This window comes from Leuciscus leuciscus, assembly GCF_965113295.1.
Source record: "Leuciscus leuciscus genome assembly, chromosome: 14".
NCBI classification, from domain to species: Eukaryota; Metazoa; Chordata; class Actinopteri; order Cypriniformes; family Leuciscidae; genus Leuciscus; species Leuciscus leuciscus.
The window spans coordinates 26,815,886-26,934,726 of record NC_138738.1 but is presented as its reverse complement, the minus strand read 5'-3'; the positions used below and the strand labels follow the sequence as shown (position 1 = coordinate 26,934,726).

Genomic DNA, 118,841 nt, shown 5'->3' with positions numbered 1-118,841 from the left:
GAGGTCTTCTGCATGTACATGTAGGTCATGCACTACTCCGGTTATTTCAATCAATCCGATAAAGCTGAAAGTAACCAGTAAAGTTTAAGCCTTTGTTTTTAGCACAGTGATTGACAGACAAGTAGGTGGTACTTTGTTGCTGTTCAAACAAATTTGACTACATGAGTATTTATACTGTAAATGCTATGTGGTCACATGCATTTTCTACCACCACAGAATGTGGTTGAAAGTAGACAAAACTTTTTTGTTTTGGACCCCATTTACACTTGAATTTAATATTGTCCACTTGTGACTGGATTGCCCAACACACATCTTAATATCTGGCATAAGGAGAGTTTTATGAGGCCAATTTTTATTAATTTTTTAGGCCCACCATAGACCTTATCTTGTAACTATTCCATAGTTTTTTTTTACGGTTATATTATCTCTCAATGCCAATATCTTATGCAAATGAGCCTTTATAATATCTCACTCTCAGCTCGCTTTCCATTCAGCAATGTTAAGCAAATGCTTAAACTAGTTATAAAAATGTTCACAAACATTTTATTTAAAAAGCAAAACGTGATGCATTTTATGTCATGAAAAGGGGAAGGGTTCAAATTAGGTAAAAAAAAACAAAAAAACAAATACAACAAAAATATATGTCTATGGATGCTAGAAAAGTGCCAAATGTTTGTGGTGTTAGGAAGAGGAGAATCTCAATCAAAACCGTATCCAAAATAAACCCAAACCTAACTGTTACAATGACACAAAAGAAATATCATGCAGCAAATTTGGTGTACTATATTTGTCTGAGAACAGAATGACACTTCACCCAAGTACACATGATCATGTAGTTAAGGTGCTGGTAAATTTCAGATCACATAGTCTTTTTTCTTTTTCTTTTTTTTTTTTTTTAAGATTTTCTCTTTCCATTATATGAAAAAGACATTCATATAAACCAGTGAACTAAGGCTGAACACATTAACCCATCATCATTTCAAGATCTTTTCACATAAGGGTAAAACAAAAACAGACATAATCTTTTATACTGTTGTATTGTATAAATCCACCAAGCAGACAGCTATAGTTCTCTAGATGCAACAGGGGCATTAGTTTTGTTTGAAGTGGGGTCAAAATCCCACTACTGTGGTCTTCATGGCACATTAATTGGTGACCTTACGGTTAATAAAAGGTCCCATCCAAGGAAGGTACAGTACTATGCCTATTTTGATTTTTTAAAAAGGCTGTCCTGTGAGCAGCCATTTAATTATAAAAACACTTAAATTTGAGAGACCACAGCAGCAGCACACTTGCTTTGTCTTTTTTTACTGATCAAACCATTTGGCCACAGCATTTCTTTCCTCTCTTCCTTTCTAAAATGGTGGTTGGAATGCAAGGACTGGTCAAAAAGGAGAGTAAATTAAATATGATGTGAGAGAAATGAAGTATACACTTTACAGGATTTAAAGGGCTTGGGAGGATACACATACTTTTTTTAACGGAGTATAAACAAAAACATTTCTGCAAATTTTTTTCTGCAAAGTTGTGTGCTTTGCGAGTCACAAAGAGGGGCGTTTAACAATCATTGGAAACAAGTTAACAAACAAAGTTTGAACTGACAATTGCAAGTTTTACCTAAAGAGGCAATCATGATCACATTGGGAAACAAAAACAATTCAAATGGACCAACTGAAGCACCATAAGATCTGCTTGTCAAGTATTATATATCAAGTGAGTAGTGATTTTATGACACTAACGAGAATTCAACAGGCCAGAGGCCCGTCGGACCCTAACGATAGCTAGACACTGGAATGATTCAGAGTGAGGAAATAAACTCACCGTTCACTAAGAATTGCTTTCATGTGCATTTAAAAACACTTTTCTCTGAGCCAAGTGTGCCATCTATGAGCACACTACAAAACTGTTCTGATGACGACTAATGACAAAACTGAAAATCAGAGAATGTACTCAGAGTCAAGCGTGTGAAGCATCTTAAAGAGTGCCATTTCATATGGTCATAATACCATACATTAGACATGAAGATCAGCATGATCACTTTTACTCTTAGATAAGTCTTAAACATGAGAACCCTACTTTAAGAGAAAGTTTTGTTTCACCACTGATGCTTAACTTTCCTCTTAAATACTCAGCATGAACATTATTGTAGCATTTGGGTGAATTTTCAAAATACAGTTAAATCTGGTTATATACTCCAAACTAGTTACTTTAATGTTCCGTTGATTTGATTGTTATGAAGTCCACACTAAGTTACATGTAACCGCAGAAATTCAGTTTTTGGAAAAAGATAAAAGGAACTGGGAAAGGTAAAGAAAAAAAAAAAAGAAAAAAAAAAAGAAAAAAAGTAGACCATCCATACAGAACTCAATACATCAAATTACCGCTAACAACGCAGAGCTTCTCCACAGGTAAAAGTGAGGAGGATATCGCACACTTCTCTCTCTGACACACACACACACACACACACTGTGGGTCCTAAAAGGTCCCCGACTGTGTCCATACCCCTGGACCCTGTAAATTTCGTTGTGGATAGTGCTGTGCTCCAGAAGCTGTGAGATGTCTCGAGTTAGCCTGACTGGGTCTGTCTGTTCTCTGGCTGTGCACTCTGGACGACTGGGCCAATTTGGAGCCATAAGCACCTTGTGTGTGTGGTACTGCAGTGCTGTCCGTTTTAAGGTGGCCTAGACCTCTGGTGGGTAGAGAAAGAGCAGCTGACAGGGTGCTGTCCAAAAGTTTAGCTTTAAGGCTTGAGGTGTCCATCCCACCTCCACTGCTGCTGTGAGGCTGTGGCACACACATTGTTGGGTCCACTGAGGAGATTGATACTGTAGAAGAGGGCGGGCTTTCTTGGGCGAGTGGGCTGTGTGTGGGCAGCTTTGAAGGATAGTAACTGGGCCTCCCAGAGCTGCAGCGGGGAGGAGAGGGGCTTACAGAGGGACAGAATGGAGAAGAGGAGCTCTGCTGGTCGAAGACGGGGCTTCCCGAGTGCTGATGGGATTCTGGCTGGAGAGGCAGCATCTGCTGGACAATCATTAAAGACAGATTTAATAAACTTCCGATCAAACGTTTGTAGTGTATGGGTTTCATGGCATTATCTGAAATACCTGTTTTATCTCAGTTGTGCTTTGTGAATATCCTACCTGATGTGGGTGTATAGAAGGACTCTTTATGGGAGAGGCCAGAGATGAGCTCTGAAGATCATACTTGTCCATCTCAACAGCATCTATCAAGACACAGAGAAATACTCAAACTCTGCAGCTCACAGCATTCTCAGTTTAGTTAATGAAAACATGCAGTCCAATTCATACCAGTGCTCTTATCACGACTGCTGATTTGGTCATTCATTCCGGCATCTGCTCTTTTAAGGGCACGCTCTATGTTTAGATTACCCCTCAGGACACGTTCCAGAGCACCCTGTCCCTCCCTCAACCGCTCAACTGATGTAGGGACCATCCTGATAAACACACATTCACAACAACCGTTCATTAGGGATCTCTGAGAATGTGTATAAAGGAGCTAGTGTTTAGCAGGACCAGGGTTTTTATCGTTAACTTAAACTATAAAAAAATAAATAAATTAAATAAAGCTGAAATGAACAAATATTTGACGAAAAATTGTGAAAATTAGAAATGTTGCCTTTGCAACTAACTGAAATAAGCTTAGGTTAAAGCACTAAAATTGATAACTAGAAATAGAAACTAAAACTGAAATAAAAATTAATTAAACCCAAATCAGATTGACGTAGGTTGGCTTGTGTGTATGAATCTGTAATTTTCTCACCAGTGGTTGGACTCTGGTCCACCTAGTACTGTGGTCTGTGTGTGGCTTCCAGACCGGATGCCAGGAGGACTGACCTCCTCTATCTGTGGGAAAGTTTGCCTTTCTGGAGAGAACGAATTGTGCGGAGAGACTGAAGGCTGAAAATGCATGAGCGGCTGTCCTGGAGACTCTGTGCGAGGGCAAACGGAGCTGAGGTTTGTGACGAGGGGCGCTGGGTCCCGTGGCCCTTTCTTTCTTTCCCTGTACTCTAGCAAAGAGACCTAGATGGAAAGAATGTGTGTAAGAGTGACTAAAAGTTGCACATAGATGATGAACTGGCATGCAGTTCTGTCCTTCAGTATAATTTCTTAGTATACACATGCATCGTAACATTCACATGTTCACAGAAAGCAACACATGCATGATAAATTGATGTACAATGACATCATCTATAATTTCAACGAGTATGAGAAAGATACAGCATGCAATACCCAATGCTGCCATTTAGAAAAGCACCACACTAAATACCACTACATTAAATGCTCATATTAACCCACTCACATAAATACATGTGCATTTTTTCTTTCACTGCTAGAACCCTTGCAAATATAACATACCATGAAAAAAAGTTTTAAACTAGGATTCTAGACTCTAGAACAAAAGCAAAGAAAAACCCACATACAAATACAGACAGATTCACCATGAGAAATGTTTGTAGATTACACAATGAAAGCATCTGTGTCTTTGAATGAATACAATTGGCTCTGCAGCAGCTAACTTTTTAGCTACTTTTTTTTGTTAAATAAATTTGCCCAATACAGATGAGGGAGTAGATCATCTGGAGATGCAAATGTTATGGACATGCACACTTCTAGATGGAGGCCACTTATTTCATATTCACCATGTTTTGCCCTGGCTTGAACTGGCCCCTTACAGCTAATGACTGGTACCCAGACAAGCCAGCCAGCTGACTACCAGCACTCACCATGACCCTCTGCCTTGAGAAAAGGGTAAAAGAAAGATTTTGCAAGAATTTTAAGAGTGAAGAGAAGAGAAGAGAGAAACAGAGAGCAAATCAAAGACAGAGCAAGAGATTCATGCCAGATAGAGGACCACCGTTCATGATTTAAATGTATGTGAGGAAAAGGAAGGTGGTAAACAGCAGAGTTTGTTCCAAGATTTTAGATGAGTTCTTGTTTTAAACTATGTCAAGTCAAGAAATATCCACTCTGTTAATTGTAAAGGTGGGATTATGCGAAAGTAGAAGCACATTGATTGGTTAACAGTAAGATGCTCCCCAAATAATTGAAGGTTTATTTCATCTGAATAGTATAGTATGGAAGCTTGTTTACACCACAAAAAAAAAAAAGAACAAAAAAAAGGTTAAGTTAAAAGACTGTAAAAGACTTTTGATCGAACAATTGTTAGTTTAAATGAACATCTATATATGGGATATTAACTCCAAATTGCAAGTCATGAAGTCAGAATTGCAGGATATAAACTTACAATTGCGAGAAATAAAGTCAGAATTGTGATATATAAATTCGCAATTCAGACTTGTTTTCTTGCTAGCTTATATCTTGCAATTCTGACTTTATAACTCGCAATTGCAAGACATAAAAAAAAATAAAAAAAAAGAAGCTTCCATAGTTTTGAGGTAAAATAGCCTAATTTATTGTCATTGGATAATAGTGATGTGAGAATTTGATGTTGGAAATTAAAAGTTTTTATTTCTGTTTGTTAGTGGGTGATTTCTGAACAGAAAATGTAATTTAGATCTGTATGGTTTGAAAAAAAAGAAAAAGTTTTTTATTATGAAGTGAAAAGTAGACACTTGGAGTAAGACCACCATCCCCATCCCCATCCCCATCCAATTACAATCAGATGACAGTTGGGATAAAGGCTCCGATACACAGCAATCAAAATCGCAGAATTAACTGATGTGATGTAATTTTTTTAATTACAAAATGAAGTTTGTTTCGGTAGTTTGAAACAGCTTGCCAAAGTGAAATTTATGGCAAAAAGTTTGAACTATCATTGGTCCATGGTGATTATGTAATGGGTAGCTGTGCTTTGGGGCTCCGCCTGCTTTTTGAAGTGGAAATCTTCTCTGGTTAATTTCCTCTGTTCAGTTCGTCAATGTCACACATGAGTAAAAACATGAAAACACTGGAGAGTTTAATACTATAAAGCTAATGGCAGAGCTTGTGCAAACAGGCACATCACTATGGATCAGATGCTTCCTTAACTGCTGTTTTCTCACCACTGTCTTTTTTATTGAACTTATTTTGTTGCTGAGAGGAAAGTGCACAGCACATATTTACATTTGCATTTAAAGACCACTGCTAACAGTATGGGAGGCATCGTGATGTTTGCTATTTCTGCTCAGGTATTTTAATCTTTTTTTTACCCCTAAGCCAAGAGCGAAAAAGAACTTCGCTGTGAGTATATCAGGGTCTGAAACTTACCCTTGGGGTCATATTACCCCAGTGGTAGGTCAATAATATTGTGCTATAAGAACTTCATTTTTTTTAAATTCATTTATTTCCATAATATGCTAAATTAAAAACATATGACTTGTAAATGGACAAAATGATGTGGCCGTAATACTTGCCTTCTTCTTCTGTGGTGGATTGCTAGGGTGAGGGGATGTGCTGCTCTCTGAATATCCACCTCCGAACTGTGTGTCCAGATACAGCGAGAGAGAACCCGAACCCGCCTCCATCAGCAACCCCTGGCTGCTCATTGTGCTAAAGTCAGAGTCAGCTGTGGAAAAGCCTTCTGATTGTGGGAAGTGTCTGTCACTTACAGGACCAGTGGGTAGACTGGCATTGAGGGGAGAGCAGGTGTAAATGAGGTTAAACTCTGTCCTAAAGGCCTGTTCTCGGGCCTGTGCCTCACTGGCATGCGAAACCAAGGAAGAGTCACATAGAGAGGACACAACAGCTGAGCTGCGGGGAGTCCCACCACCAGATCCATTGAGTGAGTCTTGAGCAGCAAGTGAGATGTCTTCTGACACAGGAGCCGGGCTTCCCCGGCTTGTGGAAAAGTCAGGGAAGGCAGTGACTCGTGAAGTGAAGTCTGGTCGCAAACAGGGCTTAAATAAAATAAAAAAATAAAAAATTGTTTTAAAAATCAGGAAAATATTTCATTCTGTTTCAAGTATTGTAATGAAATTTTTTCACTGGAATTTTTCAGTCCACAATATATTCCAAGAATGCAAAATATGCGCAAAGCGCACACAATTGGATTCCTGCCGAATAAGGGAGGTACATGAGCCCAAGTTTACTTGTATAGCGCATTTCCCACATGCCTGTAGTCAGTTTCGCTTTAAACACTCTTATTTAGGCTTGCCATTTATAATAATTAAACTGCCATTTATTATGTAAACAACAATTATGTTTACTTTATACCTGCATTTTCCATTCCTGTTCTGGATCCTTTTAAATTTAAAGGATTTGTTGTGGAGTGGGAACTATAATATAATATAATATAATATAATACATGATGATAATACATAATACAATGTTTTTATCAACCGGTATTTTACATTATTTCTGAATGAAACAATAAAAGGTAATACACAAGATGATACATAGTTATTCACCAATACAACATGGTTGTTTTTCTCTTTCAAACAATGCAATTTTGATCTGGTGTGGCTTATTTTCCAGAAAACAAATACTGTGATACTGTAAACACAGTTTAAGCAGCAGCACTGATCAAGCGCACGTGAACCGATTGTCTCATCTATGTTGAAAGATACATTACAACTTATCGAAATGAATCCAGTCTCATGTGATTGCTCAATCAGTGTTTCAACTAGGGAAATACGTCAATAAAACAGCTTGTAGGCTATTCAATGTCCATAAACTCATTAGTTAGCTAAAAAAAATTAAATAAACTAGAGAGATCATCCCTTTGCTCAATATATATACTGTATTACATGTTCATTATATTTTTCCTTGATCTGTTAGGGATGTCTTCATAATTTAATGTATGTTTGAATAAATCTGTCATGAAAACAAGTTATTTCTGTTTATTGTCATTTAAATGTTAATATTACACCAACAAACGGGAGTAGATACAATTATGTTATTAAAAAGTTAATTTTAGTTCATTAAAATATTTGAACAACTGTTGAATTTTCATTTCAGTGCATCCCTACTCTCAGAAATGGCAATGCCAGCCTTCCAAATTTGAACATGCTATATTACAAAGCAAAGCATTAGCCCTTCCATGTGCATGTATAAGAATTGAAACTTACTTCTGGAGTCAGACATTCTGATCTGTGCACAGGAGAAGCCTCAGGAGAAGAGATGTTCTGTGAAAAAGAACCAAGTTTTTATATATATATATCTTATATATAGCTATTGTTTTCTATGACTACAGCAAATCACAACATGAGAGACCATTTTATATGTGTGTTCACCTCAAATTGTAGAGGTGTATTGCAGCGGCTGGTGGGCCGGGATGTGAGTGGCGAGAACGGAAGCATGGTAGCATTTAGCTTCTCCACTTCCCCACCTAAATAAAGCGAGCAAGGATTTAGGAGCGAATGAAGAGGCGTCATTGGAAGTTCAGAGGGCAGAGGTGGGGTGATGGGGGACAATGGTCGTAACAAGAGTTCAGAGGGTGGAGCTGCAATTTCCAATGGACACTTCAATTTCCTCTTCTTAATGGGTCCTGCCAGCTCTGAACGAGAGGCAATATCAAAAACAGAAAGAAAAAAAAAAGAGAAAAAAACCAACATTAATTAGAACCCTGAATACAATTCACATTCCGTTGTCTCACCAGTGGAGTAAGAGCCATTACCAGGTTTAAACTGGATAGAGCTGCTGGTGCTGCTGGTGTTACTTTTGTGGGAAGAATTGGACTCCGTTCCATCCTCCAAAAGGCCAGATAACATGCTCTCATCCAGCGCTTGTTTCATCCACCTCTGCTCAGACAGACATACACAAAGGCATGCAATGTAGCCACAATAACAATAACGTTGAGTCCAGTAAGTCTTTGGTCAATTCCGCTACGTCTAATTCAAGCTATGTCTAAAAATCAAATATGAGCTGGAGAACTCTACAAATTCATTTTCAGGGGAAACTTGAATGACAAAGCAATTTACTTTACCTTCTTGCAAGAACCATATGCTGGGTCAATCATAAAGGGTCGCCGGCGTCTTTCGGGGTTAAAGGGGGAACCAAAACGAACATAGTGTTTGGGGGTGGTACAGATGAGAGGTGAATGAGATAGTCCTGGCAGCATGTTGAGGGTGGTGGCCAGAACTGTGGGGTCAGTGGTGATGCGTAAAGGGCGTTCCACAGACTCCTCCACCCGCTCTGGAACCTTGTCATTTAACCACTCGGTCACCAGGTACTTATAAAAGAGAGAGAGAGAATAAAATGTTAAATGACTACATTTACAGCTATGAAATTAGTATGAATGTAGCAATTTTTTAAAAGAGACCATGAAATCAAAATGTACCTTTTTAAAAAAAAATTATTTGAATATTATAAATGATTTATCCATGGACATTTCATTTTTTTTAAACATTCAGGTGCCCTCATAATATTTATCAAATACATTGATATCCCTGATGAAATGTACACTTTGCTCAATACCAGGCAATAATCCCCCCTCTCAAAGCAACCTGTCACTCACATGAGATCGCAGCAGTTAGCAAATGATCCAATCTACTCATGATGGACAAAATCAAGTCCAGTGCTACATTTGCTGCTATAAATCAAGTCCAGTGCTACATTGCTATTTTTAACTAGAAGTATTGAAAAAGTACTTGTACTGTACATCCTCAAACCTAAGATGGCAGCAAAAAAACAGAGGAAGGGGGGGGGGGGGTATTTTTGCTTTTTATAGTGCTAAAGTGTTTCCCTGCCTTCAGCCCTAAGCACTGGGATGGGCTCCAGCATCCCCATGACCCTATAGAAGACAAGGTTGAAGAGGGGATGGAATGAATAAATAGGGGATGGAATGAATAAATAGTGTTAAGGCCTGGACACACCAAGCCGACAGTCAGCCGGCGGGCAATATTGGCCATTTTTGAGCGTCGGTCGGCTTAGTTTTTCCGGTATGTTCCACACCATTGGCTCTAGTCGGACGCAGTCAGGGTTTTTTTGGGGCCGATTCAGCATGTTGAATTGTGTCGGGCCGTCGGTGAGAGAGAGAGAGAGAACTCTGATTGGCTATTCTGCTTAGCGAACGAGCCAGTGCACGAGAATAACAGCAAAAGGGATGAAAGCATGCAAATAAGTCAAGATGGTACAGACAGAATATAATTTTACAGAATTTAAATTATAATTTTAGATCATCTTACCAGAGCATTCGAATGCACAAATATGTTCAAAGTGATAAGAATGATTGATATTCAAAATGGTAAGCAAGCGTTTACGGTTTGTATATCTGCAATCCTAGCCGACGAGAGGCGTCAACAGTGTCAGCTTTCGTCACCGCAAGTTCTTTGATGTCGGGTTGGTTCAACCAAAAATGAAAATTGTGTCATCATTTACTCACCCTCATGTTGTTCCAAAAGACTATGGTTAATCTTTAAACACAAATTAATATATTTTGAAGGAAACCGACAAGTGCAGGTAACCAAAAGTTAGAAGATCCAAAATGGTCAAAGCGTAAAATTAATCCATATGAATCGAGTGGTTAAATCCAAGATATAATCGCTTTATAAGGTGATTAGATTTATTTTAGGCTTTTATTTTCATATAAACCATGGTCAACACACATGGTAAACATGGAAGCTCAAACATGATTGTTTGATGCACGAGAACCAATGAGGTTTATTTTAGTGAATGAAGCACGCATGAGTTTCTAAATTAAATCTGTTAATCATTTTAGGTGATGCCTTTCATACCTTTTTGAATCTTCTAAGTTTTGGTTACTTGGACTTTCAATGGAGGGACAGAATCCTCTTAGGTTTCATTAAAAATATGTTTAACTTATTAACTTTAAGTCTTTGGGTTAGTAACAACATGAGGGTGAGTAAATGACTGAATTTTAATCTTGGGTGAACTACCCTCTAAAGCCACAACACTGCAGTTCTGAACAAGATTTATGAATCCCACACTAGAGTGGCTAAGAAAAAACATGACCATTAACCTGTGTAGGATTTAGTGTGTGAAATGACCTCACCTTTTTGGTTTTTGGGTATCTGACATGTGTCTTATTACCCATCCCTGTAGAGGCTGCTCCATATAGCTCTCCATCTTGAAGATGGCCATAGTTCGGAGCTCCCTCTCCCTGGCCCTGCTCTCTGAGGGCTGCCCCGGCACTGCCCTCTTCACCTCCCACCAGAACTCCCTCCACTGCTTGCTGGGAAAGAGCCTGTCGCTGTCTCCGAGCACGCTGAGCTGAACTGGAGCGGTACCTGGAGATACGGCTCTTAGGACGTGGTTTGGAACTACGGGCAGGTTGTGCTTTAGGGGCAGGACTGGGTGTAGCAGGGGGCTTCTCAGGGTCAATGTCTGTTGTGTCCTAATGAAGAGACAAGTAAAAGTGTGTAAGAACACAGCCATTATGAGCAAAAGTTGAAAGTTTTTAAAAGTTACTAAAAAAAGAAAAAGGTGACTACCACAGTGGCAAAGGAGGTGCGCCGTGTGCTGACTCCTCCAACTGTTCCTGTATTTGGTACACAGTTTCCTGCTGTAAGTGAGGGCACTTCTGCCTCCCCCGCTTCCAGTTTGTTTTCTTCAGCTGTACCCTGCGCTGAACCCTGACCACGTTTCTTTCTCCTCTCAAGGTTCTCGAACATGTGCATTATGGCCTCTGCCTTGCGTTCGTCACGAGACTGAGTGGGGCAAAAAGAATGAGTGGTTGATATGGTGAGTAGGGCCCTATGAAGTCTATTTTATTTCTACCCATATTCCATAAAACCTGTTCACCATTAAAAAAATTCTGGATTCCATTTGAATAGTTCTAACAGTTAAATTTTATTTAAAGGTTAAGTCAATAAATATCGAATTAATTAAAATCACGAAACTTACAATTTATTAACATCTTATTAAAAGTTATAAAACAACACATTTTTTCTCAAATTCAGTTTTCTTCTTTCAATTCCATGTTTTCCTTTTTTTTTTTTTTTGATTGGGTTTTAATGGTTTAATTAATTTATAATAATCAAAAAGCATGTCAAATCTATGGAATTCATAAAATGTGTAATATAATAATTGATTACAATTATTATTATTATTATTAAATCAAAATAATAAGGCCCTTTGAAACTTTTTTTTTTTTTTTATTCTTTAAATCAATTCAGAAAAAAAAAAATGTTTTATGAAAAATTGTGGTAAATCAATGAAGCAGTGAATAAAGTGAATAAACACTTCAAGCGTCACTCATGCTTGAGAATGTGTAGTAGATGAAACTGTGCCACATCTTTTTGACCTTTAATATTCACAGACACTGGTCTACTACATCATTTTGATTAAGTGTACTGTTCCTAATTTTGATTTATCCTTCCAAAATTGGCTAAATTCCATGACATTATACTGTTTTTATTACTGTATTTTGCAATTCCATCCGTGTTTTCCACATTTTGGAAATCATAGGGCCCAAGGTGAGACCAAAGGATCTGTGTTAGATTTAGACAGTATGTATTGATTCATAACTGTTCTCATATGATTAAAGCTTACACGTCTGTTTGGTATTGGCACTCCATTCTCGTCTAACTCCTCTCCATTCTCCAACTTCACTCTGTCAATAAGAGCATCCTGTAGCACAAAAACAAGCTAAGCTTCATCATCATGTGAGATAATCATCATTATAATTTCTCAAAGGATCTGCAATAAAGTAGTAGACATAGAGAATTGTTATTCCACAAACATGCACCTCTGTATCGCTAACTCCCTGTGTCTCATTTGCATCTTCCAGCAGGTGGTTGCTCTCATCAGACACACTGGTTACGAGCCTGTCCCCTTCCATCTCTCTGCGTCGGGCTCGTCTTTTCCGTGTTTCTATTCCAGGCAGGGCAAATTGTGAAGACTGAGGAGATGGTAGTTGGATGGGGCGGAGATTGTGTCTCTGCACAGGACAGTCCTGATTGCCCTTATGACATGCACAATCTACTTTATAATTACTGTGGGAAGAATCGGAGGAGGAGTGTCAATACAAACAACACCAAATTGCAGTTTATCTAAGAATCATACTAGATCTTAAGAAATGTATTCAAGTGACTAACCAGCAGCTAAACTCGTAGTCAAACCCGATAGTGACTTCAGAATCTTTTGAGATGTGAGCAACAGCATAGATACACAGATGAATCATCCCCTCTGCAATCATGTGCCGCACCTGTGTTTTAGCGTATACAGGACAAAAAGAACAAAATATAATCAGGCTGTCTCTCAGAAAAGAAACTGTGAACAGAATATGCACTAATATGCACCTATAAAACGTATAGGTGAAGCAACCCTACCACATCAGCAGTTATCAGATAACACCAGATTCATCTCACCTCAGCATTGGGTGTGCATGATCTTCTTATAAACCGTGCATCATTGCCAAATGTCCGGGAATCCACACACATCTCCACTTCGTTAAACTTGGAGTAGAACAGGACAAATGGATATGGCCTGAAGTGGAGTTAATAGAAGGAATCAGGACGGACAGTCAATTTGCAATAAACATTTTACAAATGCACTGTTAAAATGAGATTAATTGTTTTAATATAATTTTGAATAACTAAGATGAGATCAAGATGATGTTGATAATATACATAGCTGCACTCACACAGAAACACTTACTTTTTGAAAAAATGCCCATTGACTTCAAACTGCTGTCTGAGCATGACTTTGCCTCTATACTCAATGATGAGTGTTTCAGGGTCTAAATTCCGTGCAGCTCTGAGAATCTTCCTATGTTTCTGCACACGTGTTACACGCCCCAGCTGTAACTACAAAAGAATTATATATAAAATTAATTATTAAATGAAAAAGTACAATACATTTGGAAACAAGTTTTCAATTCAGTAACTATACAGGGATGCACAGTTTAAAAAAATAAAATAAAGTTAAGCAACATTATATGTGACGGATTATCCCAGATTAACAGACTGGGACACATTTATGGCCTTAACTCTCCTTATCAGTAAAACGTTGTATCTCCAAGTTTAAAATGCACATGTTTTCCACTTACAGTTTTTACTCTATTCACTAAGTGAGTTCATGGAAGATTAATTTTTAATTATAAATATATGGCATCTCATCTATACAATGGCTAGTTCCGGTACTTCAATTTGATTGGCTAAGTGTCAGTTCCAACAGTGCCGATATGACAGTCCAACAGATCTGGGATTTTTGACTGTTTGTGCTCCAGACAAGCTGTCAGTCTGTGCATTATTGGTGGCCATATTTCAGTGACCCTTTCTGCAGATTACATTGTTACATAAGTAGGTGGTGACTACCTATCTTTATTAGCAAACCCTGACTCAATTGCTTTATTCAAAAACATGGATTCATTCAGGAACAACACACCACCATGTTGTGTTGCTCATGCATTGACTTTGTTTGGAAACATTTTCACTTCTGGACCCAAAAAAGGCAAAATGGAACTTCAACTATGTAAAAACAAAATATTTCACTCGCAATGGTTACAAATTTTGCTATGAAGTGAACATGGAGTGGGGTTTCTGTAGTGAGTGGGCAGTGAGTGTGAAACCAGAATGGAAAAAAATGTGCAATGGAGCTCAAATTTAATGATTACAGAACACTTTGAGCAAGTTCAGTATGGAGTACTGCAAGGCTCAGTACTAGGACCATTGCTTTTAACCCTGTACATGCTAGACCTTGGGAGATATCATTAGGAAGCATGGCATTAGTTTTCACTGTTATGCTGATGATACTCAGCTCTTTATTTCTTCACGCTCCGACGAAACTTACCAATTTACAAAATTGATGGAATACATAGTTGATTTAAAAAATTGGATGACTAGTTATTTCCTACAACTTAATAAAAAAAAAAATATAAAAAAAAGGTTTTATTTATTGGTCCAAAAACCTACACACATTATAACCTAGAATACTGTCCAACACTTGATGGCTGCTCTGTCAAGTCTTCATTGTCAGTTAGGAACTTGGGTGTGCTCTTTGGAACCAATCTTTCATTTGAAAGCCACATTTTTAGCAAACCACATTTTTCCCCATCTTAAAAATATACCTAAATTACGACATATGCTCTCAATGACAAACGCAGAAAAGGATATTAGACCGGTTCTGTCAACATTGCATTGGCTCGCTTTTAAACATTGCACACATTTTAAAATCTTGCTAATTACTTACAAAGCACTAAATAGTTTAGCTCCTCAGTACTCCAGTGAGCTCTTAATGCATTATAGTCCTTCACATCTATTGCGATCTCAAAATTCTGGCCAGTTGATAATACCAAAATCAGCTGCAGGCAGGAGATCCTTTTCCTATTCAGCACCAAAACTCAGTCTTCAGTCTCAGAACAGTCTTCTTAGCTTTTTTCAGGAAGCAGACACACTCTATCAGTGTAAATCTAAAAACACATCTCTTTAACCTGGCACACACAACACATGATCACATTTCCATAATTCACATCCATTAAAGGATTGTTAGGCTGCATAAATTAGGTCAACCGGAACCAGGAACACTTCCCTTAACACCCGATGTACTTGTTACATTGTAAGAAGAATAGTATCTACGCTAATATTAGTCTTTCTGTTTGTCCCGAGGTTACCGTAGTAAGTCGTATCCTGTCCGAATCCAGATCAGATGATGGACCTGCACTTAGACATGACCAAAACGCAGCCCTGAATGTCAACTAGACAATCCCCTGTCAAGGCCTCCTCGATATGACAGCCACCGGGCCTGGTTTCTCCAAAGTTTTTTTTCTCCATTCTGTCAATTGATGGAGTTTGGGTTCCTTGCCACTGTTGCCTCTGGCTTGCTTAGTTAGTAGGGGTGTGACGAGATCTCGCGAGATTAAAATGTGACACGATTTCTTGTCGAGGTGAAAAGCTGCCTAGCGATATTGTCATGACGGAGTGTGAGGGTGAAGTTAGAATCAAATATGCCACGTAGTTTCATTCAATTCCATCCAGCTCATCCAACACGAGCTGCAGATTCGTACGTAATGCAGCAGGAATCAGAGTTCACTGATCACGTGACGAGAGTAAGTGACGAGAGGACTGACAAGACCATGGCGGAGGATTCGTTGCACACCAGAGCCTAAGTGTCTGTCAAATGTCTTATCTTGTAGAATCCGTATTCAGCACTGCCACTCCCCATTCACAGAATACATGCGATCGCGAAAGCGCAAATAAAACGCGAGCGTGCATTCAAACGCGATTTCAATACCCTGCTCCCTGACACATGCGAATATCTTCCAATATGAAAACTATATTAGACTGGGCTGTGTAGCTGTAACCATCTCTTAGCTCTGTATCATGCTTGAAGAAAAAGATTGGTCTCTATTTGCACTTTGAATATTTATTATGGTTGCATTTATTGTTTGCACTTAATAAGACTAAGAGAAAACGGTGTAATTCATTTTTATTTCTATGATCATTTTGTGGAAAGGAGTTCAGTTAGGAGGTCAAAAGTTGTAGAAGCTCAAATCATGTACATGTAAAGTCTGAAGACACTCAAAATCATACAGGAGAGAAGCCAATCAATTAAGTTTGTGGCAAAACCTTTTACAGTGCTTGAGTATTGCATATGATAATTCATACTCAGAAAATAGAACTGAAATGACATTCATTACAAGATTACTTAGTTAAAACATTTCAAATGCACATGCAGACCATTTTTCTAGTCATGTTTTTCGTCATTGAGGATTTCTATAAATAAATAAAAACTGCAAAAGTCAGTCTCATCTCGTTCTCGTGAACCCAATCTTGTGAGTAAACTGTCTCGTCAAACCCCTATCAGTTGGGGACGCTTAATATTCAACAATATTTATTGATTTGACTGCACTGACACTATTGGACGAGAATTCAATTGAGCTGTACAATGAAATCACTGCTTTCAGCGGAACTGCTTTATAGAACTAGTTTAATAATTGATGATCTTTTCAATGGAACTGAATCAACACTGAACTGACTTCAGCTGAACAATGACACTATTTTCTTTTAGAGCTGATGTACAGCCGAAATGAACTGTTTGCATCATTGAATCCTTTTCCTGTTATCAATGTAAATATGCTTTGAAACAATCTGTATCGTATAAAGTGCTATATAAATAAAAGGTAATAAAATTATCTTCACTCCATTCTTAGCCCAAAGCCACGAATCGTCTTAATTGACTCGTTTGTTCCTTCACAAATGTAAGATGTTTGAAAACGGCAGGTTTTTTTTTTAATACTATTTATGATATTGATGACTTAATACAGTCTTAAAACCTCAAGACTTAAGACGATCCATGAAAACCCATCTATACCTGCATTTGTGAGCCCAACACAGTGTTGTTGCAAGCCAGTTCTGTTCGATTTATGGTGTCCATGGCGACAGTAGACGGGGATGGGGACGAGTTGCCATTGGCACAGTAGTGTTCGAGGAGGGTCTGTACGTCAGCGCTGTACTGGTTAACCAGAGCTTCCTCATACTGGTCAGTCCACTGACGAATTCTTGTCTCCCATCCTTCTGTTGTGTTCTCATCCAGAACACTGGCCTCAGACGCGGAGTTCTGCAACAATCAGAGGATGCGTTAGATTTAAGATTCATCAGATAACAAATGGAGGAAGAGGAAGATTTCAGTCTTTGGCAATTAATAGTACTAAAACTAAATGCACACTACAAGACTGAAAATTGTTGCATTGAACAGAATTAAACACTCACATGTAGGTGCGCACACTTCACAACTGATCACCATCTAGATGTGTCAATTAACAAGACTATCTTAACGATTGTAGCCATTAAAAATACATTCTCACATAAACTTGCACATAACGTGACAGAATTGCCACATTGTTTTATATGTCAAGATTTCTAGAAAACATGTCAAACAAATTGCAGATTTAGCACTGAATTGCACAGAACAGGAAAAAGAAAAGCAAAAAATATATGGTGATGGCCTTGAGTCTTGCTGTGTGCTTAAAGGGATACTTCACCCATAAATGAAAATTCTGTCATTTAATTACTCACCCTCGTGTCCTTCAGAACCCAAGACAAAGACTTTCGTTCATCTTCAGCACCCAAATCTTTTTGATGAAATCTGAAAGCTTTTTGTTCCTCCATAGACAGCTACGCAACTACCACTTTGACGCTTCAAAAAGTTCATAAAGAGATCGTAGGTATCTACAAACTAAGGTATCTACAAACTAAGGTAAGGGAAGGTCAACTTTATTATCCCCAAGGGACAATTTGTTTCACAGCCAGCAGTAAACCATACAATCAACAAAACACATAACACCAACACATAACACACACAAAAAAAGATTTCCATAAATAGATTACCTAGAACAATTTTAAAAACCAATAGCAGCTCCTACAAAATTTTTAAATCTATTTGTCCGACAAAATGTGAATAAAAGCATAAGTTCAATCTGTTCATCATTTAAAGCAATTTCTCAATTTATATGGATTAGTTTTACAATCTCTTTATGCCCTTGCGTGTCATTTGTGTAGCTGTCTGTGGAGGCAAAGAAAGCTCTCAGACTGAATCGTCATTTGTGTTCTGAAGATGAACAAAAGTCTTACAGGATTGGAACGACATGAGGGTGAGTAATTAATGAAAGAAATTTCGTTTTTGGGTGAACTATACCTTTAATGAATCACTATGCAAGCAAAATGCTAATCTTCAATGGAGATCCAGACACACAAGTCAGCAAACTGAACTGCTCTTCCCAGTTTAAGACAATGTCTATAATTGTACTTATTACATACAATATTATTTCCTAAGAAGATATAGAAGTGGATCATTAGATAACACTGCATATTTGAGTCCATACCTTCATCCTCATGGATTTTCTGGAACCCTCTCTGTAAGCCTGTAATGAGAACATACATTTGTATTATATTTATTATCATATAATACAGATGATGGGAAAGCTCTGACAGATGTGACAATTAGTCAGTTACTGACTTTTCACATTCATCATTTTTTGTAGGCAGCATTGTGCATGTATTTGTTGTTCTACCTTAACTTTCTTGGCTTTAGGGGTGGTGCGCGTTTTCTCTGTGCTCTTCTTTCTCTTCTTAACCTTGTTGTGTTTGACTCTTTTGACAGTGAGAGTGATGCTAGTGGGTGTGTGTTGAGTGGCTGTGTACGACACAGCAGAGGCTGACATGTCCTCATCTCCACTCTCTGTAGCACTGCTCTCGCCCACTGTAAAGGAAGATGCAAATAAGAGAGCAGTGACACTGGTGAGTTTGAGTTATTTTAATTCTGGGTGATAAATGTAGAGATATAAAAGAGAAATACCCAGAAAAACTCTTAAACTTCACTCCACATTTAGTCAGAAACGTCAAAATACAGAAGTGAGACATCTGAAATTCATTTACGTACAACTGTTCAACTTAATATTCAACAATATTATTGATTTGATAGCACGAACACTATCAGATGAGAACTGAACTGAGCTGGATGACATCACTGTTTTCTTCAAAGCTGCTTATAGACAAATTGAACAAATTTCATAGTTGATCTTTACACAGTTTTTGAACGGAACTGAATCAACAGCGAACTTACTACAGCTGAACAATGTCACTATTTGATGAGAATTGAACTGAGCTGGATGATGACATCACTGTTTTCTGCAGAGTGCAGACTGCTTTATAGCTGAACTGATCTAATTTAATAACTGATGATCTTTACAACGGAACTGAACTGACTTCAGCTGAATAATGACACTTTCTTTTTAGAGCTGCTTCAGAGCAGAATTGAACTGCATTTTTTGTTTGGCTAATCACTGTAAAGCTGCTTTAAAACAGTCTGTACTGTACATAGTGCTATAGAAATGAAGGTGACATGACTTGACTTTTATTGTTACTATCAGTGTTGAGTAGTAATGGACAGTTGTTTTCTGGATAATGTATGGTTGATTGACAAAACATATAGGTAACATTAAAGGAATAGTTCACTTAAAAATGAAAATTTTGATATAATTGACTCACCCGCAAGTTATTTCAAACCTGTATGAATTTATTTCTTCTGCTGAACACAAAGGAAGATATTTTGAAGAATGTCTGTAACCAAACAGTTGATGGACCCCACTGACTTCCATAGCATTTTTTGTCCCTACTATGGAAGTCAATGGGGTCCATCAACTGTTTGGTTACAGACATTCTTCAAAATATCTTCCTTTGTGTTCAGCAGAAGAAAGAAATTCATGCAGGTTTGAAATAACTTGCGGGTGAGTAAATTATATCAATTTTCATTTTTAAGTGAACTACTCCTTTAAACATACTAATTTTCACAAATACATGGCAAATTAAAACTATATAATATACTATGGAAATAATGTCTATAACAATATGAAAAAAAAATTAATAAGTATTGACATTTGTTTGTGGTGTTATGTTGTATTTATTGTGCATTGGCCACTACTTATAATATGCTGGGACGGTCAGTTGCAGCACATCTCAATTCTCACAAGCATGTGTTCTGTGTCCTTCCGAGTTCGTTCTTTCAAGGTAGCCTGGCAAGACCGGTCTCCACTAGAACGCGAGTCCATTCTTTGCGTTCTTGGAATTGAGAAACAGCCAGTTTTACCTGAAAAATTCTCTCCTTTTCTGCGTTGCCCGTCTAGCCCTTTCTTCTTCTCCAGACCCCTGTAATAAGAACACATTCAGTATAGATTCTCTATCCATTAGAGCAATAACTAATTGCCATGACTCGCAGTGAACTATTGGCCACTGTTCTTATGAGGCCAATAACTGCTATGATGATTCAGCCCATTTACATTTACACAGAGCTGATTTAAGGCCTAGACATTTAAGACCGGGCATGAACGTGAAGATGTTCAAAATGAAACCATGGACCTCTGCAAAAATTCCAAAATATACCAAATATTTCAAGTGAATAAAGTTATCATCATTGGTAATTTATTTGTTTTTAAGGTGGAAAACACCAAGCCTCAGCAGCCAGTGAGATATAAGCTTAGGTGAACATGCTGACATTTATAATCAAGTCATCACAACATTTTACAACATATCAAATATATTTTAGAAATGGACTGTGCTTCGCATTAAATCAAGTGAAATCCGTATTTTCATATGGGGTGAAACATGTTCATGACTGAAGTGTACTGTACTTTTTTCAAGTATGTAAACTTTTCTAAAAAAGGGGGTGACCAAAAAAAAAAGAAAAAAAAAAAAGAAAAAAAAAGTGTACATAGTTTTGATGAAAAAATGCTTGCAATTTACAGATACCACTAAAGCACAGTACTAACTGAAACGAGATATCTGAAATACAAATCACCCACCTGCAATTCTCACACTTAATGAGGAAGCCATCCTGCATTAGACGGCACTGACACCAGGGAGGTGGAACTGCGCCCTCCACAACCTCCTCCTCCGATGAACTCTCGCTGTCGGCAGAGTTGTCTGGTTCATCGGCGGGGAAACAGGGTCGTGATCGTCCCAGAGTGCCATTGCGTTCCGTGTGGGAGAAAATGGTCTGGGAGAGTGGGGAGGCAGGAGGGGTGGGAGGGGGTGGAGCTCCATAGTTATGATCCTGACAACACACAATGGAAGACTGTTGCATCTTCAAACAACGGTGTTCAGGCACAACAAAAGAGAAAAGGAAAGAGAGAGAGAGAGAGGGGGAAGAGAATGAAAGATGGGGAGCAGGGAAAAGGGGCAGGAAGAAAGAAGAGGTGGGAATGAAAAACTAAAAAATGTGGCATTCAAAAGTAAACAGTATTTAATGTTGCTAAGAATGTTTGGGCTAAACTTTCTTAAAACTGAAACCATAAAAGTAAACAAAGGAACTTCATTTAAGTAAACTTGATTTTTGAAAAAGTGAGGAACACTACTAAAAATATTGTAGGATCCTTCATAAGACAAACTCCTTGAGATGTTCCTCATTTGTGAGTTGCTTTGGATAAATTGGATAAATTCAAATACAATATCTGTCCAGGTTGGTTTGTAGAAATGTTAAAGTGAGAGGTATTGAGGTAATGAGTTTGTGGCTATGGGTAATGGTTATACAATAAACACTTTTCATTATAAATTCATAATTCAGTTTAATCATGTGCACAAAACAAAAGTAGCATTATGCAAGAGTTTTTTTTTAATATGATTTAGCTCTATGCATTACTTAGGTGCTATTAGGTTACATCAGTGGTTCTCAAAGTGTGGGGCACACCCAGCAGGGGAAAACAAAACACACACAGAGAGAAAATAGCCGTTGCAACAGCGCTCAAGAGCGTGAATAGTGGTTGCTGCTCTGCTTTTATAAAGTGGCAGCGAACGCCAATTCCACTGAATCGTTCTTCTTTAGAGCTCTTCAGCGGACGGCATGACAAGCTGCTATTACAAATACGCTGCTCCACTGCCATGTTTTCAGATGAGAAGGCAAACAAGAAGCTGAGCTTGTGAGCCACTGATTATATATTGTTCATCCAAAGAATTACTGAAACATTTACATTTGTTTATTTAAATTAAAATGTATGTTCTGATCTATTATTTTCCCTTACTGTATTTTTCAATGATATTACAAAATTAAACTATTGCAGGTGTTTTTATTGCAAATTTTTTAATTTAAAAAATCTTTCCATTTCCAGAAGGTTTTTTTTTAGGGGGGACCAAAAAAGTTTGAGAACCACTGGGTTACATATTGATGCTAAAATGACAATAACTTATAATATAACTATAACTATACTCCATACTCTATATATAGGCTATTCTGTAAAAATACAAACAAGAATAAAAATAACTTACAGCATAGGGCAGGCCACCATATCCATGATTCTGTGTGTTTCCACAGCTGCGACTTGAGTAATTTTTCTCGTTTACTGCTGGGCTTGCTTCAACTGACTCAGGACTGAGAGAAAGAGAGAGATTTTATAAATAATTGGAAATAAAACGCTAGTTAGTTACACAAGTAACTGTGGTTCTGTAAACTCCGGATAACCACAAGAGGCAGTGTTTAGCACTAGTGGATCATTGCAGCGCCAGTCAGATAGACAGAGGATATGCCAACAAGACATGTCATTTTAAATGACAAAGATCTATGGCAGTCACTTAATTTCAGTTTTCAATTAAGAGAACCACTACTGTTCCGTTTCATTCCTCTTGACCACCAGAGGCAGTTCTAAGCACTAGTAGATGACCCATACCAACACAGACACAAGGAACACAGCTCAACTGAAAAGTAATTAAGATCCACCAAAGTGATCTGCAGAACTGAACATGTTGAATTGAAAGTAAAAATGAAATGGTGGAAGGAGAAGCCCAGTCCGCCAAGAAAACGAGACGGTTCCAGTAGAATGACAAGTGATACCACCAGGTATGGCCACTGGGCCTTCCTGCAGATTAGAGTGATCGCCACTTCAAGAGGTGGTTTGCGACGCATTCCAAATGAAACTGGACCAGTGTAAATGCATCTGGTTGTTGAAAACACATATGTAAATTTTACTCCTCCAAAAAAGGTAAAAAATAAACCTGTAAGAGCGTTAGGCTACAGGGAGATACACAGATATGACAGCGCTACAGCAACACACCGCCACATTTACGGCATGCCACAGACGAGCGAGTATCTTTTCAGCAAACCGTGCAAACTGTCGACAATTAAACAAGGTTCAGCGTCGCATCCTGAAGCTTAACACACAATCATCATTAAAGGTAGTGAGACTAAATTATCTTGCACTTGCAATTTGAATTTAGCGCAGGAATTGAAGATCGAATTTATGTTAATTTGCGGAGACACATTTATGTGGTAAACTGTAAATGGAAGTTAACAAACCGGATAGCTATCCGATCAGTAAAAATGGATAAAGTGACCAGGTATAAACAGGCCCATTGAAAGATAAGGACTTTTGGAAGGAAACTTGGATTAGGTAATGACACCTTACTACAGTAACCAACCTACAAGCAACACTCAGTGTTTGCCAAGGTCACACTAGAATTTGAGCATGCGGAATATACAGTACTGTGCAAAAGTCTTAGGCATGTTAATATCAGTTTACATTTCCAAACATTCTTTTTGCCATTAATTGTAATAATCCAGTGAGATTTCTGTATGCACAAGGAGTCTGACAACAGCCGGTATGATCTGATCATCGAGTCCGTCTGTGATTACATGAAGAAACAGAAAAAACAGACAGACTAAATCCAGAAGAACTGCGGGAATGTCTCCAAGATGCTTGAAGAAACCTTCCTGCAAAGCTACCTGAAAAACTGTGCGCAAGTGTACCTGGACAAAAGCCGTTTTAAATCGCAAAGGGTCGTTACACCATATATTGATTTGAATTAGTTAATAGAAGTTAAATCATAAATAAATTCAATTTGTGATCTTAATTTTGAAAGCATTCTCACTTTACAGCATTTTAACACAAGTGCCAGTACTTTTCACAGTACTGTAGCTTTGCAGGAAGGTTTCTTCAAGCATCTTGGAGACGTTCCCGCAGTTCTTCTGGATTTAGGTTGTCTCCGTTTTTTCTGTTTCTTCATGTAATCACAGAGGGACTCGATGATGGTGAGATCAGATCATCCTGGCTGTTGTCAGATTCCTTGTGCATACAGAAATATCACTGGATTATTACAATTAATGGCAAAAAGAATGTTTGGAAATGTAAACTGATATTTCCTACTGACACACTACAGCAAACGATATAATTGGGAGGGGAGGGGGGGGGGGTGGATATTAACATGCCTAAGACTGTTGCACAGTACTGTATATGGATACCATGTGAAGCAGGTCTTGCAGGATCACAGAGGAGGCAGCGCAACAGTAAGTATCACTATCAGTATATTCTAGAAGCATTCTGTGCTGCAAAGTCACTCTTAACCAGAATTGAGCAAGAACCTGCAAAATGCTGGTTACCCAAGCATATAGCAGGGTGGTAGACATTGCGGGAGAATCCGGAGGTATCCCAATAAATATAATGGACTGGAACCAGACACTTTGTCTCGTTTACAGATAGACTAAGCTTTTGAACGTATCAAAATTGTCTGGTGTTGCAGATAGTTTGCTGCTTTGTACAGGCACACTTAACATCTCACATTGCTGCTGGTTAGAGATCTAAAAAACGTCAAATTGAAACATTCCCTGCATCTCAATGTCCATACTATCCATCCTAAACAGTATGTGAGATTAGAATAAGAGTGTCCCAAAGCATAGTATGTTGAAAAGAGTATGCCAGAAGTCCCCAGATGGTCTACTATTTCCGGTGGATTTTCGAAGTGAAGATTCGTGCACACTCTAAAGGCTAATATTGCACGCAACCCATTGCGCTTTGGAGGAGGAACTACAAACACGAGTAAAACATTTTTTTTTTTAACTACAAAACATGGCAGATATGCATGACCAACGGTGAGAGGTTTAGATAAAGGTTTGAGTGACTAATCTAACCTGCTAAAAAATATTTATTTAATGTTATCCGTGTTATATTTCATCTTTAATAACAATGTGGACTTTTATAAAGATCCGTTTGGCCATTAACTTTTAAATGCATCATTATGCATTAATATGAAGAGAGTTCTCCACATGAAAGACCCGCAACTGCAGATCAACACGCTACTGCATTTCTCTCCGATACGGTAGGAAATGAAATGAAATGAAATGTGGAGGATTTTAACTGTGACAAGATGATTGACAGGTCAGTTTACTGTGACAGGATGCGTGTCTACTTTTTGCTACACACTCAAAAGTATCTACTTTTTCTTCACAAAAAGAGTACACACTTTTAGTGCTTAGTATAAGTAGGCGAATTGAGATGCAGCAATTGTATGTTCAATAAGTACTACAATCTAAAGCCCTCATTATGCTTCTGCGTCAACTCCACGGCGTAGCTACGCCGTCACTCCAACGGCGTCGTGACCGTTTTATGGTTCTGCGTCGGGTTGCGTTGCATCGCGGTGCATTTCACCGCCAGAACGCTAGGGGGGTGGTGTGGTTCGCGAATCTCTTTCCTAGTTTGTTTTGGTTCCATGCGCCGGTTCCGCTTTTTCATTTCCGACAATGGCGAGCGAAAGAGAGAGAGTGTTGTCGCAGCTGGAGCTAATCAACGTTGAACAACAAATGATTTTATTGCAAATGTTTAATCGTAGAAGAAAAAGAAGACGTCAGCGAAGGTGGTCTGTACGACCAGTGCACGAAGACAGGGGAAGGATTGGCGAATTTGTTACGGTTGTTCGACCGCTGAGGGACTTGGACGAAGAAATGCACTTTAAGTATTTTCGGATGTCGAAAGGTCGATTTGACGATCTTGTTCATCGTTTAAAGCCGTTAATACAGCATCAGACTACACACAGTATGCCTATTGACCTCGCTCAGAGACTGGCAGTGACTTTAAAGATTTTATCTTCGGGTGCAAACCAACAGATCACCGGGTTGGGCTACAAAATGGGTTCGACCACGGTGCCATGGCAGGATAATGTAGTGTCCCGTGGCAGACTTGGTTAATTACTTGATATCCATGATGTACCCGTGAACATTGTATTGTAAATAAACAACAAACTTTTTTTTCAAAACAAACATTGATTTGATTGAAGTTTATTTCTAGCAACAACAAAAAAAAGAAAAGAATATATATAAATATATACATATACACTACCGGTCAAAAGTTTTAGATCGGTAAGATTTTTAATGTTTTTAAAAGAAGTCTCTTCTGCTCACCAAGGCTGTGTTTAGTATATAAAAAACAATAAAACAAAACATATTTTATGACAATTTAAAATGACTGTTTTCTATTTTAATATATTTTACTCCGGAAATGATGTATAATCTGACCAATCACAGCCCCTGCGGTCTGCGTCACCGCGACGCGTAGTTACAATTTTTTGGAGGTGCACGTCAAGCTACGGCGGAGGGGTCGCGTCGAGGTTCGCGTCGATGCAGAGGGGTCCGCGGGGGTACGCCGTCGATTCGACGCAGAAGCATAAAACAGGCTTGACAAGTCATCCACTTTGACTTTAAATTCAGATCACTGCCCTCTGCAGGTTAGGTGGAGTATCACAAAGCAGTTGTAATGTGCACACAAGAGAAATAACCACAGGCTAGAGAAGCTGCAACACTAGGGAGGTGTGAGACTTGTCAAATAGACAATACAATTTTTTCACATTTATGTTTTGCTTTATATCTTTGAAAAGGCTACATTCAAATGTGTTGACGTGTTACATGAAATATAATGCATAATTTTGAAAAGTGTATATCTAGAGTAGAAAACAAAACCATTTTACCTCAGACCACGCATGCGTTCGTTTTCTTTGTGTCACTCGTGGCAAGCTAAACAGAACTTGGAAGGTGAGGGAGTATTTTGAATGAATAAATAAATAAATATAATTGGTTACGAAAAATCTCTACAAGGCGTGAAAGTAAAAGAGGCCGAGTGTTGAACTACTGCAGCTTATAATCTTTGGCCTGTCACCATGATGTTGTTGGCATATTCTGCCATATCTGGCTGGTGCCACAATGTTCTACTAATGCTGAGCACTTCCTTTGGCAGACAGTAATAATAAACCAGTACAGTGTTCAAAAGAAAAGAGGCAGTGGTTATGGAAACCATTTTTTAAATTGATCAGAGCATAATCACGTCCTCTGACTCGATCAGTGATCTCTCAACTTAGCCAATTACATAAACCAATCACATTTTTAATTTGTAAAATATGTTCTAAAATGATGAAAAATGTGCTCCAAAAGAAATATAGTGTGGGTGAACATCAGCCAAATGATGTCAATGATTCAGGAGAGAATCATTTTAGAGAATCTAAGACCTGATTCAGGAGAGAAGAAAAATTCACTGAATAAAAACACTGAATAAACAATGAATAAAACCCGCAACATCTCAGTCCCCATAATGCGCAAATACACATAAAATTGAATGTCTGGGATGAATGTCTTAACAGAGATAAATCTAATCTTAAGTGTTTGACAATTATGTAGCTTCTATTGATTGGCTTGTGATTGGCCATTCAGGGTGAGCGGGTGATAAAGTATTTTTTATTGAAAAGAATGAAGTCTGCCCACTGCCCAGCTATATATTAACAAGCAAGACAAAATTAGTACCGTATTTTCCGGACTATAAGTCGCTCCGGAGTATAAGTCGCATCAGTCCAAAAATGCGTCATGACGAGGAAAAAAACATACATAAGTCGCACTGGACTATAAGTCGCATTTATTTAGAAATGGATTTAACAAAATCCAAGACCAATAACAAGTTATTTAAACAAATGTCTGTCTGTTTTAATAACTTAATGTCTAAGTTATTCAGCTACCGGTACACAATAGCACACAGAAAAACAGGCTGAATAGGTGTATGTTAACGTAACACATTAACAGTTAGCTACACAATAGCAGAACATACCCGGGAGGCTGAATAGGCTAAATTAACATAACAAGCCAGCGAGTCCAACAGTTATCGGTAAAGCAAGTTCACCAAGCTCCCGCGATCTCATTCCACGTCACTGAATCCGTTGAATTCTTCATCCTCTGTGTCGCTTCTGAACAACTCCGCCAATTCCGGAGGAAGATGAAGCGCCGTCTCCTCTTCTGCGGGGCTGTCGTCAGACTCGGCATCAGTTCCAGTTATTCCTGCCTTTCTGAATCCCGACAGGATGGTTTCGGTTGTCACTGAAGTCCATGCTGTGTCGATCCATCCAAGGACTTGCTGGAAAGTTGCATGGCGCATCCTCCCGGTTGCCGTGAAGCTGTGCTCTCCATCCACCATCCACTCCTCCCACAGGCGACGCAAGACTGCCTTAAAGCTCCGGTTCACAGAGATGTCGAGTGGCTGGAGTACTTTGGTTAAGCCTCCAGGGATGATGACAGGAATGGAGTTGCAAGCTTTTATTTTATCTTTGAATTGTGGCGTTATGTGCGCTCGCATACTGTCCATCACAAGCAGAGCTTTGCGTGTTTTAAAGAAGCCATCAGGACGCTTAGTGTAGCACTTTGTAAGCCAAATGTTCATCATTTCTTGATTCATCCACCCTTTCTCATTCACGGCCACGACAACTGTGGGGGGAGATTCGTCTTTGGGCATTGTTTTCCGTTTGAAAATGACCATCGGTGGCAATTTCGATCCATCTCCACAACATGCCAGCACCACTGTGAAATGTGATTTCTCATGACCAGTTGTCACTATATTCACACTTTTCTGCCCTTTCTCTGCGACACTTCGGCCCATGGGGATGTCAAATGTGAGGGGGACCTCGTCCATGTTGATAATATGATCCGGTGACACGTTGTGTTCAGTTACCTGCTTTTTAACAAACTCACGGAAACTGTCGACCTTAGCTTGGAAGTCTGCTGGCAGTTTCTGACACAACGTTGTCCGTGCTCTGATAGAGAGGCGGTTGCGTTGCATGAAGCGGTAACACCAAGAAGGTCCGCCTGCAAAGTCATTTATATTCATCTCCTTGGCAACTACCAGGGCGTGGAGACGCAACTGCACCGTTGACAAGCCTCTCCCGGCAGCGCGTTGTTCAAGAACCCATCTGTGGACTCGTTCCTCCAGCTCTGGCCATCTTGCTTTCAGCCCGCGATTAGCTTTCTTTGTTTTCTTCATTACAGTTAAAGTAACCTCTGCTTTTCGCCAGTCCCTCACAAGTTTCTCACTCACTCCAAACTTTCTTTCTGCTGCTCGATTGCCGTTTTCGGCTGCATATTTTACTACCTGCAGTTTGTAATCTGCAGAATAGGATTTTCTTTTTGGGGGCATTTTGTTTGCGTTCTGTCTTTCTTAGTTGTCTTTAAGTTAATATTTCACTTAACAGTTTTTCAGTTGTTTTCATTTATTTTTTTCAGGGGTAAAACTAGCTGTAGCCTAGAGCGCATAGAGCGCTCTCTCGTGGCTGTAGACGGTAATGTCACCCCCAATTTCGGCAAGTGAGCGATCCTGTGACGAGTAAATCTTGGTAATGTTGATATATAAGTCGCACCTGACTATAAGTCGCAGGACCAGCCAAGGTATGAAAAAAAGTGCGACTTATAGTCCGGAAAATACGGTAAGTCTATTTCTCTCAGTTTAAACTAATTGATTTACATTTGTCCACTGTATATTTCACATTTCTCTCTGAGTGAAACAGATACGCTTAACCATGGAGAAACAAAATGTACTAAGTAAACAACCCTCATTACCCCTTTTCCATCAAAATGGTTCGCATTCTGGTGCCAGAACCCATTCTTGGCCAGTGCTAAGCCGGGCAAATTAAGCCTTTTAAATCCAGCCCTATGATTCCACAAACTTGACATAATGGGTTTTGTTGCAACGTGTTATGTGACTATGTCTAAAAACAAATGTGGCATGTTATACAGTTATGTAAGCAGTACTGACACTTTTGTGTTATGTGGTCTTTGCTCGAAAGCTTTTTGGAGTGGGAGAGACAACTAATTTTCAGCCTTTTATGCTGTGTAAACCTACGGAACGGATTGAGAACGGACACCGATCAGGAACCCGCATCAGAACCACATCAGTGGAAAAAGTGCTCATAACTGAAACTTACTCTGATCCAGCGGCCATATCGGTGTAAGGTGTCTCAGGTGTGGTGACTCCCAGTGTGATTACTATGCTCATGACGTCGAGAGCAGCAACGCAGGGAAGGGGATGGGGGGGGGGGGGGGGGGGCAGGGAGGGGTGAGGGGAGGGAGAGGAGAGGGAGAGGAGAGGGGAGGGGAGGGAAGAGGAGAATCAAGGGCTCCTAATGACAGCAGTGAAGCACTCCTCCGATGGGGCGCTGTTATACCACGTCACACACATCAGGAGACCTAAAATCAGACACAACCACAAAAACAGAGAGAGGATTAAGTACGTCATGTGTGTAAATGCAGCCTTAAAAATGTGCAAACTTTAGCCGCTTTTCCACCGTTGGGCCGAACGGTTCTAAGAAAGGTAAGGAACGGTTCCAGTTAATTTTACACTTGAGCCTGGTACGGCACGATTACAAACCGTTCTCTGCCCAGAATTCTCAGCATGGTTGGTGCTGACTGTGCTGATAGAATGCATGTAGTGACGTCGCCACTTCGGATTGGTCACTTGTCTGTTGCCTGGCTAAGCAAGCTATTTGAGCTATTTACATCTAATAGCATCTGTAAACTCTTGCATTACCAAGGCAACGACAGATGCATTTGTAATACATTCCAAACAGCAGCCGTTATCAGCTCAACAGTGGAAGATTTAATCATTTCCGCACTGGATTGGCCTGCTCAACACGAAATGGAATGGTTAAGCAAAGAGAATGGTTTGGCCCACTGGTGGAAAAGAGGCTTTTATAGCACCCACAAAAGAAAAAAAATACCCCCCAAAAAATTATAATGAACGTAGCTCATCAAGGATTGTGCCCTTTAGATAAGCTATAGTGTGTAGTGGTAGGTGGTGTACTGCTGCAAAAACTGGAATAGAATTTTCAACCGGCTGAATTTTTTTTAATAGATAGACATTTTTAATAGACACCCAACACACTAGGGGTGTATTCGTCCTGAACTTTCACAATACAGACGTGACGGTTTGGTGCATACAGTCAGATGGCAAATACAATCAGTCACAGGCGATCCACACTCCAATCCAGAAGGTGACACATGCGGGAATGTAACACTGTTTGCTAACCAGTTTCGAATGATGTCTTCCTCTTATATATGACCATAAATGGAGCATTTTAAAATAGTTTCCACTGTTATAACGAGACAATCATCGTGGAAGTTTACTACACTACTACAGTCCAGTGATGAAATATGCATGTCCTGGAAATGGGAAGCCTCAGTTGCCGCTTCACTCCCTGTCTCCTGGTGGAAAGGTGAAGTATTAAGGGTGGGGAGGAGGACATGTAAATGTACAAACAAGTATTAAACCATGACCCCAAAACCGAGGTACGTACTGAACCCTGACTTATGTGTACCGTTACACCCCTAATATAAACCATTCATACTGGTTCACACTCAAACAAGCAAAGTATACTTTTGGCTTGACTCAGGTGTGCATTTTCTAAACGGTAAAATACACACAAAAAGGTAAAAATGCACATCTTGGCAAGTATATCTAAATCCCAGTTATGTCTTCAGTGAACAAACAGTCTGTGGGTGGGGTGGGGAAATCATTTGTATAATATACTGAATCTGTGCATTAGGTCTTAAAGTGACAGCAGCCTAATAATAAAAAAAAAAATATATATATATATATATATATATATAAAATGTTCATATTGTATATTGCTATATAAGATTTAGGCCTAAGTCATATCGCTCACTTCTAATAGCGCGTCTTCAAAACTGTGAGTGCAAAAATCAGGTCCTCAAATTTACTCTCAGAACTGAAGAAAAGCAGCAAGAGAAGAGGAAGAGAGCAAAATAATAAGGAAGTGTTAAATAAAAAGCACAAACTAAAGGTCAGAAAATATAACTTTTTCATTCATAAGACTAAAACATATATCGCATAAATAATTTTGTGTACTATGTGTAAGCTAACATGGGCTCACTGAGTGATAGAAATTGCAAATAACATGAAAGATAATATTGCCCTCAGTGCTGTAGAAATGAATATGGAATTATTACTTTATGTAGAGAAAAACACAAATAGTGAAACTGCAGAACTAACACCACCAATCTTTAAAGGTGAACTAAGTAACTTTTTTATATTACTTATTTCGGGTTGAATGGTGGTCGTTTCGCACCCCCCTGGTGCCCGTGAGCGGAAAATACGCACTTGCAACTTTGATCCGGCGGGGCCGCCAGCCGCTGCGTCAGGAAGTCTCGCGTGATATCAGGTCTCGTGATGTAAACAATTGCTTTACGGCCAAAAGAAATCTGCTAAAATGCTGTCATTATTGCGCTCCCTCACGCTGTCCGAACCCGAATGAAGACGACGTTTTAAAGAACGTCCCATCTGCTTTGATGTCGTTGATCTACTAGCCTCTGGTGTCTGAGAATCAACAACGAGTTTTTACAACAGTGTTGTCAAATATCTATTCCGAAGCTGTGGGGGGAGCTCTAGAGAGAAACCTGCGAGCAAAAAGCGAGAATACAGCGAAGAAGTCCCGAAGTTACTGAATGCTGCTTTAAATCTTGCCAAACATTCAATTCTTTGCTCGTTCTGAATTATATGAGAGATCAACATGTCTGCAACAAGCTATACATGGGTCGATATTCTTTAGCAAATACTCTTCTCTAATCATTTAAGGGAAACACTTATCTTAAAGTGACAGGTGTCGAAAGCCACCAATTACCCATTTAATTTTTTTCCTATCACAAACAAATTTAAGAATTCTGTTGTACCCTGCTGAACCAGCTTGAAAAATATGCAACATTTTTAATGCAAATTCTACAGTGACTGTTAGGAAGTAGCAACACATTATCTCAGATAACTCAAGTACAGAACAGTAAATTGGCTCCAATAAGGTAAAAAAAAAAAAAAAAAATATGCATTTTCTGTAAAACAAATGTCTCGTGTTCTGTGGGTTTATTATGGTCACTTACACTTACATCTGACTGTTAATGGGATGTTTTGTGCAGAAACATCAATTTAGTGCCTGTTATCTGACGAGAACGGATGTGTGCTACTTCAAATGATCGCATGTTGATATCCTTGGTTGACCCCTTTGTCAAAAATGGTCTTAAGGTGGTTAAATCCACACACAAGTACATTCCTGTATGAACAACAACTTGACTATTGACTAAATAAAATGTCACAACAGTTTGTGTATTGTGAAAAGCGATTTACAAATAAATGTAACATTTATTGTTGAAATTGAAAGGAGGAAAAACACTTCCACAGAATATAAAAGTATACAAAGTATCTACATGTATTCATACATGGTGTGTGTTGTGTTCAATGTTTTTTGCACTGTTGTTTTACAAAAACAAATCTATCTATCTATCTATCTATCTATCTATCTATCTATCTATCTATCTATCTCTTTCCAAAAACTTTCAGTAGACAAAATCCCCCATAAAACAGTTTTGAAAATGACATCTGATCTAGGACTATAATCAATTCATGTCTATCCCTCACAGCCCTGTTTTGACTTGGTAAAATTAAACATGGCGTACACCATGACTAAGGTCGATACCTTGAGTTTCCATGGGCTCTAAGTGTTTTTGTGAGGTTTTGTTGGTCAATGGCAGTCTATTTCAGTTGCCTCAAAATAGCAACGCGCCAACAATGTGCCCGAACACACCTCGTTTTCAGAGCAGCACGCCCATGGGTGAACAGATGGGCACAAATGCATTTGCTATCCAAACAACATGGCACAGGACGTGAAAATGATAACAGCGTCAGGCTGAAACTAGCAAAAAACACTTCGCCCCGCATGGCGCTGCATTGCACCGTGTGTATGATAGGGCCCAGACTGTTTCACCAATTGTTCCAACCCAGATGTAGTGCTACAAACAATCATTATATGTCTTTTTGATGGCTATACATTATCCATTACAGAATATTTAATATCATAAAAAACATTTACTTACAAACACAAGTTAGAAAAAATAATTATACGTTTTAATTCTGTAACGAACATTTTTGTTCTGCAAGTCAACATTTTTAAATGTTATTGTTTAGTGAAATATTGCAGCGACTGGTGTTTTTAATGTGCCATTTATATCAAAAGACCTTCTTTGGCAAGAGCTCTTTTCATCATACTAAGTGTTGTATATTCTTCTTTTTTTCTTTGTGTTCTGCTCCCTGTTAAAAACAATATACAGCCATTTGACTTGCAATCTCTTCATCAAACTTCCACAAATACAGAGAACAATATCTCATGAATTCTACTGGACTGCACAACTGGTATCTTTCAAGTCTCTTCCCAAATCCTCTATTTTTTCTTTATTCACAACTTTTATTTTCATTTTAATCTCTATTTGCATCCTTTACAATGGTAATGTTTCTAAAGTAGAAACAAAATGGATCAGATACCCTATTTTCTGTCAAATTGGTTGAATCCCCCCTCCCCCCCCCCACCCCCACCCCCACCGGTTTGTACAAAGCTGAAGTGATTGCCATAAAATTTAGGCTACTGTTGTTAACGTGTGGGACATGCTTGATATTAAAATCGTAATCAACCATCTTAATTTGGTACCTGCATTCTGTCTGACACGCAGCTCCCTGTGTGTGTTCCCTCCAAGACAGAGCAGAACGCCCAAAGCAAAGCATACTTTGAGCTTAACTTGGGTGTGACTAAATGATCAAATACACACAAAATGTGTTTATGCCTCCCCTTTTTCCCCATTACTTCGGAGAAAATTCAGTTTGTTTATGTCCGAATCTCCATCGGACAGTTTTTTTGTGTGTGGTATAAACATTTTTTATATGGCTTCTACAGTTGATAAATGTTTAAAGAAACATTTTTGATAAATGTGCTTGCAAGAACTGTACTTCTTTAAAATGCTTTCGCACTACAATTGGAGAAAAAAAATGACTGTAAAATACTATAAAATGTAAATACTATACTTTAAAATACTATAAACAAGTCTAAGATAAAAAAAGTTTGCAAGAGTGTGAATAGAAACAATCAGGGCTCCATGAGTGCAGTGGCACTGGTATTGTCTCATGGAAATTAATATTTGACAGTAAATCACCTGGCTTCAGTTGGGAACATTTATTGTTATTCTTCTATTCATAGTTTGTCATGTGACCAGCACAGAGACCTGAAGGGCAAAATGTGCATAGAACTGCAGCAAAGGTTTGTTTTAAGCCACAAATATTTAGATCACCTCTCAGAAAAGGTTTTTTTTTTTTTTTTTTTTTTTACAAAATGCATGTTTTGGGCACTTGTGATCCGTAGCACCTGCTCTGCAGTATTTCAATGACTAAAAACAGTGGAACATTCTAAACTGCCTATAACGTGAAAAACACTAAGGCCTACATCAGGAGTTTATTTAAATAGCACTTGCCTGATGGCTTAAGCTACCGCTAACCCGGACGCCGAGGTCACTTCCGTGATTTGGGAAAAGCCTGTAAAAGTCCTGGCAGAAAGCGATGCATTTTTTATTATTTTTTTCCGAAGTGTTGACAACTTAGTAACTAATAATTGTTGCAAACTGGTACTACCAACAAAATATTAGTGCATTCCTGGAACTGGGCGTCATTACACTACATCCTTATGCATTGCTTTTCCCAAATCACGGAAGTGACCTCGAGGTTTGGCTCGAGGTCATGGTGCAAAGGACCCTAGGTTAAAATTACTCCAAACCATCCCTTTAAAACATCCTTGTCAGCTCAAAAACAGCATTTATGTAACCAAGTTCCAAAAAACTGACAATTTGGATGTTGTATGATTTGTGACGTCACACGGGCAAATACATTTGCATGTGTCTTGCTAGAGGCAGTCAATGGACACTTTTACATCATTCACCATAGACATTTGACACCATGTTTCTACTATTTTTAGTGTCAGCACTTTTAAGAATGTCAGTGCGGTTTCATCTGGCTTTAAACTAGTACAAATCACTGAGACATTTGGCTTTTGTAACAATTCTGCATCAAATTAAAATGCTTCTCACTGGATCTGCAGTGCGGTTTAGGTTAGGCCTGTCTACATTAAACTGGATTCATACAATATGCTTCCTATTCACACAACCATTTAAGTATTTTCCAAATGTTTCTCATCCACACTGAACTAAAATCATCTTAATGCGCAAGCATAACATGTAATAAAAGCTCACTGAGATCATACCGATACCAGATATAATAAAGTTCTCACGCTATTCTTCAGGTATAATCATTATATTAGCAAAATATACATTTTAGTCTCACCAGCAAAAAAAGTGAAAAAAACATGCATTGTTGTGCCTTTGGATGTCAGAATCGGAAAGCAAAAACAGATGGTCTTCATTTTAAAAGAAAATACCCATTATGACATAGAAAAAGACCCCATTTTAAGCTAAACTCAAACGTTTAGCCCTAACCCATTCTTTTTTAGACAGTAAAACATCCCTAAAACATAGCATAAGAAGTGTTATTTTAACATCAGTGTAAACCACAGGGTTTAGGGTTTCAGGTTATCCTATATTAGGGTTATTTAACAACAGAAACTGAATAATCAAATGTAAAAAATAAAACACTGCTTAGTTTTCACTGTATGAATTAAATGTATACGGATTCTTATTAAAGCTACAAAAGTTATTCAGCTAAGATCAGCGAGTGATTTTCTCTGTCTTTTCTTCATGACCCCAGTTATTGGAAGCCGTTGCGATATGCATATCGTGATATATACATTTGCGATATTTTGATAATTTCTATATATTGTGCAGCCCTATTGCAGACCATTAAACGGACAGACAGGGTGATTGCCTACTATTAAAGCATGAATTTGATGTAAACAAAAATAAACTATGATTTAGCCATACAGTTACAGAATGAAATATAGGCTAATTAAACCATTTTACATAGGTAACATTTAAACCTAACTACTCCAAATTCTGACTTTTTACTCGTAATTGCGAGTTCATATCTCCCAAGTCAGACTTTATAACTTACAACTGCAAGTTTACATTACAAATCTGAGGAATAAAAAGTCAGAATTGCGGGATAAATCTCATAATTCTGGAGAGAAAAAAGACAAAACAACAAGAAATTCAGATTTTTCTTCACAGAATTGTGAGAAGCAATAAGTCAGAATTGTGAGATATAAACTCGAAATTAGCTTTTTTTACTCCTCTTCCGTGGCTTCCATACATTGCAACTGCAGAACGGTAATTTTTTGCCACCAGTCCAGGAAGGCTCCACCCACACAAAAAAACAACAATCACTGTTTGGAAACACCCAACCAAATGGTCTAAAGACCTATGCAGCCGCCAGCGACTAAAAAATAACTAAATATTGTTCTTAAATGTTTAATAACTTTTGAACCGCTAATCCAATCTGTATGCTTTAAAAAGTCCTTTAAAGGTGCATTGTGTAATATTTAGGAGGATATGTTGACAGAACTGCAATATCATATACATAACTAGGCCTATGTTTTCAGTGGTGTATATAAAGACCTTACTTAAAGGTATAGTGGAGGATTGTCTTTTTCCGGGTGGATCATCAAGACTATTGGTCCTCCTAATTGTCAATCATTCTGGTGATATGTTCACGTAAGGCCGTCGTACGTGCTCGTCCTTTCTGCGCATGCGCACTTTCAGGTGTATATGTGTGGTGAGCTATGGTTTCAGCCATTCATTGAAGCTCGCCGTTCTCACCGGGTTTGTCTGAGGGTCGCAAGAGAAAAAGTGTCTACGAATTGTATGACAAGAAGAGAAAGGCCTCTGAAGAAAGAAACAAGACCAGAGCAGGGCTCCAGACTAACTTTTCCACTGGTTGCACTGGTGCTACCAACTTTCTCAGTTGGTCGCACCAGCATATGATTTGGTCGCACCTTTTTTTTTTTTGCTACATGCCATGGGATTAATCAATGCTGATGAATAGTGGTCTTAATCTACCCTAGTTTTGCACTGATGTAAAAAGACTGACAGTGCAGACTGATCTCATGAAATGGCGTATGTATGACAAGCCAATTCGTATTTCCATTTTTGGCGTGTTATCAACACGCATAATCGATTTTCAGCGTGTTTATCAACGCCGGTGACTTAACGTTACATTACTGTATATATAAATATATATGACCTACCCCAACCGCGTCCCTAAACCTACCCGTCACTGGGGTTAATACCATTTATGAGTGTTCCCCTACCATCCTAGGAAAAAAAATATTGCTCCCCAGATGTAGATATACATTTTGCTCAGTTTCGCTCGGACATTTAACGGCGTACACATACACGCGGAATCACTCTGACGTTTAACGGCGTAGACATACACGCGGAAGATGACGGTTCGTTTCGGCGTGGACATACACGCGGATAGCTCAAAATGCGTATAAATAACACGCCACTTGACTTGAAAGTGGCGTGTATGTTTACGCAAAGTCATGATGTCATGTTGGACAGTGACACAAGACCTCATGTTAGCGTTAGTTAGAAAAATGTTTTAATCTTTTAACTCTAAAAAAAAAACATGTAGCCTATGTTCTTTAATGTTTGATTATAATTTTACTGTCTTCACATAGGGATTGGAATTGATAAGATTTTATCAATATCAATGCCACTGACGATTCTGCTTATCGATCTGATTCTTTAAAGATTCTCTTATCGATTCTTGATAGCACTGTGTGGAAAAATTTAGTCATATGCTTTAAAATAAATAAAACCACTTGTTTTTTGAAAAGCTTAAAACTGTATTTTTTATGTAATTTATGTATAGAACCTTATTGTAAAGTGTTACTGATTAGTTATACACCGATTCAGACGTCTCCTGAGTTCACTGTTGGAAAGATCAGGGCTGCGTTTCCCAAAAGCATCGTAAGCCTAAGTAGTTCGTAAAAATGATCGTACGACTGATCTTACGGTCTGTTTCCCAAAAGCATCGTAACTTAAGTAGCTCTTAAAAATCATCGTAGATCTACGAGTGCTCTGGAGTAAACGTAAATCCCCAAGTGCATCGTAAGAAGACAGATTCATGAGGTCACCTGCAGGACAACCGGCAGATTACACTTTTATCTAGATTTAAAGGAGAACTCCGGTGAATTTTTAAGTTAATCTTGATCGTTTTACCTTTGTGAGTACTGTCTATAGAAAAAAAACAAACCGGATCGGTGCTTGCAACGCGGAGCTGTTACAGTTAATGCCCAGAGCTCCCATTCAGCTAAAACGGCAGTTATGGGGGCATTAACCTAAATAGTGTCTTTGTGCCTCTTAACAGACACAAAATGCAATTAAAATGTCTGTCCAACATGAACAGGGCCCTTACATGACGACAAGATGCGTTTAGCAACTTAGCCATTGTTTAAACTCACCTAAATAGTGTTTTAGACGGCTAGCTGTAGTCTCGCGCTGAAGTCCCGTGGGAACTCAGTAGTAGCCGGAACACGACGCTCCTCCCACCTGCACTATGTGCACGATTTTTTCCCCCAAACCACTTCAGCAGAAATCCCGCCCTGCAGCTGATTTAATTGGTTTAGGTTACAGTGACGATTGACATGACCAATGAAAACCTTAGAATCAGCTGCAGGGCGGGATTTCCGCTGAAGAGGTTTTAAAAAATAAAAAAAATAAAAAAAATAAAAAAAATCACGCGCACTTTTTCCGGCTACAACTGAGTTCCCACGGGACTTCAGCGCGAGACTACAGCTAGCCGTCTAAAACACTATTTAGGTGAGTTTAAACAATGGCTAAGTTGCTAAACGCATCTTGTTGTCATGTAAGGGCCCTGTTCATGTTGGACAGACATTTTAATTGCATTTTGTGTCTGTTAAGAGGCACAAAGACACTATTTAGGTTAATGCCCCCATAACTGCCGTTTTAGCTGAATGGGAGCTCTGGGCATTAACTGTAACAGCTCCGCGTTGCAAGCACCGATCCGGTTCGTTTTTTTTTCTATAGACAGTACTCACAAAGGTAAAACGATCAAGATTAACTTAAAAATTCACCGGAGTTCTCCTTTAACAGATTACACTGCAAAGTGAGTAAAAATATAAGGTTTTTATTGTACTTTTTTTATTGTACACTTTATTGTACTTGTTTTTTGTTTAAATTAATGTATAAATTAAATAATAAAAAAGGGAAGAAAAAATACACATCTAAATTAAATGAATGAAAAAAAAATCATAAAAGAACGAAGTAATGTGGGAAATATGCTTCAAAGACTGGGCAAAATATGGATGAATAAAAAAAAAAAATCTGTCAATGACTTGCTGACGTGCACGAAAACCAGCCATGTATTGGGCATTTCTTGCAGACCACCTTCCCTGATCTTTGAACACCCCGGGTTGCAGTTAGTTTGCAATGTCCACCCAGATGTTTTGTTTTTCCTTATTTGTATGGTGTCCTTTAAATCTGTTAAAAATAACATCTTTGTTTCGCTCTATCTACTCTAAAATTAGGCCTACATTAATTTCATCTTTTTTGAAAGGTATCTTTTCTGGGCCGGGTTTCCCGATAACGATGTATCTTAGAGAGCGCTCTCTACGCGCAAGGTTACGAACGCTCGCAGCAATTCCACGCGCGTTTCCCAAAAATGCACTTAACGAGAACGCGTTTTACGTGCTACTTAAGAGTCGCTGTCCATTCGCGAAGTGCTGAAATATAACCTTATATGGAATCGTATTCTGAACGTTTAGCCTTAATTATTAGATTTAACCTAACAATCGTCATCTGTAGATTAGCAATTAGATTTAAAGGACACCATACAAATAAGGAAAAACAAAACATCTGGGTGGACATTGCAAACTAACTGCAACCTGGGGTGTTCAAAGATCAGGGAAGGTGGTCTGCAAGAAATGCCCAATACATGGCTGGTTTTCGTGCACGTCAGCAAGTCATTGACAGATTTTTTTTATTTTTTATTCATCCATATTTTGCCCAGTCTTTGAAGCATATTTTCCACATTACTTCGTTCTTTTATGATTTTGTTTTCATTCATTTAATTTAGATGTGTATTTTTTTCTTCCCTTTTTTATTATTTAATTTATACATTCATTTAAACAAAAACCAAGTACAATAAAGTGTACAATAAAAAAGTACAATAAAAACCTTATATTTGTACTCACTTTGCAGTGTAATCTGTTAAATCTAGATAAAAGTGTAATCTGCCGGTTGTCCTGCAGGTGACCTCATAAATCTGTCTTCTTACGATGCACTTGGGGATTTACGATTACTCCAGAGCACTCGTAGATCTACGATGATTTTTAAGAGCTACTTAAGTTACGATGCTTTTGGGAAACAGACCGTAATATTAAGATCAGTCGTACGCTCGTTTTTACGAACTACTTAGGCTTACGATGCTTTTGGGAAACACAGCCCTGGTTTGTTTTTTTGTTCATTTTGTCAGTAGGCTATCTCCGCCTGAATGTAGACTTTAGACTTGTCTTGATTGCTAATGCACAGATGACGATTGTTAGGTTAAATCTAATAATTAAGGCTAAACGTTCAGAATACGATTCCATATAAGGTTATATTTCAGCACTTCGCAAATGGACAGCGACTCTGAAGTAGCACGTAAAACGCGTTCTCGCGCGTTCATGTTAAGTGCATTTTTGGGAAACGCTCGTGGAATTGCTGCGAACGTTCGTAACCTTGCACGTAGAGAGCGCTCTTAAGAGCTAAGATACATCGTTATCGGGAAACCCGGCCCTGTTCATTAAAATGAATCGGTTCAAAAGCAGTCATTAGTTCGCGAATTGGACGTGTCATGCGCGTTGTGTGATTATCCCAGCAGTTAGGACATGGACATCCAAGATTTCTGTCAACACAGAAAACATTTCATCACTGGATAGTTTTTTTTCGTTTAATTAAAGTGTTGTTTTATGTTGTCAGCTGAATGTCCGGAACGCTTTTCAGAGAAGATAAGGAAACTTATTTAGCACAATTCACACCCAGCGGTAATTCAAAAAAAAAACAACAACAAAAAAAATCTCAGAATGCTCCACATGAAACTTTGGTCTTCCGACCTTTTACCACCGTGTCGATTTATTTTGATTAATATGTGCAAGGGAGAGAGAGCAAGACAGCGCTTAGTTTGGAGCTTACAGTCTATCTATGGTTTGGAGACGGTGAAGTCTTGTTTACACTTTCGCCTGGCTCCGAAGAGAGAGAGTGCGCACGCGCGTCCAGCTCTCTCTCTCTCTCTGCTTGTTCTTTCAGTTATAAACATGTCCTGTCACAAGCGCAGCAGTTCATCTACATTACTCACCGATCAAATAAGACTTTGGCGGGACAAAAATTCACTATGGCGGGCGCTAAAACAAGTTCAATGCAGGAAAATTCATGCGTGAATTTAACTGAGTAGTACATGACCATGCACTCGCACAAATGCAACCACATACAATTTTAACTCGCACATTCTCAAAAAAATGGTCGCAGTCTGGAACCCTGCAGTGTTTTTGGGAGAATATTTCACACGCTGGCGTGTGCTAAAAGCACCGGTTGGGCTTCCCACTGATGCCTCAGTTGCGAAGTTTCTACTCGACATGTAAAGTTTGGCATGCTATTTGGAGAAATCCATTTAAAATCACTGCTAGTAAAAGTTAATGTAAAATATGATTGGAGATGCTAGCGTTTAATAGGCGTTCCCTCTCGGGAGCAGGTAGAGTGTTGCGCATGTGCATTTCTTCCAAAAGTGGAGAGGGCGGTTCTTTTCTAAAATTCGGGAAAATCCTCCGCTATACCTTTAATGAACCGTTATGTTTTTATTACCTTAAAATGAGCCATTTCTATCTACATACACCGCGGGTGCCCTTACATTGAAATGCACCGACATGTGAGCCCTAAACGGACAAACGCGTTTCGTCACTATGTTGTTCTTCGTGCAAAGAAGCTAGCTAAAGTCAGTGAATAAAACACTGACACAATGACAAACAAGTAACAATGAAATTCGCAATAACATATCGTTTGACTAGCCTAATTTCTCAATTTATTTGTAAAGAAACCTCATTGCTTAACTGGCTACTCTCTGCTGTCTCAGACGACTACGTCTTTTCCTGTCGGCCACCGTAACTTCTGTTTGTTGCAATTCGCAACCTCACCACTAGATGCCGCTCAAAATTACACTGCACCTTTAAAGAGGAGATTCGCAACTTTTATGATGATATCGGGTTTTTCGCTTTTGGACATTCAGAGGCTCATAGCAAATGTGATTGCGTCATCAAGTTTTGATCAGCATTGATTCATCAAAGAAACCCAAGTTTATATAGGCCTAGTTTGTGAAAATCATTTGCACGGTTTGTATTTTTATTGCACAAGACAATTTTGGCAATTATTTACAATACTTGCTGAACTATTTGTGTTTGTTGTTCATGTTCAGATTGAATACACACACACACACACAGAAGCAAAAATATCCAAGTAAAACTTTCTAAAGGAAAAAATCCAAACTTCAGGAGGTTTTGTTTGAGTTGAGTAAACAAAAATCACAAAAAAATTGCTGCTGTTTTTCTTAAATCTGGTATATTCATCCATTCTAAGACAAAATAAATGTTGGGAAATGGGAATTTAAATTAGCTAGATTAAATCTCCTGTTTAAAGTGATATATCGTTAGCCTCATAGCATAATTGCCAAAGTCATATTTCAATGTTTTTGGAAAACAAGAAAAAAACACAAAATGACTTAGGCAATTATGCAATGAGGCTAACGATATGGCACTTGATGCTGACTGCTATAACAGTTTAGTAAAACAAAGAAAAGAACAGGCGAGTCAGGTGCTCCAAAAATGTTCTAGGTCTTTAAGGGTTAAGCCACGGTCACACTAAACTGAGCACATTAAATTTCTACGGAAGCTGTAACAGTTGTGATATGATGTCGCACTCTGCTGCGTCTTTTTATAAACATTAATTCAACATATAACAATTAGTAATACATTCAAAATGTAAAAATAAACAATCTACTGGTCACACGACTTCACGTAATGTGAATTCGCAGGTCAGAGTTCACCAAACTTGAACTTTGGAACGCAAAACTTTTTGCATGAGCTTGTGTTTCCAGTTTGGCACATTCACTTGTCAATGGAACAAAATGTGAATTGTGCCTGCTTCTTTATTCAAAATGGAAATAATGCATGACTTTTTAAGGATACAAATGTAAAATGTTAAACGCTAAGGAAAACTAGTCCCAGACTACCAGAATGTATCTCACATATTTTATTTTAATTTTGTGCTTGTTAGCTAACATGGAGGGAATTCAGTTTAACTTTCCCCAGAAGGGAAAGACAAATGTCTTGCTCATCTGGAAGATAATATTCGCTCTTACAACCATTTACTGCCAGTATCAGTCCTATAAATGCACAAAAATTTAAAGGAAATACCCTGATATCAGGCATACTGGAAATATCTTATGGCGTCATGACTTTTCAAAATCCAATTTTCAAATCCAATAGGACGATTGCTATTGTTTTTAAAGCCACACATACCCAACAAAGTGAAAGAGGCTTTTTTTAGCACAAAAGCTGATTGACAGGGGAGTAGGTGGTCGTTCTGTTGTCTGGGATGCATCAAGAAGCATTGGATTGTGGCCACGTACATTTCTGCCAACAATTTGTAAATGATTCGATCACAAAAACAAATCCTGCTGTATCCTATAAAGACCGACCACCAGATCAGTGTAAAAATTGTTTGATTTAACTAAATTATCTGACAGCTTGTTTTCAAGATGACTGACCCACCCTTGCCAAATACCTGGAAAATTGTTCAAGAGATAAAATGGCCGCACAGGGTGCATAGAAACAAGAGGCTAGAGAACCTTGACTGACAGAGCATATGGATACCGCATTATGTTCTGCTCCCTTTCAGTAGAAAACATTGTTTATGCTACTAAAAGCTGTTTTAAGACTGTGCTGTTAGTTGTTCCAAAGCACTGGTTAGGGAGGGGGGGAAGGAAGGAGAGAGAGAGAGAGAGAGAGAGAGAGAGAGAGAGAGAGAGAGAGAGAGAGAGAGAGAGAGAGAGAGAGAGAGAGAGAGAGAGAGAGAGAGAGCGCGCAACAACACTCCAACGCATCTGATTGGCTGAGGCTCTCTGAAACCATCCAATCACGAAGCAGAAGAGGAGCAGGCATCTCGGCAACAATTTTTTAGCCCCATATAAGAGAACAAGAGGTAAGAACCCACAAAGCTACACACAAACACCATTTACTCTATGTATTTTCTACAGTTAAATGTATTTGTTTTTTCATTAATACAAAAAGAAAGATTTCAAATATCCTTTTAAAAAAAGCATTGATCACAATGAGCTATGTTGTGTTCATGCACGGGTTTAGGATTAGAAATCACCCATCATGTTGTCTAGACTCTAAAGAAGACAAGAGCTCAGGTATCACCCAAACATTAATTTGGAAGAAACAGACTGTCCTACCAGTTAACAAAAAAAAGTCCCTAAACTGCAAATATAATAATCATAATAAATTACATTTGGCCCGAGTATATCAATTATATACGTGAAAGCATCACAACAGTGCATTCATTGAATCATGCATCATTTTCTATTAAAAATGCTTTAGGCTATGTCATAAAATCACTTAAAAGCTGGAATCTTCAAGATCAAAAAGTATTTAATTAAGTCACAATATTTAACATTGGTAATAAACGGTATTATATATAAATAAATAGACGTACAAACAAAACTAAATGACATAACAAAACAATGAGGACAGAACAGAAAGGTTTTGATCCAGAAAAATGCTTTGCATATTTGCCATGTTTCGATTTGCGGTACAGTTTCTCTAAATTCATATATTAGGATAAATGGTAACCAGTAGTTTGATACTAAAATGCATCAGGGCATTTATTTTATTTTCTAATCTGCTAAAAGTTAAATTTTTCCAAGCTTGTCCTTTGTCTCTGGACAAAGACACACGTTGACTTTAGATAACTAGTCGGGTGAGTCACAGAAAGATCAGGTTTCACAGTTCAAGGCGGACGAAAATAAAACCTGAAAACATACTTGGAAAATGTCGGACAAGCCCAATCACACACTTGCAGTTGCCAGGAAGCTCTTCAGGAACTACAAAAAAAGACATTTCCTTTCTAACTTTTTAAAAGCAGATCCAAATACGTATACAGCTGTTTGATTTTGAGAATAAAATAAAATTTGTAGATACACGGCCAGTCATTATTTTTACTGAAGCTATTTAACTGTTCATTCGAACAGCATTAATGACAACAACAACAAAAACATATGTCCACCAGTTCCTCCCTTATACTGTTTCATTTACAGTTGTTTTACCTGACACGGTCCATGCAAATAGCATACCATTTCAATAATGTGTGAATTCTATCAGGCACTGTTATGGACACTCTTTGTTCAGGGTCCTGATGATATCAAATTTATCAGTGAACAGACAGAAAGGGCAGCATACAGCCAGAGGACGACTAAAATAATGCAATGCTTGCGTGTATGCAAAAGTAACCCTGAGTATGGAGTACGCGGCCTTGCCACAACAGCAGGCGTTTCCTCGAGGTTCATTTTACACGCTGGAAAGAACAGAGCAGCAAATGTCACTTATTTGTAGCGCATCGAAAACTGTCAACCAAAAACTATAACTATTATATATATATATATATATATATATATATATATATATATATATATATATATATTGTGAGGGAATATGGTTCAGTTCCAATCACTCTAACTCGCCTTCTCTTCCTTGTCGTTTCCACTCACTTGTTGTTGAAATAAAAATGGAGGCTAAAAAAGGAAAGGCGAGTTCCCCTTAGAAATACCACCCATTTCTCATGGCTCGAGTTGGGGGTTGGTTGATGGGGGAGGCGGAGGTGAAGAATGAGAAAAGCAAGTCACGGTTCTCGGGGTTCGCATTATATTCATTTCCCAAAGAAAACACATAGACCAGATCAAGAAATTATAAATACATCAAAAGTTATCTCATAGTCAACGAGATGGAAGCTGGCTATATCAAAAATATAGATGTAGAGGATCAGAGAGCAGTGCTCAACAGGATATCTGCTTATCCCGACAAACTATCTTCTTTTTGAACAGACAGAAAATAAATCCACTGTGAGTCTAACAAAGTACGTCCAAGTTGCTAAGCAATACAGTTAATCATCCGAATACATAATGTCCAATGTTTTCGGAAAACTGAGTCTTCAAATTCGATTCTGACAAGCACGAATGTTGTAAATACAAACTCTACCATGTCTGTTTTCACATATAAACTTGATTAACACAAGAAGTCAACTAACACTAAAATGTCCAGAGTCTAAGTTTCTGCCTCGAAACCCACTTCAATAATTTCTCCTCTTATTTACAAATAAAGATCCTTTGATTTTTACCACTTTAATGCATTTAAATCGTATTAGCTTTTAAGACAGCCTCTCTCAGCTAAGCTAACGGCTAACTAAAATGATACCTTTGCTCACTTTGATAATTCATTATGTTGAGTGGCACGAATGCTATTAATGTGATATAGGTGCAAAGGGTAAGAAATGCAGCATAACAATAGGCCGATCACTGAATGTTTACAGCAAAAAAAACAGCTCTTAGCACGAGGTTGTTGGCAAAGTGTGATTGTGATTATAGCTAGTTACATCAAGCTAACATGCAGACCAACCAACACGGTGTTACATCATACATTTTGGGGGGATTTGATTCATTAATGTGACAGCAGAAACATTCAACCAAGAAGAGTTGAAAGAGGAAAGCTACAATTCGTGTTGATAAACAAGAGCTGATAAACTGAGCTCCCAACTTCTGCATCAACTTTGCCTAGTTCATTAAAAAACATAAGCTATTTGCCATCAAAACCTTCATTGAAATAAAAAAATACCTTACCTACAGCGTCCTCCCAACGTAATTGAAATTCAATAGCCTATTAAAGGTATTTTGTGTTTTCAAAAAATCCAACATCAATGCGAGGCAGAACAGGAGGCCTTCTCTTGCAACCTCGGTGTTTCCTGTGAACTGTAGACCGCGAGGCTCTCAGGCTATCTTCCAAACTTCTCAGTGTCCCTTACGCAAGAGTTGAAAGTTTCACATTTTCTCCCATTTAAGACATAGTGCGGTCTTCAAATGTTCACGTTGAGTTGCTAAAGCATACATCAATGTACAATGTTATTTTACCAAATTATAGTCGATATTTATATGGGTATGTACAGCACTTGGTGATTCAAGGCTGTGATTCAATCTCATGTCCTTTACATTTGCAGTATTGCCCATCCCCCTCTCTACACCGGCATCAACCGCGGCTCCCAGCGAAGCCTACACACAACCATAACACAGGGTTTCCTTCACAGCGGAGCAGGGGTTCATTATGAAGGCGGACTTTCAGCTTTAGCTCGCGCCCTCTGGTACGCTATAGGGCAGGAATGTGTCAATCGGGGTAACAAACAGGAACGCGAATATGCTGTTGGATCGTTGCGGAGCTTAATGTTGTCGTAGACGAAAAAGAGGCCGAACCTTGTTTTTTTGGAGGTGCCTCACTTCTCTAGTCAGCATTCTGCAGCGTGAGATGGCGTTGAAGGGCTGCAGGAGATATAGATTTCGAAGGCGAACACCGAATTAAACTGGATACTTTCGAAAGAAGTGACTCTGGATTTGGGAAAAGATGTTGTGTTACTAAATACACAAGCCGTGGAGTTTAATGGTCTTTCATATAAGGGATTATTATTGTTCTTTTATCCGTGTAAAAAGGAATAAGAGTGTTGCGTTATACAACTGTAGCTGCACGGGGTCTCATGGGCGCTTTCGCAGGGACCGCGATACTAGAGCGTCAACAATACTGTCTGCGTGGAATATATGAGAACCGGTTTGGACTGGACGTTTGATTTGGTGCAGGATTACATTCTATCCAAAATATTAACCTAGTTGGCTAACTGTGGTCCACTATTTTAAAAAGACAAAGACAAGGGGACCAAACATGGCATGGGCCAAAATAATCAATAAAAAAACGCGTAGAAGACCGAAAAACCATTTAAATCACTCCAACTGTAATGGTTGGTTGTAAATGCGATGGTCGCTGCAATGACAAAAACGTTAATTTAAGGAATAAGTGACAACGGGTTATAAAAAATAAAATAAAAAAATCACACTCTGAGTTTTAATGCCACTGTAGAATATTTTAGAACTAATAAAGAAGGCTCGAGCCGATCCTGTGTAGAGAAAGCGTGATGATGCTTGTACGCCCTCCGCAGTGTTGGACAGCGTTTCTACAAAAGCGTAGTTCCATTACCTAAACAATATACATTAATTTTTAAAGTAACACAATTTATTCGTAGCTAATGTCAGGGCAGTCTGTTAACCAGCTCACATCGTCTTCACCGACTTTGTATTGTGGTAACCATAATTAGCAAAAATGAAAACGTCTCCTGTCGCAACATATGCAAGTACATTTACCTTTAGATGTACAATACTAAATGTATTAGATTTAATATATGAATAGACTTAAATATTTTTTTAAACATTGTGATGGATTGGAAATGTCATTTAGCAGCATGCGCCTCCGGGTGAATTGCGCGCGCAACTGGAGAGGGCGGGCATCCTGGGACGTGAAATACATTTAGGCTATGTTAATACGATTGTCAATATTGTAAGTGTCAATCTATCGAATGTTTTTTTTTATTTTTTTTATACTGTGGGTTTGAAATACTTTTTAATCATAATTATTTAAAATAATTTTAGAAATCCTCAAACTACCCATCTAAAAGTGTAAGTCAATGCAATAATAAGAGGCAACTTCAGAGGACAGCAACTGACATTATATATTTCTGTGCATTCATTTCTACTTTAAGTAGTTTAATTTCCATGTCTGTCTGGGACAAGCCGACTCATTTTCTGTATGTTTCTCAGGCCATTTTGATGCTTGTATTGTAACAAAGTAATTAACCATTATTATATAGCCTACCTTTGAATCTGTTTAAATGAAATGAGCAAATATATATTTATGGCATTACATGCTAAGTTTGTATACGTACGGTACAAGGTAGTGTACAAAACCCTAAAACACATTTTTGAGATGTTGCAAATGACTGAAAAAGTTATTTTGAATGAGTGGAAAGTGGTTGTTTTTCTTATTATTATCCTAAGCCATTTGAAAGGTTTAAGAAATGCACAGAATTTGACACTATAGTGTAAAATCTGAATTACAATGGACTTGAGCACAAATGACATGCACAAGTAAGTTCTGTGGCCACTAGTTGTTTCTATTACTGTTACTGCATTTTCATAAAAAAAATTAATAAAAAAAAATAGTTGATTTTTGAGTCTGCATTCAATGTCTGCACTCTCAGCTAAAATAATTTTGGGAAAAGCTAATTATCCAAAATTGTGTTAGGCTGCTGAAATCATTACAAGTAAAAATGACCAACACAATTATTAACTCACATTGTCACAAAGATACTTTGTGACAACGAATCAAGGAATATAATTTTAATGGTTGTCTCTTGTTCTTCATTGCCAGTAAATGAAATACTGACCAATATCAATGTTTGCAATCATTACATGGGTATGCACATTATGTGGTGCCAGAAAGACAGTTTAATGTTGCTGTTCTAAGCAAGAGACATGATTTCTCTTATATGATTAAAATCACATAAAATCACTATGGATGGAGTGTTCAGGATGAGTGTCTCACCTCATATTTATACCATCTACTGCAACAGGAAGTCTCCCTGTGTCCGAATATGCCTACATCCCAACTAAATAGTAGCAGCACGATAAATAATGTCTGGATTCTACTTTAATCTACTCAAATAACATACTGCTCCTACTAAGCAGAGTATCCAATTACCACTAAACTCTTCCATGAAGTAAGAGTATATGGATTTTAAATAAGTAAATCGACTGACTTTATGGGTCACACAAAAACATGATGGATCTAATATTGTCCGCATTGTTAAAAAAAAAATCAGCCTTGTACCTAATTTCCCTTAGAAAAAATGATACAATGATACATTTGATTTAAACTGTTTTTATCATTGTAATAGATGTAAATGATTAAACATGTATCATCTGAATCAGTAGATTGTCTTGTTTAAGCTGGTTACTTGAAATGTTACTAGAAATAGAAACGTCAAGACTGATGACCCAAAGCTTAACAAAAGTTGATACACATAAACAAAAAGACATTCTGAGGATGCACACCAAATTGTCAAATTCCACCTAGTATGGGGAACTACAGAAAAAAGAGAGAAAGAAACGTGCATGTAATTTATGTGAAGATTGGACAAAACCTGTGAGAAGAATATGGTAATAATGTCAGAAATCTAAATTGATAACATGCATCACCCAAGGATCCAGAGGAATTGGTGCTTGGCTCCAAATATGTTTAACAGTATGATATGTATAATAACATAGTATGTTATAGTAATAGCCTTTAAATATAATACTGTTTCAGTATTCAAGCTAACATATTTACATAAATAGCTACACACAGGCAGATTTTATCATCACAAAGGGATTGGGTACGTTTAATTGTAAACAATAAAAAATAACATTCACACAATAAAAAAAGAAGAAACATGTTATACATTATACTTTGACAATGGCTATTTGATTTCACAATCATTAAAACATTGGGTTCTACAGGCACATTAAAGGTATAAGTCACCCACAAACGAAAATTGTCATCATTTACTCACCCTCATTTTGTTCCAAACAAGTATGAATATCTTTCTTCTGCTGAACATAAAATAATATATTTTAAAGATTGTTGTAACCATACAGTTGACAGCAACCATTAACTTCCATAGTAGGAAAAACATACATGGAAGTCAATGGCTACCATCGACTGTTTGGTAACCGACATTCTTTAAAATATCTTATTTTATGTTCAACAGAAGAAAGAAATTCATACAGCTTTGGAACAACACGAGGGTGAGTAAATGATGACAACATTTTCATTTTTGGGTGAACTATCCCTTTAAGTATAACACTTACATGTGATTATAATTCATTGTACATTTTTATACACTGCTATTTAATTGACAACTCTCCTTTTTAAAGATTTTTTTTTTAGCTCTATAGAAATTCAGGGACCTGTTGATAATATCAATTAGTTGTCTTCTCACTTAATTTAAAAGCTTTAAAAATGCAATGATTTGAACATGTCTGTTGTTGTTAAACTATTTAGGTAGGTTTTACTTTTCCCCCCACAGGTCCACTCAGTAATTTCTTCCTTCCATAAAAAGTTAAACAAAATAAATAAATTGTAATACTGAAACTATGTTCTTATCACATACACTCACATAAGATGAAGACTACAATAATTTTAGTGGCTTAATTAAAGCTGTTTTATTTTACATAGAGTGGGTCCCCTCATGTTGAGTCGCATTATCAGTCGAATGCTACTCATGTTATCTCAGTAATCCACCTCCCTTTTGCTTGACATGTATTTCTACAAAGGTATTGATAGGGGTGGGCGATACAAGCAAAATAATATAACAATATCTAGACCAAATTTTATTCGGTAACCATTTCATTTGTCCACTTCAGACATTCTTCTAACTTTGCAGCTACATGTCAACTAACTCTCAAGAGTATTAGTAGACTCTCTGCTAACACTTTATTTTTATGGTTTCCAAAAGACATTCTACTGACTATAAGTAACTTTGCAAGTACGTGTCAACTTATTCTACTAACCTAACAGTCGACTAATACTCTAATTAAAGTTAGTTGACATATAGTTGCAAAGTTACTTATAAATAGTAGAATGTCTAAAATGGACTCAAAAACGAATTAATTGTAGATCTGTCACAAATTTGATGAATTTAGATTTAGAAAATAATGTTTTCACTGCAAGCAATGAGGCTTTTCTCTTTTTAGCTAAGGATGATAACGTTTTTATGTTTTTGAAGCCTCATCTCCATTTCACATTTTGAATAACCTTCCAAATCAATGCTGACTAAAAACTGACTAAATACAAATTACCCAACAGAATTTAGTTTTAATTTTTCAAACTCAATTCCTAAAGTAAATTACTCCGTGTGATCGCTTTTCACAAGGGTTTAAGTGAAAGTGGTTTAACATGCCTGGGTTGCTTATGTGGTCATGTAAACGCATAAGAGATGCTTTTATAGGCTTGCGCATGTTAATGTTACAAATATACAAAATGGTAACTCTTAAATATATGTGAGTTTTGTTGAGTGATTTATTAAAAGCAGCAGCTTATTTGAATAATTTGTTTGTGAATCTGACTATACCACACTGTATGTTTGTTTTTGTGTGCAGCTCCCAATGACAAGTCAATATCATTTTGCAATACACTTCCTTTTCACATCACAACCAACTCACATTCACAATTGGTGTAAAACATTGTTGTTGTTTTTTTTAATCGTAGTACTAGAGATTCAGCCCTGCAGGACACACTGGCATAACCACAATAGAAACAATACTCATAGTTATACTGGTTGACAAATAGTTATACTGGTTGACAAATATTTCTACCGGTATAGCGGTATATCGCCCACCCCTAGGTATCAGTAACAGAAAATGTTTGCTTTTGCGTGAAGATGCATTCACGTCGCTAGCTGTCAGTATAAGTCATCACAACATAAACAAAAAATTACTGAGTGCACCTTTATCTTGAGAACCATGCTACTGTGGGCAAACGCTGACCCCTGTTCTTTCTGTGGTACATCACACATCTACACTTGAAGAGTTTTCCCTCAGCGTTACAGCAGTTTCAGGCTGCCTGTGACGTTATTCACCATCTCCTCTTCTCCTATGATGGCAAGCACAGTGCATGAACCTGGCTCCACCTGAACACACAAACACAATCCAAAACTCAATTCCAGGCTTAATCAATATAGTCTCACAAAATTGCATCAGACAAAATGCATCTTCCTCTCATACGTCTTCCTCTCCATATATTTTCCTTTTTTTTTTTTGTCAAATACATGTAAGAAATTTGCATATACAACCATAACCCAAGAACAAAGTAGAGTCTCTAATACTTTTATATACTATTTTAGGTTGGAAACTTATAAAAAAAAAAAAAAAGAATAGTACAGTCCCACCTTTTGCCACAGTAAACAACCACAATTGTCATGCACGTTGGCATGTGTCGCTAACCTGTGTGTGTCCAGCGTCCTGTACCAGCTTTGTAGGAAGACTGAGGCTCATAGCAAGAGCCTGCAATTCCAACAGGTGTGCCATGTTAGTGCCTTGTAACACAATCTTCTTAGATCTAAACAGCCACAAAAACATACAAATACATAACATACATTTTCATATAGCACGGAAATTGAAGATCAGATTTATAATCGTTTTGCAGAGACATACAGATGTGGCCAAGTGTAAATTAATCTATTTTAAAGCAGTCATGACAGAAGAAATGAAACATGCCTTGATTTTTTTAGATATAAGTGCCCTTGTACCATTAAAACATCCTTCAAGTTCATAGCTTAAAACATTCTCCTCAATCAAGCCTTAAAAAAGGCTTGTTTGGATATTGTGGGATTTGTGTCTTCACACATATGCCTGCCTCCAGAGCAAGACATTGGGTGCTTCTCAATATCCCTCCTCGTCTCCTCTCTCCTCCGTCTCCATCCTATGACCCGGAAACCGATCGAGCTCAGCCATCTTGAAGGACATCTCAATTCTCTAATTGGACCGCGAGGAGGCAAGGATCGAGGAGTGAGGAGGCTTCCTGAGGAGTCATGAGCGAGGATACACAGATGTATCCTTTGCGGAAGAGTTTTATCGACTAAACGTGACACATGTATAAATTATCCTCCCCCATCACATCGGTCACAATAATTTTAATTTATACTTTACCTTTGCAGTTTATACAAACCACACATCTCACATATTTCACCAGGACATCTTGCTTTATTATTATTTATTATGAATTTCTTAAATAACCAAACTTTAACAACATAAGGGCAGATCCTTTGAGCGCAGTTGATGACGCTGTGGAGTGACGTTCGAGTGATCAAGTATTCCAATGTATAAATAAGCTTTCCTTCGATTCCTCCATCCTTGCTTCTTTTCCTTGCAGCCTTCCCTCGCATCCTACAGGGAGTGGAGCTGAGACGCGAGGAAAGGAAGCAAGGAAAGGAAACGAGGATGCACAAATAAGAATTGAGAAGCACCCATTGACTCCACCCAGTGGTGTTCAGTCACTTAACAGCTAACACTTGCTTACACCAGTTACGAGCGTCAAAAGCAAATACAACCCATTATATAATAACTGACGCTGTCTGTTGTTTTGTTTTGTAAACAAGACACAATGTCAGCTTTATTGAATCTGACAGCAGCTGCATATCAAAACCACCAGTAAACGAGTAAAACTCTGATTGGCTGTTTAGCAAACGAGTCAGTGCACCAGAATACTGATGAAAGCGAGCAATAAAGAAGTCACGACGGCACAGACAGAATGTTGTTCTAATTTTACATCATCTTACCTGAGCATTCCACTGCACAAATATTTTCATAATAACATGAGTGGAGTGGAATAAAGAACGTGAAAGCATGATTGATATTCAAAACAGTAAGCAACAGTAAGAGGTTTGTGGTTTGTATACCTGCAGTCTTAGTTTCGCTCTATCTTTTTGAATGGCGAATATAGACGAATATATCTACTTAAATAGACAGTTATCCCTTTTACACGCTGGCTCAGAACGCACGTGCTAGTTGACAGTCGCCTGTAGTCCTTTCGGTGTATTCAAGCACAGTTGACTTTCATCAGCGCTAGTTCTTTGGCGTCGGTTTGGTGTGTCCCTACCCTTACTCACGTGCTATAGTGAGTGGGCATTGATATTGTTTTCTATGCAATGATGTTAGCCAATCATAACAGTGGCCATTTAATGACAAATCCATTTCATGACCCATTGAACAAAACAGATAGCCATCCAAACAGTAAAAACTCGAAGTGACGAAGTATAAACAGGCCAATGGACTACCAGTGAAAAAAAATTCTTTTTTTTGTGTATACACATAAAATAAAATATTACAAGATTTTTTTTAATGATTTTGAAAGAAGTCTCTTGTGTTCAAAAGGGTTGCATTTATTTGAATCCAGTAAAAACTGTAATACTGTGAAATATTATTACAATCTAAAATAACAGTTTTCTATTTAAAATTTTAATTTATTTCTGTGATGGCAAAGCATTTTCAGCAACCATTACTCCATCTGACGCGTACGGGTCAATCCCGCACAAGCTGGTTGAAACCTCACTGATTCGACACCATGTTCCAGACAAGTTCAGGGACCTCATTCTGAACTATTATAACTGCTTTATTTTGAGAGTCGCCTCTGGATCAACAGCATCTGGATTTCATAGGCTGGAGAAAGGAATAATCACAGGGTGCACTCTCAGTGATTTTGTTCGCCTTAGCCATGAATATGCTAGTTAAGTCAGCAGAGGAGGAATGCAGAGGTCCACTCATCTGGTCAGAGCTGACCTGACGGTGACCACAACATCCGTACCAGGATGCAGATGGATCCTCCATGGCCTCGAACGCCTCATCAGCTGGGCCCGAATGGACTTTTAAACAGCCAAGTCCCGATCCCTTGTGGTGAGGAAGGGAAACGTAACCGACAAGTTCTGTTTCTCCCTGGAGGGAGTCCAAATTCCATCAGTCACAGAGAAGCCAGTTAAGAGGCTGGGAAAAGTCTTTAACAGCACACTTAGGGACACAGCCAAAAGAGTTGCACACCTGGATTGCAGCAGTGGACAAGTCAGGGCTGCCAGGAAAGTTTAAAGCTTGGATTTTCCAGCATGGCATCCTGCCGCAACTCCTCTGGCCACTGCCGGTTTACGACGTCCCCCTAACTACCGTTGAGAGAGGAAGATCAGCCACTCTCTGCGTAGGTGGTTGGGTTTTCCTCGTAACATCAGCAGCATAGCCTTGTTCGGTAGTAAGAACAAGTTACAACTCCCCTTCAGCAGCCTGTCGGAGGAGTTCATGGTTTCCCGAGCAAGATAGGAGCTGCTGTACAGAGAGTCCACTGACATCTAAGTCTCCTCAGCTGGCACATAGGTGAAGGAAGTGGAGGGCCCAGGAGGCAGTCGACCAGGCTGAAGCGCGTCTGCAGCACAGAGTGCTAGTGGGGACAGTGGCATCAGGACGTGCAGGGCTTGGCTGTATCCAAAGACCGCGATGCAACAAGGCCCAGAAAAGGACAGGCGTCAACTGGCCCATGAAGAAATCAAAGCAGGAGTAGAGGAAAAACGCATCAGCAGGATGGGGGGATCCAACAACAAGGGGCGTGGACTCGATGGGAACAGGTGATGGACCGAAAGATCTCGTGGTCTGAGTTGTGGAAAGTGAAGTCACACCGGATCCAGTTCCTTATCCAATCAGTCTACGATGTCCTCCCCAGTCCAACCAACCTCTTCTCCTGGGGCCTGATAGACACCCCTGCATGCCCCCATGCCAAAAAAGACGATCCCTGGAGCACATATTAAGCTGCTGCCCTAAAGTTCTGGGAGAGGGATGTTATCGGTGGCACCACGACCAGGTGCTAGGGGTCATTGCAGAAGCCATCAGCACCGGGATCTCTCTCAGCAGGCACCAGCAGCAAGCACAGCGCTCAATCGCATTTGTCAAGGCTGGAGAGAAACCACCACGGAGATGGAACCCAGCAGAAGGACTTCTGGCAACTGCCCGGGACTAGCAGCTAAAGGTCGACCTGGGAAGGTAGCTTAAATTCCCAGAAAGCATTGCCATGACCACACTTAGGCCTGACATGGTCCTTCTTTCAGAATCATCAAGGCAGGTGGTCCAACTGGAATTGACTGTGCCCTGGGAAGACCAAATGGAAGAGGCATTTGAACGGAAGAGGGCCAAGTACGAGGAGTTGGCAGGTGAATTGCGTAGTAGAGGATGGAAGACCCGCTGCCTCCCCATCAAGGTTGGCTGCCGAGGGTTTTCAACATTCATAATAATAATAATAATAAGGGATGTGTCGTGAGCACCAAATTAACATATTAGAATGATTTGTGAAGGATTATGTGACACTGGAGTATTGAAATTTAGTTTTGCCATCATGAGAATAGGCTTAATGAATTATTCAAATAGAAATAAGTTATTTTAAACTGTAATAATATTTCACAATATTAATGTTTTTACTGTATTTTTTATCAAATAAATGCAGCCCTGGTAAGCATAAGAGACTTCTTTCAAAAACACTAACAAATTTGTCATTATTGCAACGTTTGACTAGTAATGTATTCAGGAATCAGGCTAAGGTAGAAGGATGAGACAACATTGGCATCTCTTACCCAGCATGGTCCCATCTCCAGGCCATTTCCCTCCAGCTGTTTTTCTCCTGCAAAGCCTGATACAAACCCACTGCAGCATGACCCACCTGCGCCGCCACCTATAGACACATTGCTCATCTCAATTCTATTGCAATACACAGACCATACACAGGACATTGTTCTCTAACAAATACTATCCAAAAGTTGTCTAGATTGACAATAGAATCAAGTATAGAAGCCCTTTTAAAGGGTGTAAAAGCACCCGTGCACATGAGACCTAAACTCTAGCATCAATTTTTTTTTCCATTGCACAAATATTTGTGTTTTCCTGCTTTGGAGCAATACACATCTTTCTCATTATTATGAGATGTTAAGTCATCATTATAAGAATGTTTTTCAATTTTATGAGATAAGAAGTCCTAATTATAAACTAAAATGAGATAATATTGGGGGGGGAATTATTTTATGAGTTACAGGATCACATTTTAAAACAACACATTTGTGGCAGAAACAAGCTTCAATACAGTAATAAATAAACATAAGACAAACTAAAATGTCTGCTTTGAATTTCAAAAGAGGTATTCTGCAATCACTGAGGAAATGGAAAGGTGTTGATGTTTATGGATGGATCAGTTTTATTGATAACTGAGGACAAATTGAAAGGGTCATGAAACCCCAAAACACATATTTGAGATGTTAAATTATGTTTTAGTTAATTATAATAATCTAATAATTATTTAAAACATTACATTGTATTTTTTAACGCATGTTATTTTACATAGTTTGACAAAAGTAGTTGATTTGTTATTTATTTGTTAAGCTATTTTAATTCTGCCATTCCAAAAATAGAATGTGATCTCTTTGTGTAAAAATGTCATTACGATTGGTACAAAGAGTACAATATTGCATTGTTAGATTTTCACATAATTCATGAGTCATGACATGAGAGGGAACACCCTCCTGATACATGAGATCACAAAACAGAGGAAAACTCACACACACAAAAATACACACTATCTCATTAATCTCTATAGTAAGTGTGTTGTAAATTTGAAAATTGTTAAAATAATATCTACCTTCCCGACACCCATGGACAGCTCCATATTTACAACAAAAACCATTTTGAACATCAGATCCTCATCACCCTCTTCCTGTAAATAAAAAAACAAAAAAAACAAATAGGGTTACACAATAAAAAATTATAATAATAGTAATCGATTGATCATGGCTGTCTTGATTACGCAGCACTCTATTTAGATCTATCCCTGTTGAGACAAAAGTGTCTATTTATAAAAAATGTTTTGCAATGTTGAGTACAATTGCCAATCAGAGATGTTTAAATAAGTCACTGCAGTGCAATGACGGTATTTGCTCAAAATGTCAAAATTTCGTTCAGCTTGAGTTCTGCACTCTTGCAAATGCTCTCATTATAACAAATTGCTGACAATGTAAATAAGAGATGTATTATGTAGTGTAGCCAACTTCACTTATTATTAATAGCTCCAGTTATTATAAAGAGAGTGCTCTGCTCACTTTCTGTAGGCCTATATATTCTTTCTATTCACTATTTAAATAAAACTTTTGTTTTTAATGCTGCAGTTTCAGACAAAGCAATAGTATTTAAGTGCAGGATTAAACACACTAAATAAGTGGTTCTCAACTAGGGACCCCACCAGATGTAAGACTTAAACCCCCGGTTTCACAGACAAGGCATAAGTCCCAGACTAAAATTCATGTTCAAATTGTTTTAACTGAAAGCAACTTGCACTGACATATCTTAAAATATGTAATTGCCATTGTTTTGTCTCAAGATGCACACCAGTAATGTTTTTTTAATAAAAGCTACTTAAATGCCGTAACAAATAAATGAACTAAGGCCTAATCCTGACTTAATCTAAGCCCTCTCTGTAAAACCAGGCGAAAATTACTTAAAATTAGGCAAAAGATGCTTTAAAAGAAGCTGAAACAACTAAAAATCAAGATCAAGATTTGTCCCCTTAACAACTGTTTTTTCTTTATTTTACTCTCATAGCGCCCCCAGTCTTGGCAAGCAGGATATATGAAGTGTGAATTCTAGACCAGGGAAATTAATAAAATCTTATACCACCATAGATTTTTTTTCATAATGAATATATGGGTTTCTTGTAGCTATGCAAAGGTCTAAAACCTTTTATAAGATCAATTGTGATTATTTTTTGTTATTATTACAAATTTCTTATACTATTCTTATTCAGTTCATAATGAACTGTTACACCTAGTTAAACCTAATTTCTGTAAATAAAACATTTGAAAACAAGCAGATTTGTCATTACGAGAGGAGATATATTAGCCTATGAAAATTGAAAATACTGTTGTGGAATATGGTGGGAAATAAATTGTAGCACGTACCATGTGAGACAATCCCGAAACTTTAATGAATGACACGGTCATAAATGCAACATCACTACTGATTTATAAATTAGCTGTTAACTAAAATAAACAGATATCTGCTTGTTTATGCCGGTTTATGCATGTATGCAGTACATAAATAATCTACCATGATGTTTCTTTAAAACAAAAGTATTTTACAGTAGATTCAATTAATCAACATTAATAATCACAATAATGAGGGAAATGGTTGACAGTTATGATTTTGTCAAATTTGTGCAGTCCTACAGACAAATCTGTATTCAATGTAAAGTACTTTAAAGTGATAGTGAATAAATTCTGTTAATCATATAAAGTGATTGTTTATTTTGGACCAAACCGCTCAATTCATATGGAGTAGTTTTATGATCACTTTATGAACTTTTTGAAGCATCAACGTGTCAGTTGCGTAGCTGTCAATGGAGGGACAGAAAGCTCTCAGATTTCATCAAAAAGATCTTTATTTTTGTTCCGAAGATGAACAAGAGTCTTGCGGGTTTGGAACGAATTGAGGGTGAGTAATTATTGACAGAATTTTAATTTTAGGGTGAACTATCCCTTTAAACAATGTCTGTCTGTCTGTATGTATGCACGTACCTCGTTCTCCAGTTTGTTGAAGTAATACATTGCAGCCTCCTCTGCAGACACATTCTGTGTGTGTAAGAGTGCCTGGAACAGATCAATAAAAGCATCTCACTACAAAAGACAGCAATCATGACATTACATTCATATTTTATGTACATCAGCTTCTGCTAGCACAGAAGGTAAGTCATATGCCAGTATTCAAACTGTTCGGTTGCTCAAAATATTTTTCGAGTCAACCAGTACTGCAAATGCACTGCCAGCTCATTCACTGTAAGCAGGTATGTGTAAAATGCAGGGTACCTGTTTGGCTGCCTCCTCGGGTATGTCCAACTCTCTGAGCTGCTGCAGGAATACAGGGTTCACTTCCTGCTGGGACTCCATTTCTAAAATACAGACATGCACATTATAAACCCCTTATTAACATACTGTTTTCTAACAGACTGTAAGTGATGTACTGTCAGGTTTAAATTGTAGATAGCAGCCTCTTCTGTTGAAGCTTCTCACTGAAGCATTAGGTTCAATTAGGTCCAAATGAACGCAATGTCTTTCACTGCCGACACCTCCAGAATCATTCAAAATCAACTGACCGTCCGTTATATATGAATTTATATTTTCATGCTACATCAGGTTTGTAGCTGCTAATGCTAATGCCAGTTTTGCCAATAATTTTGAGGAATTTTTAAACAATCTAAGTGAAAGCAGCTCAGGGCAATTGCATTCTGTAGTTTAGGGTGTTAACGATCGTGTCTCTTACCTGCTTTACTGAACTACTGAACGAGCGATTATCCCCCAATGCGACTGTGAGCTTCTTAGCGAGCGATTGTTTCGTCTTTTTACTTCCAAATGGGCATAGAGTCATTTGTGATATTTGCGATTATTTTAACCTCTCATTTCCATTCAACGTCGCTTATAGTTTTAGAAAAAAATGCTGCAACAATAGCTTTCTACGCAAACGTGAACTGCACATTACCGTATACACCGAGTTCATGGGTCATGTAGGTTACATTTCCGGGTCATCTTACTCTACAACTCCAAAGCCGCCTCTTCTCTGACAAACCTCCAAGATTATTCGTTTCGTTCTGAAGCTAACAAACTAAATTAAATAATTTCGGTTAATAAGACTATATCCATCCTCGTACCGCAGGTAAAATTGACCACGCGTTTATTCATTATTCCTACCTAGTGGATGCACACAAAAAAAAAATAGAAAGAACTACAAACATGGCGGACATTCTTGAGGCCGACGAATCGTACGTCAACGTCGCCTCTCATAAGTGGAATGTAAAAACGATCGTAGACATATAAATATCTGACTAGTTTGAGGTTGTACCAACCGTTTTCCAAGAGACTGTACCTCCTCTGCTTATTATATTATTATAGGCTACTATTTATAGCCTACTAAATTGTTATACAATTAATTGCTTCACTATATTTTAATTTATTTTTTTAATTTATTGACTATATTATTCTACAATTTATACTACATCAATTTGTTGTTATCATTAGTAAAATATTACTATTATATTATACTCATACTCCACTTAATTGTATTTATAGGCTATTAATAATATTAATAGGCTAACTGTTTCTATTTTTACCATATCGCATAAATGTTCTACCGCTGTAAATGTTCTATCCAAAGGATTATTTAGGGGGGTCCACACACCAAAGGTGTATTGTGTTTGTACTGGTTTTCTTCTTTATGTTTCTGCCCTAAAAGTATATGGACTATGGAGGTCAGAGACACCTCTAGACCCCAACTTGGCAGGAAGGTCCCACAGACACATACCATCTGACACTAGGTGGGGCTATAATAAGGGGATTTGCATCAAAACTTTGGAACCATAAGGACTAGAAACAAAATGCTTTTTCCCTTGACTCCTCAAGCCAGGTCAAATATCCCTAATATCAAAATGTGTATAGGTTTTTCCCCCATCCCTTTGAATGGAAATAAATGCATAAATTTAGCTCATTTGTAACCATGGTGTACTGACAGTATAGTTTTGTATAATTAGTGTAAACAGAATTTGTGAAATACTTAAATACATAATTAAATGTTAACTGTAACCCAATAAAACATTCAAGTTGCCAGATGTGATTAAATATGTTGCTGTCCATTTAAAGTAAATGAAAAGACAATTTTATTATAAATTATAACATTTCTACAAAGACAGGCTTATTTATTGTTGTGGTATGAATAAAACAAACACTTCTGTGTTAAAACTGCAGGCATAAGTAATCACACAGTCAGCACATTCTCATATAACCCAACACCAGCTCAGAAGCACCTGCAGCCCAAGAATTATTTGATTTATTCTATTATTTTGTCATTATGTCTGTCCAATGTTGTTCAAAGCATGTATATGTTCCACAGAAGACAGAAATGCATAGTTTTGTAATGACATAAGGGTGATAAAAATTATAACAGAATTTTCATTTTTTTGGTTAACTATTCTTTTAACAGATTAGGGCTTTTTACTGATATGCTATCGGTCAATTTTCTTAACTCTTCTCCAACGTAGGGTTTTAGGCCCAAGGCAGGGAAACCCCCTTGGCAGGTAACCAGTCCATCACTCCTATTGTATTCTAACATATTCAGATATATAATTTACTTTTCATATCATACGTATGTGCATAAAATGAAATGTTTAGACATCTAAAGAAGACTATGCTAAACAAAATTATCACCAGCATACTGTTGGAAACCCTCAAGGAAGAACAAGATACTTAGAAAAATGTTCAGATTCTTCGTTGAGGAAGTGCAGTTCATAAAAAGGAAGGATGCATTGTATTTTATAAGCATGCAGTGGGAAGTCCTCAGAGATAAGAATTACCCTCGACTGTGGGCTCCAACCTAGTTCTAATGAATATCACCATTACCAAATAAGTTTTAAGCACCAACAAAAAACAGAGACTGGCAGAGACTCTCCAAATGTAAGCTTTATTTATCCTAATTATTAACTGATGCCATCATGTTCACCTTGAATGCCAAAATGTACATCATTTTAGCTTTCATGTGATGTTCTACAGAAAAGACACCTGATCATAAATTTTATTCCCACATAAAGCATACATTCAGAAACAAAAAACCTATAGAACAGCTTAACACTAAACTTGTAAGCTTATCGTTAAACCTTTTTTTTTTTTAAAGAACTGTTTTATAATAATTTACTCTTTTTGAACTTGCCAAGCTACGTAACAATTCAGTCATTATTTACAATATTATACTACACTAAAAAAAATTAGTCACTTCTTTCCTTTGACCATTTCTATTTATCTAAAATGTTCATTGTTCAGTGTTTGAGAACGGTCTTTGATCAAAAGAAGTTAATTGCGTCTGAGTGGCCTATTTACCTATGCAGTGGACCAGCACTAATATATCTGAGCACAACTTTTACATACAGATCATATTTTCTCTCGTGAAGGCTAAAATTTCTAAATCTCTTTTAAACGTACCTACATAAAATGATCAGTCTTTAAAATTCCTTATTGATGAAATGTTAGTGGATGTGGTAAGAGATGAGTAATTCATTCAATCCTATGTTGGCACCTCAAATAAAATAAAAAGATACCAACAGATCAACATTAATCAAAAATAAAATAAAAATACATATACCACTGGCTAAACATGATTTGACCTGACTGGTTGAAACAATGACACTATATGTAACAGATAACAGTGTCTGTTTTAAACAATTTAAAAAGTAAACAGAACAAAGACTCTTTCATACTGTATTTTTCCAGTGACACTTACTAAACAATGTCAATTACAATTTACAATATCATCAAACTATAAATGTTCTAAAACATTTTACTACAGTGTGTCAGTCATAAGATGTTTTTGCTTTGACAGTTTTAGCAACTTTGCAAAAATGCTGAATCACATTAGAATTTTACGCCCAGTGGACAAGAGAAAAATTACAGCCGCACTGAGGAGAAGAACTTTTACATGAACACATACAACACTGGCAGATCCAGAAAGCGGAGGTAGACAGAGTACAGAACATCTAAAGTGTTCTGTGGTAAGGCCACGACCAAGCAAACGCTTGTGCATGTATGTGTTTTTCATGATAATCCCACAGAAAAAATAAAATAAAAATCTACTTTGAGTATAATGTATTCATGAATTCAACAAGCAATTCAGACTTAAAAAAATGCAAAGGGACTGAAATGGGAATACCAAATTCCATATAGTTTTAAGAGAAATCATCCCATGCCCATATTCAAGTTAAAGACCACATCTTTATATCCCAACACATCAGAATAGACTGTAGCTCTTAATTTATCTTCGTTAGTAGATACCAAAATGAATACAACTTGAGCTTTGTGTACCCCTGCTACACAATGCAGCTTTTCAACTGATACTGTACCATGTGTTGATACAAGAACCCATTAGTGTCTTTTACTTTCACTTTGTCCATGATCACAAGTCTGTCACTTTATTTTCTACAGCTGCAGCGATCTGTTGAAGCCGATAGCCGAGCTGCATCTTCTGAGCGGTGGAATCTTCCTCCAAGGCAGTGATAATCTAACATATATAACACACACATGTGCAAACAGGAAAGAGGAGTTCAATTAGAGCATAAATACTTAAAGCAGCAGATATTAGTCCCTAAACATTTTTTTTTTTTTATAAAAGTGGTAACACTTTGTAATAAAGTTTCAATAGTTAAAGGGTTAGTTCACCCAAAAATGAAAATTAGCCCATTATTTACTCACCCTCAAGTCATCCTAGGTGTATACGACATTCTTCTTTCAGACGAATACAATCGGAGTTATATTAAAAAATGTCCTGGCTCTTCCAAGCTTTATAATGGCAGTGAATTGCCGTTTCTGTTTAAAAGTCCATAAAAGTGCATCTATCCATCATAAAAGTGCATCTATCCATCATAAAAGTGCTCCACACCACTCCGAGGGGTTAATAAAGGCCGTCTGAAGCTAAGCGATGAGTTTGTGCAAAATATTCATATTTAAAACTTTATAAAGTAAAATAATTAGCTTCCGGCCAAACGGATTCGACTTAAGCCTAAAGCGCAACAGAAGTAGTGTAGCGCGTAGTGTAAATATCAGCAGTACGTCACATTACTCGCATAAGTTGCGCTTCAGGCTTAAGTAAAATCCGTATGTTTGTTTGGCCAGAAGCTAATTATTTTACTTTATAAAGTTTTAAATATGAATATTTTTCTTACACAAACTCATCACTTCCCTTCAGAATGCCTTTATTAACCCCCCGCAGCCGTGTGGAGCACTTTCATGATGGATAGATGCACTTTTATGGACTTCAAAACAGAAACGGCCATTCACTGCCATTATAAAGCTTGGAAGAGCCAGGCCATTTTTTTATATAACTGATTGTATTCGTCTGAAAGAAGAATGTCATATACACCTAGGATAACTTGAGGGTGAGTAAATCATGGACTAATTTTAATTCATTAATTCATTTTTGGGTGAACTATCCCTTTAACTACTTTAGTTAACTTGAACTAAGAATGAAAAATAGTTCTACATTTATTAAACAATGTTAATTTCAACATTTACTAATACATTATTAAAATCAAATGTAATATTTGTTAACATTAGTTAATACACTAACATAAACAAACAATGAACACCTGTATTTTTGTTAACTAGATTAACAAAGATTAATGAGAAATGAGAAGCATATGCTATGGTTCAAAAGTCTGACGTTTATACGATTTTTTTATGTGTATGAAAATAATCTTATGCTCAGCAAGGCTGCATTTGTTTGATAAAAAATATAGTAAAAATTGTGAAATATGATTAAAATATTTTAATATATTCTAAAATGTCATTTATTCCAGTGAGGGCAAAGCTTTGGGTGTCTCAAGATCCTTAAAATCCTTCATTATTAATTGTTAAAGGGACAGTTCACCCAAAACTAAATACTCGCAATACATTTATTCGTTTGGAAGTTGCTGTAAGAATTTCTTTCTTCTGCTGAATACAAAAGAAGATATTTTGAATGATGTCTGTAACCAAACAGTTGATGGACCCCATTGACTTCCATAGGTTTTTTTGTCCATCAACTGTTTGGTTACCCATAATCTTCAAAATATCATCTTTTGTGTTCAGCAAAAGAAATTAATTCATACAGGTTTTGAACAACTTGAGCGACAGGTTTTGAACAACTTGAGCGGCATGCTGAATATGTACATAGTTAGTTCATGTCAACTTATAGTAGTTAACTGATCTTAACCAATGAAACGTTTGGTCACACTTTATTTTAAGGTGACGTAGTTAAATTGTACTTACTCAAGTAAGTACTGAGTAATATTAATGAACTACATGTACTTACACTTAACCATGTTACGGTTAAGGTTAGGGTTTGGTTTAGGGTCAGTTACTTATTATTATGCATAATTTACGGTTATTACTATAGTAAGTGCACATTTATTAGTAGTAACGTGTAATTACGTCACCTAAAAATAAAGTGTTTGTAAAGTGTTACCCTAAAAGCTTACACATTGTCTTTTTGATAAATATCAGCCTGTCATGACTCACCTGGTCGTAGTATTTGTTGATGTACTTATAGAGCTCATGAAGGGCCACCAGGTAATTTAATTCTCCAGAATAATTCTGACAATCAAAGCAAATGTGTAAATCTTATGAACAACATTTGTGTGCTGAAAAACATGACTAACCCATCCCTCTAACCCATAATAAATTCACCTTAGTCAATATGACTTTTTCAAATTTTACAACTGAAAGGAAGTAAACTGATGACGGACATACCCTGGAAAGCTCAGCCAAAGCAGAGTTCATCTCCTGATCGCTGGCAGAGATGGTCTGCTTTATGTCGGCATAATAACTGTGTAAGAAAAATAGTGAGATTCAGAACAAGATGACTTTCCAATTTAGCCTTCATATTAATAAAGTAGTGTAAAGTAATTTTACCGTTCCACCATCTGTTTATAGCGAGGGATATCTCTGGCATACAGCAACTTATTAATAGGTGAATCCTAGATAAATAACAGAATTGTTTTTTAAACTTTTCAATCTTCAGTCTTTCTATTGGCTTCCTGCTCCTTTCTCTGTGTGTCTCTTACCCTGCCGAGTTTATGCTCTGTGGTAGTGCAGGAGTCCATAAATGTTTGAGCAATTACTGACAGAACCGCGTCCACATTATCCGACACCTGCACATCGAAGATGAACTGAGGGTTCTTTACAATGTTGATCCAAAACCGCAGAGGCAAACTAGAACCAAAAGACAGAACCAAATCAGATCATGAAGAAAACTGCATGTGTTTTACATTATTACTCCACTCGTAGGCGGATGCTTGAGTGTTTTTATCCTCTTAAGGCTTTCAATAGCCCCTTTCACACATATAATCTTTACTGGTAAATTACCATTAGGAGATATCATGTGTGAACAGGCCGTTTTCAAAGATACTGGTAACATTACCAGTAAATTACCGACATGATGCTGTGTGTGAACAAAGATTGAAGACTTCCGGTATGAGCACATAGAAGGTGAGAATGCGCTGATGTAAGAAGTTTGCTTTGAGCCTAACATAAATCCCTGACGGTGCTGTTTACAGTAAGCTCCACTGCTTTTAATTGTTTTACAATGTAAACATGCGCAACATCATTCAACTCCCTACATTAGTCAACTAATATAATATAATTCACTTAAGGGAGTGAATTAAACTCCCTGAGTTTCATACTGAGTGCGCAGGAGGGGCTGCCGCTTTTGCATAGTTTGTGCTTGCAGACAGTTCCAGTAGTAAGATGAAAAGATTTATCTTGAACTCTGTCATGAAAACTATGTATAAACCTTAAACAATTTATCTTCGTAACACAAATTAAAAGATCTTTAATATTTTCTTAACATTTTGCTTTATCCATTCAAAGTCCACTACATCAAAAAGTACAACAAGACATCGAAAAAGTAATCCAAATGAATGGAGCGGTTTAATCCAAGTCTTCTGAAGGGACACGATCACTTTATATGATGAATTAATTTAATTTAAAAAGGATGAGAAAATATTAAAAATATCTTTATTAGTGTTCTGAAAATTATCAAAGTCTTATGGGTTTGGAATGTCATGAGGGCAAGTAGATGACAAAATCTTAATTTTTGGGTGAACTGAACCTTTAACACAGACATTGCAGGTTCAATGTAAAAAATGTGACCTAGGAAAAAGACATTGCTGATATGACAGTTATATTTATTGTGCATAAATTAACCCTCAAGTTTCTTGAGCGGAAATGCACCACCATTCCCAGACTGAATCTAACATCTTTTAGCATTTTATTTAGTTAAGGTGTTCACTAAATTAATTAGTACCTGTTTGTTTTCCAGATGTGAATAGTTTCAGAGTCTGAAATGCCATGGCGGGCTGCATGATCATCAAGCAAGTCAAAGAAATATTTGATTGCCAGAGGAACTGGCTGACTAGTGCTGAGAATAACCGTGAACAGATCATCCACAAACTTCTGCAGTGTACCCTACAGAAAGACAAAGACAGAGCAAGTTAACAGGTGTGTGTGAGTTCATTTGTTTTTTATATTCAGCCAGAGATATACAGGAACTGGTATGAGTTTGGCTTCTCTTTTATGTTTTTATCTTCTGGCTGTTTGAATGTGTGTTTGTTGGAATACCTTCATTGACAGTAGCCGTGTGAGATAGATTTCTGGTATGGTCTTGGCTCGTTCTCGTTCTTTTAAACTGCCTCGTCTGTGTTTGGGTAGCTCGGGCTCCTCGCTGGCCTTCACTAGATGCCACAGCCTCACTCCTCCCTCGTCTGCATCCTCTAGCATGGGTGTCTCTGCATAGTGAGAATGAACATGGTTAAAAAAAAATCTATATATTCCAGTGTTGAATATAGAGACCATAATAAAAATGGTAGTTATGTGTAAAAAAAAAAAAAAAAAAAGCACACTTTTATTCATTGGTTAATCTCATATATGTGTAGTATGTGCTATAGTAAAGCTACAATTACTTTTTTTAAAGGACCTCAATACAAATGTAGATATTTTCAAAATTTTATAACCCATTTTCCCTTGAAGTCAACTTATGTTTTGTACATTTTGTTTTTCAGTAAATTTTTTTGCAGGAAAAGACAGCAAGGCTGTTTTTCATAATTTTTTCCCCATTTTAAATGGATATGGAATGTGTGGAAGATAGAGATTCCGACTACAATGCCTAATGCACAGATCTTTTTATAAATCAAATTATTTTGTGCTGCCTATTGGATTTACTATGCTGTCAATAATAAAAAAAAAAATTTATACATTACTGTATTGTTTCAAAATTAATCTAAACAATCATGAGAAACAGAACCATGTTTTGTGCATGTGTGTGAACATGAACATTATAGATAGTCACATGTACTGTACTCACTCTCCCCTGCAATGTAGTCATGGGTATCATGGTGAATATGTTTGCTATGGCGTGGAACCAAAGCAACAGTTGCTCCATCTGGAACCTAAAATTCCCAAAATATGTGAAACATGAAAGTAAAAAAAAATTAAAGTATACTTGTATACAGTTTTATACATATCGAAATTATTCAACCCCCATTGCAAATAAGGTTTATTGCCAAAATTTACAGACTTTCAGCTGTTTGCAATGAACAAAGCTAACAAAAGTAATTGAAATAGCTTAACACAACAAATGTTTCAAGTCGTTTCTGCAAATTCAACTGAAAATGCTACTTTTAATGACTCCTGCAGTTTCAAAATTATTCAATCCCCTGAACAGAATCCCTCACAAAAGCACAAAGCTGCGAATCAGATTTCTATTGAAATGACTTGATTTCGCCCGCAAATATTTGCTGAGTGTGCCTGTAGAGTTTTTGTTCTGCGTCACTGTCACCTTTGGGTTGCTCACTAAGAGGATTTGTAAGGCACAATTTCCTGTAATCAAACATACCTTAACAAGCTAATAAATGTCATCAGGATTACTAGAAAGCTGCAGGTGAGTTTTTATCAGGGTTGGAGCTAAACTCTGCAGGACAGTGGCCCTCCAGGACCAAAGTTGCGTAACCCTGATACTGTATACATGAATAGCATTTTTCACAAAAATCACATTATACATTTACCAACAGCTTGACTGCTTGATTGTGTTATACCTTATAATGCTGGAGCGTGTTGAGGCGTTTCCAGTTGCCCTGAACCACAGATGTTAGGTCTTCATCTGAGAGGATCAGGTGACCTGCTACACCAGAGCGCCATTCTGGAAATGTCCAAAACAACATGTAAATTTAAAGACAGGGAAGGTTGAAAAGAAACAAATAAAGACTGAAAGAATGAATGAATGAATACAACTAGAGAGAGCACAGTGTGTTCAGATATGTAAGAAAGAGTGCAGACATGTACATTATGAATGTTCTCACTCACCCAAGTCCACGGAGTCAGTATGTGGTCTATGAGAGTATGAGGTGCCCTTGTAAACCTGGTCTAGTATCTTTTCTTTCACCTGGGTTATAGTGTCACAATCTAAAACTTTAGCAGCAACTGGCTGAGCTTCATTCACACCTATTCCTTGCATCAAGACATCCACAGTCTAAAGAGAAAAAGAATGAGAGAGAGAGTTAAGTATTTTTGTAAATCACATTTTTATTATCTACATTTTATGTCAGCACAATAAAACCTGCTTATAATTCTGTAATAAATCTGTGAACAGGTCTATTTATTTTAAATGTCCCCGTTGTTTTTTTCTTTTCTTTTCATTTTCTCTCTAAATCATTGAGTTCTGGTTAACCATAATATGTTTAAATTGCACATTTGTGTGAATGTATATGAGTTTGAGTAAAATGCAATATTTGACAGCACTGTGTAGACACCCACAGTTGCATAATTCAATGCATAATTCTTACAAACCCTTAACTTATACAATCTCCTGCTTCTACCTGTCACAGTGGGTTCAGGCTAGGATGAGGAGATGCAGGATCTAACTGCAGCTATAACAAAGATAATCTAAGCAGTGGTGGACAAAAAGTATTTTTACTTCGTACAGTACTTAAAGGGATAGTTCACCCAAAAATGAAAATTACCCCATGATTTACTCGACCTCAAGTCATCCTAGGTGTAAATGACATTCTTCTTTCAGATGAATACAATAGGAGTTATATTAAAAAATGTCCTGGCTCTTCCAAGCTTTATAATGGCAGTGAATGGCCATTTCTGATTTGAAGTCCATAAAAGTGCATCCATCCATCATAAAAGTGCATCTATCCATCATAAAAGTGCTCCACACGGCTGCGGGGGGTTAATAAAGGCATTCTGAAGCGAAGCGATGAGTTTGTGTAAGAAAAATATTCATATTTAAAACTTTATAAAGTAAAATAACTAGCTTCCGGCCAAACGAACATACGGATTTGACTTAATCCTAAAGCGCAATTTACGCAAGTAATGTGACGTACTGCTGATATTTACACTACGCCATGACGCACTACACTACTTCTGACGTCATAAGTTGCGTAAGTTGCGCTTTAGGCGGCATGTCCGCTTTATTTTAAGAAACATTTACTTCACTACATTCTAAAGCATAATATTTTACATTTTACTTCACTACAATTCCTAAAAAAAAACATCTTGTTTCATGTTACTTTGAACTGAAGAAATCATCACGTGTTCCAAGACACGACAGTGGTGTCCGATTCGTGAACGAGCTGATTCTTTTCAATGAGCCTGTCGAATCGATTTGCAAATCGCAACAAACGATTCATTTGCGAATTGAATCCGATTGCAACTGTTCTCGAGTCAACAACTCACCAAATGATACATTCAGAGCGAGTCTCCAGTTAACTGAATTCAGAATAAAACTGAAAATTATCCAAGAACCTGGAGATCCTCGGAACGTGAGTGCAAGCACAACCTATGGCATGAAAAGTAAAGTGTGATGATACACAGGGCACCTTTTTGAGCAATGTTTTGAGCAACCAGATGAGACACGGGGCGGGGCCCACGACCGATCTAAATGATCCATATAGAAATGTATGGCCCACGACCGATCTAAATGATCCATATAGAAATGTATGGCCCACGACCGATCTAAATGATCCATATAGAAATGTATGGCCCACGACCGATCTAAATTATCCAGATAGAAATTTATTGCCCATTTTCAATGGGAAAGTGCCCAAGCAACAATCGCTCGGCAAGATTGCCCAGCAACATTGCTCAAAAAGTTGTCCTGTGTATCATCACCTTAAGTCACAAATTATGAATTTTTGGCATATTTAGGTCACGACTGTCAGTTGTTTGTTTTCCTTATTTTTAAATACTATGCTATATTTTGTACTTTTACTCGGGTAAAATTGAAGTGGGGTACTTAATACTTATACTGGAGTAATATTTTATAAAAGTATCTGTGCTTTTACTCAAGTACTTGATTTGTGCACTTCGTCCACCACTGAATCTAAGGGTGTATTCACACCTGTCTTGTTTGGTTCGATTGAATCGAACTCAAGTTCGTTTCCCCCTTGGTGCGGATCTTTTGGGCAGGTGTGAATACAGCAATCGCACTCGGGTGCGGAACAAACAACTGTACCGAGACCCAGCTGAAGAGGTGGTCTCGGCCCGGTTCCAAATGAGCTCTGGTACTGTTCGAATTTCTGTCCAATGAATGGATGACCTTAGCACACGTGTGGTTTTGTTTACAAATTTTGGTTCACTTGCAAAAAGTGCAGTGTGAAAGCGAACCACGCCAAAAAATAAAAATAAAATCAACATTGTATTTGGTCCAGACCAAAGCAAGTGAACTAGCAGACTTTCCTGGTGTGAATACACCCTAAGGCAAAAGCATGGGGATAGAGAGAGAGAGAGATCACAGGAGAAAATAAACAACAGCTTTACATAATACATAAAGACAATACTTGACAAGGAACTGAGAAAACAGATGTCAATAAATGAGGCAAATGAGGAAGTAAATGAGGAACTCAAGACACAGGTGAAGATAATTTGTAACCAAAGAAAAACTAGCAAAGGGTACACCAAGTAAACAGGAATTAAAACACAGGAAAACAAGAACAGAGTGTATCTCAGATCTAAATTCAGACTGGCTCATCTGAGATGTTAAAACAGCTGAACCCTTTGTTTTTCCCTATTGGCAGTCAATTTATCAATTTATCAAATATTGTTATTAAACCATTTCACTTATAAATGATGTGCTAACTACTTTTGATTCAGTATCAACTTTGAAGTGCTACCTATTGCAATACAATATAGTCACACTATAGCAATGCTCGCCCACATATTTTGCTATTCTAACTGCTCTTATTTCTGTCATTGGTTTAAGTAGCAGTGGATGGTAATAGACAAGAAACGTACAGTTTTACACAATCATGCTGATAAAGTTTCTTCAGTCATTCGGCAATCTTGCAGCCTGAACCACTGAAGGGAATAGAGTTGGGAATCGAAAATCGATTCCAATTCTTTAATTGGATACTTCAGGTACTCGATTCCTCTTATTGATTCCTTTATGTGCATTTCAATGTGATTTTAAACCATTCATGCACACACAAAGAGCCGCCTCTCATATAGTGTGCAGTACTGAACTGAGTTCTCTTTCGCATCTTCTTGCACTTGAACGGACAAATACACACAAAATTATTAATTATGTCAAAATATCCTCGTAAACACAGTCGGTTTCATCTTAAGTGAACGTTAACAGACAACGCATCAGTGTATTCAGTCTTAAAATGACAGCTAATATTCCTGCTGCCGTTTGCGTCATTAACATTAATCAAAAAACAAAAGACAAAGAGAAAATTAACTCTCTGATCTTGACTGAATAATTTTTGTAACTATATATTTGTAATATTTCTATATTTTATAAATAAAGTGCAGTGTTTTTTTACGGTTTCTGTGCCTGAATACTAGACCTACCTGAAAATCTTAAAATGCTGTTTATTAGGGCCCAAACCCTAAAAGGGCGAAGACCATATTGTTTTTCATTTGTATCTTTGTTCAGTTGTATTTATTTGTGCTTACATTTATTCATTTAGCAGACACTTTTATCCAAAGCGACTTACAAATGAGAACAATAGAAGCAGTGAAACTAACAACAGGACAACAATATGTTGTTGTCCTGTTGTCCAAAGTGCTATGACCCCTCCCAGTTTAATCTAACACAGTACGTGTATTTTTTCTTTTTGTATTTTTATAAAGATAAAAGATATAGAATAGAAGATAAAGTGTTAGTATTAATGGATCAAGTGTTGCCGAAAAAGATGCATCTTCAGCCATTTGTGCTATTGCTAATTTGTTTATTTGTTCTAATTTAATTATTGTGTTTACTTGTCTTTAACAATGCTTGACATTTATATTAGTTAGGGTAGTTTTGCTGTGGTATTTTTGTTAAAACCATAGGCAAAAGTTAATTGTGTACGTCTTCTTTAGCTGGTTGAATTTTGTTAATGGTATTCAGCTGCAACGAAATGTTTAGCAAAAATATTTCTTCTTTTTTTTACCTTATTGGAATCGAAACGTCAAAATTCAAATGACACCCAACCCTAGTAGAGACCCCACCCTTACAATACTCAGAAGACAGAAACCCTGGTTTAGGAAACTTACTGGTAGAACCATGTTAAATCTATACTAATGTTTACACTATTTTACATTGTTTTTGTACTTACTATGGTAATAACAGCAAATTATGCATAATAACAAGCAACTAACCCTAAACTGAACTCTAATCTCTAAAACTCTAAAGTACATGTTGTTAATTAATATTACTCAGTTCTTATTTGTGTAATTACACTAGAACAGTAGCTTTATTTCCATCCACCTATTTTCTTTTATAACTGTGTTTATCTTATACTTAAAACTAATAAAAAAAACAAAGAAAATAAACAATATATGGCTAAGTAAAAAATGCAGCTCAATTGAAGCGGATATTTTTTGAATCCGATAAGATGACATGCAAATAAACTACGATGGAAACATATTTACTGAATAAATTAACTAAATGCGAAAAAGAAAATGTAATTTGCCTTTGCCTTCATGTGATCATGTGAGCAAGTATAAAAAAAAAAATCCAAAGCAGTTTCCCTGATTTTTATTACAGATTGTTCTTCACCAATTTCCCATTGAGTGACGATTTAGTTCTTTTGAACACATGGGGTGAAAACGGTACTTAATTCATAAATGTTTTATGCGATTTCCCAATTTTGTGCACAAGTTAAATTTGCAACTTTGGATGGAAACACCTTAAATTGAAGTGTAAACGAACATAGTGACTAACTAATAGTGGACACAATTTGTAGATAAGATGGAGAAAGTGTTTCAGTAATATTAAAAAAGTTTTTAATACTTTTTTGGCAGAAACACTGATTACCAAATTAGACTAATGACCTAATACTGTATACTGTATAAAGACATTTCCATTCTAACCAGAGTGCGGTATTCCAGATCCTCTCTCAGCAAGCGGTTATCATTTAAGGTGTATTTGGCTTTGCCCGTCACTGCATCCACAGGTCCTTTATCCACCTGGTGTTTAATCGCTCTGAAGAGCATGTACAGAGACTCACCAGCAGAATACTGAACACAGAGAGCACAAATACAATCATTTATGACAATATGACATGGATAATCTACTCAATAAAACACTAAGAAATTATTTTATAATTCTCTCAACTATCCTATAGTAGCAACTCTCCTAGTTCAGTGAATTTCAATTAAAACATAAACAAATCTTTTCAATCTTTTCAAAATTTTCAATCCTAATGCACAACATAGTGCATCTTGCTGGGTCTCAAGAGGTTGATTACATTCTTAGACAAGTATTTTACATTGGTAACAGTAATCATATTTTTCAGAACTGCATATTTGTGTCATTAAAATAAAACAATTCCAAATGTCTCATCTACAAATATTAAATTGTATCCAAAGTAGATATATGTATTAAAAACCAAACAATCCCACCAATTTTCATACACACCCTTAAGAAGGCATAGAGGCAGATGGATATCCAGTTGGTCAGGAGCTTTTCAACTACTGTCTCAGTTCTGAAAAGAGAATTAAAGCCTCAATCATTCAGTCACTTTTGTTGATTCATATTGGTACTTCTAATGTCAGTTAATCCATCAGTCTTACCTCCGCAGCATGAGTTTAGGGTTCTTGGCAATATACTGTTCCACCAGATCGTTCAACAGGGTTTTAAGTATGTCAGTGAAGTATTCTAGTTTGCTGTGAAGAGCCACAGTGAGCAAAGATGCCACATATCCTCTGTCTCTGGGTGAAAATGTCCTCTGGCTTTCAAGAGTGTGGATAAACTGTAGGAAAGAAACATGAGAGAATAAATATAAAAAGGTGGAAAGCATTATCATTTAGTTATTATGTTAGTGTATTCATTCACAGACTCATACACAACTATTTAAAGGTCTTAATAAAAAAATTAAGTTCTGACCTTCAGAAGCTAGAAAAGATATTTACATGATTCCAATAAAACAAAATAAGCATAATTTAACCTGATCATCCTGTTAAAAAAGTTCTCACCCCTGGCTCTTAATGCAGTGCGTTGCCTTTTTGAGCATTAGTAAATGTTTGCACCTTTTGTAATAGTCGTGTATGAGTCCCTCAGTTGTCATCAGTGTGAAAAGATGAATTTCAAAATCAGTCACTGTTGGAAAGGGTTCACATACGCAGAAGACGCTGGTAAACCAAAGACTGTGCAGGTCCTGGATTTTTGAATCAATTAGGGACTCATGAACAACTATCACAAAACAGTTGTGGATCATCAAGGAATTAAAAATCAAGCACATCTAAACTTTTGAATAGGGACATTTTTGTAAGTGAAGTTATTTTTTCATGTGGACTATGTACACATCTGTTTTGTGAAATAGCAGTTACACTGTATTTTGAGGTGTCCTTGTTACAGTGTAATTACACAAATAGGTTCCGAGTAGTGCCATCTTTAGTGCCATCTGTAACATTTTCAACTGTTGTTCTGTCTGTACAGTACGCATGCATCGTTTCTGGCCATTGCGCCATATCTCACTGGGTTTTCAGAGTCTCACACCACACACTTTGCATTATAAGATGCTGTCAAGTTAAAAGATGTTCTAAGCTCAGATAATACACTCAAAAGTGAGGAAAAAGCTATTATTTCCACTACCTTTGTGAGGAACAGTTTGCTGTTGAGGAGATTAGATAACTGAATGAGTCCCTGCTCCACCGTGGCCCGCCGACACTCCTGCACATCCAGGTCTCTGTGAAGTGGAGACTCACGATGTCCAGGAAAAAAGATGCGTTCGGCATACATACGGTACTCCAAGAAAGGAATTCCTGATCCTACCAGATCACTCGACATATCCATCATTTCAGTCATCAGGTCTGAGTAGATTCAAGAGTCAAATATACGAAGGTCAGGCTTACATGAGGGACATTTTGGGAGGGAAAAAATTAATGGCAAATACTGCACTAGATAATTTTTTATTTGTTTAAATATTTCAAAATGAAATCAACTCCTCAGAAGCTGGGGAACAAGTGGGCTGTTTTGACTAATATTTCCAAATGGTATAATTTTATTTGCTATTTTAACCACTGTGAAATAAACAAATCATTGGAGCAGGTGTATATTTTCTTTTTATGAATGACGGGTTAGACGGGTACTATTCTTAAACTTAATATTAAAATCTTATAACTGTCCTCTGGTCTTATCCTAAATGTACCTGTAAATTACCTGTGAACTCTTTTTTGCAGCGGTCTCTCACACTGGTCTCTAGATTCTCCAGCTGGATCTGAACTTTTTTATAATCTCTCAGAGCCTGTTTACTCTTTCTCCTAAGAGAAATGAGAGAACACAAAATAAATTCCATTCATACACCAATCTATAAATGTTTCCAAAATTAGTTATTGCATTATTCTTGCATTCAGGAATGGACTGGCCATAGGTAGCAAATGTACATGCTACAGAGTCATAATTACATATCCAATGTCCAAATATGTTGAAAAAAAGCTACACTCTTTATAGGGTACTAACTTTTTCACAGCACTATATAAGCACATTCTTTCATATTACATTTCATACACACCTGTATATAAACACGATGATAAGTACAATAAGAGCAACAAGAGACGCAACTGCTCCAACCCCAATTTGTGCCACCAGTGGAAAGATGGAGTGGCTAAGAGAATCATACTGCACTTGTCCCAGTGAAAAGTTCAGGTTTCCCATATGCACCTGAATACAGACAGACAAACTATTATACACCACTGTTCATGCAATACAATATTCACTGCAAAAATGCAAGTTTACAATCACACTTTCAGAAAAGATGATGTAGGTGCAACCTGAACCTTATAAGGCCTGACATATGAAATAATAGTCCAACATTTTATTTTATTTTTTTAATCGAACATTTATTGAACCTTTAGACAAAATCTATATTTTGTATTATATGTATATAATTTATTGTATATGTATGTATATAAAAATTATACGTCTTGAGTACCATATTTGATACATCAGGCTTTTATGGCTCATATTATGATTATATTATGAAAATATTCATTTCATTGTTGTCACTGTATCTCCCAATAATATGTATTAGTAAGATGATATTTAAATGCTTAGTTTTCTGATTAAACCTCTGTGGTTTTTATTGTGGGGGGTAAAAAATAAATAATGCAAAGCAGTACAATGACGATTGAGAAATGTACATATAAACATTCCTCAAAAGTCAAATTTGTCAGACTTTTCAGCAAAGTCAAGTCACATTTATTTATATAGCGCTTTTTACAATACAGATTGTTTTAGCTTTACAGAGATAACAGGACAATAATGTAACAAAGTTTGTTTCCAGAAGAAAATAGTGTCACAGTCCAGCTTAAGTTCAGTAAGGTTTCATTTTTTTTGTAAAAAAAGTTATTTATTTAGTTCATTTATATATATAGCCGCTCTGGAGAAAACTGTGATGTCATCACCCAGCTCAGATCAGTTCTCATATAGTGGTGTCAATGCAGGCAGATCAATATTATTGTTGAATATTAAATTAAATGTAAAATTTAAGAAAAGTTTTAATCATGTTGATAACTTAGAGTTAGCCTAAGAAATGTGCGTACAAAATCTAATACAGTAGCTTTATAGGGTTAAGCTCAGTCTGTGTGTGTTGAGAGGGTGTTGGCTTCAGGCTTACTATAAATTCTGGAAAGGCGTCAGCTCCCTCTCGCTTGCGTCCATGCCTGAGGGAGAGCGGGGGCTGCTGGGGTGGTGGCTCACAATAAAGGTGATTATGTGTCAGAGTTTTAACAGTACAAACCCCCTCACCAATCAGCGCTACTACTTCCTCTTTAAAGATGGCCAAGTCTAAATTCTCACCCTGCGGAAATAATTGAAAAGGGATACAAGAAAAAGTTAAAAGAGGAAACATGAGATTAAGCTTTTAAACATGAGTAATAAGTAATAATTGGGTGATAATGTAAAGTGACCTAGTCAATATCGAAAAATAAACCCTGACAACAGGATTTACTGGAGAGTCTTGCACCACCCTGAGGGCGAATATTTTACGATAATGACCTGTATGTTATTTTAAAGCAATGCACAAAACAATCAACCAAGCAAAAAGACAAAAACTGCAGTAATATTAATCCTGAAGTCCCCTGAGATAATTTTCAATACAATTGATAACTGAGATGCAAGATGGTGCCAGTTCCATTTGTATGAAATGAGAGATCCGGCAGTGTGATACAAAGGACATGAAAGTAGCACCCGTTTTAGTTAACAGGATGAATGTTGCCATGGAGTGAATACTAGGAAATATATGACCGCTGAATGCTGAGATTGGACAATTAGACTCATGGGAATGAGACAATTAGCGCATCCAATTTAATCAATATTGACTGTCATGATAATAAATAAATAAAAATAATATCTTTGAATTTATAGTTTTCGTGTGACATCACATCCTTATAGGAACGCCCACTTGGAGGGCAAAACAAGGCTCCATTGACCGCCAGTTGTTTTTCCCAGGTTTGTACTAAATACTAATGTAGTGAGATAGTGATATTAAAAGACCAAATTCAGTATACAACCTATTGATGATGCATACTATGTATAGCAAAGTTTCATGTTAAGCGTTTCGTCAAAGAAATCTATTATAAAGAAAACTTAAACATTTAGCCAATTGCGTTCATATTCTGGGCTCTTCGGCTCACCTGTACGTATAAGTATTTTCAGTAAGGTGTATACAAAATTTGATCTTTTACAATCACTGTTTAAGTACATTAAGGCACTTTAAGGGTTTTTGACGTTAAAGAGATAGTTCACCCGAAAATGAAAATTCTGTCATCATTTAGTCACCCTAAAGTTGTTCCAAACCTGTATGATTTTATTTTCTACTGCTGAACACAAAAGACGATATTTTGAAGAATGTCAGTAACCAAACAGTTGATAGGGCCCACTGACTTCCATAGCATTTTTTCCCCATACTATGAAAGTCAATGATTTCCTCAAAATATTATTTTGTGTTCAGCAGAAGTAGGAAATTAATACAGATTTGGAACAACATGAGGATGAGTAATTTTTGGGTGAACTATCCCCTTTAAACAGTTTGGAATGTACCGCTATTTTTAGTGATTGGAATACTGTGTGTGTGTGGTGGTGGTGGTGGGGGGGGGGGGGGGGGGGGATCGCATTTGGCCAAAACAAAATGTGCAGGCCTGTACTACAGTTCTATGGATGTTTTGTCCTCCAGGTCCAGCGTGACTGTTAAAACAGAAAACATTACAACAGAAAAAGCCCCACTAACCTCCACAGATATGACTGATCCAGGTTTGTAGCGATATGGTTTTGTGGGATCACCATGGTTCAGCGGGTGCAGGGTTGGGTTTGGCTCATAGGTGAAAGGTGATTGGCTGACAGAGTTAAAGTCAAAGCGCAAGTTATCCAACAAAAACTCAACCTGCATATGACCACCAACTACTTGAGGGTCTACACCAGGGGTCCGACACAACAGCAGAGAGGAGGTTTTCACCTCACAGTGCTCCTCAAACTACAGAGAAAACGAAAACAATAGAAAGAGACAACACTGTGTAAGTGGACAAATCCACCAAAATATTTCAGACAAAATGATGTTTAACTTTAGAGACTGTTAACCAAAGACTTTAATCTATAATACTAATTTAAAAAAAACCTTCATAATCAAATAATGTGTTGATTTAAAAAAAAAAAATAATCAAAGAGACAGATTTATTTTAGAACGAAGTTTTTCTTAAATTTCTCATTTTGTAACAGTCAACAAAATAAGATTAGAAAACACCAATCGCCAACCAATGCACTCACCATAGTCATATATCAGATGTGAAATCATATTGTAACTACATGGTTCTTAATACAAAATGAACAGCTCATAATGTATTTATGAATAATCTAATGTCAACCAGTTTGTTTACACCTTGAGTTGATGCCTTGAATGAAGCAGTGGGGAGAGATTTCGAGAAGGGGCTACAAATTTGTGAATTGTATTAATGTACTTTAAATTTATGTTTACTAGTTATTAGTCATTTGCAGATGCTCCTTTAATAATTAACCTTTTTTGGACCAATCTGGTGAATGTTAAGTGTTTTATTTGGAAAAATCTTGAGATAAATTAAAAAAGCCAAACAATAAAATTCCCCCCAATTTTATTTTTTTTAATTGAAGGCATGGGTTATTAATCTGTGGGCAGGAAATGAGGGAACGATTTAGTAATCTGTGCGTTCAGTTTATAAACCGAGTATAGATCTGCTATTGAACTTTCAGTTTGTGTTGTGTGTAGTTTAAGTAAGGTTGAGATTAAGCAAGGTTAAACTGAAAATCACCTTTTTGAATGAACAGTATGTGTTTTCTGTACAGTCTGCTTCTTGCACTTCCACATCTGTTACATTCCTAGTTTTTCTCCGTCGCCTGCGTTTCTTCCAGGGGGGAATGGAGTCTGGAGGGACCACCATTACTTGCATCCGAGGCTTCTGTACCACATCCAAATTATGTCCCAAAACTTTAATTACACGCCCTCCGCTGCAGTAAGGAAGAAATGTTAAGTGATTAACAAGAGCAGAGAAAAATCGCATACAAAAGTCTTTTTTTAAAAAGCCCATTTTAAAATAAAAGCTCCTAGACACAGACCAACTTTAATACAAGTCTATAAGATTTTTTTTTGGCACATTTTAGGGTCAGCCAGACAAAAAAATTAAAGTTTGTTGAACTAAGTCTGGTAAAACTTAAACACACACCTGATAAAGCTCTTAGAGGGCATGGCATGTGTGATGTTGGGGTCAGGGGTATAGTAGTAGCCATTGGCATGAAGATGTCGCTCAATGTTTCCATACCGCACAGTCACCCTGTGCTCTCCTGTCCCATTACTAGCACCAGTCAGACACTTTATAGTGTCCTCCTGAACACTTGATATTCTGCAGAGGGATAGAAGAGGATAAAAGAACTTCCTAATCACAGACAATACTCATATTACACCAAATTACAGGAGACGGTTTTCCACAGTGATACGTAGCACTTACAATGAACAGGGCACATTCCCTAGTAGGACACTGATATCAGTAACACGACCAGTCAAAAGATTTCTGCCTGTGATTGTCAGAGTTGTTCCTCCTGCCCGTGGCCCTTTCTGAGGAGAGATTTCTATCAGCTTAGGGTCCTTAAGGGATAAGATGAGAGATGAGAGATACAATCAGAGGAAATTCTGCATCCAAGAACTAAAAAACTACAGCAATTCCACAACAACCATCTTCACATAACAACAAAGCTCCAATGCACATAATAATCAGATGACAAACAAGAAATGGAGGGATAACAGAGGGAGGGAGGATGTACGATATGACTTTAGGCATTTACAATGTTTTAGAATGTGGTGAAACCTTAGAGTTAACCATTTAAGCTGCATCAATGCACAATATGTATAGGATACACACTGAAATTGAACCTTACATATGTTGTCTCTATCCCACAAAACTTCTTTTGGCTCAAAAGTCTGATCTTTTATGCACAGGGGCAAGTGATTTAACTGTGCAAAATTACTATTCTTTATATATAAAGAGATCATTTACTCATCATTTGTTCCAAACCTGTTTGACTTTCCTTTTTCCATGAAACATAAAATAAAACACTCTGAAAGATGTACTGGTCACTATTGTCTATGCAATTACAATGAACGGGGACTAGAGTGTTCAAGCTTCAAAAAGGACACAATAAAAGTATTATAATCTTTTTTTATAAAAGTAGTCCACAGAACTCGTGTGCTATTTATCCAAATCCTCTAAAGCCATATGGTACGTTTGAGACAATCAGGCCGAAATATAAGTCGTCATATCTATTCCGCACACAAAGCTATTCTTTATGATATTCTTTGGTGCTTTTTGTTAAATACTTTACTTTCATTATACTGAGTTGTATATACATTGGCCAGAATGGAAGACAAAGTCATATGTTTTTTTTTTAAATTAAAAATGGAAGTAATTTTTTTAAAATATAGCTAGTTAATAGTAAAATGCAAGTTAACCTGGTAGCTGAATTTTTGACTTGACAGGCCAAAGCCCCCACCAGAGACTTTCACTAAGATGTGACCAGACTTCTCCTCTCCACTGGCTGTAGTTGTACATATAATTCTAAAGAATGGAGGGTAAGAAAAAACACAAATGGGTGAGACACAAGGAAGAAAAAAAACATATGGCCAAATATTATTTAATCAGTGTAATAAGTGAACTGCAAATACATTATGGTGTTTACCTGGTGGATATTTCATATAGATGTGGTATAACAGTGCAGGGAACAGCAGCAACAGTCACAGACTGAAGGATATCCTGAGCTTTCTGTCCCAAGTTAGACCCAGAAATGGTTAAAGTAATGCCTCCTTCCACCAACCCTGACAAAGGCTCCACCTAGGGACAGAAAACCAACAGCTTAAGGATTGATTTTTTAATATGTTGGAATAGATTTACATTTACACTTACACAATTGGAAGGGTTTTTATCCAAGTTGACTTACAGTGCTTTTAAACATATCTACTGTAGAAGTCATTTGAAATGAATGATTACTTTTGATAATTATGCATTAATTATTGCTCATAGGGCCAGATTTACAAACAGCTTGCACCAGCGGAAACCCTTCTTTTGGCATTAAAAAACTACTGTCAAGAATGACTGAAGACGCAGTAAAAATTTGCTAGAAAAGGCATGGACATTTATTTTTTGCGGCTGATCTTATTGCATATGCGTTTGTAGGAGTTTCTTTTCAGACGCAACATTTATGGGAGGAGAGTATTCAAATAAACCATGCAACATGATTTACTAAGTCAATTTACTGCTATTTGTGCCATTATTTAATGCTGCTAGGAGGAGGCACCACAGAGAACAGAGTGCAGTCCGTGTGGTAGAATAGAAGGGAGAGAATTTTTTCTAGTCATGTTCATTTATTTGGAATGCCAGATGTTATCCGAACATATTGTTTGCCAAGCCATGGTATTTTTAATTTACTGCGCCTGTATTGTTTGTAGATTACCCACACCTGATTTTCATCGGCTCTGCTTTTTGTTACCCTGCGCTAAATTGTACTGCTCTTGGTAGATTGCGTTGGTCATAATGGAAATGAGCTTCATTTTTTATCAGTGATTTGATCTGGAGATTCTGTAATCTTTCAGAAAATGCGTAATAGCACCCCCTACCGTATAACAGTGAAAATAAGGAAAGTCGGAAAATTCCGTCAATGGCGGGGAAGCGTGGTCTCATAAATGACAGTAAATTCCGTCAATGGCGGGGAAGCGTGGTCTCATAAATGACAGTAAATTCTGTCAATGGCGGGGAAAGAGTTAACCTGTTCAATTTATTCATCATTGATGTATGTCTTTGAATGGCACAGCATTATGTACCTATTGCAAGTCATAAAAGACGGTATGCATTGACATCACTTTCCCGCTGGAACACGCCCCCTCAGCTGGACTGAGTGGCAAAAGAGCCTTCTGCGTGACAGGATTTAATAGGGGAAACTGTGTGAGTAGGTCTTTGGTGTTTTAAGCCCCCAACGGCGCCTTCCAGGCAGCGAGGGGATGGGTAGGTTTAAGGTTGAGGGTAGGGTTAGCTGCCTCTAAGGAGCCATTGGGGGCTTAAAACACCATCGAGCGTGTGAGTAAAACAAACGAATTTCGGTCTAAACTAAAGGCTGGACTCAATATAGTGTTCCTTACAACTTACCAAAGATCAAATGATCCATGGAAATTGACATGCAACCAGGAATAGTGTTTCCTGACATTTATATGTGCCTGATTTCGATGCCGGGGACATACATAAAGCTAATTTGCCTGTGAACGCTTTATATAAATACAATATAGGTAGGTCTAAATCCGGGTGTTCACTTATACCAATGTTATATATATCATCATATTGTCCAGCCTTAAAACTTTTATAGTTTATTTAAAAATATCCAATTATGCAGAATATAAGATGGTAAATATTTAATTGATGAGTTATCAATACAATATATAAGGTATGATTTTACCCCAAAATTCAACATATTGACACAAAATGATGTTTCGCTGCATGGAGTCCAGTTGTTTCTATAAATTGCAGCGATCCATTTGCTTCTCTGTTCTGTAGCTTTCGGCAGTCAGTAAAAATATACTTCAGATTTCTTGTCAAATCTATTTGTACAGTCAATCTCAAAGCTCGTTCCCATTTTAGATGTGTTTTGTATGTTTTTCGTGGCATTCATGCTGAAAACCAATGCTGCCACTCCAGCCGACGGTGACGTCACGTGCATACCCTCTTTACAGACATACACACACAGCTTCCACTCCCTTACTCTCTATGTGTGTGTGTGTAGAAGGTAGAAGGGGAATAACAGAACCGAGAAAAGAAAAGGCCCCATTTACACCTGGCATTCAGATGCTTTTCAGTCGATCTGATTACAAGTGGTCAAGTGTAATACGAAAGCAAAATTTATTTTGTTTATACTTGTCTTTCAATTAAAGTTTCTTAGAAGTTACAAACTACATATATATTCCAAAGATGCTGCATTTAGTCAAGTTTGAGAAAATGTAACAAACCAAATGAATCAGAGGAGCAGGACAGGTCATTTGGATGTGTTGAGAACAGGAACCTCTGTAAACGCAACCGGTCCCACACCACACACAGCTGTACTTCTGATCTGCAGTGTGACAACGGCTACAGTCCGAGTGTCCAACTGTACAGTTATATAACGTCACTGCAGTAGAGAAAGCACACAGAATCACAGTGATCAGAGTAAAATTCAAATACATGAGTGAGATTCAGTAACTGGATTTTCAAAGAATTGTGCAGCTTTATTTAGCAACCCTTCAAACAAAAACAGATTATCAGGCCACAGGCATGACTAAACAGAGCAGGGGGAGACGGACAATAGGAGACATTATCAAGAAAATAAAAGGAACATTCCATGAATGCTGGTGTTCTATTACTACTTTGTAATTTTCCTCTTTGAACCATTCAAGTTATTAAACGCACGTCATTGACTGAAAAAAAAAAAAAAAAACATCTAACAAATACTTTATTTATATTCATTAATATAAAGGAACATTAATCACTGTTGTACATTCAACTTATGACTATTGCAAAAAAAAAAAAAAAAATTATACACATACATGTGTGTGTCCTGATACATAAAACCATATAACTCAATACGGTGTCCTTTCTTATTCACATGCATGCATTTTGCACAAACAGCTCATCATGAGCATCAAAAGAATTATACTCACCATAAAGATCAGTGCTGTCAATATGAAAAGTGTCTTTTCTCTTTACATACACCATGGCATTATACTCTCCAACTGGCTCTTCATAAGAATACTACAGAACAGATGGGCAGAATTTACATAGCATCAATATCATCTGCAAACTGCAGTCTTTTCTCACAGAAGCATACATTTAAAACTGCTACATGTTGTTGTTGTTGTATCTTTAATTGTTATTGGCATTTGCCTTTATTTTAGACAGCATTGTAGGGAAGTGACAGGTTGGTTTAAACCAAGAGAGGCAAGGATCTATTTGCAGCAGTTATATTAATAATATAAATTAAAACAAATCACTAGAGCATACCAACTTACAGTAAATAATGACGAGAACAGACAAAAGACTGAACTAAACAGAGGGTATAAATACACAGGACAAAGAGAAACAGGTGGGACTAATCAATTAACAAATCAGTAACTAAGGCAACTAAGGAAACCGGAATCAACACTGAGAGGGAACAACAGAAAAAAAAAAAGGGAACAGAAATACATGACAACAAAAAACCTAAGTGAGAAACCCAGCAATGACACACATCGGAGCATGCAACAAAACAGGTAGCCATAGCAGAGTAGAGATTTTTCTGAATTGTGTTGATGCTGTACCTGGTGGGCATGACAAGTGATGTCAAACCGCAAAGGGTTTGCCTCATTCAGCGTCACATCTGCATCAACAACCACAGTTTGCCCCTCGATCACCAATACACACTCATACGCCAGCTCTTGGTCCTAGGAACAAGTGTGTGTTTAAACATGTTTTTAAATGCAGATGTATATTTTTTAAGAAAGAAGTGGGTGTTTGTTTGTTTTTACCTGATAGAGATGCAAGTTTCGGGCTAGCAGAGAGATTTTTCTCTGAGTTAGGACAGGAAGCAGAGAGGATCCTTGAATCTTCTCCACACACGGGCAGGCTGATGCCCCCCAATTGACAAATGTGCCTTCATCAGCCTGTTAAATAAATAAAAAAAGGTCAGTTACACCAGAACATATGGCAGTGAATATCATGTCATCCAGTGAAAACGAGGAAGTAGGAAAAGGTGTATTTTATAAATATAGTGTTCCCAGTGTACAAATTCTGCATAAAGTACTAGCATAAGGTAGAAGAATAAACATGTATTTCTTGGTCATGATTTGATTTGTTAATGCATACTAAATGACAGAGTGTGTATCGTCTGAATCAGCATATTTTCTTGTTTAATTTCATGTTTAATATTTATTTAAAACTTTCATGTTTGTATAAAAATAGAGATATGGTGGAGCAGATGGGCAGTGTAAAGAGCTCATTTCAAAAAAAGTTTTTGTTGCTGTACAATAAAATGTTTTCTTTTTGATCTTGTTGGATTACAGTGCTTTAAAAATAAAACAAGGTTAGGTTAAGGGAAAGAGTTGAAGGGAGTTTGTATACCAATAGTGTAAAAAAAAAGTGAACTTAACTTTTTAACTTTTATTAACAGAAATGGCAATAATTTACCCATAAATAAACAAATAATTAGCTATTATGTAATATTTAATACTTGTTGTAATCATTAATTTTAAGGTATTTGATATTTTGCAATCCATACTATGGGCATAGCCATTTTTAAATAGTTTATGGTACACTTCTGAGACACCATTTCCAGTTTCATTAGCTGTATAAAAACATTGCATTATGCTTCTTGATGTTTGTTGTCATATATTACATAAAGTGTAATATGCGAGTATAAAGAGGAAGTTTATTATTCCAAACAAAGCCTCACCAAACTGAAGAAACTAAAGAAAGAAGGGTAGGTTTTTTCGTTTTGCTTATAATTGTAAAGATAAATCTTGCTTGGTATCAATTCTAAATGTTTGGACTCACCTGCAAATCTGCCGAGTCATACTGGTAATCAGCATCCATGTCTGTACTCTGTAGATGGAGGTATACTGGGGGATCACTGTCTGATTCTCCATCCCCTGATAAGATCGTAGCTGCAGAAAATGTTGCGTTGTCGTTTTCTACCAGTTCTACCTCCTCGGTTTCATCTGGAACCAAATCAGCCTCCGCACGGTCAGTGATGATAATCCTATTCTCTGAAGCCATGGTAGGTGACACCCTCTCAGATATAGCCAAAAAGTCATTTGATTCTGAATCAGACACGTCTGGTTCTGGATTTGAAGGTAAAACTGTTGTTTGGGTTTCATTTGTCAAATTCAACGTTTCTGTCGAAATGTGAGGGGTGCTGGTGAGCGAAGTATCATGTGTGATTGGCTCCATTAATGGTGGCAATTCAGTGAGCGTGATTATCTCGGTCTCAACTGATGACGATGGCAGTGATATTCTTTGCTCCTCCGGAGCTTCAATGACTGATGGCAACTCCGTTTTTACAACTGCTTCCAAACTGGAAAGAGTAACCACATCAGTGTCGGTCTCCCCCAGAGCCACTGATTCAATATCTGTAACAAGAAGCTCTTTTTCTGAGAGAATCTCCTCCAGCAGAGAGAGCGTGGAAGCTGGCTGTAATGTGGTAGCCAAGGTCTCAGCTGTGGAAGAGGGGAAAAAGGCACTTGTGGGCGCAGCAGATGGCTTGAAAGTGGGAGAAATCTGAGTTGATGGTGTTGGTTTCACAGGTGCAGGAGAGGTTAATGATTCCAGTGTAGAAGTTATAGTTTCAGTTATTGAGGCGGCAGTAGTCTGAGTTTTAGTATGAGCCATGGTTTCAGGGACTTTGTGTGTTGAGACTGGTAAGGTCATGAATGCAGCTCTAGAGGCTTTGGTTGCAGGAGGTAGGGTGGGGAGAGATTTCCACTAAGAGTGAGAAGTGCAGGAAAAACCAAGAGAGGCACAACAGTAAAATAAATAAATGAATAAATAGGTACATATAGATGGTTATTAAAGGAACTATTACAAATGATCTTGGTATCCAAGATCCATACCCATAATAACGTAACCATATGTTTACACAGCAAAAAAATGATTTAGTTGTGATTTTGATTAATTTAAAGACTCCCAATGGTTCAAGTTTTAATGTTGTTTATATGTCTATGTGGTGTTTTTAATATGCTTTAAGACAAAGCATGTACAAATTCATTATCAAGTATTATTCTGTTGATATGACAAATCGCATACATTTAGCAATATGGTGGGTGAATTGTGTATATGTATATTTTGATGTACTATATGCCTTTACCAATGACGTTCTAAGTTGTTCAAAGCGTTTGTAAAGATGCTGATTTTTAGAAGGCAGCTGTCTGAGATGGTTTGTGCAAAATTAGCAACACATTATTAGTTGTTTGATAGCGTAGTCAAGCAAAAGACTAATCATAGTAATTCCCGTTATGTGTCAGACGTAGAGAGCAATACATAAAATGCATTACCATTCTGATACATCGACTTGTAGACGAACCTGTATAATTAACTCTTCCACTTCTTCTGAATCAGTTTCTGATTCAAACATACATAACTGATTTAAATTACTAATATTCATATTCATGGATCCACGTATACTTAATGAAGTAAGAGTGTAGAGTCAAATTCAAGCTAATTTAAGAATGATAATTTCATGAAGAAATTATTTTCACAGGAAAAAAAAAAATGTCATTTTAGTGATCAAAGATGAGTTAAGGGATAAAATTATGGACTACAGAGGGACTTTAAACTAATGCATTTGGCATGCTTTTATCCAAAGCATTGCATTCAGGGTACACTTAATTTTTTTTATTCAGTTTTTGCTCTTCCAGGGTATAGACCCATGACATTGGTGTTGTTAGCGCCATGCTCAACTGTTTGAGCTACAGGAACTCTATAGGCTATTTATGAAACATAGCTTTAAAATCTCAAGCTGTGTTTTTCCTATAATTGCATTTTCTTTGCTGGCTGCACTCAAAAACAGAAATACAATTCGACTAGTGTAGTCAGATTCATAAATGAATGACTCTTCTGGGCTTATGGGCCAGATTCACAGAGAAAGTTACTGAAGATATATATTCTAAATAAACAATATATATTCTTAAGTTCTCAAATAGTTCCTTCAGAATATCTTTTCATAAGAATTAAATACAGGCGGTTTAGTCTGAATGTGTTGAATGTGTGTCTAACACAACAAATTTATATATAATATATTTGTCCATCTATGAACCCAATTTGAGATAACAAGCACGTCATGATGTAAAATGTGCAAGTAGAATTAAGATAAGAACATTTTGAAAAAGTATTGTATTTGAGGAATACAAAATATCCTCTTTTTTTAAATTCTGAAAATAAGAAAATATGAGATAAATACTGAAAAATGGATGTTAAGAATAATTTGAATCTGCCTCCTGGTTCTTTTAATGAATTGGTCAAATGTATTTTGTTTACCAATTATTTGGGAGAGGGGGTTAACAGAATGCTGTAGGAAACAGTGTTTTCAAGTTTGAGACATGTCATTTTCACCATACAACACAGAGAGAAAGTACGGCTGGTGATGTAATGACTTACATGTTCGTTATAGATTATCAGTCCCTCATCGCACACAGCCTTGTGGGTACACATATGTTGCTTCACGCACCAATTGCATCCCCAGTGACTCTGCACACAACCATGGCAGCTGTGAAAGGAAGGAAGGAAGGAAGGAAGGAAGGAAGGAAGGAAGGAAGGAAGGAAGGAAGGAAGGAAGGAAGGAAGGAAGGAAGGAAGGAAGGAAGGAAGGAAGGAAGGAAGGAAGGAAGGAAGGAAGGAAGGAAGGAAGGAAGGAAGGAAGGAAGGAAGGAAGGAAGGAAGGAAGGAAGGAAGGAAGGAAGGAAGGAAGGAAGGAAGGAAGGAAGGAAGGAAGGAAGGAAGGAAGGAAGGAAGGAAGGAAGGAAGGAAGGATTAATTGGATCCAAAATCATTAACTGCAGGTAGAGTATTTAATCAAACAAAGACATAAACTCTTAGTATGATTAAAACAACTTAAAACTTAGGGAATGTGCAACAGTGGATTTTACAATGATGCTTAGAGTCTTCGACAAGGGTAGAATTCTGTTTGTTTGTGCCCAAAATATGTGTGTGTTTGCAACTCACGGCATGCTTCCTGCAAGCTGTTTTACTGCTGTGCAATCATAAAAGGTGAATCCATGAGAAGTCACAACAACATCATGGAACCGCAGAGACAGAGTGACTGTAAAAAAATCTGATTCAGAGGAAAAAATCTGATTTTAGCAAGTAGAGTTCATGTTCATTCATGACTTTTACAGATCCATCACTGTTTTTGCTTGTCACTTTCATGTTATCGTTTGTGTCTCACTGCTTGCTCTTTGTAGACACAAATACAAAAGCTAGGTTTAAACTTGCTTGGATTTCATCTAGCAGATGTGAAGCATTGATTGATTTCAGCTGGGGGTTTGTGAGATAGGAAAAGTGACATTAAAGTTGTTCCATATCGGTATGACTTATTTTTCTGCGGAACATGAAGGAAGACATTGGGGTCTAAAACAAAACAAAAAACATTTTCAAAATCTTTTGCGAAGCAAAAAGTAAGAAATGCATACAGGTTTGAAACAACATGAGTGTAAGTAAATGACAGAATTTAAAACCTTTAAAGGGATAGTTCACCCTAAAATGAAAATTAAGTCAAGCCAAGTCACCTAGATTTATATAGCGCTTTTTACAATACAGATTGTTTCAAAGCAGCTTTACAGTGATAATAGGAAATTAATGCAACAAAGATTGTTTTGGCTGTGCAGAAGCTCTAGTAGAAAGTAATTGTCTAGTTCAAGTAAGTTATTAATTGATTCATTTCCGTTGTAAAAATCATTAGCTACCGGTATTAACCTCAGGGGCCGCTTATACAACACCGTTTCAACTAAAAACAGAAAACTTTTAATGCGTTCTGGCTGTTCATTTACACAACAACGGCATTTTGGTGGCCTGAGAATGCAAATTTTGAAGTAGGTTTCAAAGAGTTTTGAAAGTGATACTGTTATCATCTCTGTGTAAACGTTAAAAACGTAAAAACGGTTTTGTCATGTCGATGAGACCTTCGCAGGGGATAGTCATCGTCATATCTTCGCAGATAGATAGATGGGAAGTCATCATTTATTCACCCTAGTGTTGTTCTGATGCCGTAAGCCTTTTTTTCTTTTTATTAATCTTGAGTAGTAGTATAGCTTTTTAATGCCATGTCAGCATCTGAGACTATCTTCATGGCAAAAACGGAGTTTTATTAATCTTGACTTCTCACAATTTGTGTGCTTTTTCTGGGCAAGTCAGAGTGAACTGCGGCACTGATAGTCTCATGAACGCGCAGTCAAGAACAGAAGACTAATAGCCAAGGTCAAGATTTTCGTTAAATAATATATTTTGGTTTGTTTTTCACCAAACCCTATCGTATACCCCCAGAACACCTGGAATATATAACACGTTTAACATGGGACCATTCTGTGTTACTTTTATTTAAAAGCTTGATGCTGGTTACTATTCACTGCCATTATGGATGAGCGAGCAGGACAGTTATAAAAATTCTCCTTTTGTGGTCCGAAAAAGAGAGAACGTGATACTGCATTAGAACAACACCAGGGTAAGTAAATGATGACTTAATTTTCATTTTAGGGTGAACAATTCCTAAACATATTTTGGAAGCTAGGACAATAGACCTTAATCAGAGAAGCACCATATTTAATTTTTGACAGGAATTTGAAAACAAGGTTGTGAGGGACAGAAGTACACTGCGTACAACTGATTGCCCTGTTGTTTAATAACATACCGATTGTCAAGCTGACAAAACGTCTTTCTGGAAAAAAAAAACTCCATTAAACAGTTTTGAAAGTTGTGAAAATTAAATCATCTATGACCCCTCACAGATTCGTTTTGATTGGTGTTAAATTCAACATGGCGTCTTAACCTGACTAAGGTCTATGTAATCCATCTAAAAACTTCTACCATCTGTCAAAAAGTGCTCCTTTTTCAGACTGGTTACACTGGCATGCTCAAAACTGAGTACCGAATCAAGTGTTTATGTGTCAAAAGGAGGACACTTTTTTTAATGGCTCATGAAAAACTATGTTTGTTTCTATTATTATGTTTTACTGGCCAGGCCTCCTGTGTCAAAATAAAAGTGTTATAAATACATAAGAGACCTGACTATTTATCTGGCAATACCCTCACCTTGACCTGGTGGCACAGATGGCAATGTATATATGTGTGGAGAAGAGCAGGTGACACCAGTCTCTGTTACAACAGCCAAACTTGGCCTGTCGTGGAAGACACAAGAGTAAAACTCTCCTCGCTCCAGACTGGGAAGACTAGGGATGTATAAAGATATCTAAAAGGAGAAAAAATAAAGAGAGACAGATAGAATTTGATTGGGATCTGTAAGGATTAAAATTATACTTTTAAGAAAAAGGGGGAGGAGTGATTTTGGTTGTGTCTGTGCTTAATAATTGTCACTGTAGTGAATCAAGCTTAAACAAATAAATGTATCTTGTATTTTATTGTGAGGCAGTGTGTGGTACTGAATAAACTTTTTGAGCTGGATTATTTAAAAAAAAAAAAGTAAATGTGTTAATATGTGAAACACACATTTCTTCTCTCCTCTCGGCTGATGTTGGATGGATTGAGAAACTCGACGCTCAGGCATTGTTGCTCCATGTCAAAGCTCCAAAGCCACTGATCTTTCTGATCCCCACGCACACACTCATTACGCAGGCCACACCTGATGCACAAAGACACAATGTTCAACTATTCAAAATAAACCATTCTGAATATGAGGTTGTTTTCAAATAGGAACTTACTTCCCCTCAAGAACACACCAGCCACAATATGGATCATGAGCCAACAAACAGGACTGACAATCCAAATGCTTTTCACACTCTGCTACAGGCCTCTTCTCTAGCTGTGTGAGCGAAGTAAAAAAACAAAACAATGTCAAAATAAAACAGCAGAAGAATATATACATACATGTTTTAATGTATTACCTAATTAGCTATTTCTGATCAGAGAAGCAGCACACGTTTATGTCATTCAAATTACTCATATGCACATTCGTGTTTATCAGTAATCTGATATGATCAGTAAACACGATAATCTGTTTATGCAATGAAACAGTTGGGATATTTAACATTAAGTTCTTCATTCAGGTTTTTTTTTTTTTTTTTTAGGGGTGTGCCAATTAAAGCAACTTCACATCAGCAACTTCTCATTGGTCAGTCAGTTTTGTCTGTCTACATGGTTGAAGAATACATTTAATTTCAGTACTATGTGAGCCTGACTCGTTTCTCTTAAAACAGTTTTGGTTCACATTGTCTTCCATTATATGTTTCGATATAAAGTGGAAATTAATGGAAACCAAAACTGTTTGGTTGGTTACCAACATTCTTTAAAATATCCTCTGTGTTACACAGGAGAAAGTAATACAGATTTAAAAAAAATTAATAAATATGACATCATTTTCATTTTTGGGTGGCCTATCCCTTTAATATAAGGTTTTTGTTCTTTTTTTTTTTTTTACATTAATTATCAATTACCGACAAGAACTACTTAACAACACTGACACTGTCAATTCCACTTCAATAATGTGATAGTTACCATGTTACTTGTCAAGACGTATAGATGCTTCTCTTGATAGTCAAGCCTGAGCTCTCTGCTTATTGGTGAATTTGGCTGAATTGAAATGACTGCATATTCTTCCACCTCACCGTTTGGGCCAAGAAACACCTGGAAAAAAAACACACACCTTCTGACCAAAACTGAGGAGGAAATAAAAATGTTCTAAAATTAAATCAAAACTTCACAAGGCCCAATCTCTAGATTTCGTAGGGTTACATCCAGACTAGACATGAATGAAATTAGCCACCACACTGTTTTCCAAATTTCCCATTGCAGCTAAATGACTGTAACAAAAGGTACAACTCTACCTAGTAGAGAAGATCCTCTGCTGCTTTATTCTTGTAGGGATAAAACATCAAGCAAATACATACAGTACAACATACCATGACAGAATATATAGAGCAAACCAGTTATTCCTGAAACTACTCCTCAAATTATTGCCACTTCATTAAAATAATACAAAGATCTAGTAGAAACCGCTCTATCACACTGAATGTCATTTATCACATTTTGAAGTAGATCTGCTGCAGTGAAAATTAGTGTTACTTATAAAATTGTCTTTTTGAGAACTATTTATTAAGATACGAAGAAATAAATCTAAACTCTCTTTGGTTCCACATAGGCTGTAATAAAAAAAAGTAATATTATAACAACGTAAACAAAATCCCACACAAGGATCCTGTTGGCATAATAGCGGCTGAAATAGTGGTTGTTATGCAATGAAGAACACGCATCACATAATGAGGAACTTCATCCATGTTAGAAATTAAAGAGAAAATGGGTACAACCTGAGGCTGAAACAGTAGTCAGCATTTTATATGTTAATAAAATCAAATCCACTTGTGCTTTCCATTTTTAATGATGCATTAAGCACCATCTCTTCAAAATTGTAACATGATTTAAATAAGATCAATCTGTTTAGATAAGATTTACAAAAAGATTTTACAAAAAAGGACAATGCTGTAAGAGGCAAATAAATGTGCTTGTAACCACACCACAGCTTATCTTCATAACATTAAAAATGAATCTCATATCTTCATGAGTTTTAAATTATCCTGGAATTCTGCAAAACCTCCAAAATATCCAGCCAAGTGCAAATCCAACATCATTTTCTGAAACACTTCTGCCTCAGCGAAGACGAAAGAATAAATTGAAGAATTGCATAAAATAAAATTATTAGAAAAGATGGGGAAAACACTAACTTTGTAATACCTTATGTAAGTTTCCTTGGGAGTCTCCTAGAAAGGCAATAGTATGTTCCTCCCTTACACTCACAGCCACAGCAGTGAGCCGGACAGTTGGGCTGTCAAATATAGGCTCAGCTTCCACAAGCACCCGGCTTGCCATTGGACTAGGGGTATGATCAGAGCCACATGGGTAAGCATCCAAAGTGTTCTGTAGGGAGATAAAAGTCAACAAGTAAAAAAAAATAAAACAAAGTGTTAGAGTTACAGACCAATGTTTCTTGTCAAATACATTTTAAGGTATAAATTCAGCATAAAAACAAAGTTTTGAAACTTGCTGCAGTGGTATAAGACAAGTACAGACCATTTGTTACTTTTTAAATCTAAAAGTTTTTTGTTTTTTTTAAGAAATTGATCATTTTATTTAACAAGAATGCATTAAATTGATCAAAAATGTCAGTAGAGACAATTATAATTCAAAGAGTTCTATTTTTTTTTTAAAAACGTTGTTCTTCAAACTTTGTTCTTCGGAGAATCCTGAAGAAAAGACACTAATCACAGTCTCCACACTTTTCCACATAAAAAAAAAAAAAAAGGTTTCCTGAGAACCAAATCAACATTAGAATGATTTCTTTATGTAAAACTGAAGATTGATTAATGACTGCTTAAAATGTATCTTTGCCACCACAATATTTTATATTGTATATTTAAATATATTAAAACAGAAAACTGATTTAAATTGTGACAATTTCACAATATTATTTATTTTTTTCTATATTTTAAACTTTTAAATTGTAGTGTGCAAGTAAACAACTGTTATACCCCCTTAAACTTCCTATAGACCAGTTTAAAATATTTATATATGGCCACACAACTGGGGTGGTGGAATGTGATGTCATAGAATGGTGCCACAACGTAATGACAGCAATTGACACCTCTCGCGGTTCAAACAAACAGGGCTGGAAGCTGGTTATTTTAGTCAATAAAGTATTAAATATGGATTATTTTTCTTACACGAACGCATCACTTCACTTCATTTCAGATGGCCTTTATTAACCCCCTGAGCCGCGTGGACCACTTTAATCATGAATGGATGCGCTTCCAAAGACATACAGCCATTCACTCCCATTATAAAGCTTGGAAGAGCCAGGACATTTTTTAATAAAACTCGATTGTATTCGTCTGAAAGAAGAATGTCATATACACCTAGGATGGCTTCAGGGTGAGTAAATCATGGGCTAATTTTCATTTTTGGGTGAACTAACCATTTAACATCCAGGCTATTTTTCACCAGATAACTTTAAGCGTTTATACATGGTATTTAGTTTCATTTTAGTGTATCACAAGTGGTCAGGCAAGACACAGCACCTCGTAGTAAAATGTTTTGTCTGAAAAATTGATATTGGGGAGGGTAGGGGCACTAATTTTAAGATATTTTACAGATATTTATATGCATTTTATGCAAGTAGTCTGCTAAACTGTTATAAAAATCTTGGTTGTACATTACAAGCTATCAGAATTTCATCTTACTTTTGGCCATGTAAATAACAGCAACTGCACTTTTGGGCTTCTGAATAAAATTGAGGTGTTTTTTCCTCCTCCAAGTGTGAGCTCCATATTCTCTCACTATATCATGCTATATGGGCCATAAAAGCCTGATGTATCAAAATATGATACTCAACAACAACAAAAAGGCAGACTTTTAGATTTTTTTTATTAATTATCCATGACCTACAATAACTATTTTGTCAAGAACTACAGGTTGTCTGAATTGTTTTAATACGTTAGGCTTTACAGTGTTTTATGTTTATGGCCAATTTTTTTGGTCTACAGTAGCTCTAAAAAAATACTTTTAAGTTTGTCCGAGTGGATCTTAGAAGCTATTCACACCTGTTTCCTGAGGCATAAACTTACTGGTTTCCTGTTTTCAAACTCACCGCTGGAAGATTGGCACAGTTTGATTTGACTTCATACTCAATGTATGCAGCCTCATGTCCATCTGCACGGCCCATTTCAGTGTAGCACAGATCTCTTGTAGCATCGATACGCTTATCCACTTCCTCAAGTGAAAACACACATACTGCAGACTCTTCATTGGGTCGACTGGAGGAGGCGAATTGGCTCGAAAACACCCCCAAAAGGACCTCTTGTTCTGAAGCAGCTATGCTTTTTATTCCCATAGTCTTACCTAACTTTGGCAGGCCTACATGTAGAGCTTGTAGGAGGTTATAATTCTTTCCTCTAGCTGAACGGCAACTTAACGGAACTTCTACGTATGAATAATACGCAACATCATCCAAACACATACGAGAAACATATGTGCGATATTCTCTCGACTGCGATTTTAAGTCTCTCCGATAGAACATGAAGTAGACATACGAGCGATGGGTAAATGATGTTACAAAATGGTGGTCATACTCAGAAAGCCTCCCAGCCACCGCTAACTTTGAAGTTTCTTCATATGAGAAAACAGGCTCCGTAACTAAGTTTCGGGTAGATATTGGAGGTTGGCTGTTGGTATAACCACGTCCCACAAACAGCACTGGCTGTTGTTTCCCACGCCCTCTTGTGAGTGCCACAAGCCCTACAGTAGAGACATTGGGGTCATTAGCCGCAACGTATTGCGTATCCACAGGCCTCTCTGCAGAGAAAAGCACTTTCCCCACTGCATCCAAACTTCGTTTCTGACATATTCCTTGATAAACACTTCCACAACTGATGAGCTCCTGATTGTAAGGATCCACAAGTAGTAGCTTGTTGTGGTTATTGGTCCATTTTGCCTGTGGGCAGTTTGATTCACTAATTGGTGGCAGGCAGTCACGGCTGTCTATCACAGGTCCTGTCTCTTCCTCTGCCTCAAGCTGAAGTTCGGACGAAAGCTGGTAAAGCCGATCACGGGCGCCTAAATAGACCCGACCCAATGTAGGGTCAGGATGCAAAGCTAGGTGCTCAAAGTAGGTGTCATTGCGCAAGAAAGTGGGGTGATGGCTGGAAGAAGCAGAGCTCTGAGTGACCACGCAGCTACATAGTATGGAGAAAAGAGAAGAGAACACACACACCATCCCAGGTGGCATGTCAACTATTCTGAGGACAAAGAAAGAGAGAGAGGATGAGAGAAAAAAAGTTTTAAAAAAATCATCAATAAAAAAATTTGATTAAAAAAAAGATGACATGAAAATTACATTATAACAATCCCAATCTTTCAAAAAAACCTAGAGATATACAAGGATCCTTTAAACAGCTTAATGTCATCATGAAATGGAAGTTATTGGTATCTTCTTCTCAATGATGTATATACGAGTGAAACGACATCTCGAACAAGAACAAAATGGGACTTGATTTTGTTGGATTGTTTGATCATTGGATTGTTGTCGTTTGCAATTGTTGTGATCTCATATAATGACAGGTTAATACGACATCAGTAGGGTTGGGCATTGAGAACCGGATCCATTTTGTTCCCAATTTCCAAGAACTGAGGATTTGATAAAATGCACATTTCGATTCCGCTTATCGATTCCCATTCAAGAGCAAGATGATTAACAAGACGAGAACTTAATTCGGCACTCACACGCTGCTTTCTGTGCTGCACATACATCCAAAGCGCAAACACCGCCACTCATATATAGTGTGCGAATACTTGCGTTTTCTAACACTTGAACGGACAAATACACAAAACAATTATGAAAAAATATTCCCATAAACACAGACGGTTTTGTCTTAAGTGAACGTAAACAGTTGAGAAAGAAAACGTGTATCGGAATATTAAATCGATGCATTAGGTCTTAAAGTGACAGCAGCATAATATACCTGCTGCTGTCTGTCATAAATCTTAAAACAAAGAACAAAAGACAAAGAAAATCACTCACTGATCTTGACTGAATAACTTTTTCAATTTTTTTAATAAAAAGAAAACTATGCAGCGCTCTTTTACAGTTGTTTACATTTGATTTCAATTTCTGTACCTGAAATTTGTTCAGTAGTATTTATTTGTGCTATTGCTAATTTGTTCTTATTTTATTACTGACTGTTTACTAGTCTTTAATAATGTTTGAAATTTATATTAGTAAAATCTAGTTGTTTTTGCTGTGGTATTTTTGTTAAAAACATAGGCAAAATTTCCTTGTGTAAGTGTCCGGTAGGCTGCTGATTTTTATTCATGGTATTCAGCTGTAACAGAATGTTTTGTAAAAAGACAGAATAAATATGTTTGATATCTGAATGTTTTACTTTTTTTTACCTTATTGAAATGAGTCAATAAGAATTGGAATCGATAAGCGGAATCAGAAATGATAAAATTCAAATGATACCCAACCCGAGTCAGAGAAGAAAAAAGATGTCAAGGGAAGGGAAGTTATTTTGATTAAAGATTACAACAAATTAATTAAAATAATAATAATGACATGCACAAACATTGTTTATAATAAATACTGAAATATTACATAAAAAATGGCATGGTATGATATGTGAGAGAGAGAAAAAAAGAGAAACAGTTGATAAAAGTTCTTACCAGGATTTGATCTGCAGGTTCGACATGCATACAGAAAACACAATCAAACATACGTCCCCATCAGCTAAACCTAGGATACACATAAAAAGACAGAATTTTGTTTAAAAATGACAAAAACATGAACATTTACAGTACTTTAAAAAGAAGTGTATGCATTTGGTAGGAGCATGTTCAGGAGGTTTAAAAATGTGGAATAATTACAAAATGTCACAACCAAGAGTGACTGGTAATACTTGGCTCTTGCTACATTTCTGCAACAGGCTGACCAATCAAATTTAATCTGCTCACTCATTTTCTGTGACATTCACTACAAAGTGAATAGTGAAAAAGTGAATTGCAGAAATACAAAAGAAACAGCACAATTTATCTGTCAAGCATGTACGGTTTATCTAATCACAAACAGATCTGTAAATTGCCTAGTGTAAAATGACAAAGCAATTAGAAGATAATTAAAATATAATAAAATTTTATATATTTAGTTAAAAATTGTATAGGTCTATTATATGTCAGTTATAAAAGAGACTATATGCAACAACTAATATAATGGTATTCTTTATATTAAATTAAATTAATTTACAATTCCTTTGAAATTCAGACTTCAAATTCGCATGGAATTTATATTTAACCCACAATCCTCTTCATCTCAGGCTTTAGATGAGTAAACACCATTTAGACTAATTCCAACATAACATGTAGTTAAGAAAAGCAGCATTTACTTAAATATTTTGCTACAAAAAGGGAACTTCTGGGCAGGGACTTTGTAAACTATAACTATTCCTTTAACTAAAGATGCATTAAAGGTGTATACCTCCAACAAACACAGTTTAATTATTGCTTCAAAGATTAGAAATGTGTGGGGCAGTTTTAGCTGATCTGATCCATTAAACAAACATTTGACATTAAGTGGCAGGTGGATATAAAAAAAATATGATGCCACAATAATAAACCTGCAGTACCTTATTCAAATAGTGGCACAGCAGCCTCTAGTTTGCATGAATAAAAGTCTTTGAAGACTCAATTCAATGTGCAACTGAATAGAGCATTACTGTGCTGAATGAATCCTCATGGACTGTTCATTCACTGTCTGAGGAAAGAGTAGCCTAAACACAACATGTCTAAACCTGAGAAAAGGGTATCTTAAGGAAATATCAGCTAGACTCTTCAGAGATAATTTGAGGACAACTATAATAGTTATATCCCTTCCTGTCAGCTGAACATTCCTTAAAAGTCAACATTAAATTTTTGTTCCAAAATGTGACATATTCAAAATAGGGCTGCTCACTGCTCCGATTGATCAGCTACCGATAGATATCGGCCGATAATCGCTTCTAATGATTGGATCAGAGATCTTTTAATTTGCTGATCTCATATAAATATATATATATATATACACCCTAAGTTACTTGTGTTTTTGCTCCACCAATGGAAATAGTTCAGAAGAAAATCAATGCATGATCAACCGCAAGACATCTGCACTAATACACATACTGAAAGTGTGTCGGAGTGATACAAACAGTGAAAAGTCCCAGTGCTGTTGGAGTGGATATCAGCACTCTTGGCTACTTTAAGGCTTGGCGAATCAAATTTGAGGACTGAAACTATCTCTTGTTATAAGAGGTATTAAAATGTAGTAGCAAAGTAAATAAATTCCATATAGGTTTTCATTTTCACTCTAAGGAGACAAAGAACACAATGCGGAAAGAGAACAGCCCAGTCATCTAATACCAAAAGTGATTCAAACACACAAATGATTTGTTCCTCTGGCTATAAACATGCACACACTTGCCCGACAGGCCTCTAGGGTTACATATACACAAGTCCTTCAACCAAAACCTCAGTCCAATAACATTGATGCCTGTCCTAAACCCTAAAAACAACTACTTTAAGACTTCATTAAGAGTTTAGGTGTGGTTACAGCAATTTCAGATTTAAAAATGTTTTTATTTTTATTTATTTAATCAATTCATTAAATGTTTGGATTAATAAACTGTTAAAATTAAATACAAATGTATCCTAATACAGATAATGTTTTGTGTAAGCATCCTAATGTTTACTAAGCCTACATTATTTTAGTCAAAATAACTAGCTATGTTATTCAGTTAACTGAGGCAGTAAGCAGAGATTTTCCCTATAACCTGTTATGACAGGGTTCCTGAAGCTTAAATAAAAGCTCAAAAACTTTACAAGCTTAAATAATATAGTGTCATCTGAAGAAGGCCGGTCAAGAAATTGGTAATAATATTGGCTATAAAAATCCTGAACTATTGTCACTTTCGGCATTACATTAACAGAAATGTATGTAGGCCTATATACGCTTTACTTACATCTCACAGATGGGGTGGAAAAGTAGAAGACACTTCACACACATGGTTATCTAAATAGGGACATTCCATAGACTTCTATTGTTTTTATATACAGCTGGTTATAAATACTAATCGAACCCTAGCCCACATCTTAAGCAGAAATGCTTAAGTTCTATCTCACTTTTTCTAGCTAGTTTAGCTCACTTCTGAGTACAAATTACACACACACACACACAAAGTGCTCCTTGACTAGCTAAATATTAACATAGACAAAAGCCAGACCATGCATGCACCTTTGAACCTGAAACACCCAATCTCTGCCTAATGATGTTATATCATTATATTATATTACATTATATTTATTTATATTACATATAAATAAACATGTCCATGTCAAAACTATAAACAAAACTGTTGTAAGGCTTTAGAAGACTTGGAAGTTAAACTTGTAATGCACAGGTTTTATGGACTACTTTTATGAAGCATTTTGGAGCTTTACAGACATGGTCACTGTGTGTGTACAGAAAAGAGAGCATAAATATTGTTCAAGACTCCACTTTTGCATTTCACAGATCATATAGGATTAAATCAAAATTATTCAAGTCTCTCCACAGAGACATAACTCCAGTTTTGGGGAAACTTTGATTATGTTGAACTCTATCCACAAGCTTTGCTAACTTAAATCCTGCAAATTATTTATTCAAACTGATAGTCTCCTTTTACAAGCTTGGGGCCTGGTTTCACAGACAAGGCTTAGATTAAGCCAGGATTAGGCCTTAGTTGAATTAGGACATTTAAGTAGCTATTTTAAACGTGACTTGCTGGTGTGTCTTGAGACAAAACATTGGCAGTTTTGGCACTGATATATTTTTAAGTTACTTCCAGATAGGACAGCTCAAACATTCATTTTAGTCTGGGAATAAGCTTAATTGTCTATGAAAACAGGGCATGGATGTAAAGCTAAATTTAGCCCAACTGAAAGCCTGATAAGACAATAACCCCTTTCACACAGCCTTTACTGATAAATTGATAAACTATGGTTAAGATATCATGTGTGAAAATATAGTGGTAAATCAATTCTGGCAATTTTCCAGTATGAGAATTTGTAACACTACCAGTAGTCACCGGTATGATGCTGTGAACAAAGTATATGATTACCAGTACGTACAAGGTCAGAACCCACAGAAGTCCACTCAGGAGATCATATGAGAATAAAAGCCTAAATTCAATACATTCATTATATAAAGCGATCGAGTCTCTTCAGAATATTTTTGGACTAAATCACTCAATTCATATGGATTCTTTTTACAATCTCTTTATGACCAATTAGAAGCAACAAAGTGGCACTTGCATGGACTGTCAATGGAGGGACAGAAATCTCTCAGATTTCATTTAAAATATCTTAATTTGTGTTTCAAAGATGAACGAAAGTCTTACGAACGTTTGGAACGACATGAGGGTGAGTAATTAATTTTTAAAAAATCATTTTTGGGTGAACTAACCTTTTAAATCTTCAAGACTCACAACTGCATATTTGGTGAACCAGTGAACAGAATCGCACTGGACAGATATTTTGTCATGTTGTTGTGCACAACTATGTAACAGACTGTATATTGTTTCACTACATTTTAGGATATCCAGCGGTCATAAATGGCAGAAAGGGGAATTATGTGGTCTGAGATAGAAACTAAACTTTTATCAAAAGGTCAAGAATTTACAACAGTTGTACACACCTCAGATTTGGAGAGGTTCAGAAGAGGGGAGATCATGGGAAGAGGAAGAGGATAAAGCACAACAACAACCCACAACACAATAGACAAAAAGCACACTCATTATAGAGATGAATGAACATTAAAATGTGGGGACAAGGACAAAAGAGTTGGGGCATCCCTCATAGGACAAATGGTTCAACGTGACAAGACAATAAACCGTTTGTAAATCATATTGAATAATTGGGTCAGATTTGAGAATGAAGTGAGAACAACACTCAAAACAGCCACAAAAAAAATTGATTGGTTTTGCATATATCTAGGGTTGGGTACCGAACTCTGTACTTTTAAGGGATTAAAAGTTAAATCAATCAGTACATTAAATCAATAAGCACATTACATCAATCAGTGCCAAATTTCAGTCCCTGAGAACGCATCTGGCACGAGAGTAATACTATTTAAACACAAATCCTGCATGTTCTGCGTGTCTCAGTGTGAATTAATGGCGCAGACGCACAGTTTCATTTACCACACATACACGCGCTGTTTTCAGCAATATCAACACTAATATTAATAAACTATCAAAACTTTATTTATTTTTTAAATAATTAAAAATTCTTTTCAGCTGGGCAGCATGTTGTTTGACAAAAAGTTGTTTAATTTCATATGATCCATTTAATTGATTTTTTATGTCTTAATTTGATTACCAGAAAATACACAACACAGAATTTGTGGAAAACAAAACATTTCATAAAAGTGAAAAAAAAAAAAAAAAAAAAAAAGTTTTTTATTTATTTAAGTAGCTAGTAGCCTACTATTTACAGGTAAATATTACAGTATACATTACTGTTTTAATATTACATTACTGGTACCGGTTAAAATGTGAACGGTACCCTACTCTACACATATCACATATCACATATTATAGAGATTTACGAATAAATGTCTTTGGTGCCAAAATAGCTCATCACTGTCTAATCTTTAAAGATTAACTCCCATGTCTCCTTATCATAAGAGAGATATACCAAACAACTATCATGAACACACTCAGCTATTGATCAAATATATTCACAAATACCAACAAATAGTCATTTTAACATTTCAGTGATATTGATATATAATTAGGAAAAACAACTAAAGGCATTTAAAGGCTTAGTTCACCCAAAAATGTATGTATAATGTAAAAATGTATACCCTAGGTGTATGACTTTCTTATTTCATCCAAACACAATCAGGTATAGTTATCTTCCAAGCTTTATAATGAGAGTGAATAGTACCCTAGATTTTGAAGCCCTAAAAAATTATCCACACGGCTCTAAATAAATATATATTATAATTAGTTATAAATACATACATTTATAACTTTATAAACTAGAATCACTGGCTTCCAGTAATGGCCGTACACAAGTCGAGTTCTGGCTGAAGAGTGACCTCTAAGTATGACATAGGATGTAGGCGTAGCATGATCTCAGGTGAGAGTTGAGGGCTAGGCAACAAACTATATGTTAGCTCCTCTAACATTTAATTAAAAAAAAAAAAAAATCCCGACCCCTGCACTAGACAAACTATATCCAGAAAAATCTTAAACATTGTTAGGAATGCTTTACCTGAATTTTTGTATTAATAATTTTATAGTCCATAGTCCAAGTGACTAATTTACCTGTAGGCCTATGTGTTCAACGTATTGCAAAATTTCACTCGACACTTCCTCAATTTCCGATGCCAGGGAGCACCATAGCTGAATACTTCAAGGTTTTGCAATTGCAATGAATAAAGTCAGAATTTGCTACCAATAAGGAACAACATCCAGAAGATTCTTTAAACTTTGTTTGTGTTGGTCATGTTGTCCAGACATGCTTGGACTCTGATTATTGTGCTTGATTGTGGCGCACTCTATTTACCCGTGGCACACCCAAAGCCTTGTTCCTGGCTATGCTCCTGCTTTTATGATGGTTTTTGTAGCTTGACAATCCCCAGTCACTGTATATGGGTGAAAAAAGGGTGAGGAAATTATGAAAGAATTCACATTGAGTGAACTATTCCTTTAAGCTTATCTTCCCTAATCTCTTCATAAGAATTTAATGGGATCATAATCCAAAGTAAAGGGCGAATATAGGTAAAGTGGGACAACTTGTAAAGCTTAATTTTTTATGATTGTGCATATTCTTCCATTACTAAAAATCAACAATGTAATGTGTGATGATGACAGTGCTGCTTTTTAAAAAATATAATTCAACTGGTTATCAATGACAAATTATTACAAAGCACTCCAACTGGTGTCTCTAACTCTATCTTCATAGTATAGGTAAGTATGGTTTTTCTCCATGCAGCTCAGCAACAGCAGAGAAGCATTTTCCTTAGTTTATGCCAGTCACTATGGCACTATGGTATGTTTGATGACATAATCGAATACTATGGATAATGAGCAGTGGACAAATGAGACAAAAACTGTTTATTTATAAAACTAAAAACAGCCTTTGACTAAAAAGAGATCCAAACTGTGCAGCATGAAGGAAGCATTATGGTTTGAGGCCAGACAGGCCCTGAGGAAATTATAGACTCAACCAAGAATTCCACAATGTACCAAAGTATTTGAGAATATAAGGCCATCTAAGAGGATCTTGTATAAACACTCAAACAAGTCCACAAAAGAATGTCTAAAGCAACATGAAATGGAGCGTTATGAAAGGGCAGAGGCAAAGCACACTTCTGAAATTTCTATAAATTCTGTACATTTCGGCCTACACAGTCTGCAGGTTTGTGTTAGATGCAACAAATGTACTATCCTTATCTAACAGCTATGTCCCTAGAAAAAAGTGTGTGTGTGTGTGTGTGGGAAGGGGGTGGTTAGTTCCCACTAATTCAGTGGGGGTGTGGGACAGAGGGGTAGTTACCAGGACAACCACAGACCCACCAGAGCTTTCAAAAAAAGAGGCAAAGGGGTTGCCAAGGGACTCAACTAACTGTAGGGAGTTCTTCACACGTATCCCCAAATGTATGCTTGCTTACACAATCAGTGTGTGTTAACTCTATTCTACTTTAGATACACGTTTATTAAAGAATGCATCTTTTACAGCTTTTGCTTCCACAGCATCAAAAAGAGACTATTGTAGTATGGACCTTCATACCCACACAAACAAAAACACATTTCATATCTGTTATAATAAATACCCAAGAGAATTCTTGCACTTTCAAAAAAGATCGAGAAATGTCTTGCTATAGAAGAGCTGCAACAGGGAGTAAAAAGGAGAGAGATCTTTATTAAAGCCTTAAAAAAGGCAAGAAGGTCTGGTCCAACATTCATGTTCTCTTCACCATGGCAACTCCTTTTCCCAGGATAGAGACAATCTCAAGGGTAGGAATGTTTATGAGTGTCCCAGGAAGAGTTTTAAGGAGTTATGTGTGACAGCATCAGTGGGACAAAAGTACAGGAAAGAAACAGAACATACTGTATAAAAGATATATGCTTTTTTAACTAACAATTAACTATTGGTTTAGAGTTATGTTCATCTTTCTTAATTACTGCTATTACAAGTGGCGTATCTGAATTGTGTAATTATTAAACTACTGTGAGGTTTACACATGATTTTTGTCCCTATACTGTACGTACTGAGAAAAAGGGTACAATGTAAAAGAAAAATATTGATAAAATAATAACGGTTTAATTTTGTTTACCACCGTCTCATTTCAATAAGAGTTTCTCCCTATAAACGATTCTGGATAAATTGAGAATCACGATTTTGTTGTTTAAAATAGATATGATTCTCCCACAATTCTGAATAGACAACTAAACAAAACAACATAATTTACTAGAGATTCTGACAAAAAGTTACTTGCTGCAGTCTATTTAAAAAATATTTAATTAATTAGATTTTTAAAGAGTAGGCAAAATTAGCTGGACACAATGATGGACACTTTACTATCCCATGAGGCCACGGGAGAGGATTTATGAATGGAAGTAAAGCGACGTATCTGACGCTGGTAGGTTGCTTGATAATGACAACATGGCGAATGTAGTACGTCCAGATAACATTCACACACACACACACACACACACACTATAGAACGTACCTTTTTAACGGTCGTGAAGTAATTACAAAATAACAAAAATAAGTAGGCCTACCTGCTAAAGAGTATGCTATTTCAGATGCAGCCTTGACTTCTTTCAAAACTGGATGAATCAGCGTTTTTGAATCAAATACATTTCTTTAACAGTCTTTTTTCGCCACCTATTTCTACACCTACAACCACAATTACAATGTAATTGATACAATCTTTATTTGAAGCGTCATGTTACTTTCAAAGGGTAATTTACTCTTTTGATCGCTACCATAGACAGTATTTATACTCCGAACTATAAACTTTTATCCCAGTACTTCTGTGATAATTAGAATAATTGTAAGACAGAAATAATGATAGGCCTACTGTGTGGTTGAAAAGAATGTTTGTGAAGCTAATTCAGCGGCAGCGCCAACGCAGATCTGAATGTTCACTGTGATCGCACCAGATAAAGGTTTAATAAACGTAGCTGGATCGTTGTCACTTAGGCATAAGATCGCTGGGTGTTTGAATAAAGATCGCGATCTTTTAACGATTAATCGTGATTAGTCTAACTTGAATATATACTGAATAGATAATTATTCTAAATTAATCTGCTAACTGTCAAGTAGAAATGCATTACCGGTATATATGCAGATTAATATCTACATACACTCTATTCAGGTTTTTATTAAAATAGGTTACTCATGCACACCTTACAGTCTTCAGCATGTCCATGCACTCATTCACATATTCAACAGTTACTCACTCACCCCTCCCCTCCATCTGCAACTCTCCCTCTTTCTCCAGTTCCTCTCTTATTCACTGACCTTTTAAATCTCCACTCCAACAAAAGAGACAAAGGGAGCTGGACAGCTTTCTCTCTTTCCCCCCAGCTGAGGGGGAACAAACACACACATACACAAGACTACAGCCCGTCATTCCACAGGGGCACAGGCCTAATGCAGACGTACTATATCTCTTGTTTTCTTCATCATCTCTATTATTATCTCAGTTATTATTAGGAGTCCAACCAGGGCTGCTTCTGACTGTTTTGGCTCCTTAGGCAAGATCCCTATTATTGGCATAAGATAAATAAAAAAAAATAAAAAAAAAACACAATTCTAAAATAAGCTGTTATACAACATAATACGTCAACATGCTTTTTTAAAACACTTAGCTAGTCCAAATCCAAGTCTATTTTAAACTGTTAGTTAACCCAAAAATGTGTTTGAAATACATGTATTTTATGCTAAGTAGGCTATACTACAAATACATTTACATATTTATGTACAGCCGTGGTCAGAATTAATGGCCCCCTGGTAAATATGATCTGCATTGTTTATCCTTTTAATCTTTCATTAAAAATGTTAACAAAAATCTAACCTTTCATTGAAGTAAGATAATTGAAAGAGTAAAAAAAAAAAAAATCACATTATGAAATAAATGTTTTTCTCCAAAACATGTTTATTTACAATTTTTGGCACCATTTAATTAAATACTTTTTGCAATCTCCTTTAGCCAAGATAACAGCTCTGAATTTTCTCCTATAATGCCTGATGAGTTTGGAGAACACCTGACAAGAGATCAGAGACCATTCCTCCATACAGAATCTCTCCAGATCCTTCAGATTCCCAGATTCCTATGTATCTGAACAAGATGTCCAGGACCTCCAGCAGATAAATATGCCCACAACCTTTAAGATCCAATGGTATATTAAATTGTACACATGAGGTACTTTTTATCCTTGTGTGCACCAAACCCAAAGCTCTTTTTTTAGTTTCATCTGACCACAGAACCCTGTGCCGTTTGAAGTTACAGTCGTGTCTGATAACTGAATATGCTGGAGTGTGTTTTTGGATGAGCGAGGAGGATTTTTCTTGAAACCCCATTTGGGGATGTAGGGGTTGTTTGATAATTTTTTTGGTAGGCTTCTGACCCCCAAGACTAAAATAATCTCTGCAATTCTCCATCTGTGATCCTTGAAGAGTCTTTGGCCACTCAAACTCTCCTCCTCACCGTGCATTAAGACAATATAGACACACGTCCTCTTCCTGGCAGATTCGTAACATCTTTAGTTGATTGGAACTTCTTAATTATTGCCCTGATGGTCAAAATGGGGATTTTCAATTCTTTAGCAATTTTTTTACAGCCACTTTCTATTTTGTGATGCTCAACAATCTTTTGATGCACATATAACTATATTCTTTGGTTTCACTCATTGTGATGGATGATTAAGGGAATTTGGCCTTTGTGTTTCCTCATATTTAAACTCCTGTGAAACAAGAAGTCATAGCTAGACAATGTCATGTTCCTAGTCACCTGGTGTGCTAAAATATAGGCCTAATGGGAATATACTTCAGAGATATTTTACTCGTAAAAAATTCTAGGGGTGCCAATAATTGTGGCTAACGTGATTTGGAGAAAAACATTTATTTCATAATGTGTATTTTAGTGTATTCCTAATACACTCCAATGCACCTACTGTAATACACTTTTCCCATGTCTGCTGGCTTTATTTCTTCAACAGCTTCAAGTTTAACGCACTTAACGCAATCATGTTCTATACATTTTCATGTTTATTTTCAAGCACCGCTTCCTACGCCTATATTGATACTTTTCTCTGTGATTCACAGTCTTTAAATACATATCATTTGTGTTGTCACTGATGGAAAAATCTGTTTTCTTGTAACAGTAAAGGAAGAACACAAAGTAACCCCAGTTTTGCATGGTGATTATCTGTGTTGTGGGCTTGTGGCGCAACTGGTAAAACGAGTGAGCTTGTGTGGCATCGACCCGGGTTCAAGGAGGTTCCTATACAATGCTAAGATATACAATATACTGTATGTGTACAATAAAACATTTCGGAAAAAATAACATTACGATGTCCAGAAATCAATTTCAATAGTACATTGGGTTAAATTTGCCATTTAATGAGATCTACTAATATATTTTGTCAGTGCTGAGAATTTTCACGTGAATAAACCCAAATGCTAGATCGGCAAATGTAGCTTGTGTACCTTCATAGTCTAGTGGTAGAATTTTTGCCAAGCGTGTCAGGGGTTCTGGGTTCTAATCCACACTCGTATAGTTTTTTTTTTAGTTTTTTGATCAAAACCGAATATGTTTATCAGTGGTTGTATATCAAGAAGGGACACGTTTGTGTGCATTATTTTATTTGACAAACGAATGAAATGAATACCCTGCTAGTTAACTGGAGATGTTTTATTTATTTGTATTAGGTACATCCGTGCCACGGGTTGTTTTAAAAAGCGGTGGGGACAATATCGACCCTGGCGAAAACCCATATTGCTCTGCGACGTGTCAACGATGGCCGCTTTGGACAGGTGGTATTTATAGAATAGGGGGCGGGATGCTTTACATTCTAGAGAGCATTTGATTGGATAGAAGATATGATGAGAAGCTGAAGTACACGGTGAGTCATTAAAATCCATGATCCATTTTAGCGGAAGAGAGGGACTGTACGTTTTGAATGCTTATATCTCCTAAATGCGAATTTTGTCATTGTTTTGGAACACACCAACTTATTCATAACCTTAAGCCTAACATATTCATACTAAAAGCTAAAAAAATACAATTTTGATTTCAGGGGGCATTTAAGATGTGCTATTATTTATAAATATTACTTTATTATATCCATTAGCACACTTCAAGTTTACTTGAAATGCTATTGCAATGTGTTAAAGTTAAAAGTGTGTTAACAGTATAAGATAAATGTATATTCAACACTCTTACAGTGTAGAATTGCAATGTCACCTAAATACATTTGAAGTTTACGCTGAGTGAATTCTGCATTTCAAAACTTAAATACAAGAGTATATATTTAAAGTGTACTTAAGTATACTTGGAATAATCATACTTTAGTACAAACAAGTATATTAAATACTTCATATAACTTCAGCACTGCTTTTGGACAACTAAAATGCATTTATTACTAAATTAGTTGTTCCAATTTAACAGACTTTAAGTATACCAATTTATATTGGGCCACAAACACTTTTAGTTATACTAAAGTAGGCTACATACAAATAAATTGTGATTAAGTATACCTTTTTTTACTAGGGCATACATGGACAGACGGCTAAATAAATGGGCTGGCTCCCACAAAATGATTGTCATGTAGAAGTTGTATCAAAAGCTGTTTGATTGGCTAAACAAAGAATCTGACTGGACTGTGGCCTCTTTTTATTTTACTGTTTACAAAGCCTTGAGCTGCAACAGAGATCGTCGTTATATCTCTTCAGTGATATCTTAGTAGGATAAATTAAATTCTACAAAGACTTGGGAACCCAAACAATAATTAACATTTGGCCAGAACATCCTAGTAACCAACTACAGTATAGACCTTAGTCAGGTTAGACACCATATTAAATTTAACGTGGATGAAAACGAGGCAACGTCTTTACAATGGCAAGCACTGTATAAAAGGTCCTAAATCGTGCTATATTCACAACTCACAAAAATGTTTTATGGAGTTTTTGTATACTGAAAGTTTTTTTTTTTTTTGGAAAGACCTTTCATCAGCTGAACAATGTATGTTGTTAAACAACAGTACAATCCACTGAACGCACTTATATCCTCACAGCCTCGTTTTGTATTCCTTTCTAAACATAGGCTAAATATGGCGCTACCCTGATTAAGATCTATAACACCCTGATAAATACTTAGAAGCCAGAACACCCTGATAAATGCATAGCAACTATTTAGAACACCCTGGCAACCAAAATAGTAAAATACTCCAGGCATATTCTGCATGTTCCAATCCAATCTGACTTCTGACCTATAATGCTGCCTGAATCATAATCATACTGTTCGTTCGTTGGCCAGAGGAGAATGTTTTTTTCTCCATTCTGTCACCTGATTGAGTTTTGGTTCCTTGCCACTGTCACCTTTTTCGCCTTTGTCGCCATTAGCTTTTGGCTTGCTTAGTTGGGGACATTTAATTTAAAATGCCTGCATTGACACCATTATATGAGAACTGAACTGAGCTGGACGATAACATCACGATTTTCTCCAGAGAGGCTATATATATATATATATATATATATATATATATATATATATATATATATATATATATATATATATATATATAAATGAACTAAATTAATAACTTTTATTTTTACAATAAAAATGAAACATCACTGAACTTAAGTTGGACTGTGGTGCTATTTTCTTCTGGAAACAAACTTTGTTGCATTATTTTCCTGTTATCTCTGTTAAGCTGCTTTGAAACAATCTGTATTGTAAAAAGCGCTATATAAATAAAGGTGACTTGACTTGACTTGACTTAAGGGTGAATAATTATGAGTAACTGAAAATTGAAAATGAGTAATTGAAAGAATTTTCATTTTTAGGTGAATTAGCCTATCCTTTAACTCACGCAACACCGGAAATTCTGTCATTATTTCATATTATCATTATTAACTATTCACAGAATTTTTACATAATTGCCCATCCCAATAAGCAATAAACAAAACAATGAAGAAACATTGGAGTCTGTTTACACCTGTGTGTAGCACTATCTACATCTTCAGACCAGCTGAGATTAATGTTAATGTCAAGTCAAGTGTAAAGAGTACATAGTCTACCACCAAATAATTTAGCAATAGCAAATAGGTCCAGACACTGGACACGAAAATAACTCCAAAATTCACCATTAGTGTGAATAAGATGCGAATGCATTGTTTGATAAAAAAACAATTATTGGTATATGCCTCATATTAAACTCAAGTCACAAATAACTACATTTGAATGACATAATAAATTACATTTATTTCATGTTATACATACTTTTATGATCTCATTTCACTTCTTCATTTACATAGCATATTAGCCTATGTATCAGAACAACTCTCATCAAAATTGCATCTTCAATCAAGGATGTCTCCCAACTTAAAATTCACCTGTTTCTACTCTGCAGTTTAGAACATGGTATATCTGTGCTAATATGTTAAATTCATGAACTCCCTTAAATCTATTTCGGGAAGAGGACAACATACAATACTTTTCATCCACGATTTGTGTAATCAGAAGTTAAATCATCAACGATTTAAAGTCCTTGAAGAGTCTCATGGGTTTAGTGTCCCAAAGACCATAGTTACTTTCTTTGTTTAAAGCAAGTTCATAATTGGAACGAGTAACTCTAAAACAAATCACCTTCACTTCAACATGAATAACGACACGATGAACACATTTCTACACTACTCTACAGTGTAAAACACATTTACAATATGAATAAGTCTGTTTAAGTAAAACCATTTACAGCGCAAACATGTGTAACTTACCTTCTATCCACGTTACTCTACTCTTGAGTTTGAAAAAAAGTTTATCCAACTTGGACGACTTTTAAACAGAGCAAATTCACACGCTGGCCACAATGTCCACTGTGTGATTTACTCGGTTTACGGTAGAAAAAAAAAAATACAAAAAATAAAAATAAAACAACAATACTGATGAATATCACATCCCGATTGTTTTTTTCTGCACGGGTCAGTCGCTTGGTTTGTAGTTAAAATTATCCATTTAAAAATTAGTGCTTTGCAAATTACTGGCCCTTTTCACAGTCGGCATATCGCGCTTCGGCAGCTTTTCAAAGTGAAAAGGTTTCGTTTATAGAAATGAATCACTAGAAGGGAAACTAGCGATAGGCATTGGTTCCAGAAAAGGCGACCCGGAAGTGGTTTCTAATTGGTCAGATACGAGAGTATGTTATTATTTTGGGTTGTAAATTAATTATCAAGTCTGGCCCCGGTGGTCTCCCAAATTTGACTTTAACTTTAAAAGTTGACAACTTTTTCACAAAATTGCTCTTTTATCAACTTTTGAATTGTGTTTTGTTGCGCAGTGTTTTGGATTGACTTTCCAAAAGAAAAGTAAAAACTTTTTTTTTTTTTTTTTTTTACGATGTTGATATAGGCTATATTAATTATTTAAAGAACGCTTATAATTCAGTTGCTTGAAAAACTGCTCTATGGCGTAATACTTATAAGATAATATGATAGGCCAATGTTTTAGCTAGTTAATTTCAGAATTGTATGTAGCCGTATGTAACGTTAACCCTTGTTGTAGAGTAAAACTTTTGATTAAGTGTTGTAATTTTTTTTTACAGAGCTTTATTTACACATTTTGATTTTCAATACGTTGCTATTTAAACTTCCAAATCAGTCCTTATGTAGACTAGCCTCACAGATGACAACATTTTGTAATTGTAGTAGCCTATACTTCTAAAAATCAGTTGCAAATGATTTACAAAATACACACTCATCTTGGGCACCAATACAATTTACAACACCAAGTTTTCCTTTAATGCAGCAATTTCGGGGAACGTGAGTTCCTGAGCATTATGAATGTTGGGATAAAATTAGGAAATAGTGTGTTTTTAGGGCTTAAGGCATACATTTTTTCCCTTTTGATTTACTTTAAATGAATCAATTAACACGTATGATGTAGGACACTTGGAGACCTTATAGACAGTAAGTCTTTTATGATTCTTGTGCACTGTGTAACATTTAAAAAATGTATTATTACCTTTAAAAAATGGTAATGGCAATAGAAAAACAAAGAACATTATTGTCATGTTCTTTTGTTTTTTTGTTAGTTTTTTTTGTTCCTGTTGCTCCAGTGTTTACGTTCACCTATCTTGTTTAGTTCCTCATTTCCCATTGTATTTAATGCCCTCTGTTCCCTTTAAAATGTTCATAGTCTAGTCTTTGATTTGCATGCAAAACTGTTACATTAATTTTTCTCCTATACTCCCACGTTCTGAGTTTTATGATATTCTTTGTTTTTTGTATTGCTTATATCTGCTGCATCAAGATCCATGCACCTTTCCAACTTCCTCTAAGTTTAAACAATACACTCGAATATCCCCATAACTGTCTGTGACATAGCCATGCAGACTTACTAAACCTCATTCTTTGGTTGAAAACACTATTAAATAAAGAGCTGAATTTTAGCGCAGCAATATTTATTTTTAAACAGAACAAACAAGACACTCAGGTAAATGCGGGAACAGAACAACCAACTTAATAGAGATGAGAACGGACAACACACTAAACAAACTCAGGGTTTAAATGACATAACTCAAACTAATCAACGAAATAAAGAACAGGTGCTAATCATAATCAACAACTGAAAAACCAAGGAAATAACTCAAAGACAGAAAACTGAACTAAAACAAGTGCAAAACCCATCCAAAACGACAAAGAACACAGATCACTGGTGACAAATGTTCAATGCTGAGGATGCATATTCAGGATGCAGCCTTATTAGGATGTTTGTAATGTTGTAATCGATTTTAGGTCTTGGAGTGTCTACTAACTAACTGATGACATCATGAAACAGACAGA

The 118,841-nt window shown here is 36.8% G+C and overlaps 3 protein-coding genes and 2 long non-coding RNA genes across 7 annotated transcripts; 1 reads left to right on the top strand and 4 right to left on the bottom strand.

Moving 5' to 3' along the window:
• Nucleotides 1-527: 527 nt before the first annotated feature.
• setd5 (SET domain containing 5) lies at nt 528-48,580 on the bottom strand. 3 transcript variants are annotated; one of them, XM_082136615.1, is made up of 24 exons: nt 48,133-48,580; nt 30,341-30,602; nt 22,616-22,718; nt 21,157-21,437; nt 20,445-20,503; nt 18,871-19,058; nt 18,682-18,720; nt 17,172-17,417; nt 13,518-13,666; nt 13,229-13,346; nt 12,956-13,065; nt 12,607-12,853; nt 12,411-12,488; nt 11,351-11,566; nt 10,912-11,253; nt 8,884-9,129; nt 8,575-8,698; nt 8,192-8,454; nt 8,027-8,083; nt 6,374-6,856; nt 3,781-4,040; nt 3,309-3,454; nt 3,141-3,223; nt 528-3,021 (listed from the first exon to the last, which is right to left on the bottom strand). In XM_082136615.1, exons 2-24 carry the CDS (start codon nt 30,409-30,411, stop codon nt 2,476-2,478), a joined length of 4,455 nt encoding a protein of 1,484 aa, XP_081992741.1. In that variant the 5' UTR covers nt 30,412-30,602; nt 48,133-48,580; the 3' UTR covers nt 528-2,475. The 3 variants fall into 3 exon arrangements, with proteins under 3 accessions (XP_081992741.1, XP_081992742.1, XP_081992743.1); XM_082136616.1 differs by having other exon boundaries at nt 528-3,018; XM_082136617.1 differs by having other exon boundaries at nt 21,157-21,407.
• Nucleotides 26,796-30,166, top strand: LOC309474240. The gene is made up of 2 exons (XR_014197262.1): nt 26,796-27,903; nt 29,848-30,166. It is a non-coding gene; the product is annotated as an uncharacterized lncRNA (long non-coding RNA).
• LOC309514181 lies at nt 38,089-39,013 on the bottom strand. Its single transcript, XR_014211620.1, has 2 exons — nt 38,754-39,013; nt 38,089-38,282 (listed from the first exon to the last, which is right to left on the bottom strand). It is a non-coding gene; the product is annotated as an uncharacterized lncRNA (long non-coding RNA).
• A 1,692-nt stretch (nt 48,581-50,272) lies between the features above and the next one.
• LOC309474239 (putative peptidyl-tRNA hydrolase 2) lies at nt 50,273-62,504 on the bottom strand. The gene is made up of 7 exons (XM_082136620.1): nt 62,248-62,504; nt 61,794-61,876; nt 61,506-61,577; nt 59,579-59,653; nt 58,524-58,621; nt 54,367-54,481; nt 50,273-54,053 (listed from the first exon to the last, which is right to left on the bottom strand). Exons 2-7 carry the CDS (start codon nt 61,872-61,874, stop codon nt 53,967-53,969), a joined length of 528 nt encoding a protein of 175 aa, XP_081992746.1. The 5' UTR covers nt 61,875-61,876; nt 62,248-62,504; the 3' UTR covers nt 50,273-53,966.
• A 1,911-nt stretch (nt 62,505-64,415) lies between these two features.
• plxnb1b (plexin b1b) lies at nt 64,416-117,144 on the bottom strand. Its single transcript, XM_082136668.1, has 38 exons — nt 116,778-117,144; nt 102,420-102,489; nt 99,850-100,996; nt 97,941-98,123; nt 96,708-96,836; nt 95,915-96,015; nt 95,703-95,835; nt 95,289-95,445; nt 93,207-93,315; nt 92,643-92,751; nt 90,045-90,971; nt 89,021-89,155; nt 88,814-88,936; nt 88,178-88,268; nt 87,491-87,648; nt 85,180-85,331; nt 84,953-85,058; nt 83,955-84,091; nt 83,673-83,849; nt 83,262-83,457; nt 82,211-82,453; nt 80,600-80,782; nt 79,496-79,644; nt 79,144-79,244; nt 78,577-78,794; nt 77,556-77,734; nt 77,401-77,467; nt 76,854-77,000; nt 71,856-72,021; nt 71,588-71,691; nt 70,858-70,942; nt 70,116-70,282; nt 69,802-69,962; nt 68,561-68,708; nt 68,409-68,473; nt 68,247-68,322; nt 68,016-68,090; nt 64,416-66,021 (listed from the first exon to the last, which is right to left on the bottom strand). The coding sequence occupies exons 3-38, from the start codon at nt 100,984-100,986 to the stop codon at nt 65,917-65,919; spliced, it is 6,699 nt and encodes a 2,232-aa protein (XP_081992794.1). The 5' UTR covers nt 100,987-100,996; nt 102,420-102,489; nt 116,778-117,144; the 3' UTR covers nt 64,416-65,916.
• Between the last annotated feature and the right edge of the window lie 1,697 nt (nt 117,145-118,841).

Coding starts and splice junctions, on each gene's coding strand:
- setd5 (XM_082136615.1), bottom strand. CDS start 30,411: ATGAGCATAGTAATCACACTGGGAGTCACCACACCTGAGACACCTTAC. Junction 19,059..20,444: donor AAAAGGAGAGAATTTTTCAG/GTAAAACTGGCT, acceptor CTTCCTTTACAG/TGGGCGAGAGCAGTGCTACA. Junction 3,224..3,308: donor CAGTCGTGATAAGAGCACTG/GTATGAATTGGA, acceptor GTGTCTTGATAG/ATGCTGTTGAGATGGACAAG.
- LOC309474239 (XM_082136620.1), bottom strand. CDS start 61,874: ATGGAGTCCCAGCAGGAAGTGAACCCTGTATTCCTGCAGCAGCTCAGA. Junction 61,578..61,793: donor CCGAGGAGGCAGCCAAACAG/GTACCCTGCATT, acceptor GATCTGTTCCAG/GCACTCTTACACACACAGAA. Junction 59,654..61,505: donor TCAACAAACTGGAGAACGAG/GTACGTGCATAC, acceptor TTTTATTTACAG/GAAGAGGGTGATGAGGATCT.
- plxnb1b (XM_082136668.1), bottom strand. CDS start 100,986: ATGCCACCTGGGATGGTGTGTGTGTTCTCTTCTCTTTTCTCCATACTA. Junction 88,937..89,020: donor GAAACTTGCATCTCTATCAG/GTAAAAACAAAC, acceptor ACTTGTTCCTAG/GACCAAGAGCTGGCGTATGA. Junction 68,091..68,246: donor CTTTGGCTGAGCTTTCCAGG/GTATGTCCGTCA, acceptor TTTGATTGTCAG/AATTATTCTGGAGAATTAAA.